The 134,007-nt window shown below is 37.6% G+C and overlaps 2 protein-coding genes across 2 annotated transcripts; both read left to right on the top strand.

Moving 5' to 3' along the window:
* Positions 1 to 12,791: 12,791 nt before the first annotated feature.
* On the top strand, positions 12,792 to 76,377 carry SLAIN1 (SLAIN motif family member 1). Its single transcript, XM_081302734.1, has 7 exons — positions 12,792 to 13,613; positions 24,923 to 25,062; positions 57,376 to 57,525; positions 60,204 to 60,545; positions 66,625 to 66,780; positions 73,308 to 73,590; positions 75,176 to 76,377. Exons 1-7 carry the CDS (start codon positions 13,000 to 13,002, stop codon positions 75,249 to 75,251), a joined length of 1,761 nt encoding a protein of 586 aa, XP_081158860.1. The 5' UTR covers positions 12,792 to 12,999; the 3' UTR covers positions 75,252 to 76,377.
* A 14,443-nt stretch (positions 76,378 to 90,820) lies between these two features.
* Positions 90,821 to 93,300, top strand: LOC308657343 (mediator of RNA polymerase II transcription subunit 28-like). The gene has a single exon (XM_081308931.1). The coding sequence runs from the start codon at positions 90,835 to 90,837 to the stop codon at positions 91,369 to 91,371; it is 537 nt and encodes a 178-aa protein (XP_081165057.1). The 5' UTR covers positions 90,821 to 90,834; the 3' UTR covers positions 91,372 to 93,300.
* The last annotated feature ends 40,707 nt before the right edge of the window (positions 93,301 to 134,007 follow it).

The raw sequence follows: 134,007 nt of genomic DNA, 5'->3' as shown, positions 1-134,007 counted from the left end.
CTGGTATCCTTGAAAAGTTACCATAGCCACTTTGAAGTACTGAAGTAACAGATGGTAAATTTAAAAGAACAGCTTTTTAAAATTTAAAACAAGTTTAAATGTAAACCTCCCTCATCTTCTCCATTTCATTCTTTGCCAAGAAATAGAGAAAGAGAAACATCACAAGTATGACTCTGAACTGCTTATTTTAAAATTAACATTTATCCTAGGTTTCAAAATCCATTGCAACTAGTATTAAACAGTGAGGTTTTTTTTGTTTTTTGGGTTTTTTTTTTTTTTTTTTTTTTTAGTTTGGTTTGGTTTGGTGTTTTGTAAGCCAGTGCCTCATTTTTATCAGCTTTTCCCAAGTGATGGTGAGATGTGGAGACAAGAGTCCTGACATAACTTCTAGGAGGCAGTGCAGACAGGAGAGTGGCAAACTTGGCCCAGTTCATCTTTCCAAAACCGATACAGGACATCAAACCAATGAATGCAAAAAGATCATATTTCTTTTTATGCGAAAATTGTTTTCTGTAATTTATTTTTTGTTTTTATACAAGAGGGAGTTGCTTAAGACCACTGCAGCTTCTTCTCATTCTTTGAGCAGGCAGGTGTGCAGATGTGCCAAGTTAGGTCGCACTGGAGGCTGGTGTTGGGCTGGAGCTGTGACATCCAGAGAGAGCATGGTGTGGGCTGGTGATGCACTGTTCAGTTTTTTAAAGCGGATAATAAAAGAGTGTAGGCTTCTTATCAAAATGGCATTCAAGCTTCATACTTTGAGCCACCCATAGACCCCATGACCAAACAGAAAACCATAAAAAATAAAATGAAATAAATTAAATTAGAGTAGTCCTCTTTATGGACCAGGAACTGAAGGGGAGGGTGGGATTGAAGCCCCAGGCTGTCATTCTTAGTAGCAGAAGTGGAAAAGGCAGTGAGGATACCAGGGCCAGGGAGAGGTGAATGAGTTAGGGAACAAGTCACTCACCTCCCTCCTTTCTTTTCCTTCCACCCTGAGGAAAGGAAGGGAAAGAAGGTACTGCCAGTTGCTGCCCAGAGTTATAGCATAGGAGGCTGAGGATCAAGGAAGACATCAGGACAAGCTAAACCTTCATGACCACGCTTGGCAAACAAATCATCTAATCCTAAACTAGTCTCAATATTCTGATCCAATGAGAGGCCTGAGCCATCCAGGGAGGATCTGGGTTCAGGCTGGGAGTCCTAGGGACTGGGCTAAGCAATCATAAAACCTCTAAACAGGTAGGAGGAAGAGAGAGAAAGGAAAAGCTACACCAAGTCAAACCAAAATTGTAAAACATATGAAAAAAAATTAATACTGAGAAGGATCACGAATAGTGGTTCCCTGCCAAACATGGTTTCACCTGCCAATGTTTCAGTTACCTGTGGTCAATCATAACCTGAAAATATTGAATGGAAAGTTCTAGAAATAAATAATATGTAAGTTTTAAATTGTGTGTCTTCCTGAATAGTGTGATTAAAAACTCATGCCATCCTGCTTTCATATGCCAGGGACACAACCATTCCTTTGTTCAATGTATCCATGCTGTGTATGCTACCTGCTACCTACCCATTAGTGACTTAATTGATGGCTTGGTTATCAGATCGACTGTCCTAGAACTGCAGTGTTTGTGTTCCTTTTTAGCTTAATAATGACCTCCAAAATGTAAGAATAGAAGAGATGTTAACAAATCAGATATGACAAAGAAAAGTCATAAAGTGCTTCCTTTAAGTGAAAAGGTGAAAGTTCTCAACTTTATATATATAAAAAAATGTATGTTGAGATTGCTAAGCTCTATAGTACCAAAAGACATTCTGTGTGAGAAAGAGCACATTCACATAACTTAAAGTATACCATTAAATTGCTTTATTTTATTTTTAGTTTTTTGTTACTCTCTTACTGTGCCTAATTTATAAGTTAAACCTAATCATAGGTACATATGTATAGGAAAAAATATGGTGTGTATAGGAGTAATAGAGCTCCATGGTTTCAGTCATCCAGTGGGGAACTTGGAACATATTCTCTGTGAATAAAAAGGCATTACTGAATTGAAAGATAAATAATTTTAGACAAGATGAAAATAAAAGGGGCTGGGTTTGTAGCTCAGTGATAGAGCACTCATCTTGCATATGTGAGGCACTGGATTCAATCCCCAGCACCACATTAAAAAAAAAAAAAAAACAAAATAAAGGCATTAAGTCCATCTACAACTAAAAAAAAATTTAAAAGTGATAAAAATAAAAATGCTATTTAAAAAGAATTTTAGGGTAAATATGTTTCAAGTTATCAAAGAGATATGTAAAAAATAGTATCATTACAGAGAAATAAGAAATTATACAAAATAAATTTAAACTCAGTAGGCTAGATAAACTATAAACTGGAATAATCAAAAGACTATGAATGCATTATAGGTGATACTAGGGAATTCACCCAGAATATAGCAGAGTGCTAAAGAGAAAAATATTTGAAATGCCAGGTAGGAGATATGGAGATATTGATATGGAGATGAAAGAAAAAGTGAATGAATGCACATATAGAATCCTAGAAGAAGAGAATAGAGGAAAAGTCAGAAGTAATAAGCAGAGAGTGGAAAAAAATGAGAACTTTTAGAATTGATGAAAGACATTGACTGTCAGATTGAAAATATACTCCAGATAAACAGAGCTAAAATGCACAGGGCTGTGGTTGTGGCTCAGTGGTAGAGGGCTCACCTAGCATGTGTGAGGCGGGCGCTGGGTTCAATCCTCAGCACCACGTAAAAATAAATCAATTAAATAAAGGTATTGTGTCCAACTACAACTAAAAAAAATTTTTTTTAAAGGCACTAAAGAAATTTTTAAAAAACACAGCAAAACAGCAAAACACATACACTATGGAGAAAATATAATTTACAAGTGGATTTATTATCATTAGATGCCAGAATAAATAAAATTGTATCATGAAAGTCCTTAGGGAGAAATCATCTATCTAAAATTTTATATTTTGCTGAAGCTCATTCAAGGGTTTCACACAGAACCTTAATGAAAATGAACAAATGAGGAAAAAAAAATTAAAAGAAGCAAACAAATGCCGGGCATGGTAGCACATGCTGTAATTCCAGTTGCTTGAGAGGCTGAGGCAGAAGGATCACCAGTTCAAAGCCAGCCTCAGCAAAAGTGAGGCGCTAAGCAACTCAGTGAGACCCTGTCTCTAAATAAAATACAAAATAGGACTGGGGATGTGGCTAAGTGGTCCAGCGCCCCTGAGTTCAATCTCCAGTACCCCTCCCCCCAAAAAAAACAAACAAACAAAAAAGACCCAGAGGCATCAAAGAAAAAAATTGAAAATATAAATTGATTTTTTAAAAAATTAATAAGGATATTGAGGAAGAAATGCCCAATGAATTCTAAAGCCCCTGTTCTACACATATAAGGAAATAAATTAAAAGTTCATTAGGAAAATTTATAGTCAAACATTAATCTTAAAAGCTAAAGGGTAACTTCAAATAACAGAAATAAAATCCATATCTTTCAGACCATCAGAAGAAAAAAATGGAATATGCAAATTTTAAAATCCAAGAAAGGGTAGAAAGGAGGCAAAAAGGGGAAAAAATAGTCTGGTGAACAGAAAACAAAGTATTATGACATAAAGAAACCCAGAAACATCAAGAATCATAACATTTACAAGGAGACTGAATTCACCTAATAAGTAACAGAGAGCATCAGAGCAGATGAAAACAAAATCCAGCTATGTGTACCTTATGCAAATTGCTTCTAAAACAAAACAACATTAAAAGATCAGAAGATTAAAAATACTCCCTGAAAGAAAGCCAGATTAGCAATATTAATATGTTACCATTAGGTGGAATATATTTTAAGGGAAAATTATTAAAAGATGAAGTTGAAATTACAAAATAAATAGAATCCTCTATAGACAAGATAGACATCTTGGACATGTATGCAAAAGGATATAATACAACGAACATATGTAATTACCATAATAGGACATTTAAATACTTCTCTTTCAGAGCTGACAAGAAAATCTGGGTATCATAAACAATTAATCTCAAACAAATATACACAAGTTAAATACCTATATAAATACTATGATTAGATGAATGTTATATATTTATGTATATTATATATGTGTACATACACTCTTCACCTAACAAATATATATACATTTATATAAAATACTAAAGTATGAACAGAATATTTCTATGTATTGATAGCATACTAAATCACAAAGAAAGATCTTCCAAATGTAACATATACATCATGATTTTTTTATCCAGAGCACATATAAAGAATTAGAAATAAAAAATACATATATACACATGCAAAAAGTTGTATTCTTAAGTTACACATGAGTCAAAGACATAATCACAATAAATTTACAAACAACCAGAAAAACAGGAGATTCCAAAATTCACGGGAAGCAACCAAAATATTCAAGGCAAATCTTAGCCTTATGTTTTTACCAGTAACAGAAAATATTTATGTAAGGGACTATTGCAATGGGGAGTGTTACTATTCCTAGTCCTTCTACAGTTCTTTGAAGTTATGTGTTGCCATGTGACTTGTTTTGGTTGATGAATGTGGATGGAATGAATTTTCATCACTTTGAGGCAGGACCTGCATGAGCTAAAACACAGTTGACCCATATCCCTTTTCCTTTCCTTGGCAATTATAGAAGCTTGGAGATGGTGTGAGTCCCCCTTGGCTAATGTACCTGAGCAGGGATGCCAGTTCTTCTGAGGCCCACATCCCACTTCCTCTGATATTTGTCCACTTGCATAGCGCAACAGCATCAAAGGAACTTATAGCCACCATTGCTTTTCTAAGTTAAGCTTCCACAGTTATTTTCAGAACTTCTGTCTTCTACATGCTGAATTATTTTGGTTTATCTTCTTTGGAATTGCATTTGCCATCTGTTGGCCTAATCCCTTAATGAGTCTGATCTTTTAAAAGTGTGTTTTATTGTTGTTGTTTTCTCTGTCTCTAGTTTTCTAGTAGCATCTGGGAGCTTTTAGACACTGTTGTCCGTGTATGAATAAAACTTGTTTCCAAATATCATCAAATTAAGTTCAGAGTCTGGAAACAGAGACTTTACACTGGTTATATAGCTGGAAAATTGTCTTAATAATTAATTCTCCCCTATTTCACACATGGGAGCATCATTTAGTTAGCAGTCATTAATCTTTGAGGTTTTTGCATTCTGATTTGGTGATGACAACCTAAGCTTTCATAAAGCATTTGTTGATGATTGAGGGACACATCTTTCTTTCTGAAGGTAAACTATTTCTGAAGATAAAAAATGAGAACATGCAGTCATGTATCACTTAGCGATAGGGACACATTGTGAGAAATGGGTTGTTAGATGATTTCATTATTGTGAGGATACCACAGAGTATACTTACACAAATGAAGATGGCTACGATGTTGCCAGAGGACATAATCTTATGGGACCACCATTATATATGTGGTCCATTGTTGGCTGAACCAATACCTTCTGGCGCATGACTGCACATGTCATCATGATAACACGATTATGACCATAGTCTCCGTGAGGATCTAGGATGATCCTAGATTGTAGTTGAAACACAGGTCATCCCATTATTGTTATCGATGTTGACCGGTGAAGAGTCCTTGCTTCCCCAATGTTGAAGAATAACACCAGAGAAGCACGCCAAGGCAAGGTCAGAGTGGAAATTAGAAGTTTATTAAAGGACAGCAGAAAAGACTTCTCCTGGAGGAAGAAAGGGACCCAAGAGGTGGAATCCGTGGAAGTGAGGTTGTTTCCCCTTTTTATAGTTTTTTCAGTGATGGAATGTAGGTGGGAAGGCCCCAGGGGTGGGACACAGGTGGGCCAAAGAAGTAATCTGGGCAGGAAGGACTCCTGAGGCAGTATCTTCAAGTTTGCTGCTCATTAACATTTCTTTGGGATGGGCTATCTTCAAATCTGCTGGGGCTGTTCATTAACATTTCTTTGGGATGGGCTATCTTCAAATCTGCTGGGGGCTGTTTTCCTGGACTTCATTAACATTTCAAGATTTGCTCAACTTTTCTGGAAATTCATTCTCATGGCCTCCATTTTAGGTTTCACTGGATATTAGACCCTATTTACCTAACTACACTGACTTCCTAACTTTAAATCTGGCTTCATTATGACATAATTATTATTCTTTTCTGAAAATTAATTATGTGTACAGACCACACACAATCATTGAAAGGTTTGTGTTGAACAAACTTTTTGGAAACTTCGAGAGTGACTTACAACTTCTAGAATGTTATGATGTGGCAGAGACTGGCATGCTGTCCTCTGGGTATTGCTTTTACTAAGTCACCCCCTTGCAGCTGTACCTGGGCTGTGAAGGGATCTAAAAGATCCACTATATCAAGAAGGCCTGTTTCCCTACCGTACCCTGTCACATAGACTTTCAAAATATTTCTGGCTTTGGTTTTTATTACTTCTGTGTATTTGTGATGCTTTGCAAGGAAGTTTCATAAAAGCTCTGTAAATTACCAAAGAAAACTAACTTTTCTGAATTAAAGAAAGCTAGATCTATCACATTGCATTGAAAGGGTAAAGTTTCTAAGCTGGAAACCTTGAACTGAAATGTAAAAGATTAGGTACTATTAAGTTCCTCTGTTACACCCAGATTCCTGAGATAGTTGACAACGCCCTACTGGCCATTCAGCCTAGGGCCCAGTGCAGTTTGTCACAGGGCCCAAACCAATCAGTTTGAATGTGTACCCAGTTTAGAAGTGACCAATCACCCCTGCCCAGCCTGTTCCCGCCAATGAATGGACTAATCATGTATCAGAGTTGTTGTTCAATTTTCCCGCGCCTCATGATGATTTGTTCTGATGTATGCAAAGCCCCCCACCCTCTCCAAAAAGTGTACTTAAGCTCTGCTTGACCTCTGCTCTGGGCTCTGGGCTGCTCTCCCTTCTTGAGTGAGCACAGAGTCCCAGTGCGCTGGAATGGATCCAATAAATCCCCCTTGCCATTGCATGAAGCTAGTCTCGTGGTCTCTTTCTCCGACGTTTTGCCGGACCCTTACAGCATTTTATGGTGAGAGAAACATTTTGAAGAAGGCAAGAAAATAAATTGTTCTAAATACATATACTTCAAAAGCTCTAGGCATCCAGTGTGATGGTAGTCTAAATGACAAGTTTTTTTTTTTTTCCTAGCAAATCTCAAATTCTATCAGATTTATTTTTTCTCTTCTAAAGTTAAAAAAAAATTAAAGGAGTTTTAAATATGATCTTACTCTTCAAGACTTCAGCAGTGTTAGGTACTCGCTTTTAAAACAAGCAAAACTTGTCCAGAAAGTCTATTTGTTTTAGTTTTTTTAAAAAAATTAAAAAAAAAAAACTTTGATTTTGTAAAAAGTTTCTGAATTTATTTATTTATTTATTTTACAATTTAAAAAAATTAAAGCACTTTCCAAACCAAAATTGGATCTGTTCAGGTCTGACGTAGACTGTGGCATTATTTCTTTTCAGTGTTTTTAAGAGTGGCATTGGCATTTGAAGAATCCAAATGGCCAAAAATGCAAAATAGCCCAGTGATAATTGTGCTGTTTTTTGTCACTGGCTGGGAAATAAGCATTGAATGAAGAGGCATTGTACTGTCAAAAATGTTGTACCAGCACTGGAGACTTTGTTGATCTTGGAAGCTTACTATTTTCTGGTGACCTTTAAAGTTCCAGTAATATTTTCTTGTTCATGAATTATACTTTATTGAAGGCATTCTGGGGTGCTGCAGTTGTATTCATCAATGGTTTTTATTTATAAGCTAAAATGAAACCAAGTCCTGAAAACAGATAGTACAGCTTTGGAGGTTGGACTCTCAGGTGGGACTGCCTACCTTTGAATCCTAACTCTATCACTTACTGGTGGGTAATTAAGGCAGATTGTCCTCTCTATGCCTCAGTTTCCTCGTTTACAAAATAGGAATAATAACTACCTCAAAGGGTTATTTAATGATGAAATATGTTGTTATGTGTAAAGCACTTAGAGTAATTCCTGGAACTTAGTAGGTATCAATATTCTTAAGAAAAACTGTAGAAAGTTTCTTTATGATGGCAACAGTAGATGAGTTATTAATAAAAAAGAAAGAAAGCTAACTCAGAGGTAATAATATTAAGAATTAAAGCTGGGTGCTTTATCCTATTTCTACTGTTGTTTTGATACATCCCATATCACGATTGATGAATGAATATCACAATACTTACCCAATGCCTCACAGATGGATGAGGAGATCCAAATGAAATGTTACTTTCAACATGAAGGCCTCTCCAAATATTTAGCCAAAATTGCTCCTTCTATGTTACTCCCTATGTTGCTGATTTGTCATGATTTTATTTTTTATCTGTCATGATTCTTATCACACTAAGTATTGTGTTATAGTTAGTTTACATGCTTCTTTCTGTAATTAGATAAGGTCTTGGTGGAGACACTGTCTTACTTTTAAAAAGTCATATAGCAGTCTGATTTGAACATAATAGACATGTAGTAAGTATTTATTAAAAAGGGCTCTTATGGGTATAGCTTGCCAAAACCCAGAATTGTTGTTATTATTATTATTATTATTATTATTATTATTATTATTATTATTGCTATTGCTATTATAACTACTACTGTATGAAACTTGATAGGGTATAATTACCTGAAAATTATACTCTATGAAGCTTGAATACAAGGAATAGTGTTGGGTGAGGTTAAAATGGTATAACCAGCACAGGAATTGGTCCTATGAGTTCTGGCTTCACGTATTCTTGTTTTCTCTCTATATTATCCCCTTACATTAAAATGCAACACATCAGATATAGCCAATATTTTTCTAGTTTTATTTGGATTAGATCTGAAATAGTCAATTATCATGAGGTCTGCAAAAAGCCTTCAAATATTTCCATATTGCTACCACATGCTTACTGAAGTTTATGGAAATAACTAATTAGGTTTTTGTCTAAATTTCAACTGCATCTTGGGGATATATGTATTTATTCCTCTTTTCTTTTAAAAATATTTCACTCATACTTGCTGGTGGGACTGCAAATTGGTACAACCAATCTAGAAAGCATTATGGAGCTTCCTTAGGAAACTTGTAATGAAACCACCATTTGACCCAGCTCTCCCACTCCTTGGTCTATACCCAAAGGACTTAAAATCAGCATACTATAGTAATGCAGCCACATCAATGTTCATAGAAACTCAATTCACAATAGCTAAACTGTGGAACAAACCTAGAAGCCCTTCAATACATGAATGGATAAAGAAACTGTGGTACATATACACAATGGAATATTACTCAGCATTAAAAGAGAATAAAATGATTGCATTTGTTGGTAAATGGATGAAGTTGGAGAGTATCAAGCTAAAAAATGTAAGCCAATCCCAAAAAAACAAAGGCCAAATGTTCTCTCTGATAAGTGGATGCTGATCCATAATGGGAGGAGTGGGGCAAGGGAAGAATGGAGGAACCTGGGACTGGGCAGAGGGGAGGGAAGGTGGGGAGGGTGCATGGGGACAGGAAAGATGGTGGCATGAGATGGACATCACATATGGTGTGACTCTACAATGTACAACCATAGAAATGTAAAGTTGTGCTGCAATTGTGTACAGTGAATCAAAATGCATTCTGCAGTCAGATAAACCTAATTAAAATAAATAAATTAATTTATAAAATATCGCAGTGTTCCTTCGCTATGTGCTAGACACCATGTGGGGCACTATGGGACCACATGGACCTCAGGACTGAGAGGATTCAACTCTACACTGTATGGATAAACAGGAATCTCTACTAAGAGATGTAAGAGTCACTCAAACTCTGTGGTCTGAATTAACTTGAAAACACAGTTGGGGATCCTCGATCTTAGATTTACACATTGATGATTTCTCATTCCTTGTGGTAACTGGCTCTATGATCTTGAATTAATGTGGTGCTCATCGTAGTGACTGTCAGCTGCACTGATTTAAAATCTACATTTAAAATATGTGGGGATTGCTTCAGAGAAATTTTACTCAAGGCAAAGGGTAAGGAAGAACATGGTGGAACCATTAGAAACTGCTGAGAACTGCTATCATTTTCATGACTAAACTTGGGCAACTAATCCAGCTCATCTATAAAACTAGGAACTGTTCTCAGATTTCCTGGGAGAAGTATATCTATATATTTAAGAAGAAACTATGTTACTTTCGCCATTCTGTTGCTAGATCAATGATAAAATTGATAACTAAAATGTGTAGATACTATTAATAAACTTAATTTGTAAAAAATACAAATTAAGTTTATTTTATTTCTTAAAATTCCCTACAGTGAACTTAGTGTAATTCTAAAGTGTAATGAATAGGGACTACTTGAACAATATGCATTTCTTTCCCTGTTTTTTTTTTTTTTCTTATAGATTGTATATGGGTGTTTCCCATGCCTTAATGGTGTTTCAACTGTATCATTAAAGCATGAAGTTTCTAAAGAGACATATGTATTCATTTTAATATCTTCTTTATAAATCTCTGAAATCACCTTATTACTTCATTTAAAATAAAATTAAAACATTTAAATTGAGCAAATATGCATGCAATTCTTTCAAAGTACACAGCTTAAAATTTGCATCAAAATAAAAAAATCAAAGCTGCTTAATTAAAACCTTAATACCATTAACCTTTTAAATTTTGTGTTGGAGGGACTGCATCCTGCAGATACCAGCTTGAAAACAGGATGCATTTTAAGTGTCTTTGGTATGTGTATATACACACCTTTTCAGGTGTGGGGGAAGAGGGCTTTGATGGAAAGGAATGATTTAAAATTTCTGCCAACATGAATTATTTCACACTTTCAAAGCAGGAATAGGGCAAGTTTGTCTTTTCAGAAGAATAATGCAGAATAGAAATGTAAACAGAATATTTCCCCTCTTTTCTATGTTTAAATTTCAATGAGTGCTTTCTTTTAAAATAAGGAAAACATTCATAATAATTGTTAATTAGAAAACGCAGTTCCAAAGCTTGACTTCTGGTTGCTTGGATGTGTTCTATAGACCGTACTGGGTAAATGGGGGAGGAGAGGGCTGTTTCTTTCCTTCATTAGAGTGCATAAATTTTGCAGTAAAAATGACTGCTTTTCTTTACATCTTAATTCTTGTTGTCCTCACTATGTGCCTATTCCCAATTTCTTTCACTAATGTGGAACTCAGCAGCTCTTTGTTCTCATTGTGTCTGTCGTCTCTCTTTGTGTTGCAGGGATACTGCTATCCACATCTGCCACTGAGCATGCGGAAAAAACCTTCAATAGATTCTTTACTTAGGACTTTCAGTAGTATCATTCCGCTTCTCCAGGTTTTAGAAATAACCAATATATCCAAAAGATAGAAGGAAACTTGGAAAGGTGATGGGAGATACAGGTGGTTGGGTGGTAGACTAGCAAGCTAGGACCCCCAGGTAGGGAAGATCCGTGGTAGTTACCACACAAGTTAATCTAATTTATTAAAGCTCTCACCAACCAAGTTAAATGCAGAACAGCCACCCTGCACTGACAAAGAAGCTAGAGGTGTAAGTTGACATCTAAGAAGACAGACACAAATGTTTCTGAGCAGGAAGTCAGGGAGCCAAATCTAAAGCCAATAGATACAATGTGTTAACAGTTCAAGGCGAATTCAGTACACTGTAACAAAGATTGGTATGTTCAGTCCCTGAGCAAGGACATCCACCAGATAGTGTATATCATCTGAGGATGAGAATCAGCAATGTGAACTTTTCTCATAATAAAATATCAGTCTTTTCTCTGTGTCACTTAAAATGCTAAGAAAACATTAACTGAATTAAACTTGATTCAAATCTACTGCCTTTTGTTGGAAAAAAAATAAAAAGAGATTTGCCTATGATTTCTGAAAGGTTGAGAGAAGGCTTGCAGGTGAGATTACAAAGTATGAAGTTCTGAGATTTTGTTTTTGACGCAGCAAGTCTGACTTTTATAGCTTGTACGTTATTTAACAGATGGAGTGTTAAACAATGTTGCTCATTTCTCCAGGTAACGATTAATTTCTGCCTGTTTTGTTCACTGCTTGTATGACCAGTTCTTACAACGATGTCTGGTTCAAAGAAAGTGTTCAAAGATATTTTGTCTAATAAATGTATGGACAGAGTATGAAAAACCAACTATCTTTTTATGGTGACAAATATTGGTGGGAATAATTCAAATTTGACTATTTTAGAATAAGCTCTCGTGATTTTAGTATGTAACAGCTCATCATTCTTTTAGTGACAGGGATTTCTTCCTTTTTCTCTTTGGCCTCTTTTTTCTCACCATTTTGTTTCTGCATCACCAAAGGCTACATCTACGGGTCTAGTTTTTGGTTCTGGGACAATGTTACCCAGCCTTTCGATTTTCTACAGGTTTCACCAGTTCGTAACTAGTAAATATTGTTATTAAGCCTAACAGTGCTTTCGGAAGAGAACAAACCAGAAGCCCAGCCTGGGATACATTTTTCTAAGGTATGCACCTGCTGCGGCTTTTTAGCACCCCACCCCTGGGTCTGCGATCTGCATAGTGCGCTTTCGGCTGCAGGGAGGAAGTGCCGGTGGCGGGAAAGTTCAGGTCAAGTCCAATCAGGCACCTGGGAGTAAGTGGCTTGGGTGGGAGTAGTGGCCTTGGGCTCGGGTCAGCGCTGCAGGTCCCGCCCACCTCTCGTGGGCCTCAGCCCCAGACCGCTCCTCCACCCCCGGTCCCGCCCCCCGGCGCCCGCGCCCCGCCTCGGGGCCGCGGCTAAAACCCGGAGCCGCCGCGGCGCCCAAGGGACTGGAAGGACGCACTGAGCATGTGCAGAATAGCTCGGCGGCGGCAGCCTCGGCCCGAGTCAGGGCCCTGGTGCTGATGCGAACTGCCGGGTGGTTCTCAGTCCCAGCGTGCTCGGCTTCCCGGATTGGGGCAGCGGCACAGGAACCGTAGTCTCCTCGCAGCCCCCGGAGTCGGCGCGGCGGCACGCACCCGCGGCGGCCGCGTCGCCCTCCGGGCCCACGATGATGGCGGAGCAGGTGAAATGCGCCTCGGCGGGGGGCGGCTCCGGAGCAGGCTCGGGGCCGGTGGTGAACGCGGAGCTGGAGGTGAAGAAGCTGCAGGAGCTGGTGCGCAAACTGGAGAAGCAGAACGAGCAGCTGCGTAGCCGGGCGGCCACTGCGGCCGCCGCCCCGCACCTGCTGCTGCTACCGCCGCCGCCGCCCTCCGCGCCGCCCCCAGCCGGGGCCTGCAGCCCGTTGGGTCCACGGAGCCCCCCGGCCGCTGCGACCTCCACCACTGCCCCGGGGGGTCTAGGGCTGGGGCTGGCGCTGGGCGCCGGGGGCGCCAGCACTGGCGGCGGCTCCAGCCCGGCGTTCCCGGGAACCTACTGCCTACCCAGCCCTGCGCCCTCCCTGCTCTGCAGCCTGGCACAGCCTTCGGAGGCTCCCTTCGTCTACTTCAAGCCGGCGGCGGGCTTCTTTGGCCCGGGCAGCGGCAGCTCAGAGCCAGGGGGCGCGGGGACGCCACCGGGGGAAGCCTCCGTGCCGCCCTCGCCGCCCCCCACACTGCTGGACGAGGTGGAGCCGCTAGACCTGGAGAGCCTAGCAGCTTGGCGGGACGAGGACGACTACACCTGGTACTGACCACCTCGGCTCTATTCCCCAAGACCCGGGCCTCGGAGGTCCCGGAAACTGAGCGGAAGGGGGCATGGGAGGAGGAGGGGGGGAACCTGGCGGATGCCAATGACACCTCCTTCCCCTGCAGTCCGCGGGCCGAGTGACCTAGCAGGTGTCAAGCTGGGCTATGAAGCTTTTCACGAAGGCAGAAACCTGTTTTCTGATATCTCAGACTGGTCCATCGGGGGATGAACTGGTCTCCTCCATCTGCCTGTGTTCTGCTTTTTGCTGATTATTGAGTCCCAAGCTCCTCGTTAGGGTTAATAGCAAAATCCCTGTCATCTTGCCGCTCCATTCTAGTGTGTGTATAGTGGGGGATGGCTGCCAGACAGGTGGGAGTGGGTAGGGGTTGGCTTGTGTCTGCGACTGTTACTCTTATTTCCTTCCAAAAGAATGCTGGACAGGATTTGCTTACTGTCCCTCGTGGCATCGGAAGCCGCCTAGTGATGGATCTCTTCCTAGAGATTCCTTCTTGCAGTTAAGTTGTACAGACTGTGCCCTCTTTCGCTGCATTTTCATTGATGATGATTTTTTTTTTTTCTTAGACTGACTTGCTTTTTAAATCTGCTGATGTCACTGGCTTTTCCATCAGGAATAGTGTCAACAATGAAGGCTTTTTTGGGAACAGAGTGAACAGGTTGAAGACACTTTTTACCTAGGAACCAAGGAACTTTAAGAATTAAGCTGTAATAGAAGAAAATTGCTATTAGAGAAACTTCCTTTTATTTTTGGAAACTTTTATAGTTGGTTATTGGAAAACTTGAGACAGGCAACATTTATTCAGTTGAAATTTGGTTAGTGTGTTTATTTTCTGTGACCTAGTAATTTTTGGAGGAGGAAGTTATCAGATTCCATTATTAGGTGTTTTTCCTGATGCTCGTTCACAAATTGAGTCGTTCAATCACTTCACATCTTTTTCTTGGTTCTGTATGCTTTCCTTGGCCACTAGACATATAGTGGGATAAGGTGGAGCTTGGGTTCATGCCAGGAAGTTAATAGAGATCTCCTCTGTTTAACAGTGTCATGAAGAAGAATTGTGGTCTTTTTATCTGGCACCATTCATATTTCTCCGAACTGGATTTTCCTTACTTTGTGTTCCTGTTGCTTAATTGTACAGAAAGAAAACTAGAGAGAGAGAACCTTAGTGATTTTTCTCTTGGGAACCAGTGTTCCTTTTCATTTACACTTTCATGTAACAAAGCACTGTAAAATACATTAGCTAATGGGTTTGATTCAAGGATTAAAACATCTAGAGCTGTAATCAGCATGTTCATCATTCTCCTTAATACTTTTTGGCAGCTCTGCAGATAGCTTAAGTTGTAAAAATTAAACAACACTTCTTGGAACTTTTAAGCCGTTTTTTAGATTCTGCACTTTATTTTTGTTGCTATAATGCCCAGACTTTATTTATACTAATTGTCTGATTTTGGCACTAGAAAATGGTCTCTTGATGGTTCTTAGGTTTTCAATAATAACTGTAATCCCTTATCCCACTTTTAAATTATTTGAATAATTTAGTCCCTACTTTGCCTTTTTTGATGATGGTATACATAGAGAGTGAAAGAAGCCTGTTTGTATTTTTGGTGGCGATATAGGAGAATAATCACATACTTTAAAAATATTATCATGTTTCCAAACTTACATTTAGTAAGAGAATTTGATTAGTAACATATTTAGTTTAGAATATTATATCTAGGCTTTTATTTTTTGTTCAGATATCATTGAAATAACTTTAAAAAACTAGTGGGGTTAACATTCATTCTTCAGATGGTTTGAGACAAATATAAATTAAAGTAGGTTCTATGAATTTCAAGTAGTAGGTGAATAAATTCTTTGATGCTTTACAAATGTTTCTATAGTCATGATACACTATTTATAGATTATCTTCCTCAAAACAAACAGGAATAGATCACAGGTAGAAAAAGGATGGATAATTAAGGTATTGGGATGGGCTTAAAAAAATTTAAGGTTTCATCACAGTATTTTAAACATTAAGTGATTTTTGCATTGCAACATTTTGGTGTATTGACGAAAAAGTAATCAATGGGGTTTAATTTTTAAGGTTTAAGCCGCTGTTAATTCTTGCAGAGCACTGTAAAGTTCCTTTATTATTACAAATTTGTACATATTTCAGTTTATCCTGTGGTCTCACAATAGAGTGCTTTTCAATTGGATTCCCTGATATGTTTGCAGGTGGCAATTAAAAAAAATCCTCTGCATATTAAGAAACAATCAGAGAGGATATATAGTACCCTGTTACTTGAAATCTATTTTCAAGTCACAAGTAAAAGTTCATTTTCTTTTCTCCAATCTACTATCATGCCTCAGAATTAATCCTGTTAACATTCTGTAGATCCTTCAAGATAAAAAGATAATTATCCAAATCAGTATACAAATATATGCATACCAGTTTTTTACACTTATCTTTCATTTAACATCTATACATTTTTGTAAAAGTAGCTCCAACTCATAACAATTACATCATTGCTAAAGTAATAGTATTATGGAACAAGTTACTATTAGCTGTATCATCTAGTATTCATGCCTTTTTATGAAATCATTTAATGAAGTTAAACATTGGTATTTGATAATTTGTTTAGAATAGTACTTACTGCTAAAATGTCTTCAGGAAAGAGTTTACAAATGTATTGTCATTGAATAAGTATGTCTTTTCTAATAAAGCCTTACGATATACTTTTATTGACTACTTGGACAAAATTTGGCTTTAGAATTGTGTGTACATGGAATATTGTGAGTAATAGAACCAATTATTTCTCTTAACTTTTTTTTCTTAACCTTTAAGTAGTTATCTTCCAAAATATGTTTAAAGGTGGATGCTACATGCTCATAATCCCAGTGACTTGGATGGACTTGAGAGGCTGAGGCAGGAGGATTGCAAGTTGAAGGCTACTGTGGCAACTTATTAAGGCCTTATCTTAAAATAAAAAGGGCTGGGGATATAGCTCAGTTGTAGAGTACTCCTGGATTTAATTCTTAGTACTGTACACACACACACACACACACACACACACACACGTTTAAGGAGAAATGTATGTTCTATTTCATTTTGAAAAGCTTTGTAACAAAATTTTCATATTTAAATATTTATCTCAATTGAGTTTGAAGTGTTTACTTTTGCTTTAATACAACCTGCTTATCTTAGCACAGTGCTGCTTGAGTTAAATGTCACAGAAAACTAGACAAGAGTTCCAGAACTTTAATTCCTAAGTCCGCTTGCTATGACCCTGTAGTAAAAGTTCATGTCTTCCGGTACTGATTTCTCAGTTATTGTACTACTAATTTAATAGTTCTTTTCTTTAGATGATGGTTGGCTAGAATGTATAAAGGGAAATTCTGAGAGAAGCAAATAAGAAGCTTTTTTAAAAGGACTAAAATCTTGATGCATACATGGGACCTGGTTTGACTGGATGGAGTTTTTAATCTTTATGAAAGATATGTTAAAGATCTGTGTGTCTGCCTCAGTGTCACAGAATGAGAAATATTTGGTTACAAGCAAAGGAAATCAGATTGTTAGGAGGTGGCAATGTGAGCCATCAGCTACATGGTAGACCTTACTATGGCCTGTTGCAGCTCCCTTATTTCAGTGTTGAGGGACAGAAGCTGTAGCTGATGCGATTTACATGAGCTCTTCCAGCTGGTTACTGAAAGAGTTCAGACTGAAAATCAGGGTATGGACCCAGATTGACAAGTGTTTACACCATTGATATCCACCACTGTCCCCCAAACTAAGTTGTGACCTACTAGTGGGTCATTAGGTCAATTTGGTGTATTTACCAGCATTTAAAAAAAATGAAGTGGAGTGGAATAAAAAGTTATAATTCATTGCATCTTGCAGCACTCAACTTGTGTTGATTAAACATGTTTCAGTTTTACACATGTCCTGAGTTGTGATATGGTAAAAGTTAGAAACATACCCATTTACACTGTTGAAAAGCACAGTGGATTTGGAGAAATTAGTTAAAAACAAAACAAAATAAAACAAAAAAAGCCAGCTCTCTGAAGACAGTGTAGTGCCCTAGTAGAGGTCAAGCCTTTCACACCTCAGTCATTTTCTATGAAAAAATGCCAAGATGAAAATATGCTAGCCAATATAAAATACTGCCTTGTAAGGAGACTTTAGTTGGAGTGACAATTAGCAGAATATTGAGACTTCTGTGAAGGGGATGTGGCAGGAATTTTGCCCAACTGGAAGGCACAGGAGAAAAGTTGTTAATTATACTAGAGAAAATAGTGATATATACAAATTAATGGAAATTTGATGAATGAGATATTCATCTTCCATGTGTAACATTAAGACCCCAAACAGCTGGCAGAAATCATTGCCAGTTCTTCATCAAAGCTGTTAAACACCTTGTACTATACATATGGCACAGCTAAATTAGCCCACCTAAACTGTTTTTTGCATAATTGATTTTTAGTGAAAAGACCAGAGGGTGCTTCACTTTCTGACAATTCTAATTGAAAATGCACAATGTTAGGAACAAATGGACTTGATGGAAATATGAATATGTGTATTTTAAGTGAGTAACTTTGAAACCCTGTAATGAGACACTGAAATAGAAGTTTAGATCCTTCCCGTGGGATGAGACAGGGTGGAGGGAAAATTTTCTGTAGAACAGTTCAGCAACTAAAATTTGGACATCATGTGTCCTTTAAATAGCTAGTTGTGTTAGGTTTTTGTAGTGGCTACCTAGTTTGATCCCATCAGGAGCTAGGGAATCGGAATGTGTTTATGTGAACAAGACTGGTTGTGCTCATCAGTGCTGATATTTTAGCTTTCCTTAAAATAAAAGTTGGGGTGATTGAAGGCTTCTAAAACTGTTTGTTGAAAATTATCACAAATCACCTTTTAGTGTTAGGTCTACAAATACATATTTTGCTTTCTGTTCTATTGGTTTTATATTATTTGCAGAAGGATAACTTTAGAGCCAAACATATTTTTTTTTTTTGGGGGGGGGGGATAACTGAGGTTTCTGTTTTGTCTTTAATGGCAATTGTAATGCTTGGTTTGAAACATTCAGCATCATTAGGTAGGTTTACATTACAGTGTCACCACATATATCAAGTTGGGGGTCCAGAATGTGAAATGTGTGTAAAAGAAGGGGATTCTTTGAACAGCATAACACTTTTGACACTTTCTAGGCATGTGCTTTGGAAGTTACTGAAGAAAAGTTAAAGAAAATCACACTAATATTTCAAGTGATAGTTTTCTAATATGTGAAGAGTTCTGAAGTTTTCAAATATTGCTGGATTTCAACTCACCATCAATACTGTTAAGGAAACTGATGTTGCAAGAGTAGTTTGTAAGTCTTTAGGAGGTCTGTGCACTAGTAATGGCAAAATAGGATCTTAGAAATGTTACTGTTGGTAAAGACAACAAGTAATGTGATTTTTATGATCTTTTAGAAGGTTAGAATTGTTTAGGAAAGATACAGGAAATACAGGTTTTACATTGCTTCTCTAATCTTGGAGATATATTCTACTCAAGGAGTTTATAGCTACAGGATCTCTAACTTTCTGCATTTTTAAAATTATTTAAATCCTGTTCATAGTCTTGTCATAGAAATAGTAGGCTTCCATGGATATATTATTTGGAGACTCGAGTGTTGGTGATCACTTCTGTCTTCATGCCATACATTTGTGTGATGCTTCTTCAGTTTTATCAAAATGATACATGACATGATATGTAAGGTCAAACACCTTTAGCAAGGTTTGTTTCAGAAGGTAGCAGTCCAAGTTCCTGCCCTACTTCCAAGTCTTTCATACAGGTATCACTTCATCCTAATTTTGCTATTTGTTTAGAAATGAACAAAAGTATTTATCTTTAAAAAGTCATATACATCTGTAGAAATTGATGGAAAATGAAGACTACAGCTCTCTTTCCTTCTCCCTCTAACTGCCCTAGCCTTTCCCCCTCCTCATAATGTCTTTTATAGATTTTTTTTTAATCATAGAATGTCTGGATTACAATAATACCTGTTACTAGTTGACTCCTGTTAAACATATGCTGCATTTATTTTCTCAAATTCTTTTGTCTCCTCTCTCTTCTCTTTACTTTTGAAAATTCTTTGTCACAAATTATTTTCTCAAACATTCCAGTGGAACCATAAAATTCATCAGTAAAGTCATACGCATTTGTTAATCTCTTAAATGTGCTTTCAGAAATTTATTTTGTAGTGGTATCCCTTCTGAAACTCTTAGTCATGTTTCTTCCATCTTTAGTGTTTGCTCACTAGGCTGGGTGCCTAGTGCTGTTGTCATGGGAATTTCTTCAGTTTCTTGCATATGTTGGGTTCCCTATTTAAATCCTTTATCTTTACCTAAAATAAGTGAAATATGAAAGCTATTGGAATCTGAATAGCTTTCTGAGAAAGCGGACACACATGACAAGCATATTTTGAGATTCTGCATATTTGAAAATGTCTGCCCTTGCATAAATTTTGTAGTTGGGTTGGGTATGAAAATCTAAGTCAATCATTTTACTTTTGAAGGCATTTTTTTGGCAGTAATTTTTATTATGTTCTAGCTATTGAAGTCACTGTAATATGAATAGCTTTGTAACTTTTTCTTCAGCTTTGTTTATCCCTAGTATTCTAACGTCTTGATATACCTTGGTATGGGTCTTTCTGTTTTTTATACTGGACATTTGTAGGTGCTTTTGTTCTGGAATCCCATGACCTGCCTTTAACTCCGGGAATTTTCTTCCTTCTTCAACTTGATATTCCAAACTCATTTATTGACATTTTTGCTTCTGCTACATTAGTTTCATTTTCTAAGAATGAACAATCTATTTATTTTTAAATATTTGTATGTGTGTATGAATGCAATATTTTCTCTTAGATGATATCAGTTATAGTTGTGTTGGTATTTTCATTTGTCCCTTGTGTTTTTTTACTCCTGTGTTCTTTTTCTTGTTATTTTTTAACCTAAGCACTTTATATAATAGGAGTATTCCATATATTAGGTATCATTGGTTGTCTATTCATAACCGAAGGAGGTATTGAAGTTGATCTAAAGATACAGGTGGGTGGAGCTCATTGACTGGTACAGTTTATCAGTAATTGAGAGGGTAACTAGAAAAAAAATGTTGTAATATTTGAAACACAGAGGCAAGATGGTTGGTAGAAGATTCCTTGCAACAGAACGTATTTTCAGGAATCCTGTAGGATGCTGGAGATCATGGGCAGTGGTGCCTTAGACAGTAGTTTCAGGTGGTAACAGAGTGAAACTTGAGAATGAGCAGAGGCTCAGAGACATGCATTGTGTGGGTAATAGGGAGCAAAATTGATTAAGTCTAGAGATAAGGAAGTACCACAGTTGATTAATTAGTGGCTCATTTCTGTTAGGACTGTGGCTGCTGCTTCTCTCTCTTTGAACATATGGTAGATGGCAGCTCTGAGTCTCTCATCTTAAGAATACTGAGGGATGGGAATCAGTTCCCAGTCCTTGTGACCATTTTTTAAATGCTTTACTGAAGTATACTTGGTATATCAACTGCACATATTTAAAATGTACAACTTAACAGTCGTATGAATATATCCATGAAACCTTCACAGTGATCAAGATAGTGAACATACTTCAACACGTAAATTGACTGTGGCTCTTTGTATTCCTTCCTTCCTAATCCTATTTAACTCTAAGACTAGTTTGTGTTTTCTATCATTTTTATATTGATGAAATAATACAGCATGTATTCTTCATGGATTTGTTTTAGTCTGGTTTTAGAAGTTTTGTTCCATAAGTCAGTAGTTTTTTTTTTTCTTTTTCTTTTTCTTTTTTTTTTTTTGTGTGGGAGCTATTATATTGCCTGGATAGAAACATGGTTTGTTTATCACCCGTCTTTTTTTTTTTTTTTAAATATTTTTTAGTTATAGGTGGATGTAATATCTTTATTTTATTTTTATGTGCTGAGGATCGAACCCAATGCCTCACGCATGGTAGGCGAGCTCTCTACCTCTGAGCCACAACTCCAGCCCCAATCCACCCCATCTTTTGGTGGGCATTGGGTCGTTTTCAATTTTTGGTTGTTAGGAATAAAACTATTGTGCATATTTATGTATAAGTCTAAATTTCTCTTGGGTAAATAAATACTTAATGACTCAAGTGGCTGGAGCAGAGAGTGAATGTGTGTTAACTTTTTAACATGCTGCCAAACTCTTTTCCAAAGTGGTTATACCATTTTACATTTCTACCAGCAGTAGAAATTTCAACTGTACCATGTGTTCCTCAGAACTTACTATGGCCGGTCTTTTTAATATTAACCATTCTAAGAGGTGTGTAGTAATATCTTATTATGGTTTTAGTTTGCATTTCTCAAATGATTAGCATGTTTTCATATCCTGTTTACTACCAACAGATCTTCTTTGGTGAAACACAGTCAAATCTTTTGCCTTTGATTAAAATTGAGTATTGAATTTGCAGATTTTCTTACATATGCTACATACATGTTCTTCATCAGACACATGATTTGCAATTTTTTTCTTCCCAGTTTGATTTGTCTTTCATTCTCTTAGTGTTTTTCAGAAAGCAAAGTTTTCATTTTTTTACAAGTCCAATTGATAATTTTTTTTTCTTTTATGGATCATGCTTTCAGTGTTAGAATTGTATCTAAAAAATGTTGGTTGGCAAAGCCCACCATGCATGGTTTGCCCACCTATGGTTTCTAACAAAAGTGTTTTACAATTTCAAATTTTACATTTTTGACTCATCTATTTTGAGTTAATTGGATGTTGTGTGAAGTATGGATCAGTTTCCTTTAAACTTTTTTTTTTTAATATGGCCATTCATTATCCATTGTGTTCCAGCACTATTTGTTCAAAATGCTGTCCTTTCTTCTTTGAATTCTCTTTGTACTGTGTTAAAATTCAGTTTTCTATTTATGTCTATCTCTGAATTTTATTCTTTCCCCATTGATCTCTTTATCTTTGTCATACTAATCTGTACTTACGTAGCTTGGTCATAAGACTCAATTACTGACAGCTTTCCAACTTTGTTTTTAAACAGTTTGACCATCCTAGGATTTTTTGCCTTTCGTGTAAATTTTAGGATCAGCTTCTACATAAAAAAAAAAAAAAAAAAAAAAAAAAAAATTAAAATCCTGCTTAGATTTTCATTAGAATTTAATTATATAGATCGATTTAAGGGGAAGAGACACCTGAATGGTATTTAGACTCTCACTCTTAAATTTGGTATATCTGGTTTAACATTTCAAGCATCAGTATAACTTACCATATTAACTAAAATGGAAAAATCATTATAATCTCAGTATTTAGCCAAGAAAAAAACATTTGCATCCATTCTTAATAACAATTCCCAATGAATTGCAGAACAGAAGAAGATGTCCTTAGTCAGATTAAAGGCCCCATTTAAAAAAAAAAAATCAGCATACTAGATAGTGATAGTAGAACAAAGTAAGGATATCAGCTTTCTTCTACTGGGCACTGAGATTCTATCCAGTGCAGTCAGACAACAGATAAAACATTGAGATTGGAAAGAAAAGCAAACCTGGCTTTATTCACAGATGGCTTAACCATGTTAAAAAAATCTGGAGGAATCTACCAAAAACCTTTTGTAGATTTAACGAGGAAAATTTTGCCCACAAGCACATCAAATGATTTCCCCTCAGATTTTCTTAGCTGGGATTGTACCCAGGACTGGGGCCTGAACTAGTCACTAGGCCAAGGGCAATAGTGAATTACCGTGATTGGCTTAGATTGCTTATTAGATATTCAGATTCTTTGACTCTACTCCAGGTTTACTGAATCAGAAACCTGGGGGCAGGGTATGGCCCAGAGATTTATGTTTGAAGTATCAAAGTAGATTGAGAACAACTAGCCTGCACTGACTTTTGTTCGAACTAAGGTGGGGTACCCAGTACTGGACAAGTTGGGAGTCCATTAGTGAGGAAGGGTAGCAGGAGTTATAACCTACCTATGTCATACTAGGGCTGTGGTGGAGCGCAGGAATATGAATTTGTAGCTAATTTGTGTACTCTTAATGGAGGTAGGACTGTAGACCATACTATAAGGAAAATAATACATTGCAATTACCCTTTACTAGATTAAAAGAGAGATATTTTAGAATCTTCACCTGTCAGCAAACTATGTCCTTGGAGGAAATCAAGTCTGTTGCCTGTTTTGTATGGCTGGAAATATAGATTTTTGCATTTTAAAATAATGGAGAAAATTTTAAAAATGTAGAATGTGAAAATGATGGGAAGTTTATCTTTATCTGTAAGTGAAGTTTATAGGGACTCAGCCATGTTTATTAGTTTACATATGGTCTAGGATGCTTTTGTGCTGGGATGGCAGAGTTGAATAATCTAAAAGGTAGAAGTTCTGTACAGAGTAGTAAAAGTATTAAAGTACATAATTTCAAGAATAAGTGCTCATTAGAATTGTAATTACTTTGAGGGAGTATTACTTTTAAGAGATTTATAATTAGAATAAACTTAAGTTTAGCAAGGTCCATTACTAGAGCCAGCAATTGCAGGGAAGTAACTTTCTCCTCTTGTTTTTTTTAATAACTGCTGGTTATTTAAACTTTTTAATTTAACCTATCACTAAAAATATAAGTTTACCTTAGCATAGTTATGTCAATGAGAGAAAACCTTTATTGTAACTTGTAGTACCTCTGGATAGTATTAAAAATAATACTATCTGTTACTGTGTAATGGTGTAGATGCTGAAAATGAATTTTGCCCAAAACTTTTAAAGGTATTTCTTTGGTTTTAATGAAGTAGTACATATCAAGTTTAGTGTAGATTTGAGGTGACAGAAATATTTAGAGTTCAGAGAATTAACCATCTTGTGTTTGGACTTTTATTATTTTTTAAAAACATAACCAAAGTTTGCCTTGTGGCCCATGCCATGTTTACATCCATTAGCCCAGTTTTACATACAATTCTGCTTCAGGAGAATTAGACAACGTTCATTTCTAAATGTGTAAAATGATACTGTAAGATCCTCATGGTGCCTGTTCAGTACCCCAAACCCTGATCTCCTACTCTGTGAAACACAGTTAAGGGGAAAATTGCTAGATCTATTTTTGAAATAGTACTCACCAGGCTTTGGAGAGAGTCATTTCTATTTGGGGATATTTGCTTGTTAAAAATGAGTTTTGGTATTGGAAGTATTCAAATGTGAGTTGTGTTCCTACGGAAACTGTTGAATACCTGTTGTTTTCCCCAGAAGAGAGGCACTCTCTGTATACCTGTATCATACCTATAATGTAGATTTCTTTTTTTAAGGTTATACGTTGGCTCTTCAAAGACATTCACCTCATCAGAGAAATCCCTGAATCCTTTGCAGTGGTGTAGACACGTCCTAGATAACCCGACTCCTGAGATGGAAGCAGCCAGACGTTCCCTGTGCTTTAGACTGGAGCAAGGTATTGTGAACGTGTGCATTTGCATTCTCCAACTCTTGCCATTCTGAGCTCTGCTTTTGTTGCTGGTTTTGGAATAGACACTTGAGTTGAGTAAAAACTCACCCTGTGGTGCAGGTATTGCATGCAGTTCCCTTCACCAGGATCACACATCAGGGTTTCTCACTATAGGCTCTAGTTTTGTGCTATTTTTAGCTTGTTTTAGTTTGTATTGTAACATATGAACACATGTTTTTTCCTTCAGTTTTTTTCTTTCTCTTTGCAAATATGCCAATAAGTGAACTGGGTCAGTCTTCATTACATAATTTTATGGCTGAATTTTAAGATAGAAAACTGGGATTCTGTTGGGGTCTGAGTATGGAACTTACTGAATTACTTCATTGTTTAGTTGGATGTGTAACTGGAAGTCCTAACCTTCGTAAACTAGGAAAAATCTTTGTGTATAACATTAGTTAACTTGTGGAGCCCAGAAGAGAAAAAGAAAATGATAACTGTAAAGGGAAAAAACAGCTTAAGGAATGAGTATTACTCGGCTCCTTATGATTTTGATATAGTCAACCACTTAAAGTTGTGATTGTAAGCTTTTTAGTTTGTCTTTCAACTTCCCCTATGTGTTTCATCATCTAGGAACACTGTTTCTATTCTGTGGAACACTGTTTCTATTCCATGGACCACCTGTATCCAAATCATAGGGAGCTTGAAAGTACAGGTTCCATCCCTCCAGATTAAAGAATAAGTATCCTAGGGTACTCTTAGGTACACCTAAGTTTGGGAATACTGTCTCTTCAAGGAAAATGGATGTTTATGAACTATTTGAACATGAAACAAAGTGTAGCTAACATTTCTTGAGCTCTTAATTCTGTGATAGTACCTTAAGTTCTTGACTTTCTTCATTCAGTCTAACCATGCTCACCTGAAGTGTAATAGGTACTGTGGTCATTTTTAGAGGTGAGTGAAGTTTAGAGACATTCAGAGAATTGCAAGACCAGTGCGACAGTCGGAGTCTGACACCAGAAACTCTGTCCTTAACCATTATGCTCTCCTGCTGGATTGGCACAGTTGTAAGTCAATATAAGTAGATCTCTTAAACATTTGGAGGACATGTTTGAAGATTGAAGAGCATGTTTTATTGAATTTTAACAAAATGAAATAATAACAGTCGAAGAGTGGCGGAGGAACAAAGGTGTGCTAGGGTTAAACCTTTGGCCCCAGATGCTTATCTCTTAGAGCAACCATCTCACTGTCAGGATACCCTAGATTTGATTCTATTCCCACTTACCTCAAATGCTAAGCAAAATTTTAAATTCCACTTGACTTTTCAAGAGTCCCGTAGACCTGGCTCTAAGGCTTCTTACTCAAGCAGCCCTTGATTCATGAACTTAGCATATTCACACATTTATATATGAATTTGGCTTAATAATTTGAAGCAATAGTTAAATGAAATTCAGAATTATAGTCATTTAGCCTACGGATCAGTAAGCTTTTTTTCTGGAAGGATTCAGACTGTAAATATCTTAGGTTTTGCAGACACACAGTCTCTATTATGACTGTTCAACTTGGTTATCACCAGAAAGCAGCCATGGGTATAAGCATTGATGAGCAAGCCTGTGTTCTAATAAAATCTTTTTTTTTTTAAATACCTGAATTTGATAAATTTATATATATATATATGCCGCAGTCTTGGCTGGGCACAAAATCACGAGCCACTCACAGCTTTGTAGATTCAAACAGCAATTCTTTATTCCCGAACTCACACCGGCCTCTACACACACGTTCTGGGGAAAATCCAAGTTCTGCCACACAATTCACGTCCCAAATACTTTCTCAATTCCAGGAGAACTCAACGGAAACTCAGGCAGCAGGATACGCCCTATTCCCAGCAGCAATAATCTTAAACCTGGAACTGCCTTAAATCCAGATTGTCCTAAACTGGGAACAACCTAAACCCAAATTATCCTAAACCGGGTTACTTCCTAAAACCTGCAGGATACACCCTAAACCTGGATCCACCCTCGTCCTTGAGCAGGGTCACCTTTCTCAAACACACATGCAATGTCACAGCGAATAAGATACCTTCCCCCCATAAGTGTAAAAGTCTTCTTGGCTGATAAGTATTAGAAAAACAGCATCAGGCTGGATTTGGGCTACCCCAGGCCAGTTTGGCAACCCCTAATTTAGTTTATTTGCATACATGGTTGATTTTGAAAAAGTAGAGGAGAGGCTTTTGTTAAGTTTAATGTAAATAATAGTAAATGATAAGTGCTTTTGATATTTTAGACTACATGCTGATTATCCAATTTTCCTTTTGTCAGCAAGGAGCTAAAGCAGAATGGACATGCTGTGGTTTTATGCATGATTTATTTAAATTTCAGATTAAAGAGTTTTGAGAGCTAGTTTTTTGAAACCAAAATTAGTCCTTTACTAAATTTGTATAAATATAGAACCTCTTTTGCTATCAGACTAAATGCTTTTCTTCAAATATTCAGAATCCTATGATTAGCCAAGAAATAATAGGCTAACATAAGTTTACTGTATGAAAAGCCTTTTTTTTTAAAAAAACAAACTTAGATTATATAAAATAATGACTGCAGTTTATAAAATATTAGTCTTATGAGTATATAAGAAAAGTAGAAGCCTCCTGCCCCCATCCCCCCATACCTGTTTTATTTCCCAGCTATTGGTTTTGATTTTCTGTTTACCTCTTCTAAATTAATTCTAATGTTGGATGGCTATTAGTGGAAATTCTCAATTTTAAGCATCAACCACTGGTTTTTGACTTGTGAAGGTTTAATCCTTTTAACATCATCCTTTTACATTATCTCTGCACATCTTCCTGATGTAGCTGTTTACTATTTTTAGAATACATGAATATTTATGATAGAAGCATTCATGTCGTTCAATATTTTTTGATACTTTGTTTTTCCTCTTTTTTTTTTAAGGTTATTAGAAAAAGACACTTTTTTTCCCCCCTTGGATCTCTTCTCATTAATTTATTGCCAGTCTCTCCAGACAGACCATGTAGATCCAAGGGCTCAGTTTTGTTGCTGCTCCTTCTGTGTCTTCTGTTGTCTTTTTCTCTTGGGAATGGTCTCTTGCTTCCCAACAGCTGTTGTGGGGTGGAGTGTCCTTTTGCTTTTTCCTGGAATTCACCTGACCCCTTCATAGTGCGGTGTCCCCTGATTCTTAGATACAAAGATGTCCTTTTCTTTATATTCCCTTCTCCTAGTGGAATGCATTCTTTGCATGCTCTTTGTGGGAAGTAGGAAGGGAAAGAAAATATGTGGGAGGTGAGCTTTGAGCACCTTGTCTGTCTGAAAATGTTTTTATTTCCTCCTCACCCTTACACCTGATTGTTCTTTGGGATAGGCTTAGATTTCTTCGTTAAAAAGCCACTTTCTACAGAATTTACAAAGTAATATTCCATTTTTTTTTTTTTTTTTTTTTTAGTTTCAGGATTGTCATTGGAGTCAGTCCAGTGCCATTCTTGTTTGTGATTCTTTGTAATCTTTCTACCTAAATCAAGATGAGTGTTTTAGAATCTTGTCTTTATTCCTGGTATTTTGAAATGATAAATTTCTTTCACTTTCTCTTTTTGTTAGGCATTTAGTGTTACTTTCAACTTGGAAACATTATTACCTTGTTTCTTTATAAGACCCCCGCCTGTGCTACTCTGTTTTCTCTATTCTTTCTAGATATTTCTGTTGGTCAGATATTAAATTTCCTGGATCGATCTCCATGTTTTTTATATTTTTCTCTCTTGCTTTCTGTTGTTGATTTTGTTTGATGTCCTACTTTCTTGGACATTATAATAACTTATTATCTGAGCTTTTGCTGCATGTTTATTAGCTACCTTCTTTGTGCCGGGTGCCATTGTAGGTAATGGGGATATAACAGTGAACAGCACAGATGTTATGTCCTGCCCTCACTTCTAGTATGCAGGTTTTCACTTAGTCTTCCTGTTATTTTATTAGGTTTTTTTTTTTGAAAGGTATGCTTATTTGTGTTTTATTAATTAGAAAAAGACACTTAAAAAAAATCTAATGGCTTTCTGTTTCAGTTCATTCAGGTACATAAACCTGTCTTTGTTATAAGAAAGGACGGTTGCTTGGGCAGGGGATGGAGCTGGAGGATTTAAGTATTTTCCTATAGATTATTCAGTCTTCCTGATTTTTTTTTGCTTCACCATAGAACTCATTACCTTCTGTGGTACCTTGCATCTGTATTGGTTTCCCTCACTGTTGGCCCTTAGAGAATGCTAAAGCCCACATCTCTAACTTAATGTTTATTTTTTTCCTCTAAGGTATTGTGACCCTCCTTAATCTGATATTGTCTTCTCTCCTATTCAGTTTTCCTTGTGGATATAAGACTTGGCATTAAGTGTCACTGTAGTGTGGTTTCAGAAGAGAACAGGGAGAAATTTGTATTTAGTCTTTCATATTGAAGAATTATTAGCTTCCAATTAAGAGAGTTCTTTGTCGATGATAGTTAATCAATAGAAATAACACTTAGGCTCAGTGGTGAATTTCTGTAATCCTCGCTACTTGCAGGGCTGAGGCGGGAGTATTGCAAGTTTGAGACCAGCCCAGGAAACACGGTGAAACTGTTTTTTGTTTGTTTGTTTGTTTAAAGATATACTACATAAATAAGAAATTATGATTTTAACTTTATTCATAATATAGTATAAATACTTAGTTGGAATAATGTGAGTATTCCATATTTTAGAAGTTTCAATAATTCTCTAACAAGCATTTTCTTCTTTTAGACTTGCAGTAATCTCTGGCACAATCAGCAATTTCAAATAAGAGGTATTACTGATCATTTTTTTTTTTTTTTTTTTGGAGACTAGGGTGGTTTTTCTTCATTTGAATACAGATTGCCCAAGGGCAGGGACACTTTGTGGATCACCAGCTCCATAACACCTAGAAGGGATCCTGACCCACAGACACTGTTGCTAAAGTAAATGAATGTGTAGTTCTTTTACAATTAACCACTGTTTTAATTTCAGTTTCGATTTTGAGTATTGTAAGATGGTGGTGGTGGTGGGGGGTGGTTCTTGCAACATTTCCTTACTTGCCATCTCTTAGCTTTAGAGGAAAGCCTAGACTGTTCACTAAGAAATCCACTGCCACAACTAGGAGCCATTAGATGGGGAAGAAGGGACACTTATCCTGTTTTGATTCTCTTTCCCCAGTCCTCTGCCTGTCTCTTAGGCTTTTTACTCTCATCAGCATATAGGAGTGAAAAGCATAAAGTTTTATCTTTTTTAATTTTAACATTTTTATTGGTACATTATAATTATACATAATAGCAGGTGATGCCATATTTGTACATGCACAAAACATAATTTGATCAGTCTTATTCCCAAGTACTTTCCCTTCTCTTCTTCCTAACCTTTTCCAATTTTCTTTTTATTATTTTAATTAGTTGACGATAGTTATATATTCAGGGTTGATTGTGGTGTATTCCTACATGGACACAGCATGATCTGGTAGTTTTTATTCCCTCTTATTTCCCCATGCCTTCCTTCCTCTCCATCCCCTTCCTCAACCCTATTGATCTTCCTAGAAGAGAGTATTTAAAAAGGTTCTTACCACAAAGAAATGGTAAAGGTTTGAGGTGATGGATATGCTAAATCTCAATCTGATCTTTTTACAGTGTATATAGGTGTGTCAAAACATCACACTCTACCCTTTAATATGTATAATTATTGTGCCAATTAAAAAACAAACTTCTTTTTTTTTTGCTCTTTAATGTTGGTAGGGATCTTCAGATAAGATGGCGATTATTAGAAAACAAAGATTTTAGATATTTGGTTCTTACTTTTGACCCTGATGTTTTTGAAAAGAAAATTACTCAAAAATTCAAAGGTTAATTCTTTTTTTTTTTTTTTGGGGGGATTTCTTTTGTAATTTTTTTTCTTTTTTTTATTGGTTGTTCACAACATTACAAAGCTCTTGACATATCATATTTCATACATTAGATTGAAGTGGGTTATGAACCCCCAAATTTACCCCAAATGCATATTGCAGAATAATTGTTGTATTCTGCTACCTTTCCTATCCCCTACTATCCCCCCTCCCCTCCCCTCCCATCTTCTCTCTCTACCCCATCTACTGTAATTCATTTCTCTGCTTGTTTATTTTCCCATTCCCCTCACAACCTCTTATATGTAATTTTGTATAGCAATGAGGGTCTCCCGTCATTTCCATGCAATTTCCCTTTTCTCTCTCTTTCCCTCCCATCTCATGTCTCTGTTTAATGTTAATCTTTTCTTCCTGCTCTTCCTCCCTGCTCTGTTCATAGTTGCTCTCATTATATCAAAGAAGACATTTGGTATTTGTTTTTTAGGGATTGGCTAGCTTCACTAAGCATAATCTCCTCTAGTGCCATCCATTTCCCTGCAAATTCTATGATTTCGTCATTTTTTATTGCTGCATAGTACTCCATTGTGTATAGATGCCACATTTTTTTTATCCATTCATCTATTGAAGGGCATCTGGGTTGGTTCCACAGTCTAGCTATTGTGAATTGTACTGCTATGAACATCGATGTGGCAGTATCCCTGTAGCATGCTCTTTTAAGGTCTTCAGGGAATAGTCCGAGAAGGGCAATAGCAGGGTCAAATGGTGGTTCCATTCCCAGCTTTCCCAGGAATCTCCATACTGCTTTCCAAATTGGCCGCACCAATTTGCAGTCCCAGCAGCAATGTACAAGTGTACCCTTTTCTCCACATCCTCACCGGCACTTGTTGTTGTTTGACTTCATAGTGGCTGCCAATCTTACTGGAGTGAGATGGTATCTTAGGGTGGTTTTGATTTGTGTTTCTCTGACTACTAGAGATGGTGAGCATTTTTTCATGTACTTGTTGATTGATTGTATGTCCTCCTCTGAGAAGTGTCTGTTCAGGTCCTTGGCCCATTTGTTGATTGGGTTATTTGTTATCTTATTGTCTAATTTTTTGAGTTCTTTGTATACTCTGGATATTAGGGCTCTATCTGAAGTGTGAGGAGTAAAAATCTGTTCCCAGGATGTAGGCTCCCTATTTACCTCTCTTATTGTTTCTCTTGCTGAGAAAAAAACTTTTTAGTTTAAGTAAGTCCCATTTGTTGATTCTTGTTATTAACTCTTGTGCTATGGGTGTCCTATTAAGGAATTTGGAGCCCGACCCCACAATATGTAGATCGTAGCCAACTTTTTCTTCTATCAGACGCAGAGTCTCTGATTTGATATCAAGCTTCTTGATCCATTTTGAGTTAACTTTTGTGCATGGCGAGAGAAAGGGATTCAGTTTCATTTTGTTGCATATGGATTTCCAGTTTTCCCAACACCATTTGTTGAAGATGCTATCCTTCCTCCATTGCATGCTTTTAGCTCATTTATCAAATATAAGATAGTTGTAACTTTGTGGATTAGTCTCTGTGTCCTCTATTCTATACCATTGGTCCACCCGCCTGCTTTGGTACCAGTACCATGCTGTTTTTGTCACTATTGCTCTGTAATATAGTTTGAAATCTGGTATCGCTATACCGCCTGATTCACACTTCCTGTTTAGAATTGCTTTTGCTATTCTGGGTCTTTTATTTTCCATATGAATTTCATGATTGCTTTATCTATTTCTACAAGAAATGCCGTTGGGATTTTGATTGGCATTGCATTAAACCTATAGAGAACTTTTGGTAATATCGCCATTTTGATGATGTTAGTTCTGCCTATCCATGAACAGGGTATATTTTTCCATCTTCTAAGATCTTCTTCTACTTCTCTCTTTAGGGTTCTGTAGTTTTCATTGTATAAATCTTTCACCTCTTTTGTTAGGTTGATTCCCAAGTATTTTATTTTTTTTGAGGACATTGTGAATGGAGTGTTTTTCCTCATTTCTGTTTCAGAAGTTTTGTCGCTGATATACAGATATGCCTTTGATTTATGCGTGTTGATTTTATATCCTGCCACTTTGCTGAATTCATTTATTAGTTCTAGTAGTTTCTTTGTAGATCCTTTTGGGTCTTCTAGGTATAGAATCATGTCATCCGCAAATAGTGATAATTTAAGTTCTTCTTTTTCTATTTTTATGTCTTTAATTTCTTTTGTCTGTCTAATTGCTCTGGCTAGTATTTCAAGGACTAAATTAAATAGAAGTGGTGAGAGAGGGCATCCCTGTCTTGTTCCAGATTTTAGAGGGAATGCCTTCAACTTTTGTCCATTCAGAATGATGCTAGCCTGAGGCTTAGCCTAGATAGCTTTTACAATGTCAAGGTAAGTTCCTGTTATCCCTAGTTTTTCTAATGTTTTGAACATAAAGGGATGCTGTACTTTGTTGAATGCTTTCTCTGCGTCTATCGAGATGATCATATGGTTCTTATCTTTAAGTCTATTGATGTGGTGAATAGCATTTATTGATTTCCGTATATTGAACCATCCTTGCATCCCAGGGATGAATCCTACTTGATCATGGTGCACAATTTTTTTGATGTGTTTTTGTATTCGATTCGCCAGAATTTTATTGAGGATTTTTGCATCTAGGTTCATGAGAGATATTGGTCTGTAGTTTTCTTTCTTTGAGGTGTCTTTGTCTGGTTTCGGAATCAGGGTGATGTTGGCCTCATAGAATGAATTTGGAAGAGCTCCGTCTTTTTCTATTTCCTGAAATAACTTGAAAAGTATTGGTATTAATTCTTCTTTAAAGGTTTTGTAAAACTCCGCTGTATACCCATCCGGTCCTGGGCTTTTCTTGGTTGGTAGTCTTTTGATGCCTTCTTCAATTTCATCCATTGATATTGGTCTGTTCAAATTGTGTGTATCCTCCTGACTCAGTCTGGGCAAATCATATGACTTAAGAAATTTATCGATGTCTTCACTATCTTCTATTTTATTGGAATATAGGTTTTCAAAATAATTTCTAATTGTCTTCTGTATTTCTGTAGCATCTGTTGTGATATTGCCTTTTTCATCCCGTATGTTAGTAATTTGAGTTCTCTCTCTTCTTCTCATTGTTAGCATGGCTAAAGGTCTGTCGATCTTATTTATTTTTTCGAAGAACCAACTTTTAGTTTTGTTAATTTTTTCAATAGTTTCTGTTGTTTCAATTTCATTGATTTCCGCTCTGATTTTAATTATTTCTTGCCTTCTGCTACATTTGCTGTTGTTTTGCTCTTCCTTTTCTAGGGCTTTGAGATGAAGTGTGAGCTCATTTATTTGTTGGTTTTTTTCTTTTTTTGAGGAATGACCACCAGGCGATGAATTTTCCTCTTAAAACTGCTTTCATTGTGTCCCATAGATTCCGATATGATATGTTGTGTCTGTATTTTCATTTATCTCTAAGAATTTTTTGATTTCCTCCTTTATGTCTTCTGTAACCCATTGATCATTCAGTAACATATTGTTCATTTTCCATGTGATGTAGGATTTTTCCTTCCTTCCTTTTATCATTGATTTCCAGTTTCATTCCATTATGATCAGATAAAATGCAAGGTATTATCTCCACCCCTTTATATTTACTGAGGGTTGCCCTATGGCATAATATATGGTCTATTTTTGAGAAGGATCCATGTGCTGCTGAGAAAAAAGTATATCCATTTGATGATGGTTGATATATTCTATTTATGTCAGTTAAGTCTAGGTTATTGATTGTGATATTGAGTTCTATAGTTTCTTTATTCAACTTTTGTTTGGAGGATCTGTCCAATGGTGAGAGAGGTGTGTTGAAGTCACCCATAATTATTGTGTTGTGGTCTATTTGATTCTTGAACTTGAGGAGAATTTGTTTTATGAATGTCGCAGCACCATTATTTGGTGCATAAATATTGATAATTGTTATGTCTTGTTGGTGAATGGTTCCTTTTAACAGTATATAATGTCCTTCTTTATCCCTTTTGATTAACTTAGTCTTGAAGTCGATTTTATTCGATATGAGGATGGCCACCCCTGCTTGCTTACGAGGACCGTGTGCGTGGTATATTTTTTCCCATCCTTTCACCTTCAGCCTGTGTATGTCTTTTCCAATCAGATGTGTCTCCTGGAGGCAGCATATTGTTGGATTTGTTTTTTTAATCCATGATACCAGCCTATGTCGCTTTATTGGAGAGTTTAAGCCATTAACATTCCATGTTTGATTATTTATCCTTTTTTAAAAAAATTTAGTTTGTTTCTCCATGATTATCTTTCCCCTCGCCCTCTGTGTTTACCGAGGCACTTCCTACTGATGGTTTTGGTTATTGTTTTTCATTTCTTCCTCGTGTAGTGTTTTGCTCAAAATGCTTTGCAATGCTGATTTTCTGGCTGCAAATTCTTTTAAGTTTTGTTTATCATGAAAGATTTTTATTTCGTTGTCATACCTGAAGCTTAATTTTGCTGGATACAGAATTCTTGGTTGGCATCCATTGTCTTTCAGTGTTTGAAATACATTGTTCCATGACCTTCTTGCTTTCATTGTCTGTGATGACAAATCCGTTGTTAACCTTATCGGTTTACCCCTGAATGTAATCTGTCTACTTTCTCTTGTAGCTTTTAATATTTTCTCTTTGTTCTGTATATTGGCTATCTTCATAACAATGTGTCTTGGTGTTGGTCTACTGTGATTTTGTGTGCTCGGTGTCCTGTATGCATCTTCAATTTGTATATCTGTTTTCTTTTTTATTTCTGGAAAGTTTTCTGTAATTATTTCATTCAGCAGGTTACTCATTCCCTTGGTTTGAATCTCTACCTTCTTCTATCCCGATGACTCGTAAGTTTGGTTTTTCTATGTTATCCCATAACTCTTGGATGTTTTTCTCGTGATTTTTTACCAGCCTTTCTGAGTTGGCTAGACTCTTTTCAAGATGATATATTTTTTCTTCATTATCTGACGTTCTGGCTTCTACTTGCTCCACTCTGTTAGTGATAGTCTCAATTGAGTTTTTAATTTGGTTTATCGTTTCCTTCATTTCTAGAATTATTGTTTGATTATTTTTTATAATCTCTATCTCCTGATAAAGATGCTTAACTTCTTCTTTTATCTGTTTATGTAATTCATTCTCAATGTGTTCTTTCGCTGCTTGAATTTGCTGTCTTGTATCCTCTTTAAGGTTCCATTCCATCTGTCTAAGGTGTTCCTTGAGTTCTTTATATGACCATTTTTCTGATGACTCTAGGTCCTCCTGAATATTTAGGCTGTCCTGCATTGTTTGTACTCCTTTTCTTCCTTGCTTTTTGAAGCTGCTCATGTTACTTCTTGTTCTGTTTGACTGATGAGTTTCTGTTTACTCCTATAAATTTATTTGATGCTTGGGAGGAAAGGTATTAGAAGGGAAGGGAAGAAGTCACTAAAGAGAATGAGAGTAAGCAGGTAGAATTCAAGGAAGGGGGGATAAGATAATTGAAAAGAAATGAAAAGAGAAAAGAAGAAAAAAAATAGGAAATAAAAAAATAAAAAAAAATTTAAAAAAAAATTAAAAAAAATTAAAATTAAAATTAGAAGAAAAAAAATTAAAAAAAAATTGTAAAAAAAAAATTTAAAAAAGCAACAAGAAAGAAAAATGAAAATGAAAGAAAAACCCAAATCAAAAAAAAAGAGAAAAGAAAAAAAGAAAAAAAAAACTAATAAATGCAGTCTTAGAGTTTGATTAACTTCTCTTCTAGTAGGTGGCGCTGTGCCCACCAGGCCAAGTTTCTCCTGTCAATACGCGGGAACCAATCACTGTGCAGCAGCTCCTCCCAGACTGGGCGAGTTTCCAATCCTGAGTGCCTAGGGCCTCCTCTTGTGTCTAGTCACTTCCCACTTTTCCTCTAGCCAGGCCCCTCTCACGGGTGCCGCTCACCACAGTACTGGCTACATGCCAGGTCTGCTGCTCCTGGGAGCCCTGTTTTCATGAACGACTGGGCACACTCTTCCAGTTTGCTATTCCCTCAGACCCTAAGTTTGTAGAGCTTGGGGCTGAGAATCCTCAGCGAATTTTACTTGCCCTCCGGTAGCCACGCCCCCGGTAGCTGGTGCAAGAGACTTCAGCTGTCAGCACTGGTGGGAGCGGTAGTTCCGCGCCGCGGGTCCCGAGCCACCTCTGATTTCCTCGGTCTGGCTATCGTGCTCACGGGAGAGCTGGGAGGGGCCCTTAAGGTTTCCCCGATGTGTGGAGAGGGAAGGCTAGGGAATTACACACCTGTAGCCGCAGGTTTCAATGAGGTTATCTCCTTCGCCGCAGTCTGATGACATCAGTTCTCTGCCATGGTGGTATCTCTTGCAAATGGCGACAGTTCGTTTCCCTTTGCCGGGTGACCAATGCAACGGGTGGGTCCTTACTGTCTCTCCCAAGCCCTGTTTCAAACCTGTGGCCACTACCTATGAAGGCTCGGTAGGCATTTACCTCTGTAGGATGAGAAGGGCTGACCAGTTGTTTCATCCGGATGGATTAGTGCTGAGTCACAGCTGTTTGGCTGCGGGAAGCAGGCGAATGGGAGCTTGAATTCTCAAAGGTTAATTCTATCAGAACATGTTGGGGATCCAGATATCTCTGGTGGGTAGATCTGGTTATACATCCCCTTCTTTATTTCTTTTTTTTTTTGTTTTTTTGCCCTAGGCTGTGTTGATTTCTTGGCTGCAAATTAGGTGTAGGGGTAAGTTAGCTGTCTACTTTAGTCAGCTTTTTCATCATTGTGACCAAAAGACCTGACAAGAACAATGTAGAGAAAAAAGTTTATTTGGGACTCCTGGTTTCGGAGATCCTGGTCCAGGGTTGGCTGACTCTATAGCTCAGGGTATGGCAATCAGGGCCTGAGCTTGCTAGGCAAATGCTTTAACACGGCCCCACATCAGCCTCCCAAACCTGACCTTCTGGAGAAGTTTTTTTTTTTTTTTGCCTCCTGGAAAAAAAATTGAGAAAAGAAGGATGTTTTGTAAGATTTATTTTATTTTAGGGAGATAGCATCCACATTATGACTGTTTTAAGAAATATTGTCTTCATAGCTATAGATAGTTTTTCAGATTGGTTAAATATATGAGTATTTTTTTTTTAAGGTACAATAGGATAATTATTTTTGGTGTAAAATATATTCTTAGAGAAAACTAATTGTACCTTATACTCTTAAAGTCTTCTGTGGAATATTAATTGACTTGAATCTAAGAAACTTTTTATAAAATTATATATCCCAAAATTTACTTTTTTCCAAACTGACTTTTATTTAAATTTTATAATTAATAAATTCTTATGTATCAAGTAATCAGCATAGGCAAGTTACTTAAGTGTTCTCAGCCTCTTCTCTACTCATACTTATTTTTAGATTTGTTGTAAGGGATTAAATAAATACTAATAAAACAAATTTGTTGACATTGAAGACTTAAATATTGGTTTCATCCTATTATATTTGAATGGCATAAGTGGCTTTTTTTTTTTTTTAAATAACATACAGAAAGCAATGTTGAAAGTAAATCACTGGAATCTCCAAACCTACAATCTAATTGTATAAAATTAACAACAGACAGCACAGAATAATATTTTCTTAGCACTGATTGGGGTATGTGGTCTTAACTAAAGCTCAGAATCTTGGTTGGTTTTCATCTTTTAAAGATGGTCCTAACAATGTTAGTTTTCCACTTGAAGGCACTCTGTTCTGTTAACTTCTCTTATTTAGTGTTCAAGATTCATTGTCTTTTCCCCAGTGATTCAGAATCTGAGGATAGAGGCCTATACCTCAGTTTTCTTTTGAATCGCAATGCTTAATGCAATTTTTAAACATGTTTCAAGCACTGATTTGAGTTCATTTAAATTTCCTAGATGTATAAAGGAACCAATTCTCCTTGAGCATTTGTATTGTAAATGGTATCCCTACTAATCAAACAACAACAAAAAATCATGTTCATTAAAATGTTAGTTCTGAGGGTGGGGACTTAAGTTTGTTTTGTTACCTGCTGGAACCCTTTCCTGTATTGGAATAGTTCCTGTTACACTGTAGATGTTAAATGCTAGTCATTGAATGTAAATGGTGCAAAGAGTTTTAATCAAGTAGTTAGATTTAGTGTCTCTAGTGTCTCAGCACTACTTAACTCTGTGATTGCAAACAAGAGGCCTGCTCTCAATGTCTTACCATTTATCTGTTAAATGTAAGGAGGGACATTTAATAGATTCCACAGGGCTCTTGGCATTTTTTTTTGGGGGGGTGCGGTAGGATGGGGAAGAGGGTAAGTTTGTTTTTGTTACCTGTAGATAAAAAATACTTGTTAGAGTTAGGGATCTTAAACTGAACAGTTTTAGAAAGGTAGTTTACTGAACAATAGTAAAAATTGAAAAGAACTTTCTTAGTTTGCTCCCTTTCTTCCGATTGTGCTTAGACCCACATGTATAAGTTGAGCATCCCTATTCTGAATCTGCAATACTCCAAAATCTGCGACTTTCTGAGCACCAACATGAAACCACAAGTGGAAAATTTCATACCATGAAGTTTTATTTCATGCATAAAATTATTTAAAACCCTGTATAAAGTTACCTTCAGGCTAGATGTTTAAGGTGTATATGAAATACATGGACTTTGTATTTTGAGTTGGATCACATCCCCAAGATATCTCATTATGTTTATGAAACTATTCCAAAATTTGAGAAGTTTCAGAATCTGAAACACTTAGGTCCCAAGCACTTCAGATAAGGGCTGCTTGACCCGTGTTTCATTCATCACATGCCCATCACATGCCCATCTTCCTTTTCCCCTGCTGTCACCTTTTACACAGGAAAATATCCACCCCATAGGGCTTAACTCACATGATATCCTAAATTGGAATAAGGCTAAAGCTAGAGTTTTTGGTAAATCCAAGTCATGAGGCTGGGACATTCACCAAATAATGATCAAGAAGCTTATCTAAGTAATTTGAAACACCCAGTATGTGGCTCAGTTAATTTGGGGTCAGTTAATAAAAGCTTATCTTGACTTAAGATACTTGAATGTCCATAACAGTTGAATCAGGACAGGTCACATTTGAGGACTGTGGGTGTAGTTTTCACAAAGAGCATAGTCTTGCACAGTTACTATGTTGGGTCATATTTCACATTGACCATCTCTCATTTCCTCTAGGGTTATTTGCTCAAGAAGTGTGAACAGATACCACACCTTCATTGAGTTTTTCTTTTATCTTCATGTGTTACCTGTTCCCATTCTTGTTTCAGTTATGATGGGGTTATGATGTTATGATGGGGTGTTTATTTCTAAATTTAGTCAATGAAAAAGAAAGCTGTGGACTCAACTAGTTTTCTAAAGGTAGGCTTTTCCTTTGTAAAAGCCACACAGATTGAACTGAGACATTAGAAAGCTTATCAAATGCCTGTCGCCTGGAACCTGTCCAGTCTCTCCTTGCATGGTCCCAAATGCTATCCCTCCCAGCTCATGTTTCCAGTCTTGAGGTGCTCCCTCACTTTTAAAACACAAAGTTAAAACTTAGCCCATAGGGTTCATTTTAGGTAAGCCTTGCAAAGATTCCATTTTTCATTGGCAAAAACAATTTGGAATCACGTTAATTTTTTTGTGCTGAGACAGAGTCTCCTAATATTGGACTTTATTCTTGTGTGCTGGAAATTGAAGATATGTTGTCATAGCTGTGAGTTCTATCACATCTTTGCTATTATTTTCTGAATAACCTCAATGCATTAGTTTCAGTATTGGCAGTGATTTAGTGCAGTTAGTTAGAAATAATTAGGAATTATGCCTCTATGAAATTTGCAGTTTCCATCTATTACATCCAGCTATCTGAATATGTTTGTCAGTTATTCTTAAACAATCCTTTGTCACTTGTGCATGTATTTCAATGTGGGTTTTTTTTTTTTTTTTGTCTTTTCAACCATAATTAGAAAGGTGTTTATTAAAGTAACCAATAACTTATGACAGTCTGTAATGGTTGTTGCAGTAAGTTTACAGTTGACATGCTATTTTGTTACTCCCACAAAGGAAAGTAAATAATAGAGGTGGGTGTGGTGGTATACCCTTGCTGATGCAAGGAGGATTGCAAGTTCTAGGCCAGTTTTGAAAACTTAGTGAGAACCTATCTCAAAATAAAAAGGGCTAGACATAAGTACTGTGAAAAAAAAGTAAAATACTATAGAGTTTCTCCTAAAAGAGTTTTTCTTGGGGGTGTGTGCTGGGTACTGAGCCCAGGGCTTACAGATGCAAGTGTGTGCTGTACCATGGAGCTATACCTCTGTTTGCCCCCAGAGTAGTTTTTACTGCTTTTAAACTACTATAATGGTTGATTTAATTTGACTATATGGCAGTGGAATTGGTTTTATTTTGATAGATGTTTATGCCTGTTTCTTGGGACCTCTAAGAAGTACAGTCAAGTTTAAGCAAGAATTCTAGACTTTTTCTGAAACACTGGGGCTTAATCAGAAATGATTAAAAACCTAAGTTGTGAAGAATTGAGTACTAGCTAGCTGCAGGCCCAGCGCTAATTATGGAGGCGGAGCAGGACAAGCCTAGCGCCTGGCCTTGGCGTGGACTGTCTGATGTAAGAAACAGATGACACATGTAGTAACTCTTGTTCTGTTTCTTCCTCAGCCTTAAAATAGGTGTGATGATTCTAACAGGCGACCTAGCAGAATCTGAGGGTTGTGCTGGAGAAATAACTTCCCTAAGGATGTGATGTGTCAGCAAAGATTTGAGAATCAGTGGGAGAAGATATTTAGCCCGTAACTCTGGTGGGTGGGTCAGGGAGGGAGAGTGTCTTAGGTCATAGGAACAGTGCTTGGAAAGGCCTTGCAGTAAGAGGAGGTGAGTGACCTGAGAGGGACTGGCAGGCTATAGTGGTGAGGCTGGAATGGCAGGAAATTGGGAGAAATCTTGACCCCAGTGAATTTTAGAGTTTTCAGGGCTGTTAAGGATTCTGGACTTTATCCTTAGAGGTCTGGGAAACCTTTAATAGTTTTAAGCAAATGGACAATGTAACCCTGAACAGGAAAGTTACAAAGTATTGTCTGAATTGTCTTAGAAAACAGGGTTTCTTTTGAAATCTGACAAGTTATGTTGAATAAAGTAGTGATTTTAGAAACTCTTTGGAATGTGGGTAAGGTTAGGCTTTAGAATTTTGAAAGGGTGATTTTATTTTTTAACTTAGATAAGTAGAAGAAAGCACTTCCAAGTTTTTCTCATTAGTGTTGAATTTCTTATGACTTCATGTGAGAAGTAGTAGCTAAAACATGTGGTCAAACTCTACACAGCAATTTACTTTGAAAAGATAAGGCTTTGATTTGTTGATATCCTAAATTATTTATAATGTGTGAGAACTTTAAAATTTATGTAGTAATGTTGTATATATTGGAATTTTTTTTTGGTATTGGGGATTGAACTCAGGGGTACTTGACCACTAAGACACATCTCCAGCCCTTCTTTGTATTTTATTTAGAGACAGGGTCTCCATGAGTTGTTTAGTGCCTCAGTGTTGCTGAGGCTGGCTTTGGACTTGGATCCTCCTGCCTCAGCCTCCCAAACTGCTGGTATTTCAGGTGTGCACCACCACGTCCAGCTGTGTATTTGAGTTTTGATGCACTTGACAGTTTTTGTGAGTTTAATTTTTCACCACTGTCGTAGTTATATTCTCCATTGTTGTAGTTATAAGATTGCATTTCGAGGAGTGGGGTATGTGTGTGTGTGTGTGTGTGTGTGTGTGTGTGTGTGTGTTTATGTGTCTGTCTTTCTGTATGTGTATTCACTTTTATCTTCCATTTTTGTAGTGGTTTCAGATGAGTAGGGTTGGATGAATAAAAGGATATTATAGCACTGGGAATTGCTAGGACATGAGTAGTGCTAAAGATGATGACTAAAGGTGGACAGTCTTCAGGGAAGACTCAGGAAATCAGGATATATATTCTTAGGGAAGGTAGCGTGATCTAAGCATGGGATCTCTGCCTGATTGAGAAGAACAACTGGGGGTAATTTCAGATGCCCATGTTGGACTGAGCAGAGGGTGGGAGGCAGATTAAATGAAATTCTAAAGCATTCTTCCCCCTTCCATTGCACTGTTGGGGTCTGCAGCCACCCTGATACTGCCTGTCCAGGTGTCCATGGGAAACCTGCTTGTGGAGTAATCCACCCATAGATGGTAGTGTCTGTTGTTGGTTTTTTCAAGTTAGAGGCAATACCTGCACTAATGTAGAACCTTATACTAATTACCTGTTCAGGTTAACTTTATTGTTATTCATAGAAGCAAACCAATAACCAAGTCTTACTTTATTTTTTAGAAAAATTAATAGCATGAACAAAATAGAAAAATCAATTAGATTTGCAGGAAACTAGTATCTGAGGGAATAAAGAGTTTTGTGGACTGAGATTTGATAGTAATGTACCTTTAAAAGAAAGATAAACTGTAAAAAATATGCAGTCAAATTGTCATTACTTTAAAAATGGATTCTACTGTCATGTATAACTAAAAAGAACAAATAAAAAGAAAAAAAAAGATGGGTGTTATGGCACATGCCTGTAATCCCAGCGTCTGGGGAGGCTGAGGCAGAAGGATTGTGAGTTCAAGGCCAGCTTCAGCAACTCAGCAAGATCCTGTCTCTAAATAAAATGCCAAAAGAAAAAAAAAAGAGCTGGGGATGTGATTCAGTAGTTAAGCGCCCCTGGGTTCCATCCCTGGTACCTAAATAAATAAATAAATAAATAAGCTCTATAGTTATTTTTAACTTTTTGGAAATGAAATTAAAATGGCCAGGGCCAAGAACCAAACTACTTATGTGAAATCAAGTCAAAGTTATCTCCCAGAAAGAGAAATGGCAGTATGAGAAGAGTTAGGGGCTCAGAGCTTCTAATGTTTAGTGAGGGCTCTTTTAGAGAATAGACAGTTGAGAAGAGGAAATACCAATAAATAACAGAAGAAAATTTCCTGGAGCTGAAGAAAGAGAAGTCCTCAGGATGAACTAGGACCTGAAAAACCTCCACCTAGATCTAGTTGATTTTCAAACATTAAAGAGACAGTCCTAAAAAGGTTTAAAGAAGTAGGTGGTTGACAGTGCAACAGACATCAGAGATCTCACAAGTAATATTGATGCTAGATGGAAAATGAATATGTAAAGTTTTGAGTGAAAGTTATTTTCAAACTATAATTTTGTACCCAGAATATAAACCAAATGTGGGGATAAAAGGGAAAGACTTTAGGTTTTGTAAGAATTTAGAAGGTTTTACTCCCTTAATGATGGAAATGTTACATGGATAAAGATGTGACATCTGGAAAATAGTGGCCACGGAGATGACCTGGGAAAGCCGAGAGAGATGAACTAAGAGAGGGAGCTACTCCCAGTTAGTTCTACGACGTTCTTGCCCTGGTGGTTAGGGTCTAGTGTCAACACTTTCTTTCCTTTGGTCCTTTCACATCTAATGATCACCTTATAGCTGTATTAACCACAACTATAAAAGAGTTGAAAATAAGTCTTGGCCGTATAAACAGAGTATCCACCAGACATAGAGATGGACAGTAAGGGAGGGCAAGTGTACTAAGGGTCTGCCGGAAGTCAGATACCAACAAGGTGGTACTTGGTCTGCCTACTTAATGTTGTATGCTAATTGTGTAATTTTCTTCAGATTCCAAAAGTGGTTCTAGGCAGGGAAAGGAAAGAGACTCTCCTGTTTTAGACTCTTTTGTAAATTTTAATGTTCTTCTGTGTGAGTAATATCACGAATGGCTTCACTTAGGTCTAAGAAATAGTTTTTCCCTTGATCAAAACTCTGTTTATATATTTGCTTTCTACCACCTCTCAAGGTGAGTGGGTCAGAGGCCCCTGGATTATAAGCCATGTGTTTTGTGCCCCTAACTGGAAGAGTCTTTTAGCCCAGGAGACCTTGGCATTTTGACCTCATCACTCTTCTATGGGGGAACTCAGAGGTGCTGTCTAATGGTGGGCTGAACTTGGCTTTCCCACTACATTGAACACTGATAGGCAGGAAGACTTGATTAGTGATCACTAGACTTACTTTCTACTGTTTTCAGATAGGAGATTATTTTTCCTATTTCTTCAGAGAACTAAGTTCTGTGACATCTCAGTGATTTCATGTAGGATGTAGAAGCTACTCTAGCTGGTGGTCATGGCTTGCATTGTGGCTGTAGTCTCAATCGAAAGAGGCTGTCTATAATCTGTATGCCAGAATCACGTCAGGGACAGATTATAAGGCCATTCTTTTCCCTGGGTTCTGGATTAAGTTATTTTCACGGAGGCCCTCACTCGTGTTCTGTGGGCACTTTCACTATCCTGAAGTTTGACGTAAGCTGTAGCAGGCAGGCCTCAGGGGAAAATCACTTCCGTAAAAGGGAATTTCAAACATGCCTTTGAAGTGTAGTTTCTATTAAAATTAGATTTTCATCTCCCTTATTAACAGCAGCTGAGAAGTCTGATGATGACTTGTGAAGTGAGAGACCACACTATAAGGATAACACTGATTTGATCTGGGTGAGATTAAAGATGCCAGATTATCTTCAATTTTTGAAAGTCATCAAGTGGAACAAGTTGACATTCCAAGTTGACCTTCCCCTTCCAGAACCTCATTTTTTAGCTTTCTCTTTAGATCATTTTGGTTAGAGAAGTCCTACAAAAGGATCCACTAATCAGAAATGGCAGTGAGGAAAGGATGAAGTGTGTGGTCGAAGCAAAAAAGGCCTGATTTTTTAAAATTCTGATGAAATAGATACTATAACCATTAACATCATAATAACTATTAAGAAACCCTTAATACCTAGGATGCATTTGAACTACCAAAATCCAGTATCAAAAGTGAAAAAAAAATGAAAAAAAAAAAGTGAAATTCTGATCCATATGGAATAAGTATTATCTATAATATACTAAGTAGAATGGAATTTTGAAACTTTCATTAAACAAATATTTATTAAACATTTACCTGTTGATCATTAGGGATATATATTACCCCTTAATTGCTTTCAAACCAACTATATTTTAAAATCTTAAAAATATAGTGTTGAGGTGACTTCCTTGATTAGCTCTAGATATTAGTTATGTAGATAAATGAACTTTTGTTAGCTGTTTCTTAAAGGTCATATGTAAGTCATGCTTTTGTGGATTTTTACATTTTTAATTTAACTAGAAATTTAAATATTAAACATTTACAGTGACCTGAAATCATAGGGTGTGTGTATGTGTGTGTGTGTGTGTGTGTGTCTATCTTAGCTACTGATTTTAAATTGTTGCATTTGTCCCCATGGGTTGAATGAATGGAAGCTATAGGAAAAGATTCAAGTTAACCTAGTAGGTTTGTCTAGTTGTAATTTGAAGATTGAGAAGTTTGGGCACAATGACTGACTTAACCTTTTAAAATGGTTCCCAAGACGCCAATTAGGGGCATGTTCTGGCTTTTTAGCCCTTCTCTTTACCTGAAATTGATATATACATTATAGCTATAAATTTTCTTTATTTTGTGTATGTCAAGCAAATTGCATTATAAATATCTGTTTCAAAGTAGGAGTACTATTTTCTAGCCCCCATATGCTTATTTATTAGGTCCTGGAGCATTTTGGAGAAATTAATGCTACTCAAGTTTACGCAGTAGAAAATAGTGGATCAGTAAGCTGCACACCATATGTTCCTGATCTCGGGGCTTGCTCCGCTTGGCACCAAGTCAGCAGTGCTTACTTACATACTGTGGCTAATTTTTGTCTCAGTCTAGGCAGATTATAGCGTGAAATAGTAGTGTGCCATCTTTATCTTGGTTTTTAAATTCTCCTGTTGAAATCTGTCCAGATATTTGAGTGCATCTCTGTGTTGGGCATTTCTGTAGGCTCACGGTACATAAAGGTCTGGCATGATGGACCTGGGGAGTTTGCACTGAGAGAATGGTTTATGGAACCAAAAGCCTTCCTGCCTTGGAGTTTTCTGGCATAAATCAAAATGCTGTTGTCCAGATAAAACTTCCTGCTGATTTATTAATAGGAGAATAAAAAATACTAAAGTTTTCTTATAATTTCACTGATTTTAGACCACTCTGTAACTGGTATTAGTAAAGGGCTCTGCATTTGAATTCCTCTGTGTGGCTTGGAACTGAGGCCTGCATACCTATTGCATAAAGAAGGAATACAGCAGATGATTCAAAGTCTGGTAACCTGGCCTGCCTTCCTTTCCCTTCCTTTCCAGGAATCTGGTAATTTATAGGACTTTTGGAACATGTGGTTTGGGAAGAAACCATATTTCTTAAAAGTATGACGCCTGGGATGTTTATTTCCATTGAGGTGGTCTTTGGACAAATAAGAGAACTGTCAGATGTTCTGATCAAACTGTTGAAGGTTCGTGCTGCATTACTTAGCTTCTGAGTTGGTAACATTTGAGGAACCATGAAGTCTATGAAATTGTCTAAATAAGATAAAGAGCATGTCCATCATTCAAGAAGACTAGGTTAAACTTCCTAAAAATTAGGAAAGGTGAAAAGTGGAAAATTTCTTCAGATGCTCTTTTCTACTCCCTAACTTTTAGAGCATTTTCCCCCTCAGATTGTGTTTTTGCTACAATATGGTAGAAATGTTCATTTTAAAAACACTGTATAGTTTGCAAATGCATGTTGCAAACTTTCATCTTGTACTCACTGTAGTCCTGCTTATTGCCCTCCCACAAACTACCTTTTTTTTTTCCATCTGAGAACAGTGTAACATTAAGATGTTGTATGATTTATTCCAAATATCAAAGCTAGCCCATAGCAGGATGGAGACAGGGGCTCAGGTAAGTAGATTCTGACTCCAGTGTCCTTTTAGTCTTTGGTTGGGTTTTATGACAATGTAATGTGGGAAATTACAGTAAAGAAGTGTTCCATCAGCCTTCACTGTTATGTCTGAATACCTGACATACCCCTGCAGTATAGTTCTAGCGGCATGCATTTTTCCAAGTGAATTATCACAAAACTGGTATGTATGTTAGCTCAGGTTGATGAACTATGGCCTATTGGGCTTTTTGCCTGTAGTCATAGTGCTCATCAGCTGGGAATGCCTTTCATGTTTTTAAAAGTTGAAAAAAAATAAAAAGAATAATTTCATGACCCCATGGAAATTTTATTAAATTCAACTCAGTGTGTATAAAGTTTTATTAACACACAATTATGTTCAAGCATTTGCATGTCTTCTGTGACATTCAAGCTATGATGTCAGAGTTGAGTAGTTATGAGTGCAATCCCTGTGGCCAACAAAGCCTAAAATATCTGTTAGCCAACTCTTTACAGAAAACATTTACTAACCACTGTGCTAGCCTACTGTTGTCATCTCTGACATGGAATGCATGTCTTGTAGATCCCATCTAGATTCTTCTTACCAAGATCTTTTACCCCATCATCTCTAGAATTCACAGTGACTGGTTACCTTCACTCCCTAGGGTTTGTTGGTTTGTTCTAATTATGATTTTAAGTCCTTGGACATCACCACACATGACTATCCTTGTCAGCTCTTCTGCATAAGATAAGCATCCTTTACAGAATCATAAAGCAGACATTTAACAATGTTTCCAAATGTTTTATTGACGTTTACATGTTGAGATTAGTTTTGTTCCAGAGATATGCTATCCAGACTCATCTGGCAATGACTTGCTTCTCCATGGTTAGCTTTTCTTGTCTCCAGTGGTGGCCATTCCTACGTGAGGCTGTGTTTTCCAGCATCCGCCTTCTCATCATAATTATTGCTTTCTAGTTTATACAAAAAAGGGGGCCTTAAAACCCATCTTCATCCTCTGTGTTCTCTGTTCTGTCTTTTCTGAGGAAGAGAGGAGCCCCCACCCCCCTTCCAAGGCTGCTCCCTGCAGGTCATCTCTGTCCCATTCCTCGGATCTCCAGGGTCTTCCTTCAGTGCCTGCCCTTTTCTTTTTTCTACTGTGTTTTTCCTCCTCTTCTGTGAATATGCAGGTCTCCTTAATCCTAAAAACCATCTCATTCTCCTTGAGCCTATGTTCCTCAAGCTACAGTTTCATTTTTCTTTGGTTTGGTGGCCAGTTCTCTCTCCAGAGATTTCTACTTCTTCATCTTCTGTCTGCTTGATTCTTAACACTCCTCTGTTGACTTCTCTCATTAGGAACCTAGTTGTCCTAGCCAGAAGCCTTTTTCTTTGTCCTCCTCCTACAGGACTTCTCTGCAGTGGTTGCGGCTGTTGGCCGTAGCTCCCTTGTCAGCTCTTCTGCATTAGTCATTTTGGTTTTTTGAGGTTCCATCCATCCTTCAGCTTTCTGACTGAGTTCTCAGTTTCCTTTACTGATCTCTCTTATTAATTATTCCTTCCTTAACTCTTCTCTTTTCCCTCAGAACATTCCCCGTATGTGATTTCCTCCCTGCCTGTGTCCCCCCTTCATCCAACACCTATGTGTTGATGTTCCCTGAATCTCTTTAGCCCTGTTTCCTGAGTTCCAACTCTGGACCAGACTCCAGCACATTAGGCATGTCTCGTAACCATCTTAGTTCAACCCACTTTTTTTTCTCCTTGTGGATATTTCCACTTTTTATCAGATGTGGCTTATTGAACTTGTTCTCACCAGATGTTGTACTCATGCTTTAGTTGAAGACCTTGTCTTGTCTCACCAGGTCTGCTAGAGAAGCCTCCTAACAGGTCTCCCAGTCATTAGTCTCTGACCATTTACTTAATAATTTTATGACTAGATATGTCATCATAAAACACATATCTAATCATGTTTCTCCTTCTCCAAGTCAAAATACTAATTGTATATTAGTGTGTATGCTGTGTATAAGACAGGGCAGAAACCAATCCCACCAACCTGTCCAGGCCTAGCTCTTCTTTCATATGCCCTGTGCCTGAATATTAACCATTCCTTGACTGTACAGTACCCTTTCATGCCTCTGTCAGTTCACATGTGCTATTTCTAGCCAAAACAGCATTGTATTCCCATAAATGCTTCAATCTTCAAGGGTCATTTTAAACTTAGTGTCTTCTAGTGGAGACTTGAATTATTGTCATCACTTTGTTCTGAGTACTTTTACTGCTCTTCCTGTAGCAAGGTATAGAATTCTCCAGCTCACTAGCTTGTCTGCTGCAATAGCTCTTTAGAAATTGGAGTGGGAAGGAGTGGAAGGCAGTCAACATATTTTATTCAACTCAGTATCTGTGGCATCTGGTCTTGTACAGCCAAGATAGTGAGTGCCTACTCAAGTGAAGAGAGAAACCAGTTTGTAAAAGAGGCGAGAGCATGACGCCAGGCAGATTTCCCAGAATGACCGTGGACAGGGAACTGCAATGTAGTGTTTTCTATGAAAGACATTTAGGTAACCTCTGGATACTCACCTTCAGTGTTTTGTTTGGTATCTCTTGGTAAATGTTGATGACTCTGGAAGTGGCCTCTAACATTGCATGTCAGAATCAACTTGTGGTACTTTTTTTCCCCACCCCCTCTTTTGCTCAGGGCTACATAGGACTTAAATGATAGTGGTCAGCTCCTTAAGGCAGAAACATGGATGATTAGTCAATGATAAAAGAGAATATAAATTTGGCTAGCTGAGAAGAGAGGTGTGAACAAGGAGATAGAAAATCATGACTTAATTAGAGAACAGCCTATAAATTTTAATAAAACATCTAAATTTTGCTGTTAATGAGTTTTTATCAGAACCGTTAAAAGCTGGGAAAGAAAACACAGGGCTGCTTTAGACCTATTTTTCTTTTTTCTTTTTGTTTTTAGAGAGAGAGAGAGAGAGAGAGAGAGAGAATTTTTAATATTTATTTTCTAGTTCTCGGCGGACACAACATCTTTGTTGGTATGTGGTGCTGAGGATCGAACCCGGGCCGCACGCATGCCAGGCGAGCGCGCTACCTCTTAAGCCACATCTCCAGCCCTTTCTTTTTGAATATTTTCATTTTTTATTTGTAGTTGGACACAACATCTTTTTTTTTTTTTTTAAAGAAAGGGGGGGGGGGAGAGAGAGAGAGAGAGAGAGAGAGAGAGAGAATTTTTTTAATATTTATTTTTTAGTTCTCGGCGGACACAACATCTTTGGTATGTGGTGCTGAGGATCGAACCCGGGCCGCACGCATGCCAGGCGAGCGCGCTACCGCTTGAGCCACATCCTCAGCCCGGACACAACATCTTTCTTTCTTTATTTTTTATGTGGTGTTGGGGATTGATCCCAGGACACCCCCCTCCCCCTCACCGTGCTAGGTGAGCGCTCTACCGCTGAGCCACAACCCCAGCCCTAGACCTGTTTTTCTACACTGCCAAGATGGTCCATCCTTGGGGAGGGATGATGCTTTTAGACCCCCTGCTGTGATTCAAGAGACAGCTAATAGAACATGGTGCATTAGAGTTTTGCCTTTTAGGATCTTATTCTTTGATAAGAAATGGGGAAAAAAGATAGAGAGAATATCAGGTTTGCTTTTCTAGAATAACTAATGGAGCCTACTGTGAGAAGCCACTAGAAGAAGTAAGAGTACTGCCCTCCAGGGCTTTCCACTGAACCAGGCAGCTGAGATGCGTAAGTTATTGATGGTAGAGTGTGTAGAACTTCTGCTAACCATGATCATCATTGCGAACTATTTCTTCAATTTAAAAAAAAAAAAAATGGCATTTCAAGATTTTAAGGAAGCTTCATTGCTTTCTTTGTTACCCTCTTTCATGATTAATTGTCAGCTGATGGGTTTGGCATAATCCTTCATTTTATTTGTGCAGTGCAGCATCGTGGGAACCAGCTTATCCTAGACACTGACTCCTGTTTAATTTTGATGGGTCGGTTACCCTAGTCTCAGGTACTTGCCATTAGTGATGTAAAATCATTTAGTATTGGAGGTCATAAGACTGAGATTGATAAAGTTCAACTATTTAGTAGTTACTTAGAAGTTTTTAGGAAGTGTTCTCATAGGTTGATAGCTTCACTAAGCTTCTAAGCTGGATTGAAATGTCCAGACTAACGTCTGTGTTCAGATATTATACTAAATTATGGTTACTGTAAGCAGCTGGATTCAAGGTAGGAGTGGTAGGATGGTTTGAAGTAAGGAGTTAAACTTGTCGAAGTTTTGAGAATGCACTGTGTCAAGATGTGTTAGATACTGAATTGTCTTTGTAATGAGGAAAAAGTGTGAAAATGGTTTGTCTACAGAACATATTAAAATGTTGCTTCATTTTTTAACGTTTTTCATTTTAATATAATACTGAATTTTTGCGGGTTATTGTGAAATTTTAATTAGATCAGTTAATGTTTTTTATATGAATTAAGTCAAATCACTTCAATTTGATTTTGATTATGTGCAGATACATATATTCAACAAAATTTGAATAGTTTCTTTCTTTGCAGGAGATAGGTAGTGAGAGGTTGGGCATTTTTCCACTTAATTACATCTGTAGTTCTAGTTCTTTTATTTTTATGTTTTAGATTTTGAGACAGGATCTTGCTATGTTGCTGAGGTTAGCCTCAAACTTGTAATCCTCCTGCCTCAGCCTTGCTGGGATTGCAGGTGTGTGCCACTCCACCTGCTATTTCTTGTATTTACTATTAATTTAGGCTCAAAGATGATCAAGGATTGGTAGAAATGTATAGTTTCTGGGAACTTTTTTGTTGTCACAGAATAATTTTTGGTGGGGGTAATTAAAGAACTGTAGGTTCTTAAACCTGTCCTGTCCCCTCTGTTCTTATTACTTTCTTCATGTTATCATTTATCAGATCTGTGGGGTTTTTCATAGTTTAGTGATATACAATGATGAATAAAAATATACAGGTGTTGTAATTTAAGTAGGCAACTCTGAAGATACATAGAAAGTTAATAAGTAGATCATTAAGCACGTTGAACTCTCTCTTCTCTCTCTCTCTCTTTTTTTTTTTTTTGCATAAAGATGATTTATCAGTCTGCAACTTAGTCCTGTACTACATTCATTTTAGTGGAAAATGCTTATCAGGCAAGGAGACAGTAGAAAGTCTAACCAGTAAGAGTAGTGTGTTTTGTTTCTGTTGTTTTGCAGTGTGGTGGCACCAGGGCCTCATGCATGCTAGGCAAGTGCTCTATCACTTAGTGGACAAGCAACATCCCCAGCCCAGGAGTGTATTTTTAATACGGTAGTTTCAGAAAAACTGTAAAAGTGGACATGAAATACATAGCAGTGGATAAGGGCAATAGTGAGATGATGTGAAATACTGTTAAGATCTTAGGATAAATGAGAAGCCACTGCATAATTGAATGGATGAGAGCAACACAGTTACAAGTGATGACTGACAACTTTGGTGGTGGGCTCGCTCAGGCTGGCTGAGGACAGCTTTGCTGCCTATGTTGGTGCAGTTTGTTGAAGAGCAGGCAGTGGTAATATGGAGAGAGGTGGTGAGTGGCTTAAGGAAATTGCAGTAGAACTTGGAGCATGCAGTTGCTCTGTGTGCTGGGAGGCAGTTTAAGTTTGGGAAAGAAAACCTTGCCAGGTATGATACCTTTACTCAGTGCATTATTATTTTAGGGCTCAACTGTGTACAATTCTGGGGACTGGAAAATTAAATGAAAAAAAAAAATCCATGCCATTTCCAGTTTTTCTTATAAATAGATCTTTGGAGGAATGTAGAAAAATTTCATTGCTATTGTTCAGTAGTTTATTTCCTCCATTGGCAAAATTGTCTCTTTCTATGGTCATTTTGATCATCTTTGTGTCTCTTAAATAATTTAACATCTTTATATGAAAAAATAGTTAATTAATTGAATATAAAAGATAAAACTAACCTTTTTAAATGTTCTTTCATATTTTTCTTTATAAAAGCAATTTCTGTTTATGATTCTTCAGCTACATAGTGAAGAGTGAGGAGGATGTGCATGCTTCCGCTCCTCTCCCCCTCTCCTCCTCCACTACAAGCTTGGGGGCATTAATAGAGCATCGTTGTTTTGTGAGCTTGCCTCTACAATAACTCTCCTCCCTCTTCTTTAAACCCCAATGCTGAAGAACAATGTAGAACATTCTTTCTTGCAATAGATGCTAATTGTGTTCTTAGCCGGGATCTTGCTGTCACAGCCACAATAACTGTGTCATTGTGCAGGGAAGCCGGGTCACAGTAGTTATTGTGCAGAATAATGAATGCTGTTTATTTGTGATGTGTCGTTCACTGCATCTGTGGGTGAGAACACACAGTCACTGTAATTTGCCTGGCCAGCAATCAAACTGATGTAAAATAACATCATCTGTTAAGCAAGTTAGCAGCCACAAAGAACTATTGACCTTTTTTTAATATAGAATATTTAATGAGAGACTTTGAATAATGGAAATGGAGGATGCAAGAACAGCTACCTAGTGTGTGTTGCACGTTAACCCCTATTTTGCAGTATATTTCCTGGTCAAGTTGACTGATACAGAAGCAAGGGACTGGGAGTGCATGTCTGCTGTGGCTCAGAGTGGGAAGAGTTGCTTAAGTACAATAAATTATGGATGGATATGTGACATAAATGTCTGGAGTCAATTGAGAACCAGGCTTCGTGGCTGTGTCTCCTTAATGAAATGTGGATTCTGAAAGCATCCCTGCCGGCTTCTTTCACCTACGTAAGGAAAAGATAATTGGAATGTGATGGTGCTTACCTTAAGAGTTCTCGCTAAAGTAAAAGGAAATGTTCTGCTGTTTTAAGTAACGTCGATGGGATTTTACAAGGATCTCAAGAGTTTGAGTTTGGCAGCTGATTATTTTCTTGACTCTCCACATCCTACAATTTTTCCCCATCCCACTGCCCATTTTCAAATACTTCTCAGCTGTAGGACTGCTCCTTAATGTTGCTCATTAGAAGGGACTTGGGAAATGATTTTCAAAGCAGTTCATTTTATGCTTGTTTCTTCCAAGTTTTGTCAAATTTCTAATAAATATAAACCAAGTTATTGCTTAAAGCGAAATTTAACCTGATTTATATGTACCTTTACTGTATTCCCTGCTGTCCTGCATAGTAGATGTCTAAATGATTCCTTTTCAGAAAACATTCTAACACAGTGATTTATACCATGTGAAGAAGAGACAGTAAATGATGTCCAGTGTCATAAGATTTTACAATTTCAGATCTTTTTCGTGGTCCTGGAATTTAGAGATTATTTCTCCCTCCCAAGATAGCATCCCCTTATAAACTAGGACAGATGAGATGATTTAACAGTTATCTTACCTGCCCATTATAAGTATAATTCCTTTTTTAAATTTTAATTCAATATCAAAATAGTATTAAAGTAATACCATAGATAATCCCACTTTTTTTTTGTTAAGTTTATATATTTTTATGTGGTGCAGAGGATTGAACCCCGTGCCTCACACATGCGAAGCAAGAATTCAACCGCTGAGCCACAACCTCAGCCCTGAGAATCCCACTTTTAAAATTTAAATAATATATATTCCATGTAGAAAACTTCGGAAATAAATATATATATATATATATATATATATATATATATATATATATTTAACTTTAAGCAATCACCAATCATCTCTGCATTGCCATGTAAAACGGCTGTCACAATGTTTTGGTTTAGAGGCCCTTCTGCTAGTGTGTTTGTCATTTTTCCATTAACCTTATTTTCAGGTCAAGGTCATTTGGATGTACAAGTCATTTTAAGTTTCTCCCAAGTACAAATTGGTATAAAAGATTTTTTATTCAACATGTTGTGTTTATTGAAAATTAACCTAAAAATATAGGACTGTGAATGGTTAATATTAGAACTTTTTGCACTGTTTCTTAAGTCTTCAAGTTTTTTTATTTAGTTTTTCTTTTGACACTGAACTTTATTTTATAGTACTTAAACCTTTATTCAGAAATGGGAAATATTTCTAATTTAGAAATTCAAATACATTTTATTTCATGAAGGCATTGACTTTAATTCAAGTAAGAATAATTTGCTTTCTCTTAGTGGATGTTTAAATGGGACCCTAATTCTCAAATTGGTTATTTTTACATATTTTTCCCTTAGATAAATGAAAACCAATTAAGATATTCTTATGAAAAGTTGATTTGTTTTTCTTTCTTTTAAAAAATCTCTTCCCTTTTTCCTTTTGACAAATGGACATCTGCTTGTATATAGCTAACTGCTGCTATTTTTTGCTTCTGTGACAGCTAGCCGATGGCGGAGTCTCTTCTCTTCAACGGCCTCACTGGCTTTTCCTTATAGTCCAGTTGCAAGACTCAGCCCTTATAGCAATGGCATTAATACTCCCAGCTTCTCTAAAACCTCAAATAAAGCAATACTAACACCTGAAAGAACAGGTAATATTTCAACTTCTTGACTAGTTGCTTGCTTTGCAATTCAGTCACTAAACTCAAACGTTCATCTTTCATTGAAAAGTTTGAGGGTAATCTTGATATAATGAAGAGTTTTGCTGCATCCTTATTTCAATATCAAAAGGCCTAGCATTAACATGTACTCTAACAGCACTGATCTCAATTGTGTGTAGGAGACTGTCTTCCCTTTTTACAAAAGCACACATATTGTTGTGTGTTTCCATATGCCTCATGTGCTTATATAGTCGGTGGGTCAAACAACTAGTTTTTATAATGATTCAATTTTCCAAGATTGCAAGTCTTTATATCTTGTTTTTTTGTTTTTGTTTTTTGTTGTTGTTTTGTTTTTAATTTTTTTCTGGGAGTTTTTTTTTTTTTTTTTTTTTAATTAAACTGGGGCTAGGTGGAAAAAATAGCCATAGGTCTCACCATTTCCTTGTTTGTCTCAGCACTGGTGTGTTCCATTCCTACAGCTTTCTTCTATTTGGGTCCTTTCTTCTTTGGTTCTTGTATCTGAAGCCATTGCTTTTTTCACTTTTGTGGGTGGCCTCCAAGTCTCCCGTGATTACTCACTGGTGTATATTATGAGGGTTTTTTATGTTTCTTTTTATGAATGTGTGCCTTTAACGTGATAGTTTCCATTTTTGATATTACTGTATGTATCCATTAAAGAATGGGCCGGATTAAATTATAATTAAAAATTATATAAACCCTTATAGCAGTACAGAAACATGTATGTATGATTAACTGAAAGTGTCCATAAATATGTATTTTCATACAATACCTTTAGATATTTGTGTCAGTGAGTTTTTTATTGTGATTAAAAACATGACAGTCTGGTTGTGTGGCTCAGTGGTAGAGCACTTGCCAGCATGTGCAAGTCCCTGGGCTTGCTCCCCAGTGCCACACACACACAAAAATGACATGAAATTCATCATCTTAAAATTGCTTTAGTAGGTAGTGCTGAGTGATTTTGTTTTTTAATTTTAAAACATGAATTTAAGGAACAGTAGTCACATGGTTTTATTAGATATGAGTATGTGAAGATGTGTTTACTGTATCAAATTGTGATGTGTTAGTCATTTTTTTGTGATGTTATGGAAACAGGAAAATATTGCTACTATATATATATATATTAACTGTAAGGTATATATGGATAATCAGTTCTTTAAATAACAAGCATATTTCCTTTGTTTTAGGTTACAACTCCAGGGGCTCTCCTCTCAGTCCCCAGTCATCTATTGATAGTGAGCTGAGTACTTCGGAACTGGAAGATGATTCTATCTCCATGGGATATAAATTACAGGACCTTACTGATGTTCAGATCATGGCTCGTCTGCAAGAAGAAAGTATGTTCTTTTTAAATTAGGAAAGTGAGGTTTCCACTTGAAATACAAGTGGTGGGGGAAGATCAGGCACTTCTCCCAGGTAATGGGCAAGAAATTTGGATCTTTCTCATGTATCTTCCTTCATTATAGGTGAAGCTGTTTTGTGCTTCTACCATTCATAAGAGCACCATGGGAGTTAGGCATACTTGTACTAAAAATACACTAATATATGGATGTTGCTGGTATGGCCTCTATGGAAACAGGTTGGAAGTTACCTAAGAAACAAAACACGCAGCTTTCTTGGCTCAGTAGCCTGTTCTCTTGAGCATTTATCCCAGAGCATTGGAAATTTATGTTTATACAAAATCCTGCAAATAAGTATTCTTATCAATTTTATTTGCAATAGCTTCAAACTCTGAAATTCATATAGATGCTCTTCAGTAGGTGAATGCTTAAACAAATTGTGATATATCCATAACATGGAGTACTACTTGGCCATAAAAAGTTACCATTGATACTACATCTTAGATGAGCTTCAGGGAATCATGCTGAGCGAAAAAAGATGATTTCAAGAGATGGCATATTGTATAATTCCATTTATATGACATTCTGAAATGGCAGAATTTTAGAAATGAGGACAGATTAGTTACTGAGGATGAAAATGGGGTGTGGGATCTCAGAAACGAGGAGGAGGAAATATAGCAAGGTAAAACAAAGGATTTTTGTGATATTGGAACTGTTCATTATTTTGACTGGTGGTAGTATACAAAGCTATAGGTAATAAAACTGTAAGAACCTAATACATACATACATACATATATACATGAATAAACTGGGAAAATCTGAATAAGATGGGCAGAGTATAATCACTGTTGATACCCTGGTTATCATGCTCTTCAGTAATTTTGCAAAATGTTACCATTGGGGAAAACTGGGTAAAGTGTATAATCATTATTTCCTACCAGTATATGTGATTCTACGGTTATCTGTTTTTAAATTTCATTTTGACATAAGTATAAAAGCATTTGCTCTAATTCAGTCCCCAATACTTCTCCTTCTCCTCTCCTCATCACTTTCCCTTCTTCTCTATTCTATTGGTCTTTTTCTACAGTTATCTTAAACATACAATTAAAAATGCATTGATACACCTTTAGGGTAAATAATTGTCAAAGAATAGATCATTGGACATGGGACCGTTTATCACTAGTTCTGCAATAAAATTATAACAATTGGTGTAAACCACTTCAAAAGCATTAACAGTGTCAAAGGGCACAATAAGATCTATGTCACACAACTGGGCTAAACTTGTTTTGGGATTGTATTTTCAGGTTAACAGAAACAGCCAAGTGTCATTTAAGCATATCAGTTTCCTGCTTTCAGAATTGGTCATGGCTATTATGGGAAACATGGTAATGCTTTTGCAAGATTTAATAAGATACATTTTGAGGGGAAAAGTAATTATTTTATATCATTATTAGCAATAAATTTAAATTCTCATTTAAAAAAATATGGCTAAAAGATTGGATGTCAGTTTCAGAAGTTAAGTAGTTGGGGATAGACTGCTTTAAAAAAAAAAAGGTTCAAGTTAAATCATGAACAACTCACAGTTTGAGAATTTCTAGATCGTTATCATGCAGGATGACCTAAAACTGAAGTATAGAAGCATCAGTGGGCTTTGAAAGAGATAATATTAGTAACTAAAAAGAATAAAAGAGAGATGACCTTGTTAGAAAATATTTGTGCCTTGGGTTTTAAACTTTTCCTTCAACTTTGAAAGTTGACTATAGAGATTTCTTTCTTGAGCAGAGTTTTGACTATTTCAGTTTCTTCTAACTTATAGAAAACTAAGGATGAATATTTTTTTTTTCTGAATTTTATTACTTAAACATCTCCAGATTTGAAAGGGGGTCATTTAGGGAAATTGATAAATATGTATTGATAGAGCCATAGCAGGTATATTTAATCATCACTGAAATTGGGGCAATCTTTTTTGAAACACCGAATTACCTAATATTAGATATCTGTTTGGTAAGTAAGTGTGTTTGGGGGTATTTTGTTAACTAAAAAGAAGATAAGGAGTCTGTATTTGAATAATTTTTTCGCACAAATTTTCATCATATATTTCATTAATTGTACTATTTAATAGCATTTTTTTAAAAAAAGGTAAAAAAAATATTTCTAATGTTTTTTTTATCATTATTTTTTTTATTGGTTGTTCACAACATTACAAAGCTCTTGACATATCATATTTCATACATTAGATTGAAGTGGGTTATGAACCCCCAATTTTACCCCAAATGCAGATTGCAGAATCATGTCAGTTACACATCCACAATTTTACATAATGCCCTATTAGTAATTGTTGTATTCTGCTACCTTTCCTATCATTCTACAGCATTGTTCATTTTCAACTGAACTCTTACAGTATAATTTCATACTTTCTGATAAATAGAAATAAATAATAATTTTAGTTGAAAAGGTAGTCTAAATTAATAAGTTTTACATTTTGAGCAAGATTGTAAAAATTATGTAGCATAGTCCCTATCACAAATAATCTGAGATAGCTACTATATTCAAATTTCTTTCTTTTTTTTAGAGAGAGAGAGAGAGAATAAAAAATATATATATATATTTCATTAATTGTAATTTATTAGCGAGATTGAAATTATAAGATAACAGCATTTGTTGTTGTGTTATAGGTCTCAGGCAAGATTATGCATCCACTTCAGCATCTGTGTCGAGACATAGTTCCAGTGTGTCGCTGAGTTCAGGAAAAAAAGTGACATGTAGCGATCAAGAGTATGATCAATATAGTGTGGAGGATGAAGAAGAATTTGATCATTTGCCACCACCTCAGCCCCGTCTTCCAAGATGTTCACCTTTCCAAAGAGGCATTCCCCACTCACAGACTTTCTCCAGCATTCGGGATTGTAGGAAGAGCCCCAGTTCCCAGTATTTTCCTTCAAATAATTACCAGCAACAACAGTATTATTCACCTCAAGCCCAAACTCCAGATCAGCAACCAAATAGGACCAATGGAGGTAGGTTGTGCTTTATGGTTAAAGAATAAGTGGCCAGTGTTTCACAGATTTAATTTCATCTTCAAGACCTTATCAGTTTGGTGTAAATTCACATTTCTAGTTGACCAGCTTCTGATTGTGTTTCCCAGATTCATAGATTGATGGCTTCATAAAAACCACCCTGATGTTGCTGGCCTTGGATGAGTTATAAACGTGGAGAATCTTTATTTTGTTGCTCATCCACCTGTAGGACAGGCAGGGCATGTAAGCCCAAGGTTTCATGCTCATGCCCTGTGTGGTGTGAGGTCCTGAGCTGCTTTGTTCTTCACCCTTCACCCATCCTCCAGTGCCTACTCCTAGCACCGAGTAATGGTGGAAGTGTGGACGATGATCTCAGAGCGGACTCAGTTTTTGCATCCAGATTTAGGGGAAGTTTGGGATGTGTTTTGATTCCTAACATCTGGAATTAAGCTGTATATAGCAGTAGGATTATGGAGGTTGATATTTTTGTCGTATTTGGAAGTTGACCTGTCCTAATGTCAAACATGGTGGGTTGGAATATGTGTTATTCTTTCATATATTTTTTTCTGTCTTCTTCATCCTTTGCCTTCACTCCCATGCTCAGGAGTTGGACTTCTTGACTTCCAAGAACTATAGGGAGAGTAGTCATGTAACATTTTTAAGCCCGGTGTGTTTTTGTACTAATGATCAACCAGACCCTCATGTGCAAATGCCATGCAATATGGAGAAACCAACCACTTAAAATTTTGTATTAAACAGTTATAGCCCTTAATTATTATGTTGCACCATTTCTCAGGGTGATCCAATGGTATTTAACAATCTTGCTAGGGCAAAATGCACATTATATTAGTGATCACCTGTTGCACATTTTGAGTTTTTAAAACCTTTTCTTCCTCTCTACTTGTATCATTTTTCTAATCAAGAGATCATTTAAAAGTTGGGTCATAATTTGCTGTATTTTCCAATTTCAAATTTGAAAGAATATTAGGTAAGGAATGTCATAGTGACTAAAATGTAAAAGGTCATAATACCAGCAAAAGGGTATACGTCAGAAGTGAGAGACGGTGCACTTGGAGTTGCAGCTCTGAGGCTTGTTAGTCAGATGTTGCAGAACAATGTGGTAGAGTCAGGCAGGTTCAAGCTCTGCTTCTTGATTGGTATTGTCAGTGGGGACGTTTTCTTCTACGCCGCTGTTTGTTGCACATTAGAAAAGTGGTATCTGCTTTCATGAAACACCATTTTGGAAAGGATTAGGTTACTTTGAAGTAACTCCTCATAGCAAGGTAGTATAGTTCAGGGTCTGTAATAGTTTAACATTTCTTATCTGGTTTCTGCATACAAAGGAGAATGGAATGCAAGGGTAGTTTTTCTAGAGACCACTTCTGACTAAGGAGTTCAGTGGTTGGGAGCAGAGGCTTTGCAGTCCAGTAGGTCCCGAGTCCCAGTCCTGTCCTTACCATTTGGCCCTTCTACATCTGGGTTTTTCAAGCCTCTGAGCTTTGGTTTCCTTAGCCATAAAATGTGGACAAGATAATAACTATCTCTCAGAAAACATCTACAATTTTGCATCAAACCATCTGGTATGGATTCTCCCAACCTGAATATGCTACAAGGAATAAATTAAATACTGAATGTTATGTTGCCTTGAGTGGATGTGCTGAATAAAATTGGCCTCCCATTCCACCCAACCTTTTTAAATTTTTAAAAACATATGGCTTAGATATGAGCCTCCATTTATTATCAGATATTATTTCAACCAAATTATGATATAAGGATGGTAACTTTAAAATGGATATATCCAATGGTTTTCCAAATTACTAAAATAATATTGATAGAAGATAATTATTAGCATTTCAATAAATTGAAAATAAGGTAAAAATATATCTTTATATTTACTGCTTCTATAGCTCTTATATAGTTCTTGGTATGTTTCTCTAAGTCATAGAATTAAAAGGAGCATATTTGGAATGGTTTGTTGGATATCAAAAATAACCAACCCTTGCAGGTTCATTGACAACATTCTGTACTTTGAGGTATAGTAGGGGTCATTAGTGGTGTGATGTGGTCATTGGTGGTGCAGCCACCTCCCCTGTTCCCTGAGTTGACTAGAAGGCTGGGGCTGGCTGCTTGGTGGGTAACTAAGTCTCTCCTCAATTCCTGAAGATTCCCCGAGTCTTTGTTCCATGGAGTGGTGAGTCTACTACCCCTTGGCTCTGAGCAAACTCATTTGCATTTTTTCTTTGGTCTGTTCCTCCAATTTCCTGTTGCGTCTCAGTCCTTGAAGATTAAATTCTTGATTTCTTGGGAAGATAAAAACTAGAGCATTGCTTTTGATTCCTTAAACTTTAAAGTGTGTGTAGTTATTAATACAGTCTAAGTTGTTTGACAGGGAAGTGAACCTCATTTTCAAATGCTCAGGCAAAGTCTGGATCTCACGTCTTCGCTCCAAGAAGCATGGTGTCCTAATCTTTATATTTGGAAGGCTTTATTTTTAAGGGCATATTTCAGGATTACAGATTTGAAAAACTGAGTTGGTACTTAAGTGTGTGTAAAGATTGGTTTTGAAGACTGCATCTGGATTAAGATTGGAGACATAACAAAGAATAATGTGTGAACCTTATTGACTAGATAGTGGTTTTGGGGGGAATTTTAAGGGAAGACTTTCTTGAGATGTTTGGAAATTTTTGTATATGGGTTTTGATGTTATTTTGCTTGTACATGATGAAAATATTGTGGTTCTATAGAATTATTCTTAGGAGATTCATATGCATTCAAAGTGTCAAGATGCCTGCAGCTTTTATATTGTTTAACTAAAGCAAACAAATGTATATGTGAAGATGAATTAAATATGGCAAAGCAAAAACAGTCAGTAGATCTAGCTATAAAATATACAACTGTTTGTTATCATACTATTTCAATATTTCTAAATATTTGAAAACTTTTATGGTAGATGGAGAGAAATTTTAAAAGAATTATAAATTTAAGAATTAGAATCTCAGTTTTCTAATTAATGGCATATAATTATTTCCCTCTTTGTCCTTGCTGTTTAAAAATATGGAGTGAAAGTAACTTAGTCTCATTTGAAGCTTACTTCATGGCTGCATTTGAGAATGGGAGTCAGAGGGATTTGAATCTAGGTATTTTCAAAATACCTAGATGTAGATGATAAGAATTTATCCCTTTTAAGTCCTCATTTCCACCACATACTTTCTACTTGCACATGCATGCATAATACTTGCTGAATGTATTAAATGTCTGCTGAATGGGGCTAGGAGCTTTAATAGGAATATGAGGGTATTAGATAAACGATTATTAAAAATTGACCTTAGGGATGGCTGGGGATGTAGCTCAGTGGTAGAACACTTGCCTTGCGTGCACCAGGCCCTGGGTTCGATCTCCAGCATCACAAAAACATTTTTTTTTTTAATGAAAAATCAAGCCTCAAGGAGTTATAGGAGGTCCTGTCCCCCTGACCCCCATTAAGGCCTAGCTTTTTGTAGTTTGTTTTACTCACAGTCAACTGTGGTCAGAAAATCTCAAATGGAAACTCTCAGAATTAAATAATTTATAAATTTTAATGATGTTCTTATAGTATATTCTTATGTATAGTAAGGATTACAAATAACTTAATTTTTATATTAAACTTTATCATAGGTGTACGTGTACAGGAGAAAGAAGTTTGGTATTTATGTGTTTTGGTACTGTGGTCTAGTTTGGACATTAACTAGGGGTCTTGGGATGACCCCTATTTGGGAGGGATTCCTGAGGATATAAGAAAAAATACTATAATGAGGAAAATTACCAAGAAATTAGCAGTCAATGCAGTATCTGAGTGTTATTTAGAAATAAGCATGGAGAGTGAGGGAATGTGTAAGTCATGGATACCTCAGCTAGGAGGTGTCTGAGCTCCTGTGAGGGGGGATAATTATGCTAATTATTTAAGTATTTGTGAGAGTTAGCAAATTGAGTAAAACATTTTTATGGTTTTCTGTCATAGCACCAAATTTTCTTATTATACTTTATTATACTTACTGTATGAGAATGCTTATAATACTTGTCTGTTCCCTACACTACCCCACTGGGGTGAAAGTTACTGGACAAAGTCAGAGTTGATGAGTCTAAGTAATTTAGAGGGAGTAGGGTGTGCAGCGGGAGGAAGAGGAGATGAGTCTGGCTTGTCCTTGAACGCATTTGGTTTAGGATTCAAGCTTATCATTGGTTTTCTGATTTAGCTTGAAAGAAAATGAACCTAAGCTTGGATGTCCTGATATGTGCACTTAAGTATTTTGGGATATTTATTAATAAAGATATCTTGTAGAATTTAAGTAAGGAAAAAAAAAAAGGTATTACAATGGTTTGTGATCTTCCAAAAGTTTAATTGTACCTTTCTAAATGTTATCCATTTAATATTTAACTTATTTCAATTGGAAGAAACTAAGGTTAATTTTAAATTTCAATTTACTTTAGGTTTTGTTTTTTTTCCCCCTTAGCATCAATAATGGAAAAAACGCTGAGGAAAATCCAGTTTAGACTACAAACTCAATGAGAATTGGGGCCTGTGTCTGTTTTATGTATTGTGGTATCCCAAACATCTTAGAAGGCCTTGCATTTAGTATGTGCACAATAAATATTCCTTCCCTTGTTTGCTCCTTCTTTCCACAGAATGGGGAAGGGTGGAATGGAGGGACCATCGTGCTCACACTACCAGAGTGCCCTCCTGTGGTTGGGAGCTGGCTGAGTGGTTGGTTGGGGTCACTGGATGGGCTGATGACATACAGAGAGCTTCTACCCTGATGGTGTTGTGCAAAAGGCCATGCTCAGGAGCCAGAGATCTTAGGTGGAAGTGAAAAAAGAATGGGAGTCAGAGGAATTTGAATTAGGGGCAGAGCCAGGTGTGTGCTTGTGTTGCAGAAGAGTGGAACTGGCTACAGACTGGGGGAACAAGGCGGGGGGCATGGAGACCAATTAAGAGGACTTTATGAAAATGTAGATGATAAATGATGTGATAAATGAGCCACTGGCATTGGAAAAGTTCACTAAATGTTAGGCATAATTAACAGGACTTGGAGTCTAGGGTGGAGAGAAAAGATGCATTTTGGGAAACTCTTATTAATGTAGAAGAAAATGTGTGACGGGAAGAAAGAAATGAATCTAGTTCTGTACTTGAACAGAGTTTGGCTTAGAGTCCATATATACTGTTTGTTTTGTGAGCTTGAGTGACCTGATACAGGCACTGTAGTCTTGGGCAGTGGGGGTTGTATATTAATAAAGAAAAAACTGCCTTCTAAATTGGTGCTACTGCTTATTTCAGACTGAACCAGGTTGAGATCTGTGTGTGACTCTGCTGCCTCCTAGTGGCCAAAGACACACACGGCAAGGAGAAAGAGATCCAAGCTTTCTCTTGGTCTTTGCAATCCTTTGTTGGTGCACTAAAGAGAGTTAGCATTCTCAGAAGTTCACATGGTCCTGTTTGTGCGATGAGTGGATATCTAAAGACATCTCATGTTGAAATTTCACTAATTTGTTCAATGTTGATATGTTGGCAAAAACTTGGCAAGTGTTAGTTTTGACTCTCCTAGGTTTTAAGTTTGTAATGTCTACTTTTTTAAAAATTAAATAGCTGTAAGATTGTTTTCAAACATTATTTGACATAATTTCATCCACTTATTGAGTAGGAACAAACAGGTAGTATCTGATTAGATAGGTGCCATCTCTTTTTATAGGACACATACTTTCTTTTAATAACAAGCGATTAGATGAAATTCTTCTGGTTGGAGAGTATGTTTTCCGATAGAAGAGGTTAATTCTCTGTTAGGTTGTTCATCATGCACATGATACTTTTTGTTGTTGAGCAAATATGTTTTTATTTACTTTTGAAAACAAGTGTTTTAGTTGACATGGAATTTGTTATTTTTTAAAAAATTTTGTTTTGTAGTTGTAGATGAACAGAATGACTTTATTTTATTTTTATATGGTGCTAAGGACCTTACACATGCTAGGCAAGTGCTCTGCCACTGAGCTACAGCTACAGCCCTGAAATTTGTTATTTTAAAATTAGTAAAATTCTTTTCTCTTCCAGATAAGCTCCGAAGAAGTATGCCTAATCTAGCCCGGATGCCAAGTACTACTGCTATTAGTAGCAATGTTAGTTCTCCAGTCACCGTGCGGAACAGTCAGAGTTTTGACTCAAGCTTGCATGGAGCTGGAAATGGAATTTCAAGAATACAATCTTGTAGTAAGTTTAATAAATTTTAATTTTATTACAATTTTTAACTAGTTGTAATACCATTAAGGAAAACAACTTACTATTCCAATTCTTCTTTTTAGAACTTTTCTCCTTGTCTTGTAACTTTTCTGTATTTTTCCACTACAGTTGAGTTATATTTTCACCAGTGCCTATGTTCCCAAGTGATAACATTCAATTACATACAGGCCTTTAATATCCAATGCTAGCAGACATATTAAATGGTCATTAATTTATCCATACTGTATAAAAATAACCTCTTTTTTTCTGTGTAAAGTCTCCTTTTTCTAGCTGTCAGCCTGATACTTTTACTTTGAATAAACACATTAATTTTGTCTAGCTATTGCTTTGGTCTTGTTGTTCACCATCCTGTAGCATTTCTACAGAAGTGTGTGGACAATAGTTTTTATTTGCTACATTTCAGTACATCTCTATCTGTTCTACCCATCAGTGAGCAGTGCAGTAAGCATTAAACATGGTGCTCCAGTTTGTGTGAGGATTTGGTGGTTCTAGGGTTTTTCCCCTGTTCCTACACATGCTCTTCCTATAGGTTGTTGGGGTTAAATTTTAGACAGGTGAAGTGACAATTTGCCGGAGGCCAGGCAGATGGAAGAACATAGATTTTAAACAGGTCTGATTACTCTGGGAATTTGTTTTTAACTACTATGATGTTCTGACTCCAAATTCTGTTCTTCACTGCCTGACATTCTTCTCCCTTCCTTTTCATTCAGTTTACTTCTATTTACTTTCAAAATACAACCCAAATGCCAGCCCTTCGGAAAATCTTCATTTCTTCCTTGATGACCTTAACACATTCTCCTAAATATCACCCAAATAAGTTTAGAATAGGTAGATTTTTGGTGCTTACTTCTATTATTCATTATATAGGTTGAGCATCCCTAATCCAGAAGTCCAAAATCTGAAATGCTTCAGAATCTGAAAAACTTAAATGCTGACATGATGTCACAAGTGCATTATGTACCTTGGGACTTTGTTTTTTACACAAAATTATTCCCAGATATATATTCCCAAACCTGGAAAAATACAAAATCCAAAACGCTTTGAGTAAAGGCTACTCAACCTGCATCATGCTTTGTCAGTATGTTTGTCTTCCTTACCAGATAAGCTTCCTCTGAGCACGAGAGGTAGCGTATTTTACTTTCTCTTCCCAGCGACTAGAATGTTGCTTTAACATAATGAACTCAGTGAATGCTTGCATGAATGCTTGCCATGGAGTTGCATCTTGGGGCTTGACCTGTTGAATATTTGAATTAGTGATTTATATAAAGACACAGAGACAATCTGTGACTTTGCTAGTGTCTTGAAACTGAAATGACTGTGATATTTATGTCATGAGCTTAATCAGTGGACCAAATGTATCATGAAGAAATTTAAAAGGAATGTACAGTTCTGTATTCGAGTTACAGAAATCAACAATACAAGTATAGGACAGGAGGAATGTGACTTTGACAATAAAAAATATGATGCCAATGAGGAATTTTTATTGAGTCCAACTCAGTGTGGTTAATAGCATATTTGAGTGCCAGGAAAACCTGTAACCCAAAATAGAATAGAATGTGTAAGAATGAGAGTGTCCAGCTTTGGGCTGGGCTTGTGGCTCAGTGGTCAAGTACTTGCCTGTCACATGTGAGGCACTGGGTTTGATCCTTAGCACCACATAAAAATAAATAAATAAAAATAAAGGTATTGTGTCCATCTACAACTAAAAATATAAAAAAGAAAAAAAAGAGTGCAGCTTTGAGTAAAGTGCTCAAAAAATAAAACATATCAAAAGAACATAGGAACCAGTTTGAAGAAATTCTCAGTGACCAAGTCTAGGACAATTTGAGCCACAGAATAAATGATTATATAATAATGGATCATAACTGAAAGAATGAAATAAAAATCCATGAGTTATTACTGAAGTAAATAAATAAATGGAAAAGAGGGGAAGTTCTTTACAGTAGAATTCCAGTTAGCATATCTAAAAGAAATGAAGAAAATAGAAAAATTATTATTTGTAAGTCAAGCATAATGCTCAGGAAATCCCTGCCCACTCCAAGCCTTGCTCTTTATCCATGCTTTCTGAGTTTCTGTCATGAAGACTTCTGGTTCCAGGCCATTTTGCTTTCAGAAAGGAGCCTAGGTTGGGCTGGGATTGTAGCTCAGTGGTAGAGTGCTTATCCAGCATGCATGAGGCACTGGGTTTGATTCTCAGCACCCCATATAAATGAATAAATAAAACATAAAGGTCCATCAACAACTAAAAAAATATTAAAAAAAAAAAAAAAGAAAGGAGCCGAGGTTAGGTAGAGAAAGTTGGAAAGGCAGTGTGGTATGGAAAGACATAGTTGTAGTTGAGACCTGAGTTTGGGTCTTTTTGTAATCATAAACTTGTGGGCAAGTTATATTCTGTTTAATTCTTGATTTCTCATTTATAAATAGGATTATGCCTATTAATTTTAACCAGTTTTTCTTATCAGTTCTTTTTTTTTTATCAATGGCAGTTATATATCTTGTGTATGAGAAATAACACTGCTGAGAATCTATTTCTGAAGTGTTCTAAAGTTTTATTTCAGATGAAATTGATTGAAATTTCACTGAATTTTGTGAGAATCTTAACATTCTAGGTGTAACCTAGAATGGCCAGTCCTTTGTTGATTTAGGTTTTCTTTAATGTGTCTCAACAATGTTTTGAAGCTTGTTATGTAGAGATTCCACATATCTACCTAAAATTATTTCTAAATATTTGGGTTTTTTTCTAAAATTTTTTTTTAGTTGTAGAGGGACATAATACCGCCCATTTATTTATTTATTCATTCATTTATTTTTATGTAGTGCTGAGAATTGAACCCAGTGCCTCACACATACTAGGCAGGTGCTCTACTACTGAGCTATAACCCCAACCTCTTTTTTAAAATGTTTTAATAAATATTATTTTTTAAATTTTAGTTTTTCCTTGTTTGCCAATATTTAGAATACAATTGGCATTTATGTTTTGATATTGTATCCAATAGGCTTGGTAATTAAATTCATTTTTCCTAATGTGATGGAATTTGATATTTTCCTAACATAATATGCATATGATCACTAAAACATGTTCAGAGGGTTTTAATAAAACTCCGTATGAAAGAACCCAACCTTCCATCATCAGGAGAGATTGTGACATTCATACAGTGGAATATTACATAGCAATGCATCAGCATAAACGACTGAGACACAGAGAGAGCATATCATGTAATTCCATTCATGATGAAGTTCAAGGTAGGAATAGCCAGTCTGTGATGATCAAAGTGGGACTCCTGACAGAACCCCTGAGACTCTGGTGAAACTGTGTATCTCGGGATGGGGAGTGGTTACAAAAATGTCTTTGCTTTGAAGATTCACTGAGCCATAGACTTAAGATTTATATAATTTTTCTTTTTTATGTGTCAAAAGAAACTGAACCAAATTCATATACAAACTTTTTTTTTTGAATATAGGTAGCATTTTCTATTAGGTTTGATTCATTTTATTCTTTGAAGAAAAGTATTACTACATTTTAAAATTTTCTAATAGTTTATTGCTTTTTAATGTGAAACAATTGTACAATGTTGGGAGAGTGAAGATGTGAAGTTTTTATGAGTAGCTATCCAGAGAGGTCTCTTCATGTGAGATTTTGCTGCTAATATAAAGGTAATGGAATAGCTTATACTCGTTGATTGAGTGCTTACTAAGTGCCAGGCACTCTTCTAAGACTTTAAGTATATTAATTTATTTAATCTTTAAAATGACCTTATGAGACAAGAAAATGTCATAATAAATATTCTTTAAAGAATATGCTTGTAGGGTGGGGTTGTGGCTCAGCGGTAGAGCGCTCGCCTTGTGCATGCGAGACCCTGGGATCGATCCTCAGCAATACATACAAATAAATGAATAAAATAAAGGTATAAAAAAGAAAAAAAAAGCTTTTTTTTTTTTTTAAAAAAAAGAATGTTTGTAGTAAGCTATTTGTACCTACAGATATCATTTCTGTCTTCCTTTCTATAATTACAACTCTTAGATTGTCTCCTTGTTTTATTTCCATGAAACCATCCCCAGGGCAACCCTCAAGAAATCCTAATGTCTACCAGGCAACCAAGGAAGCATTTTTCTAGTAAGAACTCAGATTATAAAATTTATTGAAGGAAAGAAGGCTGTGCTTAGAACTGGCTTTATATATATAGTTGACCTTTGAACGATACCAGTTTGAACCATATGGGTCCACTTATACATGAAATTTCTTTTTTCTTTTTTTCTTTTTTCTTTTTTTTTTTTAGATTTGTGGCAAGTTTGAAAGAAATTTGCAGAATAACCATATAGTTTAGAAATATAAAAAAAATTAAGCAAAAGGTATGTGAGTGCATAAAATGATGTAGATAAGTCCATTTTATCACTACCATAAAATATAAATGTCTCTTATAAAAAGTTAAAATTTACCTTTTTCCCCACATCCTCACCAATATTTATTGTTATTTGTATTCAATAGCTGCCATTCTGACTGGAGTGAGATGAAATCTCAGTGTAGTTTTGATTTGCATTTCTCTAATTACTAGCAATGATGAACATTTTTTCATATATTTGTTGATTCATTGTATATCATCTTCTGAGAAGTATCCATGTTCTTGGCCTATTTATTGATTGGGTTATTTGTTGTTTTGGTGATTAGCTTTTTGAGTTCTTTATATTCCCTAGAGATTAGTGCTCTGATTTGTGAGGGGTAATGATTTGCTCCCAAGATGTAAGCTCTCTGTTCACCTCAAAGATTGTTTTTTTTTTTGTTGTTGTTGTTGTTTTTTTTTGCAGAGAAGAACCTTTTTAGTTTGAGTCCATCCATTTATTGAGTCTTAATTTTAATTTTTGCACTAAAAAAGAAAGAAGTTAAGGAAGTTGGGGCCTAATCCCACATGATGGAGATTAGGGCCTACTTTTTCTTCTACTAGATGCAGGGTCTCTAATTTTATTTCTAGGTCCTTGATCCATTTGAGTTTGGTGAGAGGGGTTTAATTTCATTTTGTTGCATATGGATTTCTAGTTTTCCCAGCACCATTTGTTGAAGAAGCTATCTTTTCTCCAATGCATGTTTTTGGTGCCTTTGTCTAATATAAGATAATTGTACTTTTGTGGGTTAGTCTCTGTGTCCTCTATTCTGTACCATCGGTCTACCAGTCTGTTTTGGTGCCAATACCATGGTGCAGCCAATATTGAAAGCAGTATGGAGATTTCTTGAAAAATTGGGAATGGAACCATCATTTGACCTAGGCATCCCTCTCCTCAGCCTATACCCAAAGGACTTAAAAACAGCATACTACAGGGACACAGCCACATCAATGTTTATAGCAGCACAATTCAGTAGATGAATGGATTAAAAAAATGGCATGTATACATAATGGAATATTACTCAGCAATAAAAGAAAATAAAATCATGGCATTTGCAGGTAAACGGATGGGGTTATAGAAGATAATGCTAAGTGAAGTTAGCCAATCCCAAAAAACCAAATGCCGAATGTTTTCTCTGATATAAGGAGGCTGATTCATAGTGGGTTAGGGAGGGGGAACATGGGAGGAATAGATGAACTCTAGATAGGGCAGAGGAGTTGGAGGGGAAGGGAGGGGGCAGGGGGTTAAAAATGATGGTGGAATGTGATGCACATTATTATCCTAAGTACATGTATGAAGACATGAATTGTTGTGAATATACTTTGTATACAACCAGAGATATGAAAAATTGTGCTCTATATGTGTAATAAGAATTGTAATGCTTTCTGCTGTCATATATAAATAAAAAACAATTAATTAAAAAAAGCTAAAATTTATCAAAATTTACCAACATTAACACTTATTTATAGACCACACCCGGTCCCATTCAGTAGAAAGAAGTGTAAATGAACATAAAGATGTAATATTAAATAATAGCCTCATAAAAGTATCTGTTGTGCATCACTGTACTACTGTGATCATTTACTGACCTCCTCCTGTAGCTGTAGTGGTGAGCTCAGGTTGTTAGTAGTATTCACATAAAATGCTCTGGAACACTGATCATCTCCACTTGAGCAGTTCCTCTCTCCAGTAAATTGTGCATCTTGCAAAAAGTAATCCCTTTTGGGTTTCGAATAGTTTTTACTGTGTATATAATAAATATAACATACAAAGTAGGTATGAATGGCTGTTATTGGTAAGATTTCATGTAGGTCAACAGCAGCTACTAGTTAAGTTTGGGGGAGATCAGAAGTCATACTTGGATTTTCAACTGCATGGGGATTGGTTTGTGCACATGCACACACTGTCCACTCGTCGGCTCTAATTAGGCATTTCACAGCGTTGGCTATTGATAGGAGGCTCTTGTCAAGAGTTAGGATTTCCTAATGCTGAATGTTGTCTGGAACCTGTATGTCATTTATCTCCTTTTAGACAATATAGGCTCCTCTGAATATAGTACATGTTTCCTGAGTTGGATGGCAGCAGAGGTTTCCTTATATGAGTATTGTTTTCTCTTCTAGTTCCATCACCAGGACAGATTCAACATAGAGTCCACAGCGTGGGACATTTCCCAGTGTCTGTCCGGCAGCCTCTTAAAGCCACAGCCTACGTGAGTCCAACTGTTCAAGGCAGCAGTAACATGCCTTTATCCAACGGCTTACAGTTGTATTCCAGCACAGGAATCCCTACCCCAAACAAAGCTGCAGCTTCTGGGATCATGGGCCGCAGCGCACTTCCAAGACCTTCATTGGCAATAAATGGGAGTAACCTGCCTCGGAGCAAAATTGCACAGCCTGTTAGAAGGTAGGCCTGTTGGTTTATATAACTTCATTTGCAGTTTAAGTTCGAAACTGCTCCAGGAACCACCTGACTTGCTTTGACTCAGTTTAACTCAGCAGGTCACTGCCCTGTATGGCCGTACCTGTTTCCTCCTCTTTCTGGAGGACATGCCTTGTGTGGCCAGGTCCTCTTCTCTGATCTCATCTTCTTCTGTAACTTCATACTCTTTTCACTTTTAAGACACTATTTGCTTTAGCTTGAATTTACCAAGGTAAGGCCTATTTCCTGAGCTTTGGTAGTTTCTTCCCACTCTGAGTTACCTGCATGGCTTGCTTCCTGTCTCCTTCAGGTCCTTGCTCACATGACACCACTGTTCAAAATTGTAAGCTCCATGAAGGTGGAGGGTAATTGATTCTTTGGTTCACTGTCACATACTCCCAGTGCCCAGCACAGGGTAGGATCTCAAGTATGTATTAATTGAATCAATCATTTTTATATCGAAATGTGGAAACATTTTGTATGCATATGCATATTCTCTCCCCACACTTATGGTTTAAAAATCATCTTAGTGATACTTAGTATGGGCTTTATCAGCTTATATTGGTAAGTTTGATATGCTTTAGGTTGAGTGTGGTCTTTTTTCCTTTTAAAATTCCAGATTACCTGCAGAAGTCATGTTAGACAAGCTCATGGTCATGTTGTACCCTTCTTGAACTGGACATTCTAGAATGTCTTATGGGGAAAAAAAAAAGCTGAGAGATTGATGATGAGAAAATGAATACAAACAACTCTTAAGAGAAATGAGGATATGAAAGAAGAGAGGGAAGGAACCATAGTGAAAGTTTTAAAGGGATGTTGGAACAGTAATTTTTCTTTATGCATTTTTATAAGCTTTTTATTTTCTGAATAGAAGTAAGCATTACTCAGAACATAAACAATTCAGAAACTATTGCAAAACAGAAGAGAAAATAAAGACTGACCCATAATCTTATTACCCAGGCAGAAATTGTCTGGGTATATGTTTGTTCAATAAATTCTGGCTTATTTCCCTTAGTAAATACAGAGCTGTGTCTTGTTCGTCCTTGAAAAGAATTACATAATTTGACCTGTATAGATTATTATGGACCATCCATTTATCCTTGTATATGTCTCCAAACTAAAGCCCTGGAAAAGTTGCCAGATTATAAGAGAGAGTCTGTTTTTCCAAACTTAAGCAAACACCACATATTATCATTCTTTTTAACATTCTTTGCAATGTGATAGGCAAATCTTTGATTATTAATAAGATTGAAATTTTCTTTATGTTCGTGTGCTATTTATATTCAGTGAAATTGTCATTTATGTTTTTTAGGCCATTTTTCTATTGAAGAGTTTATCTGTTTTTTTCTGATTGAAAAAAAACAATAATTTATACATTGCATAGCAGATTTACTTGTATACATATGACACATGCTGTGAAGGCCCAGAAATGTGAAAGGTACATTTGGGACTGCTCTGCCAGTAGCTTGTCATTACTGAAGGAAGAGCATTGATGGGAGAGATGATCAAAGCAAGTGATGTCACTCATGGGATTATTAACAGTCTGTTTCCTCTTTTCAACCCTTTGTAGTTTCCTGCAGCCTCCAAAGCCTCTGTCTTCACTCAGCACACTGAGGGATGGAAACTGGAGAGATGGTTGCTACTGATGCAGTTTTATGTACCCTTGAAGAATGGGAAAGAAGTGAAAAATGAGGGTTGTGTTACCTAGCTGGCTGGGTAACGGCGGACGTTGGGATATTCTTTCCCTTTTGCATTTTAACATATGTCCTGCGTTGTTTTTCAATGGACCAATCACCAGAGACTAATTATTGCACTTAAATATTTGCCTGAGATACTGCAACATTCTCAAACCTGTGGTTGCAGTATTGTGACACTTAGATCTAGGAAGTTTTTGTAGAACTGCTCTGTACCTGAATACTTTTTGAGAGAACTGAAATGTATCAATAATGCTTTGCCATATGAGGTTTTTTTTTTTTTTTAAAGTAACTTGTTCAATTTACTTAAGTGTTCTAAACATCTTTCCATTACATGTTCTGTATTTTAATACATTGCATATTTACAACTAGGTTCTATAACATATGCTTTGAATTTTACTTTTTTATAGTTTACAGGAATTTTATTTTTTGTGCCTATTTCTTTTTACACCTATGTGAACCACTATGAAACAACTTAAATTTTGTGCCATAAAAATATTTTTGTGGTAAGGTACTATTTTTTTAGCTCTAGGAATATATCAGCAAAAATACATCATACAATTTGGGACACAATTTTATGTTGAATGAGCACAACATGATCTGAAGTGTTGCAAAGAGATAGCCAGACAGCAGAGTTAAACCGTCTTGTCTTTTTCATTGTTAATTTATTGTCGTCCATGGATTTCATATTTATAATGGCATCACAAGCTCATTGCACTTAATACCTGCAATGTTTGCTACTATACCACAATTGATTTTTCAATACTTTATTACAAAAGATGAAACAGTAATGTTTTATTAACAATGCTTCTGGAAATGAATGCATTTTAAAGCAAATAAACCCTTTTGATAGACCTTTTACAAAACCCATTTGCACTAATGAATGCTTTCTTATGGTATATGACTTAATATTTGTTACTGTGTACACTGCTGTTTTGGAATGTTCAGAAATAAAGACTCTATTTCAGCAAATCAGGTCATGCATGAATGTGCATCACGAACACGAAGAATACCATGCTTATTATGTTTCATTACAGTTGTGAAAATGATTATCATGGCCATATAGGTTATCTTGGACCAGGACATTTATATTTTAAGTAGGTAGATTTAGAATAATGACATTTTGTAAAAATTATTTTTCTCTAAAATACTTCTGATAAGAAATGTGAGGTTTCAGTTTTGTAAGGTTTGGTTATCATTTAGAAAGGCCCCAAAATGCATTTATGAATGAACACTGTCAGCAGAGATTTTAATATTTTATGCAAGTTCAATTTGGAATGATTTCTCAGTAAAATTGCAAAGTGGTGGCATTTTTCTGCATTATATTTTATATGAGTTGGGAAACATCACCTGAAAGTATTACGGAAAGTTTAGGCAAAGGTGTTTTTTTTTTTTTTTTTTTTTTTTTTTTTTTTTTTTTTTTTTTTTTTAAGAGAGAGTGAGAAAGAGGGGGACAGAGAGAGAGAGAATTTTAACATTTATTTATTCTTAGTTCTCGGCGGACACAACATCTTCGTTTGTATGTGGTGCTGAGGATCGAACCCGGGCCGCACGCACGCTAGGCGAGCGCGCTACCGCTTGAGCCACATCGCCAGCCCCAGGCAAAGGTGTTTTTGTTTTTTCCCAAAGGCATAGACAGAGGTTTATTTAGGAATGTAGATACTTATTCAAGGGAGAATGGGAGCAATCTAGAGAGTTATCTTTGAGGTAAAGCAAAGAACATTCATTTAAGGGAGAATGTGGGCCACTTTGGGAAGAGAGATAGGCAAAGGTTTTTGTTGGTTTTAAGATGGAATTCCACCAACAGTCATTAGAGGTTTTCATTAGAATTATATGCAAAGGCATATTCTTTTTTTTATCTAGAACTGAAAGGACCATTAACAAAATTGAAATGTGAGCAAGAGAAGGTGAGATATGAAAGAGGAGATAGTAGTTGCTGAACATTTCTGTAGTGACGAGAACTGGGCAAGGTATTTTGTATACATTTGTCTAATTCTGTTCTATCATCTGTTACAGCCTTTTTAAAGGTGATGAATTCCACAAAAGTGCCATCAGCCTTTGGAAGACATTTAGCTGGCAAATAGTCAAGCTGATGTTGGAATCCTAGTTCTTCTGTATCAAAAGGGTTTTAATACCTACTATTAAACTGTCTTCCTGTAATCGCACGTAATTATTACCATTATTTTTTGTAGTATTTGAGATTGAACCCAAGACCTCACATATGCTTGGCAAGTGCTATACCATGGAGCTGCAAACACAGCCCCAACTTATATTTTTAAAAATAAGTTCACATTTGAGGAAATGAAAGGATTCAATTCATTTTCAGTCCAAATATTTTATGTATTTTTTAAAAAGTCTTATTTCTTGGGATTAAAAAAAATCTTGGATTTGATATTTTTCATGGGCAGAGAGAGTAAAGCCAAGAACAAGTAAGTTGATGACATCATGTTAGGTGGAGAATGCTATGGAGGAAAAAAAATCAAGGAAGGAGAGCTGGGGAAATTGGGGCGGGGAGGGATCACACTGAAAAGGATCATCTGAGTAGGTATCATTAAGATCTGACATTGAGCAAAGACCTTGAAGGTGATGAGAGTTAGTCCTGGAGATATTTCATAATATTTTTTACCTGGAGTTCTACAGAACACAAAATAGGGGTGATTTTCACTATGCTAGGAGAGTGCGTGACCATTATCATTCCAGCTGTGCAGGAGAGAATTCAATACATTGTGCACCATGGATACTGGAGGATTGTGCACAACTTTCAAATTGTGGTCCCCACATCAGCAGCCATAGTCTTTTGGGGACTTGTCAGGAATGCATAATCTTAGGCCCCACACCCATCTATTGGATTAGTCCTGTAGTTGAATTGCAGAGTGCTCTTGAGAGAGGCCACTGGAAAGGAAGGAAAGCCCGTGTGGAGGCTGTGGACAGAGCATTCCTGTGTGCTGAGGAAGAGCAAGGAGGAAAGTAGTAGGGAGGTCAAAAGGGTGACAGGTAAGGCTAGGTGGGTATGGGGGACCTCAGTAACTTTAATTTTACTCTGTAAAAATGGGAAGTTTTTGCATGATTTTGAGCAGCAGAGTATGATTTGACATTTTTACTTTTTTTTTTCTTTTTACGATTTTGGGGATTGAACTTGGGACCTTGTACTTGCTATGCAAGCACTCCACCATTAAGCTCCATACCTATCCTGATTTGGCACTTTTTAAAATGTTTCTCTGGAATTTGATGAAAATGGACTGTTTGAGGGCAAGTGTGGATGCTGGCAAAATGACAATCAAGGTCTTTTAAATCTCATCTCTGAAGTGACATCTGAATGTAAACACAAGGAGGCAAGAATCCTTGAGGCCACCTTAGAAGCTGCTCTTAGAACATTGTCTGTAGCTTTACTAGATAGGTGCCAATCTAATTTCCAAATTGGTTGTGCCAGTTTACATTTTTAAAGCAAAATATGAAAATTCCAGTTGTTGCACATCTTTGGTGGTGGTAGCTTTTAACCTTAATTTAATCATCCTCTTTTATAGATTTCACATCCTCTTTTATAGATTCCTGTCCAGTACTTTTGGCCTATTTTTCTGTTGGGGTTTTCTTACTGATTTGTAGTGGTTCTTTATACCTTCTGCTATGAAACCTCTTGTCAGTTATATGCATCATGAACCTAGCTGCACACTCTGTAGCTTGCCTTTTAATTCTTTCAATAGGGCATTTTGATGAATAGAATTATTCACTTTAACATTGAACCAATTTGTCATGATTTTTAAAGGTTAGTCCTTTTGTATGTTGCCTAAGGAATACGTATGTCCTTAACCACTGGGATCATGAATATTTATTGTGTTCTAGAAGTTTTATTATTTTGCTTTTCGCTTAGGCTTATAATCCATCTTGATTTGGCTTTGTGGACTATGCAAGGTAGGGTTACAGTTGTATTTTCTAGTGTCTAGTGTCCTGTTAACACTTACTAAAACACAGCAGGTGTCTGTGCGTGTGCACGTGTTTCCAACCTATCTCCTCTTACACCAGAACCATGCTGTTTGAATCACTGCAGCCCTATGATAAATTTTCCTAAGTAGCAGAGAAGTCCTGTTACCTTACTTTCCCTTCAGTAGTGTCTTGGCTATGCTATCCCTTTCCTCTCCATATTTGTATTTTAACAAGCTGCTGTTGGAATTTTGGTCAGGAATGCGTTCTGTTAGGGGAAAATTGAAGCTGAACCATTTTGAGTCTCATACTCCGTGAACCTGGTCTGTCCCTTCTCTTATTGATTCAAGTCGTCTTTAATTTCTCACTAAAATGAGCTCTAGTGGGCATGGTGGCACATACCTGTAATCCCAGTGGCTCAGGAGGCTGAGCCAGGAGAATCGCGAGTTCAAAGTCAGCTTCAGCGACAGCAGGTACTAAGTAACTCAGTGAGACCTGTTAAATAGGATGTGGCTCTGTGGTCGAGTGCCCCAATATTTTTTAAAATTTCATTTTCACTGGCTTGTTTTGAATGCTTTATTCAACATCCTTAAATATAGATATGTTAGAATCTTTACACATAGTCAGATATATAGATGTCAGATTGATTTTTTTCCCTTTCCTGTCCTTATAATTTTCTCTTATTTGCCTATGATTTTTAATGCAATATTATTTAAATAATAATAGGTATCGTTCTCTGCTAATTTCAGAAGGAAAGCTCTATTTTTTATACTTGAGTTTCAAGCTTGCTAATAATATATTCTTATAAGAGTATGGGTTTTAACAGTTTTCTGCATCTATTAAAGTACTATTTTGTTTAATCAATCAACAGATTAAGATTGTATTTTACTTAAATGAATTTTTCTAATGTTGAATCAAGCTTGAAGTATTCAGATTAATCCAACTCACTTATGCTGGGTTAGTCTCTTAAAAAACATGGGTTTGATTTACTAATATTTCTATTTTTATTCAGTGTTATAAAGTCACAATGTTACCCAGACTGTTCTAGATAAGCAAAGACAACAGGTCTCCAATTGTTTTTCTGAGGTGAACACTATCTGGAAACACTTGTGTTATACTAAAGTTATTTCTCCCTTAAATATGTGATAAGCCCTGGCAGTACAGCCATCAGGGCTGAGAGTCCAGGTCAAGTCATGCTTTTAAAATGTGATGTTATGTCCACTTACTCTAAGTAAGAGCATGATGATTTAAATGATGGGTGTTTCTATTTTTCCCCATAGTTGTGTCAAATTTTGCTTTCTGTCTTTTTAAGCCATATGACTTTGGTATGTACATGTTTAGCACATTTTATCTTCCTGTGCTTATGCAATTCAGATTTCAGCCAGGAAATGGGAAGGAGAGACCCTACGTAGATTCTGGGGTTCTTTGAAATTCAGAGAAAATAGCCGTGCAAACAAACCATGCAACATTTATGGAGAGAAAGGAAGGATTGTAGTGATGGCACCAAGGTTGTGACCAGCTTCAGTGTAGCCTGAGTGTAATTGTTCTATCCTAGAAGAGGCCCGGAGTTCATTCATTAACAGATATTTACTGAGAGGACATTACTTGCTGCTTTTTTTTTTTTTTTTTTTTTGGTGATGTGGAGGACAAATGTTTAGTTATGGGAGTTACATTCTTAATTCTGGTGAGAAAGATTCAAAGCAAGTAAATAAATTTTTTTTCCTTTCAGAAAGGAGCAAACAGGGGCTAAGAGATAGAATGGTAGTGGGTGGGGGGAAGGGGACAAGGATGATTTGCCTAGAGCCCTCCAGGAAGGCCTGAGCAGAAGACACAGAAGCTGAAGATGTAGGAGTTTGAGAAGGGGCAGAGATGGAAAAGAATTTATAATGTTTGAAAGACCAGGAGAAGGCTACTCTGGCTGGACCTTAGTGTGCTAATGGCAAGACCAGTGATGTGATTTGACCAGTAGAAAATGAAAGTGTGGAACCCTTTGCTGAAAGCATATTAAGAATTTGAGGATGTTTATAGTAGAGCATCAAACCAAGCATGAGGCCCTCTGAGCATGGGACCCTGTGCCACACTGTACATGACCATGAAGCCAACCCTGAGTGGTGGGGACGAGGCAGATCCATAGAGCTGCTAGTCTATATTAAGGACTTTGGATTTTATTCCAAGTTTAATGGGGAACATAATAATACTAACATTCCTATATTATTCCTATGTGGCACACAATAATGTAATCTCTACACAGCCTTATGAAGTTAAATACTGTTATTACTCCCATTTTAAACATGAAGAAACCAGGGTACAGAAAGGTTAAGAACTTGCCCAAGGTCACAGAGCTAATAAGTGGCAGAGCCTGGATTCAAAGCCAGACTTTTCAGCAAAATTTGTCTTCTAGAATGAGAAGGGATTAAAGCGCTCAGATGGGAACAGGCACAAAGTAGACAGGCATTCCTTGTTGAGAGACCTATACATACAAGAGAACAGTTTGCAAGGAACTACGGCTTAATTGCTGGGTGAAGCTGGTGCTTTAATTTAGCTGCATCATAGTGGGTGGCGAAGTGCTATAAGAAACTAAGCTGAAGGGATGGGCAGGAGCTCTTAGGGAGAGCTTGCAAGATAGGAATGGGACCTGGGTCTCTCTGAGGGAAAATGTAAGGGCAAGAGGGGGCTCTAATCCTGGGAGCCAGGGCTCTGTGCAAGTATCACAAACTAGCTATTTAAAACAGAACTCCCCCCTCCCCCCACCATTATTTCTTTATTGGTAAAACATCTCTTTCAGCTACTTTGAAATATAGATTATGAATAACAAAAGTCATCGTGTGTGCTGTTTATCAGAGCTGACTCCTCCTGGGTAACTGATTTTGTCCCTGTGAACAAACAACTCCCTTCTCCTTAGCCCCACTCTATCCCACCTCTGGTAACCACATTTTCTCTCCTATGAGTTAAACTTTGAGATTCCACCAATAAGTGAGATCATCTGGTATTAGTGTCTCCGTGCCAGCAATCCACCTCTTTGGGTATATATCCCAAGGGATTGGAATTAGTATTGCAAATGAGCTCCATGTTCATTGCAACACTATTTATAATATTCAACAAGGGGAAACAACCCAAACGTCCATCAGTAGTAGAAAGGATTTTAAGAAGCATCATGTCCACCATGGGATGGTCATTTGTCTCATAGAGATGGATAGACTAGAAGGAAAAATTAGGAAGAGATGTGGAGATGGTAGCCGAGGGCTTGATGAAAGACTTTGGTTTCAGTAGAGCTACTGGTTTGCACTTGGCAGATTTTCGGTGAACCTCGTATCCCGGGATTAGAGGTAAGTGAGGGTGTGGTCTGTTCTCCCACAACCTTGCAGGTCAAGACGTTGTGCTTTACCAAATGGCTTGCCATGGCATAAGGTGGTCGTCCTTTTTTCTACTCCACTACCATTTTCCTAATTGCACCCTGCTTGAGGGCTAAGCTGTGACAGGCCTTTTACATTTCACCAGAGCAGCACTTCAGGTCCCGCACTTCAGTTGTGTTACTGAAGACTGATGTATTAGCTGGGTTTTCTCCCAGAGAGGATCCTGAGACAGGTGGTTAAGTTGGAGGTGCAGGAAATGTACAGGTGAGGGGGGAATTGAGAGATGACTGGGAAGGAAGCAAAGGGTTATGTAGTTGACCCCAGCGGGCAACTGCCAATAACGCCCACAAGGAACTTCTGAGAAATGGTATGCACACCTCAGAACTGTCCCATTCAGGAGTGGAGGTATTTGTACACCACCTCCCGTAAGGGGAGGGTCGAGGGATGCCCCTGATGGGGAGTTCCCCAGAGTTCCTGTTGGATGGCAAAGCTGCCTTCCCCAGTTCAAAGAAAGCTCTCAGCTGGCTGACAGAATCTTCCACAGCTATCTAGGTCAGGGTGGGCAAAGTATGGCCCATTGTTCAAAATCCACCTACCTCTTGGTACAAGCTAATAATGGTTCTAATTTTTATAGTTGTTTTTAAAAAATATTGTGGAGGAGGGGCAAGATGGCAGATTGGCCTGAGGCCGCATTTCTCCTGGCTTGGCTACCCAGAACTCAAACAGCAGGAATGCCACATCTCCCCAAGGCTTAGAGTGATAAATCCTGAGACTGGAGGGGCAGTCTGCCCTGGCCAAACCAGGGACAGTTTGACTCATTAGTTGGGTATTTAAAAAACAAAACAGAAAAAAACTCTCCCAGAGTTTATAGCTGATCTGGGAGCCATCTTGGGACAGCAGCGTGGAAGAGCCATGGAAACTGGAAACCCGTATCTATGAGTTTGCAGCTAGGTCTGTGTGTGCCTGTCTGAGCCTAGCAAACCTGTGGAAAATCAGAAACTGGGAGCATTTCCCCCCAGGGAACACAAGTTCGAGAGGCTGGAGAGAGCTGGGCTCGCCCAGCTCCCTGAGTCTTGTAGCACTCAGGGACTGTCTGGTGGGCTATAGCAGGTCAGAGGTTGGAAGAGAGGATGTGACAGTAATTTGCTGTCAGCCCGCCCAGCCACTGGTCCAGTACCCACTGGGTTCCTGGAGCCCCCGGGCTGGCACTCAACTGCGTCCCAGCACCAGTGTGGTCCTGGACTCCCTCCCCAGTCCAGCATCCACCAGTCCCCAGGACATGCTAGGTTTGACACCCAATAGGGCCCTCTAGCTCCCTAGTCCCCAATCTCCCAACCCTGCCCTGGCCCCCATCCCAGCCCATTGCTCCAAGACTAGGCCTGCAGCTAGCACCAGCCTATAGTCCTGCTTCCCCGCCAGACCCACCTAGTCCAGCACACAGCTTCACCGGCTGGCCTGCCAGACCTGGTGCCCAGGCTTGAGCCACCTGGCACAGAAGACCTGGACTCCCAACATGGCCAGGCTCCATCTTGCCCCACACACCACTTAGCCACCAGACCTGCCCAGCCCAGCACATAGACTTGCTGTTGGTCCCCAGGATCCAGTGCCAGGCCCTGAATCACCTGCCCCTGAGACATGGTCAACTGCTTTGCTGCCCACCCGCAACTCGGTTTCTTATGTACTTCACTTCACCTCCAGGCCTGCAGCCCAGCCTGCCCACATTACTCTTCCAAGAAGTGAAATTAGGAAGTTATAAACCCCAAACTTCAACATAGTGAGCAACACAATAAAAGGAAGGATGCACAACCCCCTGTTCATACTCCCAGGCTTAGATCATACCTCAACAAGAAAGCCAGATGGGCAGTCAGTGAACACATATATTCGCTCACTATTTTGTCTACCATAGTAGATACAACTCCTTAATTTCTTACCATTTAACCAAGATTTTTTTTTTTCTATTCTTTTTTTTTTTGTTGTTGTTGTTGCTTGTTTGTTGTGGTAGTAGTTCCATTTTGCTTTTTGCTTTTGGGTTTCCATATTGGATTTTTGTTTTATTTGAATGTGTACTGACTGATTCAAGGACTCCTACATGTATTCATATCTGTCTCTTCATTTCTAGCCTTGTTTTTCTTTTTTTCTATTTTCTTTATTGTTGTAGTTTGTGTTTTTCAAAGGTGTTATTTTTTCATGCTCTGTATTTTGGAGGGCTAGGGCTTATGGTTACCTTATTTTGATTTTCTTTTGTATCATCTTTATCACTACTATCTCCCTCTTATCTCCCTCTCTCTTATTTCTCTATTCCTGAAATCCAAATTCCATTCTCTCTCTCTCCTCTTTTATATTCTTCTGTTTTTTCATCCTCTTTCAAACTAACCACGTATCCTAAGTTACCACTGCATCTGTCCTATTCACTCTTTGAAATTGCAAACTCTTTTCTACTCCTATCTCTTCTTCTTTACACATACTCAACTCTGTCCTTAACACTTCTTAATACTAATTGACGTATTCAATGTCTACCCCTACCACCAATGTCACAGTGATAGTTAATACAGCAGAAGGCATAAACGCCTCATGTTTGATTTTTAAGCCAGATATAATACATGATTATGTACTATTTTTACTGATGGAAATTGCTTATCCCACTATCCCTACATATCATACTAATTAACCCTAGATTTCAAAATAGGAACTAAGGACCTAGTCTACTGCTACATATTGTTTGCATACATTGTTGCTATCATGGGCTCCCCACCATCCATGAGGTACTAGTAACATAGAGGGATGCTATAAACCCATAAAACTCTACAGCATTAGGTCCATCCAGATAGATGGATAGACACACAAACAATATGAAAAATCAAGGGAACAAGCCATCCCAAATAACCCAGACTACCTCAATAGTAAACTCCTTTGACATCACAGTGGAGGAAACGTCTGAGACAGAATTCAGAAAATTCATGGTTAAACTGATCTAGGAGATAAAAGATGACATAAGACATAAAATCAGAGAGAAAATACAAGAAGTGAAAGATCATTTAAACAAAGAGATGGAGATCCTGAAGAAGAATCAATCAGAAATTCTCTGAATGAAGGAATTAATAAACCAAATTAAAAATTCAGTTGAAAGCATCACCAATAGACTAGACCATTTGGAAGATAGTTTTAGACAACGAAGATAAAACATATAATTTAGAAAGTAAAGTTGACCAGGGGGAAAAGATATTAAAAGACCATGAACAGAAAGTGCAAGAAATATGGGATAACATGAAAAGACCAAACTGAAGATTTATCAGAGTAGATGAAGTCTCAGAGATACAAACCAAAGGAATGCACAAATTTTTCAATGAAATGATATAAAAAAATTTCCCAAACCTTAAGAGCAAAATGGAAAATCAAATACAGGATTGCTGGGTGCGGTGTCACACACCTGTAATCCCAGCAGCTCAGGAGATCATGAGTTCAAAGGCAGCCTCAGCAATGGTGAGGCACCAGGCAACTCATTGAGATCCTGCTTTTAAATAAAATACAAAATAGGGCTGGGGATGTGGCTCAGTGGTCGAGTGCCCCTGAGTTCAATCCCCAGTACCACACACACACACACACACACACACACACACACACACACAGAAAGAAAATACAGCAGGCTTACAGAACCCCACATATACAAAATTACAACAGACCCACACCAAGTAACATTATTATGGAAAGGCCTAACATACAGAATAAGGATAGAAATTTAAAGGCTTCTAGAGAAGTAATATTGAGAGGGAAACCAACCTGATCTCAGCTAATTTCTCAACCCAGACCCTCAAAGCTAGGAGGTCTTGGAATAATATATGCCAAGCTCTAAAAGAAAATGGATGGCAACCAACAATACTATACCCATCAAAATTAAGCTTCAGAGTTTAAGATGAAATAAAATCCTTCCAAGATAAACAAAAGTTAAAAGAATTCACAACTAGAAACACTGCATTACAAAACAAACTCAATAAAATATTTCATGAAGGCCAGGAGCTTGGATTGGAAACCCACGTGCCCCATCTCACCCAGAGCTAGGAATCCCTGCACCCACATGGAGAGGAACCCCACACCTACACAGAGAGGAACACTGCACTACGGTTCCCTATCCACCAACATGTGGCTGCACCCAAACCACCACCATCTTGAGACACTGTAGCCACTACCATAGCCCTTCCCACATGGTAATCTCCACCATGGGACAACAGGGCCAGGTGGCAGCTGCCTATTGCAGCACCACATGCCGCAGTGTGCCATCACCGAACAGGCTGCCCAACACAATCACACAGCCCATCCTTCTAGCCCATCTCTGAAAGCAGTTGGGACACCTCCACCACCATCTTGGGTGACCTTTGCTGCCACCTCCGCCACTTTTAGTTGGGGCAGATTCCATCTTGGGACACTGACTGAGGCCTGGAAGCCCAACAGCAAGGTACCTGCAGGCTTGATACTACTGCTGCCACCAACTAGGGATATGGCTTCCATCTAGGGACAACAACCAGGACTTGAAAGACCATCACCAAGGTCCCTGTGGACCCAGTTGCACCAGAGGTATCCCTACTAGGAGTACTAACAGTCACCATCCTGTTGCAGAGGAGCCTTACATGGGGTCTCTGCTCTCACTTTTTTTCCCTCCTGCTAACAGCCAACTTATTTTGATTCCCCTTTCACTCATTCTATAATGCCATACCTCTATATTCTCACATCCTACCCCCCTCTTCTCTCTCTGTCCACCACTAGAAACTGTAAACCCTTATGCAAACCTACTGGATATATGGTAGAAGACAGCTGTACTCATCATTTCTATTTATAGCAGCAAAATTGTAAGTGTCTAAATTGAAGCTAATTGATTTATGGCTGCATATTAGTTGCATTGGATACTGCAAACATTGACCTCCCCCTTGAGGTATACCTAACCTGCAGGGACACCACAAGATTTTAGGGTAGAACCTGAAATACCTCAGATCTGTACTGCAAGAGAGGAAGACACGTAGACAATAGGAAAAAAAAAAAGTAAGGGAAGAAAATGCCCCAAACAAACCAAGATACTATAATAATAGAATCCATGGACAGTGCAGTAGATGAAATGTCAGAGAAGGAGTTCAGAATGTACATAATTAAAATGATCTGTGAATTAAAGAATGACCTAAAAGAGCAAATACAGGCAAAAATTAATCACTTCAGCAAAGAGGTAAGAGAGCAAATACAGGTAGCAAAAGATTACTTCAAGAAAGAGAGATTTTGAAAAAACAAAGAAACAAACAGAAATCCTTGAAATGAAGGAAATAATAAACCAAATAAAAATCCAATCGAAAGCATCATCAACAGACTAGATCACTTGGAAGACAGAACCTCAGACAATGAAGACAAAATATACAATCTGGAAAATAGAGTTGACCATACAGAAGATAGTAAGAAATAATGAACAACAACAACAACAAAAATTCCAAGAATTATGGGATAACATCAAAAGACCAAATCTAAGATTTATCAGGATAGAAGAAGGCACAGAGTTTCAAACCAAAGGAATGCACAATCTCTTCAATGAAATAATATCATAAAATTTCCCAAACATGAAGAATGAATTGGAAAATCAAATACAAGAGGCTTACAGGACACCAAATATACAAACTACAACAGATCTACACTAAGGTACATTATAATAAAAATGACTAGCATACAGAATAAGAAAAGAACTTTAAATACCACAAGAGGGAGGCATCAGATTACATATATGGAAAGATCAATTCAGATCTCAGCAGATTTCCCAATCCAGACCCTCAAGGCCAGGAGATCCTGAAACAACATATACCGAGCCATGAAAGAAAATGGATGCCAATCAAGGATTTTATAATCCAGCAAAATTAAGCTTCAGGGTTGATGACGAGATAAAAACCTTCCATGATATACCAAAATTAAAAGAATTTACAACAAGAAAGCCTGCACTACAGAACATTCTTGACAAAATATTCCATGAGGAGGAAATAAAAAAACAACAATGAAAAGCTGCAAGTGGGGGAACTACACTAAAGGAAAGGCCAATCAAAGGAGGAATCAAGTCAAGTTAAAAACCAGAAATAAACCAAAATGACCAGGAATACAAAACATATTTCAATAATAACCTTGAATGTGAATGGCCAGACTCATCAATTAAAAGACATAGACTGTCATATTGGATTAAAAAATTTAAAGACCCAAAAATATACTGCCTTCAAGAGACTCATCTCACAGGAAAAGACATCCACAGACTGAATGTGAAAGGATGGGAAAAACATATCACTCACATGGACTGCATAAACAATCAGGGGATTCCATTCTCATATCAGATAAAGTGGACTTCAAACCAAAGTTAGTGAAAAGAGATAAAGAAGGACATTTCATGCTACTCATGGGAATCATACGTCAACAGGACATAACAATCATAAATATCTATGTGCCAAACAATGGGGCATCTATGTATATCAAACAAACCCTTCTCAATTTCAAGAGTCAAATAGACCGCCACACAATAATACTGGATGACTTTAATATACCTCTCTCAGCACTGGATAGACCTTCAAAACAAAAACTAAACAAAGAAACTATAGAATCAATAAAACAATCAATAATTTAGACTTTACAGACATAAATAGAATATTCCATCATCAATGAGCAAATACACTTTTTTTTCCTCAGCAGCACATGGATCCTTCTCTAAAATAGATCATATGTTATGCCACAAAGCAAGTCTTAGCAAATACAAAAACATAGAGATACTACCCTGCATTCTATCTGACCATAGCAGAATGAAATTAGATATCAATGATAAGATAAAAAATAGAAGATACTCCAATACCAGGGGACTAAATAATATACTACACGTGGATAACAGAAGACATCAGGGAAGAAATAAAAAAATTCTTAGAGGTAAATGAGAACTCCAATACAATTTATCAAAATCTCTGAGACACTATGAAGGCAGTGCTAAGAGGAAAGTTCATTGCATGGAGTTCACCCATTAAAAGAAGAAAAAGTCAACAAGAAAATGACCTGACATTGCAGCTCAAAGCCCTAGAAAAAGAATAACAAACCAACACCAAAAGTAGTAGAAGACAGGGAAATAATTAAAATCAGGGCTAAATCAATGAAATTGAAACAAACAAACAAACAAACAAAAAATTCCAAAAATTGACAAGACAAACAGCTGGTACTTTGAAAAATAAATAAATAAAATTGAAAAAAAAACCCTTAAAGACACCAACAAATTTCTAGAGGCATATATGATCTACCCAAACTGAACCAGGAGAACATTTACAATTCAAACATATCAATTTCAAGCAAGGAAGTAGAAGACGCCATCAAAAGCCTACCAACCAAGAAAAGCCTGAGACCAGACAGATTCTCAGCCAAGTTCTACAAGACTTACAAAGAAGAATTAATACAAATACTCCTCAAATTATTTCATGAAAGAGAAAAGGAGGGAACCCTTCCAAACTCATTCTATGAGGCTAGTATCATCCTGATACCAAAAACAGAGATACAGCAAGAAAATTTCAGACCAATATCTCTGATAAACATTGGTGCAAAAATTCTCAATAAAATTTTATCTACTTGCATACAAATATATATTTTAAAAATTGTGTACCATGATCTATGGGGTTCATTCCAGGGATGTAAGGTTGGTGCAACATATGGAAATCAATAAGTGTAATTCATCACAATCAATAGACTTAAAGATAAAAATCATATAATTATATCAATTGATTCAGAAAAAGCATTTGACAAAATACAGCACCTCTTCATGTTCAAAACACTAGAAAAACTAGGGATAGTAGGAATATACCTCAACATTGTAAAAGATATCTATGCTAAACCCAAGGCCAACATTACTCTAAATGGAGAAAAACTGAAAGCATCCACTCAAAAAACTGGAACAAGACAGGGATGCCCTCTTTCACCACTTCTATTCAACATAGTTCTTGAAACTCCAGCCAGAGCAATTAGACAGATGAAAGAAATCAAAGGGATATGAATAGGAAAAGAAGAACTCAAACTATCATTATTTGCCAATAACATGATTCTATACTTTGAGGATCCAAAAAATTCCACCAGGAAACTTCTAGAATTAATAAATAAATTCAGCAAAGTATCAGGATACAAAATCAATACCCATAAATCAAATGAATTTCTATGCATCAGTGATGAATGCTCTGAAAGAGAAATTAGAAAAACTACCCCAGAGTGGGCGGCGACCCGCCACCGCAGGCATGGTGGCCCCTCTGGGTGGTATGTTCTCCGGGCAGCCGCCAGGCCCCCCGCAACCCCCGCAGGGACTCCCGGGCCAGGCTTTGCTTCTTCAGGCAGCGCCTGGCGCGCTGAGGACTTCTAGCAGCACTTTGGTGGAGGAGCTGGAGTTGTCGTTCGAGGCTTGCTTTGCTTCTCTCGTGAGTCAGGATTATGTCAATGGCACCTATCAGGAAGAAATTCGAACTGGTGTTGATCAGTGTATCCAGAAGTTTCTGGATATTGCAAGACAGACAGAATGCTTTTTTCTACAAAAAAGATTGCAGTTGTCTGTTCAGAAACCTGAGCAAGTTATCAAAGAGGACGTCTCAGAACTAAGGAATGAGTTGCAGCGGAAAGATGCGCTGGTGCAGAAGCACTTGACAAAGCTGAGGCATTGGCAGCAGATGCTGGAGGACATCAATGTGCAGCACAAAAAGCCAGCTGAGGTCCCTCAGGGCTCCTTGGCCTACCTGGAGCAGGCATCTGCCAACATCCCTGCGCCTATGAAGCAGACCTGAGAGAGGTCTGGCCTACAAGGTAGCGTCCTGCAGACAGTTCCTCCAGACCTCTCTGTGTGGACGTGGCATTTTAGAACAGCTATTTGCTAGAGAATGAGTTGGTATTAATTTTACCTCCACCTAAAAATTTCCCCAGTTTTTATGAGCTGTTAATTACTTAGTACTTTATAAAGTGCTTGGTAGACAAAGTGAGGTTTCATTTTGTTTGTTTTGTCTGTAGCAAAGTTTAGACTATTAGTTTTCCACAGATTTTTTTTTCTTGGCTTTTTGCTTATTTTTAAAATTTTATGTAGTTTATATATGGTTTTTTTCCCCCCAGTTGTTAGTTTGTTAATATCCGAGGGGGAAAATTAAAGTACTCCTAGAATGAGGGGAGAAGGAATTTGGTTTTTGGTCTTTTATGATTACTACACATCCATGGTAGTACAGAAAAATACGTAAATTTGCTATCTCAAGACTTTGAACTATCTCAAGAAGAGGAATCTAATGCAACATTTGTAATGCTTCCATAGCAGTACAGAGTGCAGATATTTTGTAAATATGTCAGAAAAAAGGGTTCAAGTATGCTAGGTTAGCAGAGATACTTAAGTTAATGCTGCCTTTTGTTTGGGTGAGTGTATGTGTTGTGCGGTGTTTGCCGTGTTGAGGGAGGTGTGTTGGGAGCACGACATGCTGGAGGCCTTGTAGTGATGAACCAGTGTGAGTAACAGCAGACCCAGTCTCCCTAGCATGACAGCTGGGACACAAGTGATGGACAAGGGGTCAAAGCTTGGTCTGATTCTTTTTCTTTTGAATTTTGTTTTGTTTGCTTGTGTTTTTATTTTACTTTTTGGAGAAAAGGCAGTTTACATGAAGGAAGGTTCTTGTTTAGTGGATTTGATTCCAAGAGCCTAGGGCTTTGGGGTGGAGGTGACCTGCAGAGTGATCCCCAGCTCCTTCACCTCCACAGAGAGCATGTGGATCCTCTGTGGGGAAGGTATTTTGCCCTCTTGTCAGAAGAGGTTTTCTATTCTCTGTTTTACGCAACTCTTAGATTATATCCCTCAGCCAGTATAAACACTCCTCTGTCTTCTGAATAGTCAGTAGGTCTGTGGCTGTGTCTTGGTTCATTTTGTCCTTTCCAACCCTGAAGATCCCTCCCCATGCGCCTCGATATCCACTCATGTTGCCTGTGTGGCCTGGATGCCACCTGGTCCACAAAGCCTCCACTCCATTCCAGAGCACAGGGCTTTTATTCCTTCCACTGTCTTGTGGGTTAGTGAATGGTATCTTTTTTTGTGCTCCTTGCGGCATTGTATGCTCATGGGAAATGGGCATTACTCCCCTGGAGTATACAGGAACATGTATTTTGTACCCACTTTGTGTGTACATATAACTCATTTTGTTTGTGACCTGTGAGGATGATACTTGGCTTGTGGACCTATAACCTGTGATGACTAGCCTGAGGCCAGCGTATCTCCCCTTGGTTGGAGTGTATAAGTCAAAACTTTATAAAGTTATTTTTTACTCTTAGGGTTTTAACCTGTCATCTCATGCCAGATAGAAGCTCTGATTGGCAGCTTTAGGTTTCTTGATTAAAAACCTAAATAAACGCCCAGTGTGATGGCACATACCTGTAATCCCAGTGGCTCAGGAGGCTGAGGCAGGAGGATTGCAAGTTCAAAGCCAGTCTCAGCAAAAGCCAGGTGCTAAGCAATTCAGTGAGATCCTGTCTCTAAACAAAATACAAAATAGGGCTGGGGATGTGGCTTGAATGCCCCTGAGTTCAATCCTTGGTATCCCTGCCTCCCCTCACATCCCCCACAAAATAAACTAAGTTTGAGGCAGTCTTTCAATGATAAAAGTGTTTTTAGTGAAAAGATCAGAAACTGTTCTACTTGGTGCTTAATGAAAATGTTTTGAATGAATGTAAATACAAGTTACTGTCATTTCTTTAATTCAGAATTTATCCATCAAATAAATGATGATTTTCCAATAAAAAAAGAAAAACTACCCCATTCACAATAGCCTAAAAAAACAAAACAAAACAAAAACAAAAACAAAAAACCACCTTGGGATTCAATTTAATAAAAGAGGTAAAAGATCTCTACAATGAAAATTTGGAACACTAAAGAAATTGAAGAAGACCTTAGAAGATGGAGAGATCTCCCATGCTCCAATATAGGCAAAATTAATATTGTCAAAATGACCATACTACACAAAGCGCTATACAGATTCAATGCAATTCCAATTAAAATCCCAATGTCATTCCTTATAGATATAGAAAAAGCAATCATGAAATTTATTTGGAAAAACAAGAGACCTAGAATAGCCAGACCCTTAGGAAGAAGAGTGAAGCATGAGGTATCACAGTACCAGACTTTATACTACAAAGATATAGTAACAAAAATGGCATTGTATCGGCACCAAAAACAGACATGTAGACCAATGGTACAGAATAGAAGATACAGAGACAAAGCCATATAAATACCATTATCTCATATTAGACAAAGGTGCCAAAAACACACATTGGAGAAAAGATAACCTCTTCAACATATGGTGCTGGGAAAACTGGAAATCCATATGCAGCAAAATGAAACTAAACCCCTATCTCTCACCACGCACAAAACTCAACTCAAAGTTGATCAAGGACCTAGGAATTAGACCAGAGACCCTATACCTAATAGAAAAAAAAAGTAGGCCCAAATCTTTATCATGTCAGATTAGACTCTGACTTCCTTAACAAAAGCATAAGAAATGAAATCAAGGGCTGGGGATGTGGCTCAGGTTCGATCCTCAGCACCACATACAAACAAAGATGTTGTGTCCGCTGAAAACTTAAAAATAAATATTGAAATTCATGAGAATATCATGCTCATAAAGAAATTCTTTCTCTCTCTTAAAAACATTTTAAAAAAAGAAATCAAGAATCAATAAATGGGATGGATTCAAACTAAAAAGCTTCTTCTCAGCAAAAAAGCAATCAATGAGATAAAGAGAGAGCCTACATTTTGGGAGCAAATTCTTGCCACACACATGTCAGATAGAGCACTAATTTCCAGGATATATAAAGAATTGAAAACACACACACACACACACACACACACACACACACACACACAAAAGCCCAATCAATAAATGAGCTAAGGAACTGAACAGACACTTCTTAGGAGAAGATATACAATAGATTAACAAATATATGAAACAAAACATTCAACATCTCTAATAATTAGTGAGATGCAAATCAAAACTGCTTTAAGATTTCATCTCACTCCAGCCAGAACGGCAGTTATCAAGTATACAAACAACAAAAAATGCTGATGAGGATGTGGGGAAAAGGCATATTTTTATACTGCTGGTGGGACTGAAAATTGGTGCAGACTGGAAAGCAGTATGGAGATTCCTTAGAAAACTTGGAATGGAACCACCATTTGACCCAGCTATCCCACTCCTTGGTCCATACCCAAAAGACTTAAAAACAGCATATTGCAGTAATAAAGCCATATTAATATTCATAGCAGCATAATTCAGAATAACCAAACTATGGAACCAACCTAGATGCCCTTCAATTGATGAATGGATAAAGAAACTGTGGTATATATATACAATGGAGTATTACTCAGCAATAAAATAGAATAAAATATGGCATTTGCAGGTAAATGGAAGGAGTTAGAGAATATCATGCTCAGCAACATAATCCAATCCTCAAAAACCAAAAGCTGAATGTTTTCTCTGATAAGTGGATGCTAATCCATAATGGGGGTGGGGGCATAGGATGATTGGAGGAACTTTTGATGGGGTAAAGGGGAGGGGAGAAGGGGTGTGGGGGTAGGAAAGATGGTGGAATGAGATGGACATCGTTACCCTAGGTACATGTATGATTGCACGAATGGTGTGACCCTACTTTGGGCACAACCAGAGAAGTGAATAATTCAGCTTCATTTGTGTACAATGAATTAAAGAGCATTCTGCTGTCGTGTATAATTGATTAGAATAAATAAATAAATAAAATATTTCATGAAGAAGAAATGAAAAATAAAAGTGAAAAGCAGCAAAGGGAGAAGCTACGCTAAAGAATAAGAGATCAAAGGAGAAGCTAATTCTCCTAAACCAAAAACAATAAATAAATAAAAATGACAGGAAATAAAACTCATATTTCAATAATAGCATTGAGTGTAAATGGCCTAAACTTATCAATCAAAAGACAGAGACTGGCAAATTGGGTTAAAAAATCAAGACCTACAATATGCTATCTCCAAGAGACTCACCTGATAGGCAAAGACATCCACAGACTGAAGCTAAAAGGATGGAGAAACACATCATTCACATGGATCTCATAAACAAGCAGGGGTTTCTATCCTCATGTCAGATAAGGTGGACTTCTAGCCAAAGTTAATCAGAAGGGACCAAGGAGGTCCCTGCTTAAGGGAATTACACATCAACAAGATAGAACAATCAAAAATATTTTTGCCACTACAGTGGAGTACCTATGTACATCAAATGAATCCTTCTCAATTTCAAGAATCAAATAGACCACAAAATAATATTTGGTGACTTTAGCATGCCTCTCCTGTCACAAGATAGAGCCTCTGAACAAAAACTAAATAAAGAAGCTAGAGAACTAATGCATATAATTAGTAATTTAGACTCAACAGACATATATAGAATATTTCATCCATCAAGGACTGAATGCACTTTCTTCTCTGCAGCACATGGATCCTTCTCTAAAATAGACCATATCTTAGGCCACAAAGTAACTCTTAGCAAATACAAAAAAAGAGATAATACTTTGCCTTCTATCAGATGATAATGGAATGAAATTACAAATCAATGATAAAATTAAGAAATAGAATCTACTCTAATACCTGGAGACTAAATAATACACTATTGAATGATCAATGGATAGTAGAATAAATCTGGGGTGAAATTAAAAAGTACTTAGAGATAAATAAGAATTGTAACACAACTTATCAAAATCTCTGGGACACTATGAAGGCAGTTCTAAGAGGAAGGTTCATTACACTGAGTGCCTTCTTTAAAAGAATAGAAAGTCACTAAGTAAATAACCTAACATTACATCTCAAAGCCCAGAAAAAGAAGAACAAATCAACACTAAAAGCAGTGGAAGACAGGAAATAAAGTCAGAGCTGATATCAATGAAATTGAAACAAACAACAACAACAATAAAAAATTCAAAAATAGATAAAACAAAAAGTTGATTAAAAAAAATAAGTGAAATTGATACACCCTTAGCCAGGCTGATGAAGAAAAAGATAGAGAAAACTCAAATTGCTAAAATCCATGATGAAAAAGGAAATATCATCAAGGACACTGTTGAAATACAGACGATAATCAGAAACTATTTTGAAAATCTATACTCCAATAAAATAGAGAATCATGATGACATCGATAAATTTCTAGAGACATATGACCTACTGAAATTGAAACAGGATGACATAGAAAATTTAAACAGATCCATTTCAAGCAATGAAATTGAAGATGCCATCAAAGGCCTGACAAAGAAAAGCCCAGGACCAGGTGGATGGATTATCAGCCAAGTTCTACCAGACTTCAAAGAAGAATTCTCATCAATACTCCTCAAATTATTCTATGAAATAGTAAAGGAGGGAACCCTTTCCATTCTATGAAACTACTATCACTCTGATACCAAAACCCGACAAAGACACATCAAGGAAAGAAAACTTCAGACCAATATCCCTCATGAACATAGATGCAAAAATTCTTAATAAAATCCTGAAAAATCATGTACAAAAACATATTAAAAAGATAGTGCACCATTATCAAGTGGGGTTCATTCCAGGGATGGAAGTTGGGTTCAATACAGGGAAATCAATCAATGTAATCCATCACATCAACAGACTCAAAGACTATCTCAATAGATGCCAAATTATCTCAATTATCTCAATAGATGCCAAAAAAGCATTTGACAAAATTCAGCATCCATTCATGTCCAAAACACTAGAAAAACTAGGGATAGTAGGAACATACCTCAACATTGTAAAAGCTATCTATGCTAAGCCCAAAGATAACAGCATTCTAAATGGAGATAAATTGGAAGCATACCCTCTAAATACTGGAACAAGACAGGGACGCCCTCTTTCACTACTTCTATTCAACATAGTCCTTGAAACCCTAGCCAGAACAATTAGACAGATAAAAGAAATTAAAGGGATAGGAAAAGAAGAGCCCAAATTATTCCTATTTACCCATGACATGATTCAATATTTAGAAGACCCCAAAACTCCATCAAAAATCTTCTTGAACTCATAGCCAAATTCAGCAGGATATAAAATTAACACGCATAAATCATTTGCATTCTGGTACACCAATGATGAATCAGCTGAAAGAGAAATCAGGAAAACTATTCCATTCACAATAGCCTCAAAAAGAATATAAAATACTTGAGAATCAACCTAACAAAAGAGGTGAAATGAAATGAAATGCAATGAAAACTACAGTGACGCAGACACATCAATGTTTATAGCAACTCAAATCACAATAGCCAAACTATGGAACCAACCTGTCCATTCATCCGTGCCCTTCAACAGGTGAATGAATAAAAAAAATGTGGTATATGTACCCAGTGGAATATTACCTGGCCATAAAGAAAAATGAAATAATGGAATTTCCTGGTAAATGGATGGAACTAGAGAACATTATGCTGAGTGAAAGAAGCCAGTCCCCAAAAAACAGGGGTTGAATGTCCTCTCTGATATGTGGATGCTAACCCATAACAAGGAAGGATAGGGAGGGGAAGTGTAGAAGTTCAGTGTATTAGACAAGGAGAATAAAGGGAAGGGAATAGGGATAGAAATAGGAAAGAGAGTAGAATGAATCGTACATAATTTTCCTATGCTCATATATGAATAGATGACCAGTGTGACAGCACATATGTTCAACCACAAGAATGGGATCAAAATTGTAACGGATTACACCCCGTGTATGTATAATATGTCAAAATATGCCCTATTGTCATGTATATCTAAAAACAACAAATTAAAACAAATCATCTGACAGACTATGTGACTACAAAGCCTGAAGACTTATGTGACTGTTTACAGGAAGTTTTCTAATCCCCGGTGTAGTTGCAATAACAACCCCCAAATCTCAGGTTAAAAGCAACCATTTGTCACTCACACTATGTTCAACAGAAGAGGCTTTTACTCCATGGAGTCATTCCTCCCCTTACGATGCTGCTCTGTGACAGTGCTTAAAACTCAAGAGGGCAGCAGGTAGAGACACAGACTTTTGTGCTTTAGACTGAAGAGGACATGTGTTACCTCCTGTCATGCCTATTGCCAAGCCGGTCACACAGGCAGTCTCTGCTGCAGAGGTTGCAGGAGCATTAAGTTCTGTGTCCAGGAAGGGGGCACTGTGGAACCCTGGTGAGCACTGCTCAGCTCTACACCTTCCCTCCCTCTGCTTCCCCCGGAGCATGAAACAAGCTATGGCTCCAAACAATGGTCACTGACTTAAGATATTTTCCTATATTATATAGCATGTGAATATAAATATATATTTTCATGTACTGCAGTGTTAGGAAGTGTCCTGGATTTCTCGGAACCTGCAGCTGTTTGCTACATTCTCCACAGCACTGTAAAACACTTCTCTTCCCCAAAATCCAACTTACCAGAAAATCTCCCAGTTCCATTATCATATGAGGCTTTCTTCCAGTTGTAGAATGGCTAAGATAATTACAATAGCTCCATTGTTTTTCTTTTTGGACCATATTCAAGGGACTTATATAACTCAACACTGTGCATTCCCAGGTGTCTCATTTACTTTGAAGTGCAGAGGCTTTCAGTTTTAAGAATAGTTCAAAAACCATACACCCAGCTCTGTCCTTTGTACTGGGTCATCAATAAAACAAATATTAGAAATATTAGAAGATACTCTCTTCTTTTTACAACGAGTCCTCAATGAAATCAGTTTGATGATGAGAGTTGGCATTTTTCTTATACTGCACTATTTACACTTTGAGATCCAGCAGTTGAACTTGATGGTGCCTCTGCATTTTGCATGTCATTGTAATATCGATCCAGAGGATAACTGGACTACGGTAATGAGAAAGTAACAGCTTTCTCCCTCGCATTGGAGATTAGCACTCCAAAGTAATAACCCAAGTCCATAACCCAAACTAGCTGAAGTTCCCAACATTTTTGCGGGCAGAGGATAAAGTTACACTACATTTTGCTTTACATTGAATTGTAAAACACAGAATTAAGTTGTGGAACATTAACTCTATTATTAGTTTCCCATTGCAGCATAACAAATGAACACAAACATAGAACCTAGTTTCTATGAGTCGAAAGGCCAGCCTGGGCTGAACTGGATTCTCAGTATCTCACAAGGCTGACATCAAGGTGTTTGAGGGGCTGCCTTCCTTTTGGAAGCTTGGGGTCTTCCAAGTTCATTCTTATTGCTGGCTGAATTCAGTACCTTGAGCTGTAGGACTGAGGCTGTTCTGCTGGCTGTCAGCCTGGGTCCCTGCTCAGCTCCTCACTGTCCCCAGAGTACCTTGTCTCGTGGCCCTCTCTTTGGGCCCTCTAATGCTTCAAACTATCTTTCCAAGGAGACTCAGACCCTTTTAATGTCTGACTTGTTTAGATTTAACTTACCTGGATAATCTCCCTTTAACTCAAAATTCACCGATTAGTAACCTGATCCCAGGATCATTGTATTTTATCAGGGGCACACACTTAGCCTGAACATTAGAGGAGGGAATTACCCAAAGCGTATACACTGGGGACAGCACTCTCGTGGGCCCACCTTAGAATTCTTGGTTTCATTATGTCAATGGTCAGATTAACCATCATATGCCAGCAAATCAGATGAATGAAGAGAAAAGCCAAATGACATTTCCTGGCTAAGACACGTATTCACATCGACTCACCAGTCAAATCGTACACCACTTGCAGTTCACAATGACCACGTCTTGATACACACGTCTTGCTAAAGATCCCTTCTAATATTTTCTACTAATCCTTTTCTATTTTATACCATTTCTTTGAAAGCTGGTCATTACACATGAAATGGATTTTATATCTGGGCAAGGTGGTGCTTGCCTGAAAACCCAGCAACCCCAGAGGCTGAGGCAGGAGGATCGTGAATTCAAAGCCAGCCTCCGCAATTTAGCGGGGCCCTCAGCAACTTAGTGAGACCCTGACTCAAAAAATAAAAGGATTGGGAATGTGGCTCAGTGATTAATCTCGCATGCCCCTGCCTCCCCCCCCCAAAAAAAGAAAATGAAATGGATTTCATGAGCCATAATTCGGAAAGCACAGTCTTAATAGAAAAATTTTGTCAAAACATTTTTCTTTATAGAAAAAAAAAACAGTGACTAAGGCAATCAGCGGCCACCATCTTGGAGAGCTGAAGTATCCACCGCCACTCTCCGACAGATTGCAACAACAAAACAGGTGTGTGTCACTCAGCTCAGTCCCCATACATCGGGGGATTTCGCATAAAATCTCTCCTAGGCTTTCTGGGGGAGGGAGTATCAGAGTGAGCCTGCATAAAGACTAAGGGAAAACTAGAGGCACCTGACCTTCAACCCCCCCTCCCATCAGCAGCCAAAACAAAACCTGTCTAGCCAGCGCTGGGGGAGGGGCAAGCAGAAAAAATCAAAACCATAGAGTGCCGGGGATCCCAAAAGCCAACTGTGTGACCCCGGAGATCCAGGCTGTCTGATTCGCGCAGCCTGCCCCTCAGCTACAGAAGGCGTGGCGCCGCAGAGAAGGGATTAACTAGCAAGCAGGGAGATAAGTGGCTGGGACACGGTGGAATCCCACCAGCCAAGCCCGCACTGACCCCCGGGCTGAGTACGGGATTTCAGACGGGGAAGGAAGTGGTACAGTTCTATCCCCCACAAGGGAAACAAAACAATAGAGTGCCAGGGTTCCCAATAGCCACCCTCCACACCCAACAAACGGCAGGCCCAGAGTACAGTTTGAACTGCCGAGAACCATCACTCAGGGGAAATCTGGTCTAGCAGGAGAAACCAGGGGACTAGAGGCAAGGCCCTCGCGACTGGGCGGCTGGAAACTGCAGGCCCGCTGGCGACAGTTCACCCACTGCCCGCGTAACTGGGCGGTAGAAGAACGCCTGCCCGCTGGCGACTGATCACCTGCCCGCGGCCTGTGATACTGGGCGGCTGGAGACCGCCCGCCTGCCGCGACCGGGAGCTGAAACCAAACAGAGACAGTCCAGTCACACCCCCCCGTTAGGACACCCCGGCAAGGAGACTGGGGCCCGTCATAGCATAGTGTCGTCACTGGAGCTCGGATGTCAGAATTCCTTCCCAGCGGAATCCACGTTAGCAGGCATAGTTTAACAACACAAAGGAGAGACATCAGAGTAATACAGAAACAAAACAAATCTATAGAAGAGAGCAGAAACACGACAATCAAAAAGAGCTGGAAAGTAACGTGGACAACATGAGAAAACAAGGGAAAAAAGGATTACAAACAATGCAAGACAACTCAAGTCTACAGGAGGACATAGAAATATCAGAAGCAGGGATAGGGAAAGAACTCAAGGCATACCTAACTCGAATGGAAAGGAATATTAGAGAAGACATGAGACAGCAAGTCCAAGAAATAAAAGTATATTTTGAAAATAAATTAAACAAACAAATTCAAATGGCAAAGAACGAGCTCTACCAGGAGATAGAGATCTTAAAAAAAAATCAAACAATAATCCTAGAATTGCAGGAAACTATAAACCAAATTAAAAACTCAAACGAGAATATTACAAATAGACTTGATCAAGTAGAAGTCAGAACATCAGATAATGAAGACAAGGTTTATCAACTTGAAAAGAATATAGTCAACACAGAAAAGATGCTTAAATCCCACGAGCAATCTATTCAAGAGATATGGGATGTCATAAAAAAACCAAATCTGAGAGTCATAGGGATAGAAGAAGGCACAGAGATTCAAACCAAAGGAATGGACAGCATATTAAATGAAATAATTCTAGAAAACTTCCCGGAGATGAAAGATGGAATGGATTGCCAAATCCTGGAAGCCTACAGGACCCCAAACATTCAAAACCATAATAGACCAACTCCAAGACATATAATTATGAAGATAGCCAATGTACAGAACAAGGAGAGAATATTAAAAGCTACGAGAGAAAAGAGGCAGATTACATTCAGGGGTAAACCAATTAGGTTAACGACGGATTTCTCATCACAGACTTTGAAAGCGAGAAGATCCTGGAACAATGTATTTCAAATGCTGAAAAATAATGGATTCCAACCAAGAATACTGTATCCAGCAAAATTGAGCTTCAAATTTGACAATGAAATTAAAATCTTTCACGATAAACAAAAGCTAAAAGAATTCGCAGCAAGAAAACCAGCTCTGCAAAGCATTTTGAGCAAAACACTACAAGAAGAGGAATTGAAAAATAGTGCCCAAAACTAACAGCAGGAGGTATCTCAGTAAAGGGGGAGGAAAGTAACCAAAAAGTAAAACTAGCCAAACTAAAATAAATAAATAAAGAAGCATGACTGGAAATACAAATCATATCTCAATTGTAACCTTAAATGTTAATGGCCTAAACTCACCAATCAAGAGACATAGGCTAGTAACCTGGATCAAAAAAACAAATCCAACAATATACTGCCTTCAGGAGACTCATATGATAGGAAAAGACATACACAGGCTGAAGGTAAAAGGTTGGGAAAAATCATACCACTCACATGGCCCTCGGAAGCAAGCAGGAGTGGCCATACTCATATCGAATAAAATCAACTTCAAACCCGAGTTAATCAAGAAGGATAAAGAAGGACACTATATACTGTTAAAAGGAACCATCCACCAACAAGACATAACAATCATCAATTTGTATGCACCAAACAATGGAGCTGCAATGTTCATAAAACAAACTCTCCTCAAGTTCAAGAGTCAAATAGACCACAACACAATAATATGGGTGACTTCAACACACCGCTCTCGCCATTAGACAGATCCTCTAGACAAAAACTGAATAAAGAAACTATAGAACTCAACAGCACAATCAATAACTTAGACTTAACCGACATATATAGAATATATCAACCATCATCAAGTGGATACACGTTCTTCTCAGCAGCACATGGATCCTACTCAAAGATAGACCATATATTATGCCATAAGGCAACTCTTAGTAAATATAAAGGCGTGGAGATAACAGAATGCACCATAACTGATCATTATGGAATGAAACTGGAAATCAATGATAAAAGAAGGAAGGAAAAATCCTACATCACATGGAAAATGAACAATATGTTATTGAATGATCAATGGGTTATAGAAGACATAAAGGAGGAGATGAAAAAATTCTTAGAGTCAAATGATAATACAGACATAACATACCGGAATCTATGGGACACAATGAAAGCAGTTTTAAGAGGGAAATTCATTTCTTGGAGTTCTTACCTCAAAAAAAGAAAAAAACAACAAATAAATGAACTCACACTACACCTCAAAAACCTAGAAAAGGAAGAGCAAAACATCAGCAAATGTAGTAGAAGACAAGAAATAATTAAAATTAGAGCAGAAATCAACAAAATTGAAACAAAAGAAACCATTGAAAAAATTGATAAAACTAAAAGTTGGTTCTTTGAAAAAATAAATAAGATAGACAAGCCCTTAGCCATGCTAACGAAAAGAAGAAGAGAGAGAACTCAAATTACTAACATACGGGATGAAAAAGGCAATATCTCAACAGACACTACAGAAATACAGAAGATAATTAGAAAGTATTTTGAAACCCTATATTCCAATAAAATAGAAGATAGTGAAGATATCGATAAATTTCTTAAGGCATATGATTTGCCCAGATTGAGACAGGAAGACACACACAATTTAAACAGACCAATAACAAAGGAAGAAATAGAAGAAGCCATCAAAAGACTACCAACCAAGAAAAGCCCTGGACCGGATGGGTATACAGCGGAGTTCTACAAAACCTTCAAAGAAGAATTAATACCAATACTTTTCAAGCTATTTCAAGAAATAGAAAAAGAAGGAGCTCTTCCAAATTCATTCTATGAGGCCAACATCACTTTGACCCCAAAACCAGACAAAGATACTTCAAAGAAAGAAAACTACAGACCAATATCTCTAATGAACTTGGATGCAAAAATTCTCAATAAAATTCTGGCGAATCGAATACAAAAACATATCAGAAAACTTATGCATCATGATCAAGTAGGATTCATCCCTGGGATGCAAGGCTGGTTCAATATATGGAAATCAATAAATGCTATTCACCACATCAATAGACTTAAAGATAAGAACCATATGATCATCTCAATAGATGCAGAAAAAGCATTTGACAAAGTACAGCATCCCTTTATGTTCAAAACACTAGAAAAACTAGGGATATCAGGAACTTACCTCAACATTGTAAAAGCTATATATGCTAAACCTCAGGCTAGCATCATCCTAAATGGAGAAAAACTGAAGGCATTCCCTCTTAAATCTGGAACAAGACAGGGATGCCCTCTATCACCACTTCTATTCAATTTAGTTCTCGAAGTACTAGCCAGAGCAATTAGACAGACAAAAGAAATTAAAGGCATAAAAATAGGAAAAGAAGAAATTAAATTATAGCTATTTGCAGATGACATGATAATATACTTAACAGACCCAAAAGGGTATACAAAGAAGCTGCTAGAGTTAATAAATGAATTCAGCAAAGTGGCAGGTTATAAAATCAACACGCATGAATCAAAGGCATTCCTGTATATCAGCAACAAAACCTCTGAAATGGAAATAAGGAAAACCACTCCATTCACAATATCCTCAAAGAAAATAAGATACTTGCGAATCAACCTAACAAAAGAGGTGAAAGATTTATACAATGAAAACTACAGAACCCTAAAGAGAGAGATAGAAGAAGATCTCAGAAGATGGAAAAATGTACCCTGTTCATGGATAGGCAGAACTAACAACATCAAAATGGCAATATTACCCAAAGTTCTCTACAGGTTTAATGCGATGCCAATCAAAATCCCAACGGCATTTCTTGTAGAAATAGACAAAGCAATCATGAAATTCATATGGAAAAACAAAAGACCCAGAATAGCAAAAGCAATTCTAAGCAGGAAGTGTGAATCTGGAGGTATAGCGATACCAGAGGTCAAACTGTACTACAAAGCAATAGTAACAAAAACAGCATGGTACTGGTACCAAAACAGGCAGGTGGACCAATGGTACAGAATAGAGGACACAGAGACTAATCCACAAAGTTACAACTATCTTATATTTGATAAAGGGGCTAAAAGCATGCAATGGAGGAAGGATAGCATCTTCAACAAATGGTGCTGGGAAAATTGGAAATCCATATGCAACAAAATGAAATTGAATCCCTTTCTCTCGCCATCCACAAAAATTAACTCAAAATGGATCAGGGAGCTAGATATCAAATCAGAGACACTGCGTCTGATAGAAGAAAAAGTTGGCTACGATCTACATATTGTGGGGTCGGGCTCCAAATTCCTTAATAGGACACCCATAGCCCAAGAGTTAATAACAAGAATAAACAAATGGGACTTACTTAAACTAAAAAGTTTTTTCTCAGCAAGAGAAACAATAAAAGAGGTAAATAGAGAGCCTACATCCTGGGAACAAATGTTTACCCCCCACACCTCAGATAGAGCCCTAATATCCAGAATGTACAAAGAACTCAAAAAATTCAACAATAAGATAACAAATAACCCAATCAACAAATGGGCCAAGGACCTGAACAGACACTTCTCAGAGGAGGACATACAATCAATCAACAAGTACATGAAAAAATGCTCACCATCTCTAGCAATCAGAGAAATGCAAATCAAAACCACCCTAAGATACCATCTCACTCCAGTAAGATTGGCAGCCATTATGAAGTCAAACAACAATAAGTGTTGGCGAGGATGTGGGGAAAAGGGTACACTTGTACAGTGCTGGTGGGACTGCAAAATGGTGAGGCCAATTTGGAAAGCAGTATGGAGATTCTTGGGAAAGCTGGGAATGGATCCACCATTTGACCCAGCTATCGCCCTTCTCGGACTATTCCCTGAGGACCTTAAAAGAGCGCACTATAGGGATATGGCTGCATCAATGATTATAGCGGCACAATTCACAATAGCTAGACTGTGGAACCAACCTAGATGCCCTTCAATAGATGAATGGATAAAAAAAATGTGGCATCTATACACAATGGAGTATTATGCAGCACTAAGAAATGACAAAATCATAGAATTTGCAGGGAAATGGATGGCATTAGAGCAGATTATGGTAAGTGAAGCTAGCCAAGCCCTAAAAAACAAATGCCAAATGTCATCTTTGATATAAGGAGAGCAACTAAGAACAGAACAGGAAGGAAGAGCATGAGGAAAAAACTACAGTAAACAAAGACGAATGGGGGGAGAGAAAGGGAGAGAGAAGGGAAAGCATATGGAAATGGTAGGAGATCTTCAATGATACACAAAATTATAAGAGCTTAAGAGGGACAAGGGGGAGGGAAAAAAGGGAGAGAATTGAACAACAGCAGAGGAGGTAGAGAGGGAAGATGGGAAGGGAGGGGAGGGGAGGGGGATAGTAGGGGATAGGAAAGGTAGCAGAATACAACAGTCACTAATATGGCATTATGTAAAAATGTGAATATGTAACAGATGTGATTCTGCAATCTGTATTTGGGGTGAAAATGGGAGTTCAAAACACAATTTGAGTCAAATGTATGAAAGATGATATATCATGAGCTCTGTAATGTTTTAAATAATCAATAAAAAATAATTAAAAAAAGAAAAAACCAGCAAAATATATTTATGAAAATATAGTTATTTATGAATATATTAATATGGACTAAGCTATAGTTAAAAATGGACTAACCTACTAGTCTAAACTACATGGGTCAACAACTGTGTAAACTTCAACGGTGAAAAAAAATCATTACAAGATAATCAGCAATACCACTACTGTCCTCATGAGGGCAGCACCTGTCCGAGGTATATTTGAGGCTTAACTTGAATATGCTGTTTTCTAGTGGGTAGGAATTCTGGTAAGTGAATTCTTCATAGTATACTAGTATAGGCACAAAGTGGTTTATGTCCAGCAATTAAGAATCGGTCTTGTCAAAACAAAAAGAACTGTAATACATGTTTTCTTCTGATCCAAGAGAATTCGTTTGTTCCTAGCTTCTTTCTTTCTCTTACATTTTTTTCCCCCTCTGTCCTCTCTCTTCATCTCTGGACTATATTCTCAACTAGGTGGTCCAGGGAGGGTCCAATGACCATGGGCCCTGAGGACATGTGATCATCAACGTTTTATGTTGGCTCAGATCCATTGAGAAGTCTCTTTGAATTTCCACACTGACACACTCAGGCCTCTTGCCACACATGCTCACTGGTGGCCCTTGCAGCGTGAGCCCCTGTGACTCTTGATCAGTGTGCAAGAGGAAGTCCTGCCTGCAGAGGAGTCAGCATGTTCTCTTCAAACTTCCAGGTGCTGGGGAGAGGCTTTTCCTACCCACAAACAACAAAATCAAGCTGACCAATCAAATGTTTTTAGACTGTGGACTTTTTCTGGCTTAAATCTGTGACTATGGGAAAGAAATATGCTATTTTGAATCCCTTCTATTCTGAACAATAGAGGCATAGTAACAAGGCAAAATCTCAGATTAAAATTGTGCTCTGAGTTGACACCACCGGGTGGCTCAATCAACAGGAAAGAGGCAGCAGGGCCCAGGCAAGCCAGTTAGATATGGAGCAAAGATGGACCCGCCCTTTGATTTACTTGGGTCTCTCTTGTGTATTGGTTTCAAATAATTCTGTTTGGAGGTGTTGTGTTGACGGGATCATGTTGCTGCATTTTTAAAGGGACTGAGGTACATGGAGATGTGATTGTTTGATGGGAAGAATGTCCAATATGAGTGAGGTGAGGTCTGATAAATGGGGAATGTAAGCTGGTGATGGACCCACGTAGAATCTGAAGACATCTGAAGAGGTCTGGAAAAGTGTGGCTTGCAAGTATAGCTGAATGCTTGGGCTCTGGTAGGAATGGGTGTCAGGCCTTCACCTTGTTTTGTTTTTTTTCTCCTGGTTGCCCTCATGGAGGGGAAAGCACAGTCAGCCTGAGGGCTGCTTGGGTGTGGGAGGAAGTGCAGACTCAGGAGGGCAGCCCTCAAGAGCATAGAGCACTCCTTCTGTGCCATGTGCTGGGCTGGACCCTGAGTAGAATGTGAGAAGGAAATAGCTCAAATTCTGGAGGAGAGGAGGAGTACCACCCTGACGGTGGAAAAACCCAAACAACACGTTTGTTGGCGCTCTGCACTCCTGGTTCTGGTTTTATTCCAAAATACATGCTCTGTTTTCTCTTCTTTTTTTTTTTTTAAAAAAAAAAACAACTTATTTTTAAGAACTCTAAATCTCTCATTAAGAAAAAACTCTGATAACTATTCAGCATCACATCCCTTTCTTCACATACACGCTTCCAGATCCCTTTGCCTTAAAAAGCAACCTCAAACCATCATCTCTGCAGCTGCTTGAGGTCTGGCTTCTGGAACAACCCAATGGGACCCAACCTCAGTATCACGTCTTTTCTAGAAGTGACTAGAGCCACTAGGGTGGCTGTGGCCTGGAGTGTCTGAGCAAACCAGGGGCCAGACTGTTACCTCAGAGCTCGAAAAGAAAGTGGTCCTGTGTTTGTTTGGAGGGAAGTAGCTCATGTCCTCCAAGGCTGTAAACAGCAAGTTGCATATGTTTTGATATTTAGAAACCCAGTATCAAGCATCATTTTTAGACAACTTAGAAAAATCTCTTAATTTCTAAATCCCAGACTTAAGCCACGTTCTAAAACTTGGCTAATTTCTTTGCCTTGAAGGCAGCTACTCTCCCATTTGGTTATGGAATGGCAAACCCTTGGAAATACAACTCAGTCGGTGCATCAATGAAATCTGGGTTGCTTTGCTGCTATCGTGGAGGATACTACAGTTAATGAAAACACGTCATGTTTTTTTTTTTCTCATTCAGAACAAATGTTTGGTAAGGCAGAGAAGGTTCCATTATGGCCACACAGTGGGCCTAGAATGAGGAGCTAGTTGAATGTTTCTCCTTTAGATTTATTTTTTATTAGGTTTTTCATAATCATACCTAAAAGAGACAAATGATAGCTAAAAAAGCAAAGTGAACATACAATGTATGAAAAGATCCAAATATAAGGTCACTCACAGAAGTATTAATATAACAGTGGAAAATAGGAAGTAATTCCAGAGAGCTTCCAGTAGTAGCCTGGGGAAAGAACCACAGTACACAGTTAAACCAAATAACAGTCATATGGAACAATATGGGAAAGACTTTTTTATTTTATGGGGGGGTACTAGGTATTGAACTCAGGCACTTGACCACTGAGCCACACCCCCAGCCCTATTTTGTATTTTCTTTAGAGACAGGGTCTCACTGAGTTGCTTAGTGCCTCACCATCGCTGAGGCTGGCTTTGAATTCATGATCTTCCTGCCTCAGCCTCCTGAGCTGCTGGGATTAGAGGTGTGCACCACTGCCAGCACAATATGGGAAAATCTTTAAAACATAATTTTAAATGAAGAAAGCAAGTGGCAAAGGTATGTGCATAGTTAGAGCATCTAGGAAAATGTCAATATTGAAACAAAATTATAAACAATATATAATTATAATAGCACTTAAAAACACAAAAGGATAAATCTCAAACTCAGGGTATTGATTTTCTAGCATATGAGAGGGTCTGAAAATAGATGATTGACATTACAACTGCAACTATAAGTTCATTTTTAAATATAAAATTCTGAAGCCAATATGGCAAAGTTTTAAAATTTATTAATTTTTTTCAGATGTGTCTTATTTTTTTTTCCTTTTGGTGGTCTTGAAATATAAAAATAAAATTAAAGCAATACAAGAGTATAAGCATCCAAGAAATACACTCTACACAAGAATAGTTGTTGCAGGGCACAGTGGTGCATCCCTGTGATCCCAGCTGTGGAGGAGATTGAGGCAGGAGGATTGCAAGTTCAAGGCCAGCCTGGGCAATTTAGCAAGACCCTGTCTCCAAATAAAATAAAAGAAGGAATGAGGCTGTAGCTCAGTGTTAGGCCTAGAATGTGTGCAGTCCTGGGTTTGATCTGCAATGTTACCAAAAATAAATAAATAAACAAATAAATAAATAAAAGGAAAAAAAATCAAAAGACTAAAAGGTTCAGCTCAATTCATCAGTTCTTAGCCTTTAAAAACAAAAACCCTATTTCCTAAATATGTGCCTACCCAATGCAATACTTCTGTGAAGAGATTGCAAGAAAAAGAAATACATATAATAAATATATAAATAAATACAAGTCTTTGGCTACCAGGAGGCTTGTATTTTCTCCCAAATTGTGGCTCTTTGAAGGAAAGGAGCCTTTGATCTTCCTCTGACAGTCTAGTGCATCCAGCCCACAACTAGGAACACAAAGACAGCTAAAATGTACTAATAACAGAACTCAGTTGTTCTGAGGAGCTCAAAGCAGGTTCACACGGATTCCCTCCTGTTGCCTCACCGGGGTCCTGGGAATCCCATTCAGGTCACATCACCAACGCCACTGCCTAATCGTGCTGGTCTTGTCCTTTTCAGTATGGAACTGGAAGGGCTTTGTTCTATGAAAGATGACCTGGGGACTCTTGCTGAGATAGGTTAGTCCAGATTGCGTTTGCTTCATCACTGGGTTGGTAAATGTGGAGAACAATGACGGTGTGTTTCTCTGTTGGATTTGATTGAAAAAACTTGCATTCAGTACTTCCGACTGACAGAGCCTTACTGTCTTTTCTCTCAGAGCTTGCCATAAGATCTCTGAATGTTTTCATGGTTTTCTATCCATAAAGCAGAGTTTCGCAGATTTTCTGTATGAAAGAAACAGCGAGTTATGTCTAAGTGTTGAAGGAAAACTGGAAGTCTTTCTTTTATTCTTCTGTATTGATGCTCATGGGTCCAAGTTAGTCGTTTTCCCTAGGCAAAAGAACATAAGCGCATATGGGTGGCACTGTCCATTGGGGCTGGTTATTTATATCACTGGTTAGCTATTGAAGCAGGAGCCAGAGAACACAGCACACACTGTTTACTCTGCAGAGGTCTGTAGCCGCTTACATCTTAATTTCTGATAGTTGCCTTTGATTCACAGGAAATGGCTTGGATTGTTTCCAAAGGATGAAGAAAAAGCCCTAGATATGATAATGCAGGTTTCATAACTTCCTGACACTGGTAAGTGGCAGTCAAGTAAATATGGGTTCCACCCTAGGCCTCACTACCTCACCAAGAAAACAATTCTAAGAATACAAAGAAATTAAAGACATCACTTTGTTGATTATAGATAGCAAATTATTGACAAACTGTAAGCCCATGAACCAAGTCTGGCCCATCATCTGATTCTGTAAATAAAATTTTAATGCAACATAACATGCTCTTTTGTTTATCTTGTGTCTAGAGCTGAGCTGAGTAGTTGGGAAGGAATCCACATGGCCACAAAATCTAAGGTGTTTGCCACGTGACCTTTTGCAGAAAAAACTTGCCCGTGAAATAGAAGTGGATGATTAAAGTTTTGAAACAAAAGCTTTGGCCTTAAATATAAATTCATTTTTAATCACTGTTCTGCCTAGAAGCTAAATAAAGCCAAATTAGAAATGGATAGAACCCAATGTCTCATCTCAATGATCATAAGTCAACTTTTTAATTAGTACTGTGTATCTCATTACCTCAAATCTTTTATCTTATCAATCTTTTCTATGTTAAATAGGAGGTTATGAGCAGGCCAAAGAATCAGCATGGAAAATAAATGAACCAAATAGTCAATATTATCTCCCTGCCTGAGATATGACTTCTGGACATTTCTCTTTTCCTTTACCTCATCTTCAGGAACTGCAGAGTTTCAGCTGTCTGAAAGCCTTGCCTGGATCCTTAGTCAATCCTGACCAATTTGGCCTCATTCCTCCCCCCAAAAAAGTGTTGGTCTTTGGAGTGATTTTAGGATTTTGTCTGTTTGAAGTCCAGATTTGTTGTCCACTGTCCCGGTGAGAAGAAAGCTGCAACCCCAGTCTACAAGACTAGGATTGTGACCACTTTTTAAACTCTTACCTATTCTTATATCTGCTGATACTCCATTTCAAAAGGATGGTTAACCTCCTTTCAATCAAAACTCTCTAGGATAATGATTCCATGATCTGAAACAGTTCAGACCTCTTAACACTTGAAGTATTAACATTTCTGCTTGTCCTCAGTCAAACTCATCTACTCATACCTCTGAGCAGTTCAGTAGCCTGGGGGACAACTGCATTTCTACATATTCTCAGACATTGTGCCACTGGTCCACCAGGTAAGACCCTTTCCACAGGGTGAACCTCTCCACCCCATTCTCTGCAGATCTATACTCACTTCCCCTTTTCTGACAGCCCATTCTGGATGCCCCAGTATGTCTAGTAACTAAACATATAAGGGTTTTGAATGTGGTCTTTCTAACTATAAAGTACAAGTTTCAAATATTTGTAATAAGCAGGGTAACATTTAGCCTGTTATGAGATAAATCAGTCACAACTAAGATATTTATCTAATGATTAAGCATTTTGCCTAAGAACATAGTTCCTCATGTAAGTTCTTGAAAGATTTCTTAACCTCCTCTAAGACAGAGTAGTTGGTAAGAAGTCTGAATCTTCCATTAGAGAATGATCAGAGATGAATGGTTCCCTCCAGCAGTGACTTGTGAACCCACTGGAGATGGCCTTGTGATGCCACTTCAGGCCTCATGTGTTCCCACCAGGATCCCTGACCCCACAGTCACTGTTTAGTCATGTGGTTTTTGTTTGGACTTCCTCTAGAGAAAACTAGGGTTTTAGTCAGCTTTTCCACCGCTGTGACTGAAAGATCTGACCAGAACAACTTTAAAGGAGGAAAAGTTTATTTGAGGGCTCATGGTTTCAGAGGTCTTAATCCATAGACAGCAGGCTCCATTCCTCCAGGCTCAAGGTGAGGCAGAACATCATGGTGGAACAGTGTAGCAGGCGGAATCAGCTTCCATCATGACCAGGAAGCAGAGAGAGTCCACTCTCCAGGTACAAATATATACCCAAAGCCATGCCCCCAATTCCCACCTCCTCCAGCCACATCCTACCACTTCAGTTACCACTCAGTTAATTCCTATCAGGGGATTAAATCACTGATTGGGTTAAGACTCTCATAACTCAATCATTTTTCCTCTGAAGCTTCTTGCGTTGTCTCGTATGTGAGCTTTTGGGGGATACCTCACATCCAAACCACAACAACTAACCATCCCCAAACTCCTCTGGGATATAGACTTTATAATTCTTAGAAAGACTCACCACCTGGTGGGGGATGCCTTCAAGAAGATGGCTGGTCTTGGACTTGGTCTCCCTCCTTCCACTCTGGTTCCTCTAGTCAGATGGATACCTCAACACAGAGGTCAGATTATACCCCTTCTCTGGTCGAAAGCCCTTGTAGTAACCTTAGTGCTATAGTGTGACTGTTGAATATCCCTGAAGGTCCACATGTTAAGGCTTGTCCCCAGGATGGCAGTACTGAGAGGGCTGGTGAATCTTTAAGAGGTGGGGGCCTCGTGGGAGGTCCTAAGGTCCCTGAGGGTGTGTCCTGGAAGGGGATTGTGGGACCCTGGTCTCCTCCTCTTTGCTTCTTGGCTGATGAGGGAGTGGTGTTGTTCTGCCAAGTGTTCCCACCACAAAGTGCCACCTCGTCAGAGGTCCAAAGCACTAGGGACCACTGGATTCGAATCTCCAAAATTGTGAGCTGAATAAACCTTTTTGTAAGTTAATTATCTGAGTTATTTTTCTATAATGACGGAAAGCTGGTACACCTAGCAATTACTAGAGTTCATAGGCCCTGCACAGTGTGGCGCCTGGCTGACTCTGCACACCTCCACCCTCCTGTCTACGCTCCAACCACATGGGATTGCCAAGGTGAACTCGTTTCCACCTAGGATCTTTGCGGTTCCTGATGCCTCTGGATGGAATGCTCTTCCCCAGGATTTTTGTGTGACTATCTCAATCTTACCGCCATGTCTTAGTGAAAGTTTCACCTCCTCAGAGAAGATTTCCTGACCACTTTAGCTAAAATAGACACATCCAAGACCCATTCAGTTTCTACTCCATGACCCCACTTCACTGTCTTCATAGCCCTTATGACTATGGATTTATGTTCATCTATATTATTTACTTCATATTATTTGTTCACTCACTCATCCATCCACTTTTCATGTCCTCATCACCAATATGTAAATTCCATGGATTTCTAAGTTCATTTGTCTTGTTCACTACCTATGTTCCGAGACTAGTAGAATGCACCCTATATATATATCTACACACACACACACACACACACACACACATATTTATATGGGTGTGCGCCACCTTGCCCAACATCAATAAATATTTTTGAACAAAAGAAATAAAGAGATGAAGTATTAACCCGTTTTCTACACTATTTCATCTTCATTAGAGCCTTACGCACATCCTCTCAGCCAGGGCCCACATTTCATGTAAGCCTTCTTTAAAACCCCTAAATTGACTCTGAAGTCAAGAATCTGCCAGTTATCTATAGACAAATAGGACATTCAGCAAGATAGCCCTACTGTTTATTACAAAGTGCTAACAAAATAGTTTCTCTTTAATACCATTAAGCATGCCCCCAATTTTTTATGTGTCCCTGCCTATCAGACTTACTCTGTTAAATGCTTGCCTATTCTTACAAATTGATCAAATTAAATAATGGGGGTGAGCAGGTTCTGAAAAGTTCATACTATTATGCAAATTGAGGCTATATGTGCATTTCAGAGACATCTTTTATTGATTTTAGAGAAATATGCAATCTTGAAAAAAACTATCTAGATATACAATGGTAGCCAAGAATCTTCCAATTTGTCTGAACTGTACATTTTTAATTGATTTCAGCACAATTATCCATGCAGGTATATCAGCAAAGGTTCAGTCAGAGAAGCAGAACCACACTAAGTAATTAGGTGAGTTCGCTATCGGGATCTGACTTCATGCAGTTGTGTTTTCTGGTCTCTGCTAAGTCAGCTGTAACTGGTCTTTGGACTTTTCTCCTCTAACATGCTATTAACATATATTGCTTCTTATCATCTCATCTATAATTCTTTTTGTTTTTATTGATTAATAATATTTTATGAAGACATGAATTGGTGTGAATATACCTTTTATACAACCAGAGATATGAAAAATGTGCTCTATATGTGTAATATGAATTGTAATGCATTCTGCTGTCATATATTAAAAAAAAACACAAAATAAAGAAACAAAAATAGATTTACTGGAAAGAACCTAGAAACTCACAATTTTATCTGGGGATTTTCATTTATACTTCTTAATAATAATGATGATAATAATAATAATAATAATAATAATAATAATTATTATTATTATTATTATAGAGAGAGCCTACACATACAGAGAAACATATTCTTTCAACCACATGTGAAACATCTACAAAAATTTTCAATGGACTGAGCTACTAAATCTCAAAAAGCATCTTGAGCATAAAGAATCTGTTCTCTGACCAAAGTGCAATAAAAATTAGAACTTAAAAACCAAAAAGAAAAAAAAAACAGGTTTGGGGTTTGAGAGGGTATTGGAGATAAAGGGATTTATTTAATCCAAACCTGTTAGCTGGAAATCCCTGCTTGCATGTGCCAGCTCAGATCCCTGTATTCCTGTTTTCATAGATCTCATTCAGGAATCCTACGTGGATCCACAATTCTTCCTTTTTTCCTCTACGTTAACTGACTGTTAATCTCATATCTCATATCATGCCCGCCTGGACTTGCAGCATCTGTCAGGCCCTTCTGCTGAGCCAGATTCCTATTTTTAGAATCTTTTGATCAGTCTTGTCTCTCATGACATGGGTAATGCTCCATTGGATAGAATTATTTTTGTAGCTTAATCGAATCACTCGGAGTGATTATTACCATCAAAAGCGTCTAGATTCACGGTGGAAGAGTGCACTTACCTGTGTTTAGAAGCAGTACCTTGACTAATTCTACCTTCTGGAAGGTTAAAATGCCCAAATCCTCTTTAAACAATATGAACAACTACAATGATTTTAGTTGTGTTTATTTGGAGGTCCAGAACAAAAGGATTTCCCTTTTGTTACAGGGGCCAATAGTTCCTTCTTGTCATCTCCTAAGTAGTGTTTAAAGCATAGTTGGAGGAGGGAAAGTCTTCTGGAGGTGATAGCCATAGTTGTGCATCCCCCCAGAGCTTTGGTGGATGAGGAAAGCCAGGAAAAGGAGGAGCCAGGTCATTGGTAGGGACCTCGGTAAGTTTTCCAGTGTCCAACAGACTGGGGCTCCTGCCTCTTTACTATATCTTTACCTATATTTGCAAGCTCTGACCACAACCTGAATTCTGTTGCAATCCACTAGGAATTGTGACCAAATGCCAATTTACAAAGTTGCATATTAATGTGTACTTTAAAATCTCTGCTTGGATTTGGACAGTGTCTTAATTATAAGGAGAGTGGTTTTGACTTAGGAATTAAGGCCAAATACTGAAATAAAGAAAACTCCCCAATTCTGTGGACCTGTTTTTGCCTGTTTACTTCTCATTGCAAGATCAGAAATAAGGCCTCTGACAATAGCATTGACTTGCCTTTCTTTGTTTCTGCTCCTTTTCTGCTTCTCCTGCTCAATTACTATTATCTAACATTCGATCACATTTTGGTATTAGTGTTCTTTTTAAAGTGGTAAGACATAGTTCCTGTCTTCAAGGCCCTTACTGTCAGTGCCATTATTTTTAACATTGAGATTATTGTTTGGTTCAGAAGAGGAGAAAATATTTCAACCAGATATTCATTTTCCATTTTCGTCTTCATTTAAAACTGCATTCTTCTATTCCCTGCTCTGCTCTACTTTGTGTTTGAGCAGAAACGAGGTCATCATCAAATTCCTCATTTTTTTATAACTCACATGCCACCCACATTTGCTCAATTTCCCTAAATTTTTTTTCAAAGATGTGTCATCTTTGAATGGGTGTGTTAGACCTTAATAGGAAGTCTGCCCCAAATCCACCCATCCTTTCCCCCAAAATACAACGCACAGCAAATAAACTCATCTGTTTCGTATTTCCATGTGCACGACTCACGGGGTTAGAGTTGGTTTCTCCCATTATCTTAATTGAATCCATCCTCTACATGTAAACATTTTTAAAGAAAATGTCAATTGTGCCAGTATGGGCTAGGCTATTGAGTTTGAAGCCTCTTTCTATTACTAATTGTTTGGGTATCCCACAATATTCATCATGTTTTTCTCTCAGTTTCCCAATCCTAGGAAATAAACAGAGCCAACAGAGGCAATTCCTAGGCATGGAATGTTGCCATTGCTGCTTAAAATATTTTAACTCCATTTTAAGAGTGTGCATTATCACAAATTATGGCTCCTTGTGGCCATGATCCTGAGCAAAAACATTCAGTGTTTTATATTTCTTCAATGTCTGTTTTGAATTTATTAATCAGTCACATGCCTTCATTCTTACTCTGAAAAACGGGAAGTTATATTATTCGGCTGAGATAAAATAAGTCTAAGTGAATCCAGCTTGGGAAGACAACTTCCTTTGGCATCTGCTTCCCTCTCTTGACCTTTCTACACCATGACTTGCTTCAATATCCATATATTATTTTCCACCTGTTTACCGGGAAAGTAGTTTTAAGAAGTAAAGTAGTTTTAAGAAGTCTAAAAGTGAGTTAAATTTTTCTGCTTGTTCAAGCAAACCATAAAAAAAAAAAAACTAGATTTCTAAGTTTACATGGGGGATACAAAGAATAAATCACTTTTAATCATTTTTTCCTTTTAAATCTACTTCATAACTGGAATTATTTTAGCTATTATTCCATATTAAAAGGACAGTCTGTTTCAAAAAAAAAGATGGCAGTTCCATTGCTCATGGATTATTTTATGAGACTGAGGATAACTGTCATGCCTTAAAAGTAATGTGTTTGACTTATCAAAGTCTCACATGCACACAGGCCTGTAAGTCATTACCTGAAGTCATATGTATCTCCCCACAAAGCAGGCAGCCATCTTTTAAAACACAGGTCAGATGATGTCTTGTCCCTCTCAAGATCCTGCATAGATGTCTTATTGTGTTTAGAGTAGAATCCAAGCCACTTACTGTGACCTATAAGCCTGGTGTCATTTGTCTTACCACCTCAGCAGAGTTATCACTTGATAAATATTGGGGGGGGGTACCTAATACGTATTACACATTGTTCTAGAAATACCACTGAGAATGAAGGCAGTGAAGTTCTTGCCTATATGGAGCTTACATCCTGGATAATGAAGAAACAACATGTATTTGTGATAAATCTAGTGAAACCAACTGTAGAATGTAATGTGGGCCAAGATGGAGAAAGATATCTGTGAAAGGCATGAGTGAAATGAGAGGATGAATTGTGTGATTAGTGGAGCAGCAGTCTATGTAGAGAGAACAGTCAGGGAAAGGGCCCTGAGGTAGGAAGGAGTTTGGGAATTTGAGAGACAACAGGAAGAGATTGTAACTGGAAAGGTATGAGGAAAGATAAAAGGGAATACCATGAGATTGTGGAGACAGGCAGGGAAAATCAGGTAAGAAACTGCAGGCCTTAGCAAGGAGTTGGATTTTATTTTGAGTGTGCTGGGTGTAGACTTTAAAGTTGGGAGAAAAGAAGTTGAGGATGGGCATGGGGGTTGTTGCAGTTGGTACCTGAGATTAAGAAAAAGGGATCTGGAGAAGTATTTAGATTCTAGACACATTTTTTAAGGTTGGGGTCAACATTATTACAAGTGGATTTAATATGAAATAAAGGGCAGGCAACTGAATTAATGGACGTCCCATTTACTAACTTTGGAAAGATTGGGGGGGGGATTATGTTATGCATGGGTTTTGTTTTGGGATGTGGAATTCTGAGCTACCTGTGTGATGTCTATTGTGTGTAGGATGTTTAAAATGTTTCTCTGAAGCTTGTGGGAGAACTTGAGATGAGGGCAGAGAGATGGTATTTGAAGCTGAGATAGTGGATTAATTCAATTAGGGATTTGATGGGGATAAAGTTAACAGGGCAGCAGCCTGAGCCCTGGGGAGCTACAGGAATCACAGGTTAGGAAAGAGAGCAATTCCCTACACAGACACTGTAGGGAATCATTGGCTGAAGCAGGAGAAACACTGGCCGATGAAGTATTCTGGAAACCAAGTGAATAAAGGTTCAAAATGGTGGAAACAATCCACAGAGTCAGATTCTGTCAACTGCGTTGAGACGAGGGTAGCTGTCACAACTGGATTTGCCAAGATGAGACCACTGGCCACCTGGACAGGAGTGACTGAAGTGCGGTAGAGGGATGAATGGAGCAATCTAACATTACTGAACAACTTTGCAGTTGGCTAAGAAATGCATTGAATATAAGACTCCAATATTCTTAGGCTTAACCATGTACTTAGGTTAAGAATAGAACAGCTGGGGTCACCGGAGTTCAAGGTTAGGTTTTATGAAGCTTGAGTTCATAAAATAAATGAAGGTGGAGATGAGATGGGTTCTTGAGATAAAGCACTTAGACCCACAGCTGGGTGGGATAAGGAAATAATATACAATGTCCAGGGCCATGTGGTTGCAGTTCATATCCTTGTTTTTTTAGCTATTCACGAAATCAACCTCTTGAATTTGTCTGTGTACAAAGCAGGTATGTTAATGTCCATGTCAAGAAACTGCTGCTAGAATTTACTGTAATAGTATATGCAAAGGGACTAATAAGTGGCACAGTTGTTTAGTCTTTCTTCTCTAAGTTGTTACCAAAAAGTTGAGTGAACTTTAAGTCTGTGTCATTGAACATTGATGCTTACGCCAGAGAGGGACTTCTATCTCATTGCATTTCTTTTATCCTGGAGAATTATCCTGGAGGGATCATAGCAACTTAAAAATTTCAGTGTATTAGTCATCTCTCTGTCATGGTAACAAATATCTGAGATAACCAGTTTACAGAGAGGAAAGGTTTACTTTGCCTCACAGTTTTGGAGGTTTTGGTCCATGGTTGGTTGGCCCTATTACTTTTGGGTTTGGAGTGAAGCAGACAAGTGGGGAATACACAGTAGCAAAAAGAAAATTCTCAACTCATGCCCAGACACAAAGGAGAGGGTAGAGGCCAGGGCCTCACAGGCCTATTTGAGGACACATATCCAATGACCTATAACCTCCCACTATAATGTTACACTACTTCCAAATAGTACCTCGGGCTGGGGATCAAGCCTTTAACAGATGATCTTTTGTGGGTCCTTCCAGAGCCGATTACAGCAATCAGCTTCCACTTGATCCAAGTGGAAAAGTTGATAATAACCATGCTCAGAACCCTTCCTTGAAAAGAGCAATTTTTGTTTATATCTCCATCTCTGTCTTTTATATTTCTCTTAATTTTCTGTAGATCCCTCATTTCTTCTTCCTGATTTTTATTACCTGTATCTTCTGACTTTACAAATAATAGTTGTTCATTTTAGGGGGAAAGGGAACTTTTTTTAAATTCTCAAAAAGAAGGTTTAAACCAAAAATGGCAGTTCCAGGTTACTTTTTGCTATAAATGTCCTACTAGGTAACTTCCTGACTCCTTTCTGATGCTCCAGCTTCCATTTGGTTGAGCGCAGGGAGAACTCATCCAGTTCTCTTTCAGCAGACAGTGAGTAAACATAATAAAAGACCCCTTGGGAAACTTTTATGAATCTTAACTTTGTGATCTCTTTCAAATCCTCCCCTTTTCCCACCACTATCTTCTTTCTGCATTACCATCTTGGTAGCTAGGGGATTTAAATCCTCAACAACTATTTGATGACTGAGTGCCTACGCTTCTTGCCAAACTGACCATATGCGGTTTAGCTCTGATGGTCCTTCATATCTGCCTTTGCGATGCCTTCCGACAGCTGGTCCTGTTACATAGCATGATTACTCCATAGTCATTGCTCAGAAAGGAAGAGACTTCCATGCTCGGTGACAAATGATGACATTCAGGAAGCTGATTCCCAGAGCGCTTGTGGAAGCAATTACTCTCCTGGAGGAGTTGGTGGGTCAGACTGCCTCTTTCATTTATTGTTTCATGGAGGAACATGAATCTGTAGAGACAGGATGTGCTCCAAGGCGTCCCTTGAACAAGGTTACAACCCCTGTTTTAGCCTCCATGTGTTTGTGACGCTCAGCTGCTGCTCTGTGAAGAAAAAGGAGACAGATTTTCCTAAGGACTGGTTGAACGGTGCAGAAGGAAGTAGGAAGTCCACCCAGCCCAGAGCGGGGCTCTTTTTCTGTTCTTGGAACCAGGTGGGTCTTCTGTGCATGTGTTCCTGGGGAGCCTTCAAGTGCTTACCGAACTCGACAGGCACCTGTGATTTATGTTTTGAATGTTGCCCAAGTTTGTGCAACAAACTTTTGGTTTAGTCTGTGAAGGAGCTTTTGAACTTACTGTGAAGAGGCTATTGGAAAACCCAATGATGTAAATTGGTGTGCAATTGCTTTGAGTTGTTCTTAAATGAAATAACTATGATGTTCTAGAAACACATACTCAGCGCTGGAATTGACGTTCTTAGCCAGGGAGCAGAGTGGAAGGATAGCAGAAACTTGTGAACTCTGAAAAACTTTGTCTATCCACCTTCCATTTTTCAACTGTGCCTTAAAGTATCTGTCATATAAACCAGAAAAGTCCATCAATGTTATTGAATATGGTAGCTCCTATCAGTCTCAGCTGCAGGGGTGAATCCAAATGGAAATGCTGGGTTTTAATTTCATAAAAATCCTATTAGACTCATCTTGGCAAAGTATATTGTGTTTGGAAAAAAATAACTTTTGTTATATTCCCACAACAAAATTAACTAAAGAAAATATTTTGAATTTTTACAAGAGTTTCAGCCTTTTACAAACAAGAACTTGATGGTATTAACTTCTCTTCATTTTATTAAAGAATCAACCAAAGGTATTCATTGTTCTAGGTGAATCATTGGATCATGTAAAGTGTATTTTTTCAAAATAATTTTTAGGTAGTATTAGTAACTTTAAATATGCCAAGAAAATTCACTCAACTTTATTTAGAATGCTAGAGTTTTTGTTCTTTTCATAACCCCATGATGAATCAGTTTTCTCTGTGTGAAAGTTCTAAAGTTTTAGAGGAGAATGTTTAAAGCAAGATTTCCAGGGTCACTCTGACTGATATTTTTCTACATAAAATGAACAACAATAACAGCATCAGAAAAACAAAACCAAAATCCCAAACCCAACTATCCAGCAACTGCCAGATGGTTCTTATCTCACAAAAACTCATGCAGCTATCAAGAAATCACACCAGCCGAGAACCCTGTTTTTTTTTTTTCCTTTCTCCACTATTTGTTATCTTATCATAAATTTTTCCTGAGTGGAAAACAAATAATACCCTTCCCTTCACATTTGTATCTACTCTAGCAATTGAGGGAAATACTGTCATTTTTCTCATGAGATGGTAGAACATGAGGGTTGGTGAAAAGAACTCAGTTGTAGATCATCGGTTCTACTAAACACCAGAAGCAGATGATTTGGGGTCCTTGAACCACTTCTGATGGAAGTGTTGGGCATGTACTGGTCTAGGAAGTTCTTGGAACTGGTGCCAGAAGATTAATCATCTGTGAAAAGTGACGCTGTTGCTTTGTCTATTCACAATAAGCCAAGAGATGGAATCAACCTACATGTCCATCAGTGGATGAATGGAAAAAGAAAATGTGGTATATATGCACAATAGAGGACTATTCAGCCTTTTAAAAAAGAATGAAATTCAGTCATTTTCAGCAACATGAATGAATCTGGAGGGCGTTATGTTTAGTTAAATAAGCCAGGCAAAGAAAGCCCAATACCACATAATCTCAGCCATATTTGGAATCTAAAGAAGTGGATATTTTAAGTACAGAGTGCAATAATGGTTACTAGAAGCAGGGAAGGTGGTGGAGAGGTGGGGTAAGGAGAAGTTGGTCACTGGGTATAACATCATGGTAGATAGAAGGAATAAATTCTTGTGTTTTCTTGCACAGTAGGGTGAACTATAGGTAACAATATTGCATTGAATATTTAAATAGCTAGGAGAAAGGACTTTGAATGTTGTCATCACAAAGGAATGATGAGTGTGTAAGGTGATGAGGATGCTAGATAACCTAAAGTGGTAACTGCAATGTAGACATGTATCAAGACATCACATGATACCTAATAGGTATGTGCAACGATTATGTGTCAATCAAAAACAAGATAAATACAATTGTTGCTTCATTTTCCTTGGTTGAGATAAAAAGTTTTCTAACACAAATAAGTTTCACCATTGGGAAAGGCCACTCTGAATGGCAGCAAGAAAAAAAAATCTAACCTAATTCTAGGTGTTTCTAACAGTTCAGTTACCGGAATTTGGTCACTAGAGTTTTCTCACTTAACAAACAACAGCCATTTGAGTATTTGAAGCTATTAAGGATGATAGTTGTAGTAAGTGCCTAAAAATGATCAAAAGGCTACATATTTTTCCCAAACTACCCTAGGATTATGTTAATTATTATGATAAATAGCTATTGCCATTCTAAAGGATTAATATGTGCAGAGTTTTCCAGACTTTCCCCCCATCTATCCTCCAAAGTTAGACTGGTAGCTGAAAATGGTATATGCAGCATGTAGCTATTTGGCCTTCAGAGTGAGTAGTGATTGTTTCCATTGTACTGTGGCAGTTTTCAGTTTTTCTTGTGCATATGTGTTATCGCCTTGGTAGTTATCAAGTATCTAAAAAGGGGAGGCAATATTATAGCTGTCTTTAAGCATTTTTTCCAAAAAGGCCAGGAAGGTGAATCAGCTCCTTCTGAATCAGGACTGAGGATGAACCCTCTCCTGCTCTCAGAACTGGTTTTGTATCCTGATCAAGAGTCTGGCTCTTCACAATGTGAGGATTTTGTAATGAACTCTGGGGGGTTCAAGCAATTTCTGCTTCCCAGTCATTGTTCAAAAATGGTGCAACATAATAATTGACGTCTATCACATACAGAGACTGACCTCGTGCCAAGTACAGAGCAAGCGTCAAATATATCTTCTCTCCTCTACCCTTCTATCCTCACTCACCACAGTCAGCCACAGTGGCCTTTTTTCCCTTCTATGATGGCAGCAATTACGTCTCCATCTCACAGCCCCTGAATTTGCTGATGCCTTTGCCTGCACTCTGAAGAGTTCTTCGGCTTCCTATAACCGATGCTATCCATCATTCAGGTCTCAGCCTAGTGTTACCTTCTAAATAAGACTCACAGGATCAACTTTTCAATCACAGCATTGATAGCATTGAATAATATGTGAAATTATTTTTTATTGGCCCACTTATTTATTTTTTGTCTCTCCCATGACAGCGCCCACTTGCAAGGAACAGGGACCTTTCCTATATTGCTTTCTGCTCTATCCTCAGCACGCAGAGCAATTTGTTATACATAGTATAGTAGCTACTCTACTGGATGAGTGAATGATGGTTCATATCTTCTAATAGTCAAAAAATGTGTGAGATATTATCTTTTTATTTTAAAATGTGGCTCTATGACACACTGATGTCACAGAGCCAGAAAATGGAGGGATTTTGCCCATCATTGACTTCCTCTTCTCTTCAGGTTTGCCAAAATCTGTGTCCTCATTCTTACCTTCACCCTGTTCTACCATCACAAGAATCACCTTGGAGTGTGAACCATGAATGAGCTCAACCTCAGGACATTTAATTGTCTATTTATTTACCCCCTGACATGCTCTAGAGAAATTTCATGTGGCTCAAAAATGCATACCTTGAAGCTTGATATTATTCCTGGTTAAATAAGTGGCAGGGGGAAGCATCCCCAAAGTAGATGAGATTAACAATGTAGGATGAAGCCTGGAGTGAGACTAGTTCGCAAATGCTTACCAGAAGCACTCACAATTTCTACATGTGAGCTGCAAGTTTGACTTTATGTTATCTAGAAGAGAAAGACCAATTGCTTCTTCACAGTGTGCCCAAGACAAAAAATATCCAGCAAAGTATTCTTGGCTTTACTCACACAAAAAAAAATATTGAATGATGTGAGAAACTATATTTTCTCTACAATGTCTGCATAAAAAATACCATCAATATTTTCATTTTCCCCAGTAATACGGTAGTACTTCAAAGCTCAAGTTAGTAAAAAAAAATATATATCAATGAGGACTCCAAAAATAATCCTATGAAAGTACTCAAAAAAGAATTTTAGGAGGTCTCTGAAATGATGCTGCTTGGTTTAAACAGTTGAAACTGAGGTGGCTTATCTCAAGGAGTATATACATCTTACATCATTTTGGAAGGATCACATTTATATCAGATCATAACTATTGTTTTCTTTAACCAGGCTGACCAGCATTTTGGGTAAGTAGAATGAAACACACATACACTATTTGCTACCCCTATCTCTGATGCTTGTGACCTCTGACAACTACCTGGAGTGCAGAGAGTCTAATACTGATTAATAGGCACCCCCACGCTTTGATGGTGAAACTCAGATCAAACTGGAAGACCTGGCATAGATGGGTGGAACTGAGGTAAGAAATCTTAGGGATTGTCCCTAAATTTATTAATTTATTAATTTTTATGATTTATTAATGTTAAATTAAGCTGCACAGTGGGGAGTATTTGTAGATACTGTAGTTTTGTTTTATTGGACTCTTTTCTATGACTTTGTGACATAAACACTGGGGCCATCTGCTTGGCGTTCCAGTTTTGAATGGTTGCTTAGTCCTGCTATAGTTTACAGAAAGTGGAACGTTTAATCGTGAGCTTAAACTGACAGTTCATCTAATCTTAGGTGAATAATGATTTAATTTTGGTCCAAATTTATTGAATCACCTGGATGATTAAATAGCTCTAATAATATTTCCATACACCAGTAAGTCATTTTCAACAGTGGATTGATTACACAAGATGGAAAATCTTTGGCGTGTCAAGCCTAAGTACAGTTGCTGGGAAATAAGTCAACGAAACACTAATCAGTTCATTTAGGAACTAATAACATCAGCCCCAAGGCTACAAGAACCATTCAGACGAGGCTTCCTCTGTGAGGGGCACATGGTCTCTCTGAACTAGTAGTAGAGTGGATTTCATCAGATAAGCTGTCAAATGCTTCATAGAACATGCCTTCGAGAATTAGGCTTCCACTGTTCATACAATTTTATCAGACACTGGCAAAGTAGATTTTCCAGTAAAACAGGAAATTGCCCTAAGGCCAGGCTTTTGAACATTTATTCAAGATGTACTTTAAATGCTGTTTCAGCTGTCACTTTTTGCTATTGGCAGAAATGTTTTGCTTTTGTTGCAGATGAACAGTTCTCTTTAATCACCAAAATCAACTAAAGTGCAGAGAAAATAAGAGCTATAAAATGAGAGTATTTGCAAGAAGGGGTGAGGATAGGTAGGTTTTGACGCAGAAGCAATTTGAGCTGATTTGGAACCATGATTAAGATCTCAATTGTCAACAAAGAAGCTGATTTTTTTTTTAAAAAAATAAAGTTAGTAAGATATACTAAATTATGGTATATAAGAGGCTGTATGCAGTGGTTAAAAGTATAGACTTTGGGATCAGACTGCCTAATTTCCATTGCCAGTTTCAACAATTCTAATTTTGTGGCTTTGGACAAATTATTTAACTACTTCATTCTTTAGTTTCCTCAGGAATAATTACATAACACACAGGGAAGAGAAGGATATTGAGAAAAATAGGTAGGACATTTAGAAAGCATTTTATAATTACTTGCTATCATTACTATAGCTCTTTATGAAAATAGTAAAAGATATCGACTATATGGTAGTTGAAGTATCTGAGTCAATACCTTCTGAAAGGTATAAGATTTTAAGAACAAATTAAAAATTTCCAGTTTTAAGAAGTACATATTTCAAAAATAGGGAATGCATGGTTACAGCAAGTGAAATACTCCGTGTCTGTGAGCAGAATGCAGGTCTGTGTTTCAGCAGGAAATGACCTGCAAGTAGGTAGTAGACATACTTGATTATACAAATATCCTTATCATAGCCAATAAATGAAAAAGACTCTGCTATTTCCCATTTTTTAAAATTCGTGAATCCAAACCAGAGTCTCAGGAAATGACTGGTTGATCTCATGTGGTATTCATGTGGTTCTCTACTTTCTTCTGAGAATAGAAGAGCCATTAAAGTCTTTTCCCTCAAGTCATTTTTGAGGAGCATCAGTTCATTTCCTCAGCAGAGTAAAAGAAATGAAGCTGCCTCCTTGACACTTGTCTTAAAAGGCAAACTTAATATTAAATTCTGGTCCAGCTTCATATATATCTATATTTTATTACTGAAGAAGAAAACTGCTTCAGGACACATCATTGACCAGCATGGAAAACACAAGTAATGCTGACCTTTAAATGACCAGCTATTCGCATGAATAGTTGGTGCTATAAAACTACATTAAGAAGAAATTTATAAGAGACCCTTTCTTTTTATAACATTGAATTTTTTTTGTAGTTGCAGATGGACAGAATGCCTTTATTTTATTTGTTTATTTGTAAATAAACCACTGCTGAGGATCAAACCCAGTGCCTCATGCATGCCAGGCAAGCACTCTGCCACTGAGCTACAGCCCCAGCCCATAAAAGACCCTTTCTGAATATGTACATATACATAATTTGAAATGTGACTATTTTAGAAATGCTTTGTGTTCTGTTATTTATACATAATTTGAATGTACCCATCAAAGAAATAAATAGAAGGTAATTTAAAATATAGTACAATCGTGATTTTAAAATTTTAGATACTTTTGTATCTTACTAATGTGTTTTAGTGATGTTAGTACTTCATAACAATTGTCATGGAGTTGAATCAGGAATAAGGAAATAATCAAGAAGTAACTGATTTTTGTTGAGCTTGAGCTTTTGGTCATTTTAGTCTTAGTGGTTCCATGAACTTCACACAGTTGTTTCCCAGCCTTATTCATTTCCTCTTCCTGGGCCCTCAGGAAGACTATTTCCCAGCTTCTGTTGCAGTCAGATGGGACCATGTGACTGTTATGATGACATGTGACCATATGATGCCTATTCCCTCTGGGTCTTTTAATAAACCTCTCTGCACCATCCTCCATGTTCTCATTTCCTCTTCCTGTGATTATGGAGACCATGTACTAGAAATGCAAGAATCCCCAAGTCATGGGCTGACCTGTATAGGGATAAATATTAACTCATGAAATTTCAAGATCTGTTTGTTACTTCAGTATATCGTAGCTTATCCTGAAAAACATACCATGATAACTGGAAAAAAATTCAAAGCAAATATGCTTATAGATAATAATGAACAGGACCAGGATCTTCTTCCTACATGTTGTGAGAAAATTCCCTAAGAAGGTGAACAATGGTCTTGGTGCATGCTGAGACTTTCATTTTTAAGAAAGTTTTTTAAAAGCACTGGATTGTAACTCATCAAGTAGGTTATAAGGTGATATTTATTTTAGAATCATAGAATATTTTATCAGCAGGACCTCAGAAGTTATCTGGTCAGTGAGAACTTCAACCCAATACCTGAATCTCACCCACATCTGTCTTATACTAACTGCTTCTGTAATTCAGATTGCTGTGGTATGTTCTACTTGGGGAAATTTGAGTGATTTTTGTAAATTTCTTCTTTTTGCTTTGTATTTGCTTGAACAGAAACAAGTATAATATTTTTTAAAACTTGGGAAAAACCAGTATGATAAAGAACCAAGAGAAACCTATGTACTATGTAATTCTGCCTGGGATCCAGAAATGGGTACATGTGTATTTGTTTATGTTACATTGTTTTCTGTATAAATCCTTGTCAGATGAGAAGAAGGTAGAGAACATTCCAGTCAACATGGGTAAAGGCAAAGAGGACTGGAAAGAGCATGGTAAATTTAGAGATCCTTAAGAGGGCGAGTCTGGATGAATTGTAGAGTTTCTGGATGGATTTTAGAAGGTGTCACAACAGAACAACACTGGGAAGTGAATAGAGGGAGCATTTTTACCTGCACTATAAAAGGAAGAGAGAGGGAAGAACTTGAGATGTGAAGGTAATAAACCTTGCATCTGTCTAATATGTGAATCAGTGAAAGAGCCATGTGAAGTGAATTTTGAATTCAGGCATGGAAATTGGGATGAGTGGTTGACTGTAACAGTCACTGCAATAGAAAATTAAGAAGCAGGATCAGATTTGCAGGTGTCTGTGTATACATGTCAGGTTGTGTGCAGGGTACAAGTGTGTATCGTCAGGCAAAGAGGAGGACAAGTTGAGTTGGGAACAAATTGATTTTGATATGCTTGTGGAAGGTCTGTGTGGAGACGTTCACAAGGGAGTTGTATATAAAGATGAGGAATCTTGGAAGGAGATCTAAGGTGAAAACAGAGATTTGGACTTGAGAGTCGTTAGATTGGCTAGATAACATCTCCCAATTAAAGCAAGAAGAATAAAGGTGTCATTCAAACTTTGGTGTAACACACACATTTAAGGAAGGGAAGAAGAGAAGACATTGGAGAAGTCTCAGAGTAACCACAGAGCCAGGGAGAAAAGCAGTTAATAGTGATGCCAAAGAAAGAAGTTTTCAAGAACAAGGTAGTTAATAATATAGTGTGCTACAAACAAATTGATTATAAAATGACTAAAATGGGATTTAGAAGTATGGTGAACTTGAGAAAGAGGACGCTCAAACATAGATACAGAGACATTACTGAGTGGTGAGGGGAAGGGCAAGATGATGAGGGAATTTTTCTTTTTTTAGCGCTGGGAATGGAACCAGGGTCTCATGTATGGTAGGCAAGTCTATATGTACAACTGAACTACATCCCTACCCCAAGAGATTTTTTTTAAAAAACTGGCTCCCCTACAAAGATTTCAGAGAAATATTTAGATTTCAGTTGAAGATAAGACATTAATATAATAGTCATGAGCCTACCATGTTGCATGCTTTTTCTACGGAAAGTGGAATGAAATTGACTCCCCCTAGGGTTGGAATTGCACTGGATGGATGAACTGAGGAAATGAAATAAGGGAGCTGAGCTTATTTATGAGGTGAAATAAGGAGGGTGAAATGGATTCTGCATAAATAAGAAAGACTAAATAAAGGGAACGATGGAGAATAAGACAATAGAATGTATTAGTGATGGTGGCAGGACTCTAAAAAATTTTGGGCAATAGAAGGTGGTGGTTAGAATCTAGGATATCAGAGCTTGTGATATTCAGTTTGTAAGCTGAAATGTGGTCCCTCAGAGATTCCCACATCATAATCCCTGGAACCCGTGAACACTATTTATATAGGGTCTTTGCAGATGTGAATAAATTCAGAATCTTGAAGATTATCCTGAATTATTTGGGTGGCTCTAATCACAAGTGACCTTATAGGAAGGAAGCAGAGGGACACTTGACACAGACAGAAGAGAGAAGATGATATAATGATGTCAGCAGAAAGAGAATTTTGAAGATGGAGTCATAATCCAAGGAAATAGGCTAACTAGAACTCTCAGGCAGAAGATTATACACCCCCCCACACACATGTATATATAAATATATATGTGTACATGTGTACATATAAATATGTGTGTACGTGTGTGTGTGCATGTGTGTGTGTGTGTGTGTGTATACACACACACAGCACTAGCTGCTGAAAAAAAGAATGAAATTGATTTTGGACTTGTGGACTCCAGAGCTGTAAAGTGAGATAAAAAAGTTTTACTGCTTGAAGCCACCAATTCAATTTGTGATAATTTGCTACAGTAACTATAGGAGACTAATTAACTAAGTATTTAAGAGTTTAATGTTGTAGAAGTGGTCTGGGTTGGTGTTATAGAAGCTGAGGGAGAAAATTCAGTGAGTTGATTGTGTGAATGGATTGTCCTCACTCAGGCTTGTTTGAATGCCCTTGGACAGTGGAAAAACTGAAAAACTGGAGAATATTTGGGGCCTGAGCCCTGAAGTCTTGAATTCAATGTGGAATTAGTGTCAAAAGTTTTGGGGGAAGACAAGGATAAAGTGGGAAAGAGGCTGTTACTCCTAAGTTTTATTAGCCTCGAAGGAGCAGGAGAGTCAAGAATACCACCCGGGTGGCTAGTGGGGCTGCCTCTGCAGTATGGGGCACTGGGAGGAAGATCAGTCTCAAGGCCCGGGACCGAGGGAGAAGTTAAGCTGCAGATACTGAGCCAGGTGTCATTTCCGAGCAGCAGGTGGAGAGCAGAAATCTTCCCTGATGTACATTTCAGATCATTTGCTTATTAGCGTTCCCCGATATGGATATTTTCAGTATTAGAGTTTATGTCTCTCTTCACATTGCCTTTTTTATATCTTCCTTTTAAAACACCTTTATTATGTCTATTTTTCTGTCAAGCATGTTAATTTTTAATATCCTTATAAAAATGAAGTTAAAAGCCATAGAAACTCAAGACAGGAGAAGCTGTTACATAAACATGTTGCTGACACCATGTAAAGCCACTTTCTCTCTTGTTTGCTTTGTTAGGGCCACAGAAGCAAGTTGGTGATTATGTTGTGAACAGCTGGCCACTGTTGGACATGAACAAATGAATGAGGAGTGAATTGTCTTTAAACATGCACAACTGGACCTGTATACTTTATACAGAAATGTTGACTTTCACTTAACTATTAAGCCTTTTACCGACATTACAAACAGATATGTTGACATAGCTCAGTCTTTGATATGCAAAGAATATAACTTTGTTATGAAGTTTATAAAAAGCTCATTCTTTAGAGCTTATCAGGATGGCTTTCATCTTCAATGGTCTGTGGAAATATTATCTAGTCTTCACATTGCACCTGTCTGGTAAGAAGACAACATGTTATCCCCATTTTAGAGACTGTAAAAGATAAATGGAGTAAACCCAAGGGATTTGCCCACATTAATTACATCCTAAAAGGAGATCATAGCCCTTATTTTTGACTTGTAACCTCGTACTATCATTTTATTTTTTCTTTGAAAGCATTGAAGGATGTGTTTTGATGTAAAGTTTGCTGCTTGTTTTCAAATCTAAATCAAGAATATTTCACACTGTTTAGACAGTATGGTAAATCAGCTCTGCTATAATACTTTGAAAATGTAAATTTGCTCCACCCTAATTAATGGAGAACAATTTGAGCTCAGGAAGGGGATAGTATGGAAGAGTCTAGGCAGAGGGAAAAATAAGTTGGCTTTTCGCCTATGTTGAGTTTTAAAGGTTGACAGTAGTTCATTCCATGCTGATGTTTGGAACTCAGGGAAAGATACAAAATTGTTGTTCTGGTTTACATCAGAACACTAAATTACATTGGCAGACACCTCCATCCAGGTCGGGTCAGTGTTCCCAAAGACTGAGTTCCATGTTCAACCACCAATGGATCAGATTCGTCAGCTGTTTCTGTTTTCGTGGGTCCTGATTTTTATCAGATTTTTTTCTAGAAAGTTAAAAGGGATATATAATTTTCTTAGAAATTTCTAGGAGTTTGAAGATAGCCTGGGGCCTCTACAATTTTTGCCTTTTTATTGATTTTGCTGGTTCTCCTAGATTATGTGGTTATGCTGTTTCTTTCCTGTTTCCCTCCTTGCCAGTCTATCTTCTTCTCTGCCCATCTTTGTATTTTTTTTTTTTTTAAACCTGTAGTGCTGTGGATAAAACCAGGATCTTGCTACATCACCAGTACCTTCTGCTCTGCTTTGTGCCCCGGAAGGCGGACACCTGAAATCAGATTCCCTTTCTGAATTCTATTGCCAATAAAATAGGGTTAGCCAATGAGAAACACTGGTGGGAGATCAAAGGGCAGGAGGACAGACAATCAGGGATTCCATCTCCACTCCCTGGCTGCTTTGGTTCCACATCTTTGGCAGTAGCTGAAACACAACACTTGCCCTTCCAAGGAAGACTTTCCAGAGTGGCTACAGTTTTCTTTGTATTCTGATAGCACTATTTTCTCCCTTCTCTTCTTTAGCCAGAGTAGTAGTGTTAACTCCATTTTGTTTGCTGTCAGTGCCTTGTTGGTTCCTTTAACCTTGTCCTTTGCTCTGTAAACAGTCCCTTATTTTAAATTAAATTATTTATTTATTCTAAATTGTTATACATGATGACAGAATGCAATTCACTTTAAACATTCCCTTTATTAAATTTTCTTCATTTAAACAATCTGGGAGGGTTGATGACTTGTATTTCTTGCAGGAACCCTGACTCTAACAGTTGTCCTAAGAATGAACGAATCTCAGTCCTTTCTTAACTCCAAGTGAGATCTTAGAGCCTATAAAAAACCAGAATTTGAACATGAGATCACTCCTTCTACCGGTGGTTCTAAAACTTAATAATTTAGATCATTTAGCGTGCTCAGATCTATTATTTTCTTTCTTTCCTTTTTTGGTACCAGGGATTGAACCCAGCATATATCCTCAGCCGCCCCCTGCCCACCACACACCACCTATTTTTAAAGTTTAAGACAGTTTCTAGCTTAGTCGCTTAGGGCCTCACTAAGTTTCTGAGGCTGGCTTTGAACTTTTGATCCTCCTACCTCAACCTCCTGAGTCACTGGGGATTACAGGCATGTGCCACCATGCCTGGCTATTATTATATTTCTTACTTGTAGGTTAAGAGCATCCTTGAGTA

This window comes from Spermophilus citellus, assembly GCF_964194105.1.
Source record: "Spermophilus citellus genome assembly, chromosome: 1".
NCBI classification, from domain to species: domain Eukaryota; kingdom Metazoa; phylum Chordata; class Mammalia; order Rodentia; family Sciuridae; genus Spermophilus; species Spermophilus citellus.
This window is presented reverse-complemented; position numbering and strand designations above follow the sequence as displayed.

Bases quoted from the DNA above. Each gene is read 5' to 3' on its own strand.
- SLAIN1 (XM_081302734.1), top strand. From the start codon at position 13,000: ATGATGGCGGAGCAGGTGAAATGCGCCTCGGCGGGGGGCGGCTCCGGA. The intron at 25,063-57,375 runs GTATTGTGAACG...CCTTTGTTTTAG, and splicing joins GTGCTTTAGACTGGAGCAAG to GTTACAACTCCAGGGGCTCT. The intron at 60,546-66,624 runs GTAGGTTGTGCT...TTTCTCTTCCAG, and splicing joins ACCAAATAGGACCAATGGAG to ATAAGCTCCGAAGAAGTATG.
- LOC308657343 (XM_081308931.1), top strand. From the start codon at position 90,835: ATGGTGGCCCCTCTGGGTGGTATGTTCTCCGGGCAGCCGCCAGGCCCC.